The sequence below is a fragment of the Pempheris klunzingeri genome, chromosome 17, assembly GCF_042242105.1.
Source record: "Pempheris klunzingeri isolate RE-2024b chromosome 17, fPemKlu1.hap1, whole genome shotgun sequence".
In the NCBI taxonomy this organism is placed as follows: Eukaryota; Metazoa; Chordata; class Actinopteri; order Acropomatiformes; family Pempheridae; genus Pempheris; species Pempheris klunzingeri.
Window position 1 is genome coordinate 6,331,207 of NC_092028.1, and position 135,159 is coordinate 6,466,365.

At 39.8% G+C, this 135,159-nt stretch overlaps 4 protein-coding genes across 4 annotated transcripts; 3 read left to right on the forward strand and 1 right to left on the reverse strand.

The window, feature by feature from the left end:
* Nucleotides 1-2,730: 2,730 nt before the first annotated feature.
* Nucleotides 2,731-14,751, forward strand: gspt1l (G1 to S phase transition 1, like). The gene is made up of 14 exons (XM_070847930.1): nt 2,731-3,147; nt 4,199-4,243; nt 7,079-7,318; nt 8,417-8,450; nt 8,547-8,624; nt 8,774-8,954; nt 9,469-9,623; nt 10,476-10,616; nt 10,720-10,813; nt 10,956-11,036; nt 12,065-12,238; nt 13,134-13,223; nt 13,403-13,571; nt 14,078-14,751. Exons 1-14 carry the CDS (start codon nt 2,958-2,960, stop codon nt 14,128-14,130), a joined length of 1,725 nt encoding a protein of 574 aa, XP_070704031.1. The 5' UTR covers nt 2,731-2,957; the 3' UTR covers nt 14,131-14,751.
* A 5,649-nt stretch (nt 14,752-20,400) lies between these two features.
* On the forward strand, nt 20,401-21,775 carry LOC139217167 (transmembrane protein 238). Its single transcript, XM_070848463.1, has 2 exons — nt 20,401-21,065; nt 21,641-21,775. Exon 1 carries the CDS (start codon nt 20,552-20,554, stop codon nt 21,050-21,052), a length of 501 nt encoding a protein of 166 aa, XP_070704564.1. The 5' UTR covers nt 20,401-20,551; the 3' UTR covers nt 21,053-21,065; nt 21,641-21,775.
* Nucleotides 21,776-25,357: 3,582 nt separating this feature from the next.
* Nucleotides 25,358-41,285, forward strand: rrn3 (RRN3 homolog, RNA polymerase I transcription factor). Its single transcript, XM_070847640.1, has 17 exons — nt 25,358-25,649; nt 25,830-25,886; nt 25,964-26,053; nt 26,749-26,878; nt 27,044-27,103; nt 27,381-27,444; nt 28,322-28,391; nt 28,791-28,889; nt 29,402-29,497; nt 29,833-29,956; nt 30,190-30,320; nt 31,239-31,369; nt 31,492-31,679; nt 32,198-32,306; nt 34,468-34,620; nt 34,860-34,944; nt 38,527-41,285. Exons 1-17 carry the CDS (start codon nt 25,554-25,556, stop codon nt 38,674-38,676), a joined length of 1,833 nt encoding a protein of 610 aa, XP_070703741.1. The 5' UTR covers nt 25,358-25,553; the 3' UTR covers nt 38,677-41,285.
* Nucleotides 41,231-93,343, reverse strand: LOC139216503 (syntaxin-binding protein 4). The gene is made up of 21 exons (XM_070847641.1): nt 93,257-93,343; nt 90,116-90,189; nt 84,530-84,625; nt 78,105-78,174; nt 77,917-77,991; nt 72,138-72,217; nt 70,371-70,494; nt 69,362-69,503; nt 60,339-60,445; nt 60,041-60,182; nt 58,731-58,803; nt 53,317-53,405; nt 49,950-50,046; nt 48,983-49,110; nt 48,771-48,863; nt 46,811-46,864; nt 46,375-46,572; nt 44,755-44,871; nt 43,749-43,798; nt 43,519-43,649; nt 41,231-41,353 (listed from the first exon to the last, which is right to left on the reverse strand). Exons 1-21 carry the CDS (start codon nt 93,301-93,303, stop codon nt 41,295-41,297), a joined length of 2,046 nt encoding a protein of 681 aa, XP_070703742.1. The 5' UTR covers nt 93,304-93,343; the 3' UTR covers nt 41,231-41,294.
* Between the last annotated feature and the right edge of the window lie 41,816 nt (nt 93,344-135,159).

Genomic DNA, 135,159 nt, shown 5'->3' on the forward strand with positions numbered 1-135,159 from the left:
TGATGGGACTTCTCTGAACATGCAAACATCTGTCACCTGAATTTTAGCATTCTGATGCAACTTGTGTAAAATTATCCACCGTTGAGGAGTAAAAACTCAAAATGAAAACAGAAAATGTCTAAAAATGAAAGCCCAGAGTGCAGATCTGGTTGGAGTTGTCCGTTAGTACTTTGAAAGAGTTCTAAAATGTGGATTAAATACAGTAACACAGTGAGAATGAAGATTACAAAAGAATCTATATCAGATTTATTGCACTTGTTGTGTTGATCATTTCTTTACTACTGTTCTTTATTTAATTTTTTACATTGTGTAAATGAAGCAAAATCTTCTCTATGATTATTTATGTTATGTGATTATAATGCAAAGTCAAATCAATTACTTTACAATATACATGTTTGATGAGAAGTTTTGATTTGATATAATGAAATATCCTAGACTGTCCTGCCTCTCTCACCATCTAAATAAGTGATTGTATGTAATAAGCAGAATCTTTTCTCTTGAATGTTTTCTACTATTAGTTAACAGTGCAGAGACACTTTGACATATTTGTGTAAATTCTGTATCTCAGCAGATTAAATTCAAAGTTTTCTAGTCATAATGTCAGGCTGCAGCTTTGTGTGGTTCAGTTATAATTCTAACAATACCTCTCAATCTGATTTTTAGTCTTCCTCTATTCTATTGGGAGTTGGTCATTCAATGCAACTGTCATGTTTGTGGTTCACTTAGTATGTACACATTTTAAAATACTCTTGTAAATGAGCCCTAGATGTCTGACAAACAGAGCAATAAATGAAAGTCAATAACAAAAACCAAAACAATGTCAAGCATTGATAAGTAAATAAAAGCAAAAATCAGATGAAATGGAAATGCGATGCAACATTGTGACTGTGAAATCTTCTTCTGGCATAGTGAAATTGCCTTAAGAAAGCACATTTGACCATGCCCAAAGAAGATCTCTGTTGGATCAAAATGTTGCATAAGATTCAATTGCTGGGAGCGATCAGTACAGTGATCTGATTTTTGCTTTCAGTTTGTTTTTTGATCCAGAACTCCTCACAAGGTTTTGCATACCATACATTCTGTTTGGCTTTAATAACTAAAAGTACATTTACAGATGAAAGTGAAAATCGCACTATGCAGAAGTGATGTGTATGTACATGTGTTTCAAGACCTTGAAACGGGATTTTACAAGTGAAGGTAAAGGGGTAATACTACAGCATATCTGTAATGTAGCTAGAATTTAAATTGTCCTAAAAGTAAAAGACAGCCAGTTAAAGGCAGCACTTGTACAATGAGACTGATAGGTTTGTATGGACTGGGACTAAATCATTTTTGTCACAGTTTAGACCACAACAATAAATAACATTAATTAAATTACATACATTTTATAACTACACTCAACAAAATCAAACATAATTTCACTTACATCTAATTAACATAACTTAGACTCAGAATTACTTTTTAAACCTCCCCAAGCCTGAAGATCTAGAGATCAATTTAACACTTAGGCTTAGGAATGAACTTGATTTGGGACTTCATAACCAAGACTTACTTGTGACTTGCAAAACTTTGACTTTTCCCACCTTTGTCAGTATCAATTCTGGACTAGCAGTAATAATTATAATTCCATATATGCTGTAGAGAAAAAAAATATGTTGTCAGACACAGTAATCGCAACACAAATATACAATTTAATGCAACAAAGCTCAGAGGTGTTGAGTCAACTCTGTGCTCATTTTGGGTAGTTAGTGGTGTGTGCGGGTGTCTTTCATGTATAGAAAGTAAGATGTGAATTGTATTATATTGTAGGATTGTTGCTTTTATCTAAATTAGATGATCAACTAACCAATATACTCTTAACATACTGCTAATCCAAAAACAGAGTTGGCTTGTTGCATCCTTTTGAATTTCCAAAAGTTCACACCTTCAGGTACTACTTTATGAATTTGTCTGGTAATTTAATGGTTGGGGCAATTTAATGCGTGATGGAATATTCTCAGATGATTGATTTAATCAGGTATGATTATCCCATTGGAGATTTATAGGAAAAGGTGTATATCACAATTGTGTTAGACTGTGGGCATTTAACCAATACACTGTTATACTGTTGATTCATTTGGTTTCCTCGTTCTGGTTTGTATGACTTATTACAAAGCTGTGACACACCTCTTGTGCCCAAAGGTGTTTGAGATGCATTCATGGGTCAAATAAAAATGGAATTTAAAGGGAATGGCCTCACATAACTAACAGTGATTGAGGTTGGTGTGCTGTAAAACCAAACCTATTTTTATTAAATTTATGAACCCAGTAACTTGATGTTGTACTGTCATCGATTTCCTTATTAGTTTAAGTTACAGGGAACATGTTTTAATAACGTCAGTACTGTTCTTAACAAGTAGTAAAAATCTCAACATCATGAAACTTAAAATGTTGTGTCTAAATATAACGATCTATCCAAACAAAAAAATCAATACACATTATATTAGTGAGTGAATCACGGTTTTATTACTAAACATATAAAAGTCATTCACCATTGGCTTCAACAAAACCTGAATCGAATCTGCGGGTCCAGAAAAGGTCGTAAAGTAAACTTATATTACTGGTTGTTGGTTAATGTAGTTTCCTTGCCCTTAGTAATCCTTCACTGTAAAGTATTCCTGTTTAGAATAAGACTTCATATCCCAGAGGTCACCGCGGTGTAGCACGTCGACTGACGGGACGCATTAGCTCACGCGGACTGTCTCTGGGAGTGCTGAGTCGAATATCCTCTCTGGCGTCTCACCGACTGAAACCGGCTGCTTTATTTCACCTGAATCGGAGACAAACAGTACACTTCGAGTTGGGACACCCTCAGTTACTCCAAGGGGTGACTCTAACACCGGGTTTTGGGCGGACAGTTGCGTAGACCAAGAACTGCGTAGCTCAAATCTAACTGTAGTGAAAATCCAAGACCCACGATGGACCCGAGAGACACTGCCCCTGATTCATGGGAACAAGAGGACGATGTGGAGGCCACAATCGACGGACAACTTGAACCAGCATTTACAAACCTAAATGTAAATGCTAAACCGTTTGTGCCCAATGTTAACGCCGCCGAATTCGTTCCGGCGTTAACCATGAAAGCACACTCGGAAAATCTCGATTCTGGTGAGTTCACAGTCACGTTGGGGGGCAACGTTAGCTAGCAGCTACTAACGCTAGCTAGCTGCTAAAGCAGCCTGGGCTGGGTAGTTGCTAGCTTACTAGCCACTGTACAGACACGCGTTCCCTGTAGCGCGACTAACGTGCTAGCTGTTTTGTTGATTGGTGTTGCAGTCATTTAGATGGTTTGTCTGACGTGGTTTTACTTGAACTACAAACTATATATCCTGTTAATGTTACTTAAGCCCACGACCGTAGAGTAATGTTGTTGCTTGTTCAGCACTGTCCTTAAAGTCATCAACCCAGCCGGCATTAGCTTGTTTCAACCAACCGGCGGCTGTTAGCTAACATTTTCGTTAGCTGGTGTGGTTTCACAAGTGAGCGCCTGAGTCGCTCAGTTGTAATGCGTTAGTTAACGCTTTAGCCAAGTGTTTCTTCTAACCAGTAATGGAATCAAGTAAGAGGTGCCGCTGACAGTCATTACTGTCTTATTTGTAACAGTCCAACTTCACCCGGGGATAAAAGCTAAGCTCGTTCGTTGGAAAGAAAGTAGTGGCAACGTGAGTGTTTTATATGACGTGGATGTTCTGACGCACTGCTGGTCAAGTGTGGAGCAAAATGTGTCATTGGAAACCGCGTGAATGCAGAGATCTGGCATGAAGACTGAATGCTGGAATAATAATAATAATCTTCACAGGAAAGCACTTCCATTTAACATTAGCCTGTCTTCTAACCACGAGAACACCTATTAAATTGCTTGATAAGACTCATTCATTATGTCTATGGTTTCAAAAACTTCCATTATTGTCCCCATATACACTGTCCCTTACCAAATGGAAGGTTGTGATCCAACGTAATGGGGATGCTTGACATGATAAACTGTTTTAAAACCCTCTATATGTGACAAGAGCATAGTGTTTATGGAACATAAAGGAAATCTACTTTATTTTAACCGCATTAAGTTTTCAAATTTCTGCAATGTTCTAACTAAATTTGGCCTGTAGCTGGTGGACTTTAGGATCATTTCAAATTAACTTCACCATTGTTTGTTTTTCAGTTGCTGTTGAAAAGATATCCACCATGGAGGCGTCAGAAAGTGCTGGTATGTATGGAGCCTGTGTTTGAGCGGGATGTGTGCCACATACATGCAGTTACTGCTTGCCTCATTGTCTTGACATGTGCAGGCCCACACTGAACGGACAGGATTAGCAAAGCCTATAGCGACTATTACATCATGAGTTACTGAGGCAGAGTAACTGTTCAGTTCAGTTTTTACCTTAAAGCTCCCTTCCCCTTTTCCGTAGTATCAAAGCAGTATTGACTGTATCTACATCTGCCACATGATTCCTTTTTGCAGATTGTATTTGACCACAAACTAACTGAATAATGTGTGCCAATCAGTCTTTTGTATATTTTCCGGCTGCATCTGGATCTTACTTTGTCACATGCACTTGGACTCTGTTTCATTATCACTTCAAACAGACATGGCCTTGTTTCAATGGATGATAATGCCACAAAATGCACAGGGACATTTTAGAGGGGCTTGCAGTAAACTTACCATTCAAAATCTGTGGTGAAATGTGATTCTTAAGAGAGACATTTGTGCTTCTTGCAATGAGATCTCTAGTATGTAATAGTGTGCAGCTACCTTCACATTTCACGATATTAATGGCTGAATATGGTGAAATCTTAAAATTGATAACAAAACAACAAAATATAGCATTAAGCCCAATGATACATTCACCAGCTATGCTTGCATTGTTATTGGGTCATTTAAGTCTGTGGTCATTCAAATAAAAGTATGTGGGTGCTTTAAATGGCTCTATTATTGCTTTAAACGTTAGTGCAAACAATATCACATGGTTGAAAGAAAAGGAAGAACAGAAATGTGGTTGGATGTTAACGGCTGATGACCACAACAGTTGAGGCGTGTGCACAGTCAACCCAGACAAGGTGGCCACACCTCATCAGGCAGTTTTCTGTAGTAGACTAAGACTAAGTTCAATTAATCTTTATTTATATAACGCCAATTCATAACAGCGTTATCTCAAGACGCTTTCCATAGAAAGTTAATAATTCGGAGCAAATAAAAGTCATGTAACTAATTAAAAGTGGCAAAACTAAGGGTTAAAATCTGCACACAGTAGCTAATGCTATATGATGAAGCATTAGCTAATGCTAAACATCTTCTGGCAGATTGTTACTACCCCCTGTAGTGATAATGCTTTAGTCCTTCTCATATGTTTGTCAATCCAGAAAATGTTTAAAGAGGCAAGATCTACAAATGGCAGTGAATGTGGCAGCTTCACTAAAGACTAATGCGGCTTGTAATACGAAAAAAAATATGAGATGCGCAAGAGAGTGGGTTGTCCACTGTTTGCAGGGGATTGGTCACTGTATCTGTTGTAGGGTTGCAGAGGGTTGTTACATTTTCTGGATATTAATTTATGCCTAATAAGTTATGCTTGGGGTTTCTGGGTATTTTGCACAATTTATAAGAATTGTTTTTTTTTTGTTTGTTTTTTTATTGAACATATGTGGAAAAGCACACTCTTCAATCATACGTACAGAGGAATTCCCAGCATTCCATTAAACAAGAGTTCAAAGGGAATTATTTTTTTTGTTGCTCAATGAAAATTTGCTGCAATGTTAAATTAGTCCACTCTTTTAAAGCTCAACTCAATTCAATTGGTTTTACATTTCTTTTAAAAGAGTCTACAATTATGTCTGCTTATGATGTGGTAAAAGGTTTGTTTCTATATGCATATGGCATGGTAACTGCAGCCTGAAAAAAACACCCCCTTTGCATTTATTCCTGGTATTTCCCTTAGTCTTATATATTTAAGTTAATTCCCCGAGTTTTCCAACCACCGACCCATCTGGGTTGTCCTTTATGCCTGATCCTATCAACATGTGTCCTTGGGCAAGGCACAAAAACCCAAATTACTCCCAATGGCTGGCCAGCACTTTGTGGGGGTGGGTATATGGGTATATGGATGAAAGACCACACCAAACTTTTTTTTTGTTTTCTTTTTAATTAGATATAATAGGTTTGGTAGAAAGTCGAACTGGAAATATACACTGAGACGAGATCTGTTATCTGCAGCACTGCTAAGTTTTATGTTAGAGCACTGTCATTTTTTCCTATTTTGCCTCTTTCTTTGGAGTTAAGTGTTCGTTGCTGTTGTAGCCCTGCACATCATTGAGTGAATTTGTCACACTGTTGCTGCACTGTGGTGTTTGTCCTCTAACTCCCCATTGATGTTTGTATCTCTATTACTTTTAAATTAATGGCAGCTATTGGTGCTCGTGCTGTCTGCTAACTATGTAACCGCTATGTGAAGGTTAACTGTATAGCAGGCTGTTGTCCAACATATGTGAAATCTAGTCAAACGCCACTAACCATCAACAATAGAGGACAATTTATTATACAAACCAGCCTACTAGCTTGAACATTGTACAAATGTTCCACGATTCTGCTGCTGCTAATTGACAATAGTGGAAAACTATTGGAGAGACCAAACATTTATAAGACATTTATAAGAAAGTGAGCATTTTTTGAAATTTACAAAAAATTGGTTTTTACATCCCATCTCTAGGTCAAGTCTATTTTCCTCAAGTTTATGTAGTGATTTTCACTGAAAAAATACCCCTATTTTTATTAGTGTCTTTGCTTCTTGTCTCTCCTTTTGCCACAAGAGACTGCTTACAGCAGTTTACAGTAAACAAGGTCTTATGTGACAAAGATGGCTCAAAATATTTCCAGTAAAAGAAAGCAAAGGGAAAAAAAAGGGAAGATACCATGCGAGTTTTCTTGTTGATAGTGGACTTTTTTGGTAAGTTTTCATCTATATTTCATCCAGTGTAGTTGCTTTAAGTAGCTTGTCAATATGGGAAAAAAAGGCCCTGATTGGTGGTGGTTTGTGTGGTTGTGCAGTTCCAGTGGAGAATGGCGATACAGAGATGAGCACAGAGGAGCCCTGGGACCAGAAAGAGGCCGAGCCAAATGAGGAGGAGCCAGGAGGCGGAGACCGGGGGCCAGAGGTGGCAGCAACAACAGAGGAGGCATCAGAGATGATGGAGGAGGAAGAGGAGGTGCCAGCACCCAAGGTTCCACCTACACAGCCAGATGCTCCCAAGAAGGAACATATCAATGTTGTGTTCATCGGACACGTAGGTTAGTGCACACACATGTCAATTGCAGGCCATTTAGAGGATCATACTGTTTGCCACATTTAAGGAAGTAAACATGGCTCTGAGGTCAGGTTTTACTTGAGAGTGTTGCTGTTGAGCAAACTGGCACACAAATGCCAATTTGAGCCTTTTGTGCCTCTGATTTCTCACATGCGCAAGTCCCAGCAAAGAACAGAGGGTGTAAAACAATTTATTGGCATGTCAGTTATGTTCAACTCTTTTTCCAGCTGCCATGTTTATGTTCTGTTGTTGTTTGTTTACTCAGTTGTCCAATGTGCAGACCATGATGCATACCTCACCTCAACACTGTTATCAGTGATCTACCCCCTAACAATTGGAATTATTGTAAATTGTCAGGCACATGCCTGCTGTTTGCAATCAGCATACAGCCACACCCCCATTTCTCTATACAGAGAAAGACGTTTACCTAGAGGCAGGAGTGAAAATGGGATGGAGTGATCAAGAACAGTGTTCTGGCATCTCAATGTTAAATCGCTCTGGGGCGTAGTCCAGTTGTGCTTGTGTTTGCAGAGCTGATCATGCTGTTAATGTTCCAAACTAATAGATGCAGTCAAAATGTTTCATTTCAATGGAACCAGTTGGCAATGTCTCATATACAGTTTGTACTTGCAGTAAAATTAGAAAAGGCCTGTCATCACTCAGCATAGACTGTTAATGTGTTAGCATGGTACCCACTGTTAAGCAGCATAATGACTCTGTCTTGCTGAGTCTTTTGTACATTACAGCACAGCCAATCACTGTTTTCTGTACAACAGCATAGATATGACAGCATAAACAAGGACAAACAGAGTAATGAGGAGATGATGTGTTGAAAAAGCACAGCAAGTCTCTCACTGAATTAGAGAAGTAAAGGGACTAAGAAAGGATACCAGAGCGAGACTGCGATAAAGCTTCAATATGCACTTAGTGTTTGGGGTTAGTATCTATATCTGACTTTTTTGGCTGCCAATGCAAAAGGTTCAGAAACCCCCCACTCATTTGGTTGCACAGAATAAAGCTAAACTTCAGAAAAGTCACAATTTTGTCTAATCTAACCCGTCCTCCTGTGCTTCTTTTCCAGATGCTGGCAAGTCCACCATTGGCGGACAAATCATGTGAGTGGCAGTCTCACTTTTTGGGTTCATTGCCTTTCCTTATAAAGGCCTTTGACATGGTGTGAACTTCTCTGTTGTTCCCTTCCTCTCGCGCAGGTATCTAACAGGCATGGTAGACAAGAGAACCTTAGAGAAATATGAGAGAGAAGCCAAGGAAAAGAACAGGGAAACCTGGTGAGTGATGTGATGGCCTAAAATTATAGTTGTGACATGAAATTATTCTTTTTATTTTTTTTCAATCAATCATAGATCATTAGCACAGATATTAGTAGTGGTATATATGTCACCCTCATACAATAAGATGTCATATTTCTTTCTCCCAGGTATCTCTCCTGGGCATTAGACACCAACCAAGAGGAGAGGGACAAAGGCAAGACAGTGGAGGTCGGCCGAGCATATTTTGAGACAGACAAAAAGCACTTTACCATTCTAGACGCTCCAGGCCACAAAAGCTTTGTACCCAACATGATCGGAGGAGCATCACAGGCAGACTTGGCTGTTCTGGTGAGTCCAGAGAAAATAAGTGTCGTTAAACAGTTGAGTTGAAGTGGAACATCGGGTCAAACCCCTACTAAAAGGCCTTTCTCTATTCAGTGGTCTTTAAAACTAATACGGCTTGGTGATTAAAATCAGCACAAAGTCCCTTAGCACAGCCCTGTTTGCAGCCCTGAAGAACCATGAAGACAAAGACACATCAAGCCATTAAAATGGAATGTTATTTTCAGTCAGTGTTCATGTCAGGAGGTTAGCTACATCAATGCTGTTTAAATAAAATCACAGTTTGAATGAAAGCTGCACATTCTATCTAAAAAGGTTTCTAAAATCAAAAAGGGTGAAAAGCATTTTTTGTTTTATTTTTAACTGTCTCTCTATTACTATTTAAAACCTTTAACATGTAGATATTATCATTTTTTTAAATATCTTGGTTAGCTACAACAAGGAATCCCCTTTTTAAGCCTCTTGTGTTTTTAGCATTTCTAGACAAAACCACTTACTAAATGAATGTTTTCACCCTCAGGTGATCTCTGCCAGGAAAGGCGAGTTTGAAACTGGTTTTGAGAAGGGTGGACAGACACGGGAGCACGCTATGTTGGCCAAAACAGCTGGTGTCAAGCATCTGATTGTTCTGGTCAATAAAATGGATGATCCTACAGTCAACTGGAGCCTGGAGAGGTGGGTAGAATGATAATAATGATCAAACGGTGAAGTTACAGTCTAGCAAACTGTTGCATCAAGTTGTCTTTGGAACCCACTACATTTAGTTGGTGTTCAGAAACAGTAACTGTAACAGATCAACCATGCACTTGAAAATAATTTTTGTTGCCTTTGTATATGTAATTTACTGCTCTAACTTGGTGTGGTGTGCACATTAAACCTTTATTTTACTTTTTATTTTATACCAATTGTATTTATTTTACTCCACTAGAAATGCTGTTTGCAAGTCAGTGATTGAGTGACCAGTGTTTCTGCTCTGATCTATGCCATGCAAAATAAGCCACTCCTTGTTACAGCCTTAAAATTTAAAATGGATAACCTGTGGACATTTTCAACGTCTCATAGTGCTATTTAGCTGTTTTTGTATGAGTGGGTTCCCGTTCTATTTATTGCATGTGTGCCCACTAGTACTCATACATGTTGCACACTCCTGGCAATGCCATTGTACTATTCCACTGAACAGTTGGTGGTAACATACCAAAGTATGCAGCAATGTGCAAGCAAAGGCAGGGGAGAAGAGCACCAGAAGCATGGCTATAAATAATGCTTTGGATGGAAATACTACCAACACATTTGTTAGACCTCAAGGATGCACACAATGCATTTTGATAAGTAAGCTTGAATGTAAACCTCCTTTTTGTTTATTAGAATGTATTGTAATTATTCATATATTAACTGTCCTGTTCTTCACTGTTACTATATTGTTCATTATTTGTCATATTCCTGTTAGTATTAAGTTTCTGTTACTACTTTGTTTGTTGTACGTACGTTCATTCTTATTTGACGCCCCTTCTGATGTTGAATTCTCAGGTATGAAGAGTGTAAGGAGAAACTAGTGCCATTTTTGAAGAAGGTGGGCTTCAACCCGAAGAAAGACATTCACTTCATGCCGTGCTCTGGGCTGACAGGAGCCAACTTGAAGGAGCCCACTGACATGTGCTCCTGGTATACGTAAGTCCTTATCAACTCCCTACTGTCAGTGTGGTTACTGTATAGTAATTGTTCTCATTTATCCATCTTCACTAACCACTGTTCATATTTGATGTCATTTCAGAGGTTTACCTTTCATTCCGCATTTGGACAGTTTGCCTAATTTCAACAGATCAAGTGATGGCCCTGTCAGATTGCCCATCGTAGACAAATATAAGGTAAAAATCAGTTTGGTTTCTGAGTCAATGATGGTCACTTTGTATGTACGCACTCAAAACCTCAGAACTTAAATGATAAGTTACCCTGCTGACTGAGCTCTACAGGAAACAGCAGTAAGTCTCTGTCAATCTGTCTCATCAGGACATGGGCACTGTGATTTTGGGCAAACTGGAGTCTGGGTCCATTAGTAAAGCACAGCAGCTGGTCATGATGCCAAACAGGGTAAGATCTTCCACAAGTCTTTACTTCCCATCAGCTAGAACCAAGAACAATGAGGGACTCAAATTGAGTTTGTCAGTGTAAATGCAGAAATCCAAATGCCTCACACTGCTTAATATTTAATTTAAAACATATTTACTCTTTAGAATATGGAAGTTATGCACTATTTATAGCCCCCTTTCCACTGCAGCAACTTTTCTCATTTACCCGGGATTTTGAAAAACCTCGGCGCGCCACCAAAATTACCCAGGGGGAAAAAACTTTCCCTCAACCCCAAACTTTCCCCGGAAACGTTCCTAGTAGCGAGGAGGAACTTTTCAGATTACCCAGAATTCTTTAGGGGCGGGGTGTGTGCTGAAGAACGCTGATTGGTGGAACACATTTGCAGCGTTCCTCACTTCCGTGTTTAAGCCAGTGTGGCTGCAAACTTTTTTTTACGAGAAGTGGACAGACTACAAGGTCCAGGCCTTTTTGAGTGTATTTGCAGAGGAAGAAATTCAGCGGGACTTTGAGTCGGTGACTCGAAACGGCAGAGTCTATGGAAAAATAGCCGATAAACTGGCAGAACTACATCATCAGCCTGATTTGAATAAATATACAGGAACTTTTAGGTGCGGTGGAAACGCAAACCATTGCCAGGAATTCTTTTACCCAAATAAATAAATTCCTCGTAATAAAGTTCCTGGAAATGTTGGTGGAAAAGGGGCTAATGCCATTAAGTCAATCCACAGACAAGCGTCATGTATCTCATGGCTGAAATACAGATACAATATGTCATACTGAACCAATTCTCGCCAATGAGTCATGAAAAAGGAAAAATATTTAAATGTAATTACTGACAACTGTCATCAACTATACGCTTTAAGTTAACACTTAACATTAAGTAACTTCTCAAATTTAGCTACTGCTGTTTGTGGTGTCTTTTGTTTCCATTTTACGTCAAACAAAGCAATTGTACACATCTTTATCCTTCATTCTGCTTCTCCCTGTCTAATTCCATGTTTCTCCACCCGTTGTCTCTCCTAACACAGCATTTGGTGGAGGTGTTGAGTCTCCTGTCAGATGATGTGGAGACAGATGATGCTGGGCCAGGTGAAAACCTCAAGCTGCGGTTGAAGGGCATTGAGGAAGAGGAGATCCTGCCTGGTTTTATCCTGTGTAATGCTGAGAACCTCTGCCACTCAGGGCGCACCTTTGACGCCCAGGTCAGTATCATGCAGCAGGTCCCCTGTAGTCCTAACCAGCAGCCACTGTATACAGCTTCATCACCAGCGATAAGGGTTGAAATTCACTGCCCACATGTAATTCAGAACACAGAAAAACTTGATGAATAGTGTAGCGTCTGTCTGGATGGCATGGAGGAGTCAACTAGTTAGCTAACATGCCGACTCTCCATTTTCTTTTTTCCCCATAATTTGAACCCTTTCTGCAGTGCTTCGTTCAGCCATTCATCTCCAGTATAGTGTGTCTCGTTCATGTCATTGCGCCTGTCAACTTCCCTTTTCAGGATATAAACACAAGGAACATACAAGGGATAATATTGGCTAAATAATGCGTAGCTGGTAAATAATTGTCCAGCTCCACCAATGTTTGGATAAAAGATGAGCTATAAAAATTGAGACAATCATCATTCCAAACACACAAGGAAGCTGGCTGGATTCATTCTGACAGTCTGTGAAGGCTTCAGTTAAATGAGACAGGATCCCATTTACCTGTTTATTTAGAATTCATTTCTAAACTATAAAATGGAACTACAGTAATAGCACAGGGCTCCAAATGGTTTGTTGGCATCACTTCATTTCGGATTCTGGCTGTAAGACAGTTGTAGTGATTAATATCCTTAAGGTCAAATATATCTTTTTCACACCACCTTAATGGGTGGGATCCCACTGAGGAACCATACCCTGGTTGTGAGATTAGGAGGTCCAGCTGGTGTGTTAGTACCTTCTTCCCCCATTACCACTGTGTGGAAAACTGCAAGTGTGCTGCTCAGCAGCTAACAGAGTAGTCTGAGAAATCAGCAGGTGCATTTGGAGCGCTTGTACTGTAAGTGAATGCTGTTACAGTTTGTGCCATAACCACTCACTCTTTTTCTCACAGATTGTCATCATTGAACACAAATCCATCATCTGTCCAGGTTACAACGCAGTCCTTCACATTCACACCTGCATTGAAGAAGTACAAATTACGGTAAGACCTAAACTAACAGAATAGTTTGTAAGAAGACATTTGAACAAATTAAGTGTGATATTGTTTATTGTAATGCTTTTGATTTAACTGATGTCGCAGTTGGATGTTTTGGATGATTGATTGAATTACACTAGTGTATGTGCTGATATTTTACTATTTCCTCTTCGCTCCATCTGCAGGCCTTAATTTGTCTGGTAGACAAGAAGTCGGGAGAGAAGAGCAAGACACGGCCACGTTTTGTCAAACAGGACCAGGTCTGCATCGCCCGTCTGCGCACAGCAGGAACCATTTGCCTCGAGACCTTTAAAGATTTTCCTCAAATGGGACGGTTTACCTTACGGGACGAAGGTAAGGCTTCTGCAGACTCTAGGAAGACACATGTCTAATAGTTTGTGTGAATTTACTATAGAAACAGTACATGGTAGTACATACATAGTACATACTAGATGTACACTAAAATAAAAAAGAATAAAAGTAGAGAGAATAAAAAAAAAAGGAAGGCGCATAGTACTAATGAAGGTGCTGTGAACATTTAGAGCAGGTCTGTCTGTAATGCTAGATATTCAGTCCACCCCATGGAAATTAAATGGAGGACATATGAAGCACTAGAAAACTATTTTCAGTGTCTTTTCGTTTTCAAAATTGAGCTTTTAAACAAAATTAAATCAACATCCAGCATAATTACTCCAGATTGCTTTCTCATTATGTATTTTTTAACCTCTTTAAGTCAGTCACTATAATAGTCATTTCAGACAAATAAAATCCTGTCTACCTCTGTGCACAGCAGGATATTATGAATCGGTTTGAGTGAAGCTGAGACACAAATGTGACAGAATGTTTTGCTTGTGTCTCAGGTAAGACCATCGCAATTGGTAAGGTGCTGAAGCTGGTTGCTGAGCGGGACTGAAGAGGACGGAGCTGCCTGAGAGTCCTAGTGAGAAGGTACGGGTGGAGCTCGGTCATAACCCGCCCACACTGTCAGCGGCGACGGCACCTCCCTGCCTCGCCCCCCTTCTGCGTGCCGAAGATCAGCTTCAGAAAAAAAACTCATGTGAAAAAGAACCTGTTTTTAAGCAAATGACAAACCAAGATGAAGTCCACACGAGTCAGCTTTCTCATATTGAGAGCTCAGCTATGCCATTTCTGGGTTAGCCCTCCCTCCACCTCTCCCCACCTCCCCACTCTGGTCTACTCATCATTACATGATTTTTTTTTTTCTTCCAGATATTTTTTTTTCTTGCTTTCATAAATGACAATGACAAATGGCAGAAGTTATATCTGTAAACAGATGTGGACCAGGGTTTTGCTTGGAGTATAGAAAATGATTTTCAGAAGTTAAATTGCAAAAGAAGTTGCTTGAAAGAACTTAACCAGTTGAAACCAAAATGTTATTCTTGGGTGTACATGTCTCCCTTTGCTTTTACCCACTATTTGGTTTCTCGTGACGTTCTGGCAGTGTGCTTGAGCGTGGTCAAATGTTATTAAAGCAAACAACTATGACAATAAAATAATAAATTGGGAAAACAAAGAGTGTTAATTTCCAGATCACATTCCTGTTTCATATTATACAGATTTGCCTTTTTCTCACAACCTTAGAAAAGCCAGAGTGGTACAGTAACTTGGTTGGATCTACGTTATGAGGAGCAGCTGTGGCCCAGGTGGAGCGGGTTCGATCCTGGGCTGCTCTAGGCTGGAGCTTTGGAGTGTGAATCACTGAATCAAATGTCAATGTCTTAGTGTTTGGAGCGGTCAAAAAGACTAGAAAGGTGCTATAGAAGTACAGTCCACTTACCAATATTGGTTTATCAGATATCAGTCTTTACATACTGTATGATGGTTAATAGTAAATGGACTGTAGTAGTATTGTCCCTTTCTAGTTTTTTTTTTTTTTTTTTTTCAACCACTGAAAGCACTGTAAAACTACATTTGCCTATTCACTCACTGACGGGCTAGTATGCAAGCTGCCAACAATAAGGGGAATCAAATGACTGGTCCTGTAATTAGTGGATTGCCCGTCGTACTGCTGAGCCACAGCAAGTAACAAATGTCTAAAGATGCTAATGAAATGCTAAAGATTTGGTTAAGATTTAGCAAGTGTCTCCATTAGTTTGTCCATCAGAGAGCACTGTCGAGACTATTTGCACTGTAGAATGTCCTGCTCACTACGTGTCTTGGGCGTAGTTCTTTAATAACCATATTTAAGGTTGCCTTAAAATATGTCAAAGTGTTTTCAGTTTTAAGAGATGTTAAGTGACCGTTAGGTAATTAGAAGTGCAGCAGTCATTCTGGCCTGATTAATTCCACCAGTAAAAGCGCAAACACACCAGCAGGTAGTATCTGCACTGCTCACTGCCACTGAGAGTAATGAAATTGGTTTGCCCTTTCACTATAATCATAATCAAACCTTCCTGATCTATATTACAGTGCGTTGAGTCTCACACCTTTCATTGTGTGTTAATGACAGGTCAAAGATTAAAATAACATGAAAAAGGATTTTAGCGAAGAGTAAGTTTACCAGCAAATGGTAAAATGAACTCCTCTTAGTTGAAATAAAGGTGAATGCAGCTGGATTATATTTGACCAAGAGGCCTTATTTTAGCAGTAATCATGTTCTTGTATTTCAAACATACAGTTGTAACTATGCGTATCATGTCAGTCATGAGTTCCAATTATTTCTACAATTTATCTTTATCTGTGATGGAATGATCGCGTTGTGTCACGGCCACAATCAGGAAGATGTAAACTGTCATCTGCTCCTGAGAGGAAGTCAGGCTGATTATGAGTCAACCAAGAATCACCAGAAAGCAGCTCCACCATGAATTAGAAGCTACTGGACCACAGGTGTCAGTGTCCACAGTCAAACGTGAAGTTCTTGGTCAGATGACACAGAAATTGAGCTATTGGGTGCCAAAGACCAGAAATGTGTTTGGAGGATAGAGGACGGGGCCTTTAGCTCCAAGAACACCACACCTACCTTCTCGCATGGAGAGTGTGACAATCACACTTTGGGGCAGATTTCTAACCTTACAAATTTAATACTATTGACTTGTGGGAGTGCGGGATCCACTCTTTTTTGGAGCTCGACCCCTATCAGGGATTTAATGTCAGCATGTCGGCTGTTGCTACTTGAATAAACTTGTCTACCCTGATAATTAGACTGAATCCCAGTTTTATTTCACCTCACTATGCAGTCTGACATCATGCACATGTCAGGCTAATGGTGGGCTAATCAGTTAATGCCACAGTAAGTCAGGGTTCAACCGTCCCAAAAAACCTGACATGCCATCATAAAATATAATGTAAAATGTTTCAATATTTGGATTTTTAGCTTATTATTTATTCAGCAGACTGTTTTGTTACATTGTGTGGATATTTTATCTCCCAACTTGAAAGAATCTGTCCTGTAAAAACCTTGTGTCTCCTAAATGTTAACTTTTAGTGTGCTAAGGAAATTGTTCAAAAACTGACATGCATAGAAAAGTTTGGTCTTGTTTTGAACAGGAGCACCTGCACATTCATTCCACACCTAATATGTTATGATCCACTGAAGTTACAGACGACCAGACATGATGGAATCTCCATCGCTGTTTTCACCGTCAGTTTGACCGTAGGAGAGCTACTTTGAACAGTCGCTGTGTTGAAGTGTGTTCCCCATCAGATAGTATTTCCCATAGCAGTGCCCTCCGCAGTTGGAGTCAGGTCTAGGTTAAGGTAATGGTTAGGTGTAGGAGTGATAGCCTGGTGGAAACCTAACTCCTTCCCTTACCTTAACCCAACCCAACATTAATCTTAATCAACCTAATCTTAGCAGCAGCACGTCTATCTGTGCACTATACAAATACAACAGAAACAAACACTGTGAGAGACACTTATGCAAACATAAAGTTTGTGTGTGAGACAGAATAATATATAACATAAATCTTTATTGATCTCCAGCAGGGTGTTGCAAGGACAGAAATAAGAAATAAGAGTAGAAAGTAAAAGAAATTAATAATAAAAGATATATACGGTGCAACTAAAATAAGAATAGAATGCACAGGTATTCTACATACGTTACATACAGTAACCTACAGTAACAGTAGCCTGTTCTTCCTGTTATTAACAGACTAATCTCAGGCTGCATTTATACTTGTAAGGCGTTAGTAAGTCAGTGATATGATCAGGGTGACCCTCAAACATGCTATTAAGTTTTCATTAGAATTCTAAAATGTACAGATAACCAGTGTAGAGACACTAAATGGGCGTTATGTGGACTCGTCTTTTGGATTTTGGGAGTTTTCTTGCTGCAGCCTTTTGAAGTAGTTGTAGTTTAGTGAGACTGTATTAAGTGAGAGTTACAGTAGCCTAAGCACCATAACCCTAAGTTGTCTAAGTAATCAAAGAGTGAATGGCGATGTCTACATTCTTAGTGGATTGCATGATTGAGATCTAACTACAATTGTTGGTCAAAGTTAAACTCGCTATCAAAGATAACACTCAGGTTTCTGTAATGGGAACAAGGCAGAGAACCTAAATGAGAGGAAGGGTGCACACTGTAGGGGTCTGTATCTATGAATGGCATCAGGATTATGTGACTTAAACTGAGGACAGCTATGAGAGAGATGGTTTTCAACATCTGTAAGACAGTATTGTATTGCTCTGTTGTGTTGTGCTGTGTTGTTGGAGTGACAAATTGACGTGTGAGTTGTCCACATAAAAATGAAAATTGATGTTTTTAACCCTTTCATGCATGAAATATGATAACCTCAGTCAGGAGTCAGGAGGATAAGTGTTTTTGTTCATCTTTAGGCATGAAAAACAAGATTTGAACTTTTTTGTTTTCAACCCATATTTTCTAAAGATATATTTACATGTCCAGTAGTTGAAATGTAGCTAGTGATGCATGATGTACAATTCAGTGGACATGTGATTAATCATAATTTCCTCCCAATATAAAATCAATACTTGGAAAATGTAGCAATTGCATGACTCCTTAGATGTTACTTGATGTCACCAAATTTTTCTTAGCTGCAAGGGTTTCTTTTTATAGAAGGTTTGAACAGACTTGATGTTTCTGGCTGGCTGTCGACCATCTTGGTTTCACTCTTTCTTTTTTTTTCACTTGCAATGGCATCCCACTGGGTAGCAGTGTATGAGATGGTGCAGTAGCATCCACTGTAGAGGCTGATGTGCAACTATGCCATCAAAACTCATGCATATACAAGTGTGAAGAATATAGTATTAGTGAAGAATATAGTGTTACTATTCCAAGTGCCTTATGATGTGTGGAGATCATATTGTTATGATTCATAGTCCCTTATTTTGTACCTTATTCACTGCTTTGTATTTACAGGGACAGACACATATTGCTTAAATGTTTTGCTATAGAGTTGGCCAACTTCATAATGTTAATAGAGGGAAACAAGCACTGACCCCAGGTTCTGAAGGGTTAGACACATGAGAGTCATAAGGGAGATAATGGCAAGAAAGCACACGTGAAGCTTACATGCACCACACTAACAACTCCATATAAGGGAGCTCCAAGGACAAGAGATGCTCTTTTGGATGCCACTATTGTAGCGGTTAGACAAGATAGACACAATAGGGATAGGTTGCACTGAAGGATGATCATGCATGAAACTAGAGTAGGGAGGGAACCTTTTCCAGGTTCGGCTTTACTGGAGGTCGTGATGCCAAGAGGCTGGGACCAGCCTGTGCACCAACAAGGGAGAGCCAAGTCTAAACCAATCACAATTTTATCCACAATATCTGAATGTTACAAAATGATGCATTACACAGGGCCCTGGGCTCACTGCTCTCTGTTGGCTACAAAGTAACAGCTTGCTGACTGTGGTTTTCAGAGAACAGTCCATGGCCATGCTTATGTTTTATTCTTACAAACATTAAAACACCTTAAATGAGAGAAGTTGCCTGTCTTCATTCGAAATAAACGAACACAACACAAGAAAACAGCTTCTGAATAGCTGTACACTGTAGTGACCTCTATGCATGAAAGGGTTAAGAAAGATTTGACCCAGAGGTAACATATTGATGGAGAACAATAAATGGCACAGGACTAAGTTTCTGTGTGATCCATAGGAAAAATGGTGGAGGATTTTAAGTCACCAGTGGATACACAGAACTTCCTATTGGATAGATGTGAATAAAACCATTCTGAAACTATACCTGAACTGCCAACCCAATGATCAAGCCTTTGTCAGCTGCTTAAAGAATACCATTAAGAACTCAGTGCCATGATCCAACTAAAACCTGACTGAAATGTATCAGAGTATTTGTATACTTACTCATGCACAGCCTGAACTCTAGCAACTCTAGAAGTATATGCACAGAAGCCATTCTGTACAGTTAGTACTGAAGCAAATCACCAGGACTTCAGCTTGAAGGAGATCACTCTTCCTCAGGCTGGTGGTCCTGGACTGGCTTGTGTCTGTGGCAGCTCCTGGAGGAGAGAAGGACAAACAGTCTGGAGACTGTGACACAAGTGGTCAGACTCTTACTGGAGTAGAGCTGACATGTATCTTAACGTGTAGGATGCGCCGACTCGACCAAAGTGGACGTGTTATGCTAGACAGGTCCTCGGAGATGTGGACAACCAGGATATTATATCTGGAGACGTATTCCACCTCTGCTCCGCCGACACAGATGGGGGTTTACCTGCAGCCCCAAGCTCTCCTTAAGAGTCCACAATCAGATCCTTATAATACTGCACTACTCATTTTATTACCTTTATCATGTGGCTATAGTGCTGGATACTGTACAGGCAACTGTGCATACTTACCATATGATACAACTACCCCGCACTGTCTAAACTAGTAGGAATTAGCACCTGGACCAGTTACAATACTGCTCATAGTGCTTCCTGTTTCCTGTTGGAACAGACTGTTGTTACATTACACCAAGCACCTGATTGATGTGACTGTTTCTCTTTTCATTCACAGGATAAGTGATGGCATACATGTAAACAAATTCATCAGCACCTTTAACCACAACCTGAAAAACAAGAGTGGTGTTGAATCATTTTACATCATGAGCTTCATAAATAGTTTGGGTGGCACCAGTGGCTGTGAGGTAATTCAGCATAATCAGACAGGACTGTCTGTTCCAACAAGGTAATGAGGTAGTCCTAAGGTAGTTTTCCAGCCCCTCCTCCAGTGGGCACCACGCCCCTCCTCTGTGCGCCAGGTAGGCGACCTGAGCGGGCTGTGCGCCTCACCTGGCTCACCTTACAGCCGCTCTGAAACTAAATGCCACGGCACAAAGGCACCGGCGGAAAAACAGTTATTGTCAGGGACCTTGGCGTCTCTCTGGGGTCATAACTGCATGTTGACATGGATCCAGTCTACCGGGGTCTGGGCCGCTGTGTGTGCTGCTTCTGGCTCGCAGTAGCCTTTGACATTGTGGGACTGGTCGTGCTTCTCATCGGTGTGTTCGTGAACGTCTTCTTCTATGACCTGCTCATTTACGCGGGCGCCATCGTCATCTTCCTCAGCCTCATCTGGTGGGTGTTCTGGTACTCTGGGAACATCGAGGTGCCCCCCGCGGAGCTGGAGGATGATGTCGGGTTACTGAAGAAGGACAAGGGCGGCATCAGCGGCGCGGTGAGGCGCCTGTCCAGCCGCGTGTCCAGCAGCATCAGGAACTCGCTCCGCAGGAACGGGGGGCCGTCCGGTGACAGCAGGACCCGCGCGCACAGGTCAGCCAGGGAGCCGCCGGGGACCCCCCAGGTGGCCGTTGCTATGACAACGATGAACCCACACCCCACTGTCTCCTCGGTGGCGGGTTGTGACGTAGCGATGCCGCACACTACAACAGAGACTCTACCTACATAGTGTTGGCACACAGGTGAGGACCTCCTAGTGAAGTGGGAACTAAACTGTGGATAGTTTCATTCTGCTGTTTCCCCATCAGTAACACATGATCTCTATGCAGTATTATAGGAATAAAGCTAGAACTGATCCACTAGTTTTTAAACTGATGTTGGATCGGTATGAAACATATAACAAACATGGCTCAAATGTATTATAGACGTAAAAGGAATAATTGTCCTGCTTTAAATCTATTCATTTTAGAGGGTTTAACATTATTTAATACTGTATTCTAGAGTGCTAGAACTGTGGGAAAGATCTATAACTTTCATTGTAAAGTTTGATGTCGTTTGAAAGCGGAACTGGCCAAGGCAGTAAAAATCCTTATCACTGAATGAATCATTAACCAGTATGGTCACCGCTCACCAAAGACAAGCCCGTAGTTTAAACAATAGCAAGCTTACCTGAGACTTCCTCATCATGCACAGGTGAATGTAAACTGATGAAGCACACTGGATCACTGTGTCTGTCTGACCACCACATGTTCATTCAAGAACAAAACTCAGTTCTACTCAGTGCACGTGCTTTAACAGTGATGCTTCTACCCCACAGAAACTTGGCTGGAACCTGCCACAGTGTCTTCAGTCGACTCCAGTTGATGCTCAACGTTTATGCTGCCTGTGTGTTTTATGGGAAATTAATTATTGATATGATATCTCGAAGAGGTGTTAGCAGTTGTCCAGTCCTTTTTAAATGCAAATGTATAATTTCCGAATAGGTTTTTAATTGTTATGGCACCTGGATTTAGTCTGTTTGAGACTAATTGACAATTTTAGACTTGAGGCAATTCCTGATAATGACCGATGCACAAAGGAGCCCATCGCAGGACATTCCTAGTTTATGAAATGAACAGCATTTTTTCTCTGTTTGTAGGAGAGCATATGAACTCAACCAGCACAATTTTTTGACATTAAAATAAAAGAAACCTTTGCCTATAACCAAAGTAACTCAGCCTAAACCTTACCAAAAAGGTGTGATGGCTTCTTTAACGATAACAAACAGACTGTGAAAGAGTGTTTCATAATTACATTCTAACTGCTGGGAACAATATTTGTTTCCAGTATGACTCACCTTACTGCGAAACAAACTGAGTTTAGAGATGTCATTCCTGTTTTAACAAGTCTATATGTGTGCGTATATGATGACTGAACTGTCCTGTTGTGTGTTGCATGTATCTAATTTGTTCTCAGGTTTCTTTTGTAAAAGAGGATTTGATCTCAGTGAGACTTCCTAATTAAAAAAAAAAGCTTAACTAACCAACAATGCATCACTGCATAATGACTTAAAAACATCATATGTCTTTTGGAGAAATCAGTGCCAGATCATTTAATACCATGATATGTGTTTGTAGGTAAACAACTAAATGATCTGAATAGCTATGTTATTTCAGTATCCAACAATATCAGTGGTTTTTCATTTGTCAAGTTGAATGACACTATATGGGTTAAGTGATAGACTAATACTGAAAAAAATACATCTGAGGATATGTATTTATTTTTTGCAATGCATATACACAAGAGTCTTCTGGTGTGCTTCTCTAACGTGATGGGTCGCGCTCCCTTTTGCTGAATCCCACAAATTACTCTTGGTTGGCAATATCTGTGTTTTGTGTTACTTTGCACCCACCTAATGTCACACTTATATGTTACTAAGAAGATTGTTTTCAATCTGTGGAGTTCATATGTTCAACAATCCTCCCTTAGAAATTTAAGAGCTGCTTAATGATTGCAATGTCTGGGTTTTCACTAGGTGGCCATCCTGGATGAATGAAAAAGGCAACACATTTACTACAATACAGTTTAATGTGTATATGTTACTTGGTTGGTTGGAACTTATTGAGCCTTCTGATAACTTCAGTTGTTTTAATAGCCAATATATTAGAGCAGAGAAAACGTAATCAATAAATGTGAGCTGGACTAAATTACTGGTGAACAGAATACTGCAGTGGAAAAAGAAGTAGCTGCGAGCAGGCCTCCTTGTTCCCACCCTTTTTGATAACAAGCCTCAGAGGCTAACCTTTGGAACCAGTGGACTTTATTATATTGCTGTTTCCTGTGACAGTAACTCCACACAGAAAGGCCCCTCCCTCCCTGCTGTTCTGTTATCCTCCCCTCCTTAGTCCTCCACCATCATTACTCCAAGATTTTAGGTGTTTGGTATCACTTCAGACAATGTCACTTTACAACTTACATTTAATATCAATCAGTCTTTATTTATTTAGCACCAATTCATTACAAATGTTCTTTCAAGATGCTTTCCATAAAGAGCATCTAGACCAAACTCTTTATTTAAGAGAGACCCAGCGATTCAAGAATTCAAAATTAAGCATTCAAGAATCCTCACAATGGACTGAAATAATGCACCATACTGAAATTGTTCATTAAAATGTCTGTAAATCATTTTCTTCTCAATGTTATCTATGATGGTCTCTACTGGTTATCTTACAATGGATAATAAACTTAGGTGGCCCCATGGGTAATAGTGTATACTTATTATACTAGACCCTTTGGCTTCAAGAAAATTGGGGCTTGTGTTGACAGGAAAATGTCATTACAAAATGCAGTGGGACTTTTTGAAAATAATAATAATAATATGGTGCATTATGTAATAACCTACCAAAATTAATGTCTTAATTCATGGAAATCATTATAACAACATTATTATGCATTCTAATAACATACTGACTCAAAATTCATTTTAAAAGATATGATTAGTTCAGTACAGCACAGTGACCACTGATGTAGTTTCTGGCCACTAATCTACTGAACTACCCTGTGTGACAGCGTGTTCATTCCTACAATGTTTTAACAATAAATAAATCAATCAGTGATTTAAATATCAATACATTATGTTGCAGGACTTTTACCATTTTACCATCTTGTCATTATATAGGTCTGGTATAAAATATTTTTCGGTGTATTCTAAAGCAAATGTGTGTAGGATTTTACACATTGCACATGACATTTGAATATTGGCAGTAAGATTGATGGTTTGGTTCCCGCCTCCACAAGTATCCTTGGCCAAGATACTGAACACCAACCACTATCCAGCAGCAGTCTGAAGGAGGGCTGCAGGGCTCTGACTCAAAGTGGCTTCCAGCTTACCACTCATGATGAACTATACATTGTACTAAGTAAACCATTTTAAAATAAAAATACTGTAGTGTCAGCTGCTTATGTTGTAACATAAGTAGGCAACATAAAGACAACACACCTTACATTTCAACCACATTAGTGCCACTGTAAATTTTGTTCACTAATTTTGTTCAGATTTGTCAGACTAATTGTCAGGATTGTTGTCAAAAGGGTTCGAGAGTAACAGTATCTGTTTTGCTGACCAACAATGACCACAACATGTTGGTGTTAGTGGAATATAAGAGAAGAGCCCAAGAGAAGAGATATCTAATTACTGAATCGGATATACAGGTTTTAATCAAACACTCTAGGCAAACTGGCAAGCACCTCTCTGTATTTTGTGCAAACTGTAAATAACCTGAAACTGTCAAACTTGTACTGATATAATGCAACAGTATGATGAAGAAAGTAGGGAATTAATCAGTAGACCTTCTATACGATGATAAAACTCCAAATTACATTGGGAGATCTGTTATGAAAGAAAACATGGAATACGACAAAGTCATTTTACTTTGTCATGTTGGTGGATTGAATTTAAATTCCAAAGAAGCAAAATTCACCTGCTGACGCTGAAGCTGAAACAACTTGCAGGTACTGCTCTCACACTAGCAGCAAACCCACTACATCTATAAAATGTGATCATTTGTGATAATATTTGCAGTTTATAGGATGTATTTTGTATATTTCAAATAACACATTTCTTAATTATTTTAATTGAGCACATTGTCACGGCAATATTTTGTGTTTTATTCTAATACATTTGGTGAGCAAGTAACAAGATAAAAAGATAACAAGATACTTTTTGATGCATATATGCTCCCATCTCTGAATGCATTGCAGTCTGCACTATTGGACAGTTCGGGATGCATGTGTACAAGGTTCCATTTAAACCCCCATGTTCCTCCCACGCCCGCTTCCCTCTGCAGTCCCAGTGGCTTCATGTACGCTGTTCGTGATACCACTGGCTGAGGGGACGTGAATGAGGGTCAGTGGAAATAAAACGCAGCACAGGCACGTGCGCCACATGCTAAGCGGAACCCATTATCCTACGTCGAATTCAGGGGAGACTTTGACTGACGGACCGGTTTTATGTTTTCACTTCCCTAAATATGCGGTTCTCTTCCGTTTTGGAAGATGAAGCGTAAACATGTGCTTCCTTATTTACAAAGTCGGGCATTTCTCGTCAGAACATAGTAATAACTTTACAAAAACCATTAACTGTCCTTAAATTTCGACTGTTATCGACCGTGCTGGATGAACATAGATCTATTCGTATAACAACGGTTAACACTGCAGAAACCGGCGTTATTTCCCCCTGAGCGCAGAGAACTATGGATGCGGACGGTCGGGACTTTTTGAACTCTCCCCCTGTGAAGACTGTCAGGTTTGGGGGAAGTGTTGCGGAAACGTTAGCTAAACATAAACAGGTGACTGCAAATATCTTAACCTGTTATCAGATTGCTTCAAACAAGCTGAGACTATTCAAGTGCTATGTGCTAATGATAGTAGCTAAAGCCATTTGTTGCTTATGCGTTATATTAACTAGATGAATACAAAGTGGGAGCTTGTGACTTGTGTTTGTGATTTGGTGTTTCTCTTGTTTGAAGGGAGACTCGGGTGACTATGAGCTGCTGAAGCACCAGCTTGCAGATCCTGACATTAAGGTACAGAAAAGCTTCAGTTTGTTTAAGGTGACCTGGGATCAGCCTTGTCACTCAGCTGTGTACCTCTTCTCTGACAGGATGCTCAGATCATCAATTGGCTGCAGGAATTTCGGTCTTGTGTGACCCAGCTGACCAAGGACCATGAACAGCTCATCTATACTATCTTGGTGGGTGTGAGAGACGACAGGTGAAAAACTTGAAGAGTGCTTGTTGGGACATTTCATATAAAGAACTGCAGGAGCACACAAACCACCATGGGGACCTGTAGAGAGGAGCTAGTCGATCTCTGATAGTTGATAGAAAATAAATGGGCAATTATTTAGGTTATCTTTTTTCGTGGGAAAATGCCATTTTCTGCCTTTTGTTTTTGTCAGCTACTCAACAATTTTACATTTAGCTGTTTTTCTTGGTATTTGTTGTACATCATAGCACATTTTGACTGTTTGACTGTTCCTTGGACAAAACAAGACATTTGAAGATATTATCTTGACGTGTGGGAAATTGCATTTGACAGTTTTCAGAAATCTTACATTTTATTGACAGTACATTACACAGTTTCTTAACGGAGAATTCAATTGTTCGTGTAGCTCATCCATCTAGAAAAATGAAGCCACAAGTGGCAAGATGCTGATGCAAACCATTTTCCACTCAAGAGAAAGGAGCAGCTCATTTGGCCAAACTTAAACTGCATAATTGCTAAATCCTAGGGCCTGTCTCTTTGTTTAGAGTTTTCAACAAATAAATCACTGTCATGATTCATCATCAGACATCCAGTGTCCCCCAAGAATATTGGACAAACTAGTAATCTGTTTGTGTCAGCATCCTGAAACTGTTGTGTGTTCTGTTTTTTCTTTTTTTTAAGAGGCTTCCGTGGGTGGGCCGGAGCCAGGCTGTGGTGGAGGAGTACATGTCCTTTCTCAGTAACCTGGTCTCAGCACAGACTGTCTATCTGTGTGCCTGCCTTAAGATGGTGGTCTCTCACTTCACTCCTAGTAGGTTCCCCTGACATGTGGTAAAGTGATCTAAAATTTCTTGAATAAAATGCGTATGAATTTAATTTCTCACAGTGGCACCAGACAAAGGGTGCACATTGGTCATATCATCTTTTTACTGTATCCCACCGCTCATGGAGAAATAACGTGTGTGTTTGTTTCCAGAAAGAGTGACCATCTGTGAAGGAGGAGTTGATATATCTGATTCAGACGATGAAGATGAGAGTAAGTTTCATCCCTCTTATTTCAAATGAAATTTGCTTACATTTGCTTTGCTTACACATTTTGCAAGTGTTTGTTTCAAACAGCAGAAAGCCACTCAGAGTGTGTTTCATACCTGACCAAGAGGTGTAATTGGTGTTTTCTGCTTACTGAATTTTTAGAGGCAGTAAGAAGCATAAATGTGGAGCAGGGCAGTTTTAGAGAGTAGCTTAGATCCTCATCCTCACCCTCCTTATCTGTGAAGTGAATTAACTCTTAACTACCGCTTTGATCTGTTAAGACCTCCCCAGAAACTTCGATCAGTGTCACCAGGCATTGCAGCTCATCACAAGATACGTTCCATCGTAAGTCACTCATTATTCTGCCAGCTCTACAAATGTTTTTCTTAAACATACCAGATATTACCACTGCATCTGTTCAAATATAGTACATGATATTAGAAGTCTATACCTGCTGTATGCATGCTGGTCTCTCCCAGCTGAAGGTGAAGACGAGGCCGCTTTGAAGACTTCTAACAATAATTCAGGGAATTTGGGGGACATTTACTAAATATTTAAACAGTTACATTTCTTCATTTAACAATAAATCCATTGAGTTTTTTCTCTGGTAAAAATAAAGAAAGCAGCATTGCTGAAAATTGCATTTTTGTGTATTTCGAGGTGTCCCAGTTCGGAAGCATAACATATGTAAGGAATTAATTGAAATATGTGCACCTGATTTATCATTGCTGACTGATCACTGGGACAGAGGAAACTGTGTCTGAAATGTAATATTGGCATTATGAAGCTCTCAGCACATCAGCACAACACAAGACAAAAGAGCAGCAGTCCATCATCCTGTTATTGTTTAACATGACTTCACCTCTGCTTCTCTTTCTTATTTTTCCTAACTTTTGATGTTTCACATCATCTACAGTCCAGTGTGATATGATCCAAGCAGCCAGTAATAGCTCCCTATGAAGTAATCTGTTATATTATACTTATTTGTATGTTTATTTATTATTTTGAAAGGTCATTTAGTCACTGGTCATTTTGATGATTGATGACATCAGATTGACATCAGGCTGTTAAATTAATTTACGATAATTCTTAAACCGTTTTTCCAAGTTCAGCAGCAGAAAGCATGAGTTTTGTGCTTCACGTACAATAGTCATCAGATCTTATATAGTACTTGATATGAATCAAATGAACTGTAGCTGGGCCCATTTATATCTTCTTTCAGCACGAGCCGCTTTCTGGTGCCCATTCTGCAGGAGAACTTCCCCTTTGTACAGAAATCCTCCAGAACACTGGTAAGAGAAAACTGATGCCTCACATAGAACAGTTATGATTGGTGTTCCACATCATACTTTAAGATGAAGTGGATATATTTTGTCAAAGGCCTTAAACAGCAGCTAGTGGTGAAAGTATATTATTGACTTCAGCGCCTACAAAACATGGTTATTCACATCAGGAAACAGACCAAACAATAATTACATTCAGCCATTATTAGACAGTGCAAATGGCATTTGGGTTGTTTGATGTGTATATGTTTTTTTATCCATCCATCATAAATTATTGTTTGTCGTGGATATTACCTTGTGCACTCCTTCTCGTGTCTGAACACATATGAGAGGAAAAAGTACTGAACAGTAAATTCTGATCTACATCATTAATACAGTAGTGATTTTTTGTTTGTTTGCTTTCTACAGGAGTGTTATGTCCACAACCTCTTAAGAGTGACCATGTACATATCGTCAATTCGACGAGACGTACTGGAGTTGATCGTTGGAAAGATGCTCAAACTGGATGTAAGTGATTTAATCCAAGTCATTTCTACATAAAACACAACATAAGTGATCCGAAGTGCTTCATAGGGTAGAAAGAAGGAAAAGGGCACAGTTTTATATTTAACTTTGAAAGTAACAGGGACCCTTTAGAAGGTCAATATGTTGTCTCTGAGGCTGAAAGGCAGGTTGCAGCAAAATATAGTAACGTTTGTCTGCAGTGAGGTCGTCACAGAGCTCTAGGTTCCTTGTATTTCTAACAGAAAGACATGCAAGAAGTATTTTCAGGATTAAGGATATTGTTGTTCATTATCCACACCATTTATCCCTAGAGGGTTGCACTGAGGCTGGAGCCAATCTCAGTTGATGTTGATCGTATTCACTGGCTACATTGATTTTGCATGCTACTTTATCATTAGAAAAGCCTGCAATGACTTCCAGTTACACTGGTATGCGGTACATGATGTCTTCCACTGAAAAATAGTGCAGATTGTGTGTCTCCTCCGGTCTATTACAGTGTGTGTGGTTTATTTCAGGTGACTGCATCCCGCTCAGACATTGAGGAGGCAGAAGAGAACGCAGTGCAGAACCAGCAGGCGGAGGAGCAGACTGAGGAGGGCCTCTTTGACATGGTAGCAAACTGCTTTAAGACTTGAGCCTTTTCACAGCATCAAATGATATTGAGGTTTATCACAAATAAAGTCAACACTTAAACACTCTTAAATCTAATTAGCATTGCACACTGGATGCAGAGAAAACACTTGATAAAGTAGTCTTGATCGTCCTTAGCAATGTGGCTTTAGAGAGTCGTTCATTCACTGGGTGGCCATTGTCACAACTCACAGGATTACATCACAAATATTTACACTTCATAGGGGCTCTACTGTGCTATTTTCTATCCCTCTTTGCTTCTGCCTTGACAGCCTGTGTGTGTGTGTGTGTGTGTATGTGTGCTTATCTCCAACAGGATGAGGACATGTCAGCAGATCACCGCTCCAGGATGGCTGTAATGGCCCATCCAGTGGCCGAGAGATTGGACACTCTCATGGCTGTTCTGATGGCTTACATCAAGGACGTCTGCCATGTCAATGGTAGCTGAGAAGCACAGTTTTTATTCTTTTATTTCCACTTTTATCATAATGGGATTGACCAATAATCGGAAAGCTTTAGGGAGAGGGAATGAATTTCACACAACACATTTTTGAATCTAAGAAAATGTGAAATATACTTTGTGTACTAGCTTTTAGATCCTTCTATAGTGAATGTTTTTGCCTGTGTGTTTCATCTTTTTTCCATTGTCTTTCCTTTGTTTTATCTTTCTCAGGCTCTCTTCATGTGGAAAGGACCAAGGAGCTGTACAGAGATTTGTTGAGTGTGTTTGACAAGCTCATTCTGCCAACACATGCTTCCTGTCATGTCCAATACACACTATTTTACCTCTGCAGCTTTAGACTGGTCAGTACTTGCCACACTGTGTGTGAATGTGTGTGTGTAATGATAGGAAACAGCAGTATGTAGCATTTAGCCATCAGTCTGCTGGTGAGACATATGATCAGATGGACTGAGATCTAGTGACTTAAAGAGCCAGAAAATATTGGAATTGGTGAATATTGAACTAACATTTATCAGGTGGACACAAACACAACTCTAAATGAAAGATGTTACTCTATCTGGAGCAAATCTCAGCTGACCAGGCAATCACAGGGCTGACACATAGAGACAAACAACCATTTACGCTCACACTCATACCTACGGGCCATTTAGAGTCACCAGTTAACCTAATCTGTGTGTCTTTGCACACATGGATTATTGTGCAAAGGACATGGATTTCTCCTGGGGGAGGAAGCTGGAGTACCTGGAGAGAACCCACACAAGCGCAAGGAGGAGATGCAAACAAAGAAAAGGGTTCAAACTGCAAACCAGCCGACTGACAGATTCGAACCGGGAACTTTGCTCTCATTTGAATCAAAAGCCAAAACAGAGAAATGTATATGTAATGATTTTTGGTTTCCTGGCAGTGCATATGCCAGAATGCTGCTAGTGTGCTGTCTAGTTTTACAGTCATATGCTTAAAGCAGTAACAGTCATCATTCTATCAGTCGCTGACATTTGAAGTATACAAATCGATCTAGAGCCTCACTATGCAGAATGTGTCACAGTCCAAATACTCACAGACTGCCTGTAAACCACCTAAACTACAAACCAGGATCAAGTGTAAACTACCGAAATCTAAATGAACTCTGTACACTGAGGATTTTTTTCTTTAAGATAAGGTGTTTTTCATCTAGTTATTTCATCTACTTTGATGAAAATGCTCCTTGTGAGATGAGGCCTGTCTGGAATCCTGTATGATTTACGTTTTCTTTGTCCCAGGCCTTGGCTGAGGCATTCCTGGATCACTTGTGGAAGATCCTGCAGAGTCCCTCACAGCCTGCAGTCCTCCGTCAGGCTGCCGCTGGGTACTTAGGGAGCTTCTTGGCCCGAGCTAAGTTCATCCCTCTGCTGTGAGTTCATTGTGCTGAAAAAAACAATTTAAAGCCCGAGTTAGAAGTTCATTCTTCTGTGACCATGTTTATCCTGCTGTTATTCTAATTCAGTGTCCCCTCTGTCTTCCCCACTCCTGCAGCACTGTGCGGGCCTGTCTGGACCTGCTGCTTTCCTGGATCCATTCCTATATTGACAGCCAGGATAGCAGTGGCAGACAGACCTGCTGTGACATCAGCCTGCATGAGCCATTCTACACCGCCTGCCAGGCTGTCTTCTACACACTCATCTTCAGACACAGAGCCATTCTGGAGGGCAACATGAAGAAAGGTACATACCTCTGAACTGTACCAACATCAGCACTCAAACATGATAAGGGAGCCATTTTACCAACCTGACACGGTCACACATGAATGCCTGTGTTTCATACGGTTTGGTCTTCAAGGTATATTTATTGTCATGTTATTGTAGCTGCTTCATGCTACATACAGTGGACATGTGTACGCAGCTCAGAGGTGATTTGATCGGTGGTTTGTTTCCCAGCTCCTATAGTTTGCACGTCAAAGTGTCCTTGGGCAAGACACTGAACCCTAACTCGCTCCTGAAACATGGCAGGTGTGTGAATGTGTGTGAAAGAATAGTCTCCTCCTACTCAGATTCCTTCTGTATGAACAATGTGTGAATGGGTGAATGTGAATATAGGATAAAAAGCGCTTTGAGGTGCTATAGAAGTACAATACTATTTACATACATAAAAATGTTTACATTTGGAATAGAATACAAATTAAATTAAATGAAATAATGTGTACAGTTTTTTATATATACTTGTGTGTGTGTGTGTTTGCCAGGTCTGGAGTACCTGCAGAGTCTGAACCTGGAGCGGGTGGTGATGTGTCAACTCAACCCCCTCAAAGTTTGTCTTCCTTCAGTCACCAGCATGTTTGCTGCCATTACCAGGTACACACCCAGTGTCTGCTTTGTTACTGGTTCCAGGCATTATTATTCACCCATCCATTGTCTATACCGCTTATCCTTAAGCGGTTCATCTTGTACTGGTCACCAGTCAATCACAGGGCCGACACATAGAGACACACAACCATTCATGCACACGCTCTTAAGGGCAATTTAGAGTCACCAATTAACCCAAGCTGCATGTCTTTTATACATGTCCTTTTGGAAGATTATTACGCATTGTGTTGTTATAAGTTGTAACATGATGACACATTAGATTTTTCAAGAGATCAATGTGTGAGCAGCGTTTTACTGTTTTAGGTGCTCGGGGCTTTCCTTATATTGTGTTTGAAATAATGCCATTTTTGCTCCTGAAGTACAGATCAGTTTCCTCCTGATGGCAGAATGGCAACCTCTCATCAGTGTGTGAATGTAGTGATAACGAGTGGTTGAAAAGACTAGAAAGGCTCTATAAACGTGCTAAAGGCTAAAAGGCATTTAGCCTTTAGAAAGGAAATCTTACAAGCCAAATAGGTTTGGAACTTGTTAAATCTTAAACAATGTGTTATATTTAATAAATGTATCATGTATTTTTTAAGTTAAAGTGTACACAATTTCTCTCTTAATTGTAGTGGAGAAGTATAAAGTAGTGTAACACATACGATGAAATATTATAAATTAAATTAATTGTGTATATTACTTATAAACGTAAATATATATACACACAATTAAATCATCAATTAAAGAACAGGGCTGGTTAAGGTACGGCTATGGAGCTGGAGGAAAACCAATGACACAAACACAAATTCTTTTTTATCAACTGTATTGAAACAAAAAAACACTTGATGTAAATCAAGGAAAACAGCAAAAATAATAAATTGAATGAAAAATGTACAAAATAACACAAAACCTTGCAAGGAATTAAATTACACAATTCAATAAATTCCAACAGTTTAAATATACAGAAAACAAAATTCACACAGGGAAACAAATGCAATGTCCCTTAAAGTCTTTCTTTTAATCTCAATGAGAGGAAAAAAATGAAGAAGGGGGAAAAAGAAGTTTGTCGGCACAGCAGCAGCCTAAATACCACCAGGGTTGAAACCCGCACCCAAGCAGGCTTGAGGCCTGCACCGAACTGGGCTTGAGGCCTGCACCGAACTGGGCTTGAGGCCTGCACCGAACTGGGCTTGAGGCCTGCACCGAACCAGGCTTGAGGCCTGCACCCAACCAGGGAGGTTCTTTCGGTGGTTCCTTTCTAGCTTGCCATCATGTTGATCTGTTCCACCAAAAAAAACCTGACCATCCATCCAGCAGTTTGAAAGGAGAAGCCATCTTATCCTGAGCAGCACAGCACATCACACATCCTGAGCGGCAAGCTGCTCACACTTCGGTTGGAATTTGTATGTGGATCCAAGTTCCCAAGTTCCAGTGTCAAGGTGCAATTGTTTGCTGAGAATTTTTCTTGATAGTGTGTTCTTCCAGGGCTTTCATAACTGAGTGCATGCATGCTTGAATTCAGCTGCTGCACAGGTGTAGGGCGGGTCCAAGGGGCGCCTCCATTGGCCCATGAATTCAGACTGACAGCCCAACTATCCAACCAACACAAACTAGGCCTTCTGATTTATGGCCAACAAAAATCTTCACAAAGTGGCCCATTTTATCTGGGTTACAGTAGCATTAAATGGAAATACTTAAGTAAGGCAACAGGACCTCAACAAAACTCTGCTTGAAAAAAATTTACTTTGCACCAGTGCCACCACTGGGTTACTTAAACCCAATATAGTAACCCAGTATAAAAACATGCATGCCTCAGTTCTTTTAGTTTTTCCAAAATCCAGATGTAATGTTATTTTAGAATGATCAGGCCACATAACACTTGCAAGCCATAACCATTGAAATCCCACACAGACAGGCAGTCATGCAAACAAGGCGGGCATGTCAAACACTCTAAAGTGTTTAACTAATTACAGACATCAGTTCACCCAGTGGCTGATAAAGTGCAGTGTTACATCATATGACAGTATGAAGGAGTTTATTTAATCATTGAGTAAGACATTGTGTGAAATAAGCCACAGCTCTGTACCATCATCATGCCCCCTTAATCAATAAAATCCTGTTTCCCTCCCCGGTCATCCCAAGCAGCTGATGTGTGTTTTTGTTACAGGAAGTATCAGGTGGTGTTCTGCTACAATGTCATAGAGAGGAACAACCGCCACGTGCTGCCAGTGGTCCGCAGCTCTGCAGGGGGAGACTATGTGACCACCAACACCAACCCTCTGGACAGCTTCTTCCCCTTTGACCCCTACCTGCTCAAGAGGTATACTGGTTGATTATTCTCTGCATTTAACATTTTGATTATTTGACATTATTTTGTCAGTAACTTGTGAAATGTCCATAAATGATAGCCTGTACTTTGGGATACATTCTCTGGTGCACAGGAGGTGTTGGACCCAATGTTTGGTGATTGTGTGCAATAAACTGAAGAACACATTAGCTAGAATACCTGAACAAACGACACAAACATAATCTGAAATGTCTGTGTGTCTGTTTGTAAAGGTCTGGTCAGCTGATTGAGCCGTTGTACCAGGTCTGGGAGGAACTAGCAGACACAGAGCTGCTTCCCACCAAAACAGGCCAGCAGGTGAGATGACAGAAGGGTGAACAATGTTCAAGGAATACTCCAGCAATTTACTACTGCTCTACCATGAAGATGGGGGTCAAAAGACTTAGGGCAGCAACTAACCATTAAGTAATATTGTTGATTATTTTCTTTATTAATCACTTTTCACCACAAAATGTCAGAAAATAATCAATCTCATCTCAGTTTCACAGAGCCCAAGGTGACGTATTCAAATGACTTGTTTTGGCTGTCCAGCAGTCCAAACTAAGATATTTACTCGATTAGCAATTAAGCAACAAAGCATAGTCACATTCACTCAGGGGAGAAGCTGTCAATTTTTGGAAAGATTTCTTTAATGATTTATCCATAATCAAAATAGCAATTCATTTTAAATATCAATTATCAGCTAATTGTTGCAGCTCTAAAAAGCATCGTCAATATCAAAGCACGTTTAGTCTGTAGTATATAGCAGGTCAACATCTAAAAATAATGGACCCTTCAATGTCCATAGTACAACTGGATAGTGACTTTTGCTGGATTCACCGTCCCTCTGATTGTCCCATTTCCTGAGTTTGGAAGTCCAAATTTGGTGTGTATACTAGTGCTGTTTGCTGAATATGTTACTTGAAATAACGCTTTACCTGACTTGTTATTTGGGTTAATGCTGATCACTAGATTTTCTAACTGATGTAAGTCTCCCTGTGTGGACAGCAACTAACCGTTACAAACTAACAGCATATTGCAAATTATTGCAAATGTGAGCAAACAATGGATATGAATACTATTCTAGTTTCCAAACTCAAGATGACGTAATCCTTATGTAGTCATCATCAATGTTATTTTTCTACCCCCCCCCAGAGCACATTATACAACTGGTTTCACAGAATGAATAGTACTTTCTGTGACTTTATAAAATTTGGTGTAAAACTGATGGTGAAATGATCTTTTAAGTCCCCTTTCTCTGTTGTCAGATTAATTAACACACATTCACCGCTACTTCATTAGGTACACCTTGCTAGTACTGGGTTGGACCCCCTTTTGCCTTCAGAACTGCCTTAATTCTTTGTTGTCATAGATTCAACAAGGTGCTGGAAATATTCCTCAGAGATTTTGGTCCATATTGACATGATAGCAACACTCAGTTGCTGCAGATTTGTCATTTGCACGTCCATGATGCGAATCTCCCGTTCCACCACATCCCAAAGCTGCTCTATTGGATTGAGATCTGGTGACTGTGGATCTCAAGGCGCAGTCGAGGTGAGGAGAGCATCCGGTTTGGGGACCTCAGAATTGCATCTCTGCTTTTTGCAGAGTATGTGGTTCTGTAGGCTTCCTCAGACTGTGACCTTCAGCATGCACTGGGGCAGTTTGCAGCTGAGTGTTAAGCGGTTGGGATGAGGGTCAGCACCTCTAAGTCTGAGGCCATGGTTCTCTGCCGGAAAAAGGTGGATTGCCCCCTCTTGCTTGGGAGTGAGTTGCTACCCCAAGTGGGGGAGTTTAAGTATATCGGGGTCTTGTTCACGAGAGATGGTAAAAATGGAACAGACAGATTGGTGCGGCGTCAGGAGTAATGCGGGCGCTGTACCGGACCGTTCATAGGTCACCCTATGGTCATGAGCTCTGGGTAATGACCGAAAGAACGAGATTGTGGATACAAGCAGCTGAAATGAGTTTCCTCCGTAGGGTGTCTGGGCTCAGCCTTAGCTCAGAGCTCAGACATCTGGGAGGGGCTCGGAGTAGAGCCGCTGCTCCTTCACCGTGAAAGGAGCCAGTTGAGGTGGTTCAGGCATCTGGTCAGGATTCTTCCTGGGTGCCTCCCCTTAGAGGTTTTTCCGGGCATGTCCCTCCGGGAGGAGACCCCGGGGCAGACCCAGAACCCGCTGGAGGGATTACATCTCTTGGCTGGCCTGGAATGCCTCAGGATCCCCCAGGGGGAGCTGGAAAGCGTTGCTCGGGAGAAGGGCGTCTGGAGTGCCCTGCTTGACCTGTTGCCACTGCGACCCGGCCTCGGATAAGTGGAAGATAATGGATGGATGGAAGAAACCAGTTTAAGATTATTTGAGCTTTGTGACATGGCGCGTTATCCTGCTGGAAGTAGCCATCAGAAGATGGGTGCACTGTGGTCATAAAGGGATGGACATGGTCAGCAATAATACTCAGATAGGCTGTGGCATTTAAACGATGCTCAATTGGTCCTAAGGGGCCAAGAAAATATCCCCCACACCATTGCACCACCATCATCAGCTTGAACCATTGATACAAGGCAGGATGGATCCATGCTTTCATGTTGTTTACGCCAAATTCTGACCCTACCACCCGAATGTCGCAGCAGAAATCAAGACTCATCTATGGTGGCCGGGAGGTGCAAAACTATTTTACAATACAAGAAACACTTTTACAAAGCTGGAGACAAATTTACGTTTTAGAAAACATTTTTACAAATCAGAAAACAAAATTACATTGCCATAACACATTTACAAGTCCTGAGACAAATTTACATTTGAGAAAACAAATTTACAAGACGTGAAACACTTTTACAAACGCAGAGACAAATTTACAAGTGACGAAACACTTTTACAAGCAGCCGAAACAAATTTACAAGTAACCTTTTCAACCGGAAAGGGAATGTACCGCGTTAATCGGCTCATATGTTCGCCACAAAACAGGCAAAAGACCGATTGACTGCCGTCCATCGTGGGTCGCCATGAACTCCTTATCACTTCCGGTTCGACTCGACAGTTGGTACATTCCCTTTCCGGTTGAAAAAGTTACTTGTAAATTTGTTTCGGCCGCTTGTAAAAGTGTTTCACGTTTTGTAAATTTGTTTTCTCAAATGTAAATTTGTCTCAGGCTCACAAATGTGTTATGGCAATGTAATTTTGTTTTCTGATTTGTAAAAATGTTTTCTAAAATGTAAATTTGTCTCCAGCTTTATAAAAGTGTTTCTCGTATTGTAAAATTGTTTTGCACCTCCCGGCCACCGTACTCATCAGACCAGGCAACGTTTTTCCAATCATCTATTGTCCAATTTTGGTGAGCCATTGTGAATTGTAGCATCAGTTTCCTGTTCTTAGCTGACAGGAGTGGCTCACTGGGTATTATTTTTTGGACCATTCTCTGTAAACCCTAGAGTGTCGTGTGGGAAAATCCCAGTAGATCAGCAGTTTCTGAAATACTCAGACCAGCCCGTCTGGCAACAACAACCATGTAAATCACCTTTCTTACCATTCTGATGCTCGGTTTGAACTTCAGCTGGTCGTGTTGACCATGTCTACATCCCGAAATGCATTGATTTGCTGCATTGCGATTGGCTGATTAGATAGCAGTTGAACAGGTGTACCTAATGAAGTGGCCGGTGAATGTATGTGATCATGTAGGAAAAACACAGAACTAAATGACTGATATGTTGAAATATTTATTGTGAAAGTAGAGCACCAAATTAGATATAAAATACATGAAAATATATGAGAATATGAAAATTCATCATCCACTCTCACTGTATTTTGTTGTGTACTCCTGGATTTTTATCTCCAGGGTCATTTTCAGAGTTGACACATTGTCACTAAAACTTGAGGTTGAGGTGCTTCATTCTGTGTCTATCAGGGCTCAAAGGAGGATGAAGATGACTTCCTGTGTGGGGATGCACCCCAAACTGAAGGCATTGTGGGAATGACTCCCAGCTCCTTCGACTCAAACCTCTGCAGCCCGAGCAGCATGGGTTCACCCCCTGTGACCTTCCAGAGACTGCTTTAGTCTCTCTTTATGGTCTGTCCTTCTCTGATGGAACTACCCAGGACTTGGCAGAAACAAGCTTCTGAGGAGCAGACATTCCAGTGGAAACAGTCGTGGTCTGGCCTCTTCTTCCTTCAGAGCAGAGAGAGCTGCTGCACATGGACAGGAATCAGTAATGTGACACCTCCCCTGAAAATTCATTTTGCATTTAATTTACAAGGATTCAACCGAACCGAAACGCATTTGCAAAGGTGTGACTAACTTCTATTATAGGACTACATGCCACTAATACCACTTAAATCCATTTCAGTGCAAGCAAAAACAGTGGAGAAACTCAAATGAAAGCAACAGTATCAGTGGGGGAGTTCTAATGATGAAAGACGAGTAAATATCAAAGTTTTTTTTTAGTTTTAACATTACATGGACTGTTGTTGAGGAGGCGCTGGTTTTGTCTCTTTGTTCTGTATTGAAGAAAGAGGAAGTTGGTATGTTGTGTGGGCAGTAAAATAATCGTGAGACAAATGTATTCGTTTATTTATGAAACTCATCATATGAAAGCCTGATCCAGACTTCACAACTTTTTTGAGATCCGAGACAAAAACCCTTGAGCCCTCATTGAATGTAGTCTTTGCTCATTATGATGAGTCCTCTAATTTAAACAGTTCCTCACTGTCAGCTGTCCCAGATGCTACAACATGTTTGAGTCTCTTGCAGCCAAACACAGAATGCGCTTGGTTGAAGCACTGTGATATTAAAAAGACAAATATATCCGATAAAAAAGCTGTGACACTGTTTCCAAAAAAAGTTTTGGAAACACGTAAAGGTGTGGACTCAGAAGTGACCAATTTGACTCATCAAATTGTTACCTTGCAGCAAGCTAAAGCATTTTGTAACGCTTTTGTTGTGTTTCCACAATTTTTTTTTTTTGCTGAGTTGCTCCCTATTAAATCCCTACCTTGGGAAGAAACACAATTGATGTAAGACATCAATGAGAGTAAGACTGCTGAAGTCTTGGCTGAACCTTTTTCACAGAATAAGGGCTGGATTTTGTATGTAAAAAAGTTTTATTGTTGGCAGTATAAAGCATCAGTTTACGGTTAGGCTATATATTTTAATTATTTATTTATCTATACTTGTGTGGTGTATCTCCTCTTTGTCTAATGTGATTGAGATTACTGTAGATTAAATTGAATTCCTGCTTCTTTTCTACACCACATCCCTTCTAGTGGTTTGAGTAAACACCTGTGCTTCTTCTGTACTTGTTCTTCTGCTCTACAAACACCACCAGTGTCTGTGACCAGAATGAATCACATCTGCACCTGAAACTCTCACACTGGAACTCTGTGCTTTCTTTAAATACTGCAGTCATTCACTAAATGTGTGGTCTGTCTTGCCCGAGGACACTTTGATATGCAGATTGGAGTGGATTAAACCACCTGATCTTGATTCATGGATGACCCACTCCACCTGAGCAGCAGGTCCCCTGTATATCTTGTCTGAGATCAGTCAAGTTACTTGAGATAATTTCCAAATTGTGGAAAATTCCGCTTTAGTAGGAAACTAGAATAAACACGATATCAAATTGAGTCATCAGTAATTCCTTTAATATAAAACAGTAACAGAACGATATGAGGCCACACCAAAGATGCAATCTGGTTAAAGTACAGGACACATCAGTAATTTAAAAGTATTTGCAACTGTCCATATAAATAAAATTCATATTCAATATGCAGTCTATAACGGATGCCTGCCTAGACTGTGACTACCAAACACATGTTAATACAGCAGGAGCTACAGCAACATTACAGCCACTCCTGGATGCAGGAGACACAACTACACGAACCATGCAGTGATATGAAGCCGCAGGTGACAAACACTGCTCATGTCCAACATCTCTGAATACCTAATCCTTTGCCTTTAATTAATGAATAAGGACACGAGGAGAGTAAGATGGAAAAAGGGACACTTGCTTTTTTTCTACTTTTTGCTCAAGAGTTCTTAACCTCTGTCGCAGAGCAAACAAGCGACTGTGTGTGGAGGCAGATGGCAGTGAGTTGTATGACAGGAAGACTCTTTGAACAGCCCAGATTGTCCTTCCCAAGCAAACAAGTCCTCGTTTACGTGCAATCCATGAAGTGAATCTATGAGTGTGTGTCTGTGTGGGGTTACAAAAGAGGTCAGGGAGGAGTATTAACAAGGTTACAGCAGCATGTGTGTGTCCTTTCAACACCACTTGCTGTCTGAGTAACATAAAAGAGAAATCCAGCAGACTATTTATTTGGCAGAGCACTTCTCATAGAGACTTCTGTACATATATTATCGTCAAATGATGAGATTCCCTCGGGTCATTACTCAGAGTCCAATACATCCCACTGCTGAACCCTCCATAAACTTTGTTGAATATTTCAAAGGAAGACACTAATTTGATGTGTGCGAGCAAGCTTTGGCATTAAAACATTGGCTGTGTTGTGTTCTGTCACTGTGGAACTGAGGATTTGAATTCATTGAAGTGATGTAAATTTTTTTGAGACGGTGTGTTGGATGGTGTCCTGTCTGTTCACTATGGTGTAGTCCATCGTGGGTTCAGCTGCTCATTCAGCCTCTCTAGCCTGCCCAGGTCCTCCCTGGCTCTTTGCTGCTCACATGTGCTGAGGGCTGACATCTGGGGCTGATGCTGACTCCAACACACTCACTGACGCTGCAAGTCAAACACAGTTGGACAGAAAAAGAATTTCAGTACATACAGTAACAGAACAGAACGGTTGTCCTCAGTCAATTTCCTCAGATCTTCCTTTTCTGAGGAAGATTCTGTGATACATTCATTAATTTATTAGTGATCTTGACCACTCAAAAACAGAAAAGGGGATGTATACCACAAGTTCAGTTTCTTATTATTCCTGTTATTGATTAAGTTGCAGATTATTTTCTGTTAGTCATTTAGTTGTTTGGTCTATAAAATGTCAGAAAACAATAAACATGCTTTTCATGATTGGCATATTTGCTTGACGGTCTAACAAATGATTAGTGAAAGAAACACAGCAAATATTTGCATTTGGTATGCTGTAACCAGAGAATGTATTAGCTCTTTTGCTTGAAAACAATTATTATTTGCTCCAGTCATTCCCAGAGACTGGGTTGCTATCCACATATTGATTGTGTGAAAATCTGACCTCCTTCAGCCCTTTGGCAGGCTCATGGTCCTACCCACTGAAACCTGAATCCACCTTGCTGCCAGCCATAGCTACAGTTACACTCAAAATGATTCAACCCCATTGCAAATTTGGTCTATTTGCGAAATTTACAAACTTTCAGTTGTGTTCACTGAATAACTTTAAATTTAAATAACAATTTAAATAGCTTTACAACACTGGTGGTTTATCCAAATGCCACTTTTAATATCTACTGCAGTCTCAAAATTATTCAACCCCCTGAATAGAATCCCTCATAACAGCACTCATTTGCAAATCAGGAGTAATGCAACCCCTGCAATCAGGGGCCTCATTAGTTGCATCAGGTGTGCTTGAGATAGAACACATCAAATACCCAGACTGGCTGGGGGGGGGGGGTTGTTCACAGTGAAGGCCCTGAATGTTCCCAGAGATACTTCTGAAAGCATAGTTCACAAGTTCTAAGCTAAAGGAACACTGGCTACACTACCTGGACGTGGCAGAAAGAGGAAGCTATCAACGGCTGCTACCAGATTTCTGAGGAGGCAGGTGACCAAAAACCTTCAAGTTACTGCAAAAGAGCTGCAGCAAGACTTGTTGGCAGCAGGCACTGAGGTTTCAGTTTCTACAGTGAGGATCATACTAAACACTGAAGGCCTCAGTGACGAAACTCCAAGACGTACATGACCACTGACCCAAAAGCACAAGACAAGTCGGCTCCAATATCAGCACCATATATATAAGCCACAGAAGTTTTGGTCAATGGATCAGCAGTATGTCTGGAGGAGGAAGAATAAGGCAGACGCTGAAAAGAACACCCTGCCTACAGTGAAGCATGGCGGTGGCTCTGTGATGCTCTTTGGTCCTTCTGGCACTGGAAACCTGCAGCTTTTGGAGAGCAAGATGGATTCAATCAAGTATCATGAAATCCTGGGAGAAAACATAATGCTGGAGCTTGGGCTTCATTGGATCTTCCAACAGGACAGTGATATCAAGCACACCTCAAAGTCCACCAAGGCTCGGCCTCAGAAAAAAAGTCTTTGAAGATACTAGAGCGGCCGTCACAGTCACCTGACTTGAATCCCATAGAAAATCTCTGGTGGGATTTGAAGAGGGCAGTTGCAGCACACAAAGCCAAGAGAGCTGGAGGCTAATGCCCACGAGGAATGCTGTGAATCACCTGCTGTGAGCTTCTCAATAGCATAGGGCAATATTGAGGTTAGTGCAACAGCCCCACTTCATGATTTCTGCAAATGCGTGCCTGTTAACTGTGCCTAAGAGTATTTATTTTGTCTAATTTATAAAATATCTAAAATGTGCATACCGTTACTGATCAGAGTGAAACCACCTTACTGTTAACTGTGCCTAAATGCACCTACTTTGACTCATTTATAGTCTTTAAAATGTGTACTATTATACTGATGATGGACTGACAATGTAATTGCCTAACTCGCCTACCTATTAATAAGGTGATTTAGAAATGGCAGTAAAGATTTACAAATAAATATGAACAACAGCTTTTCTAATGATTTATAGTTAAGGCTTATTGTATTGTAGTTTTCCATTTTTAAAAGTGGATCCCTAAAAACAGTTTTGGAAACAACTAGTTGTTTCAACTGAAGTATGGTGTGTTCTACATGATCCTAGCCTAGTCTTTTACACCCTGCTCTAGTGTGCTCCAGTCTGTACTTTGTACCTTTTTCATCGGCAGCGAGGGTGCTGACTCCTGCCACCAGCTCTTTGGCCTCCACAGCCAGTTGGAAGGCCGGATTAGGAAGTGGTGACGGGGTGTCGGGGCTGTCGGTGGCTGGTGACGACCTGTTGCTCCTGATATACCGAACAAATACACACAGGAAGAGTCGTTAATGCAGGGCTGTGGGTAACTAATCATTTTATGTAAAGCAGTAGATGTTCAGAGTCTCTTACCCGTCGTCCCCTCCAAATAGGCTGGGTGATGTCAGTACTTTGTGGACGTTCTAAGGACAGATACAATGTAAAGGTTCTGTGAGGTTCTGTGACAATATTGGTTTCTAAACAACACTGAACCAGGACAGGAGTCAGGTTAATAACAGTTTTTTTTTTAAACACTCTTAAGAGGAAACTCTTAGTTATGAACTCTAGGATGCCTCCAAGTGGAAAGATAAGATCCTTTGTGAATACCAATTGACCAGGTCATCAGTGGTCTTTCTGGTTCATGTACAATCTCACATTACTGATGTCACACAAAAGCCTGATTGCCTGTAGAGTCATAGTATCTGTATTGAACGTTAACCTTTCAGAAGCAAGAGAAGGTAAAACTATCCATATGTACCAATATACACATGGACCAATCAGGACATGAAATCCTTCTTCAAAAGATTTTCAGAGACAGGGTCAGGGAGGAAAAGACAGGTCCAGATATGTGGCTGGTTTATCAAATATTGCAGCGAGTTGCAGTGCAGTGCAGCTACAGTGGAGGGCAGACTGGCTCCATAACAGTGAAGAGCACTGGTAGCACATAAGGGGTTTGTAGCTGTCATAGTATTTTTAATTTGCTGTCTGTGGAATCCAGTGTATAAGAATGCATGTAGTGTCCCAGTCTGGACTTTAAGATGTTACATCACGTGCTGTTTGTTTTGGAGTCACTTCCCATGTATTGGCAATCTTACAGGCCTATTAAATAATTCATTACTTTCATCAAACTGTGCAGGCAACCACTAGGAACCACAGTGAATTCATTTAAATTTGGTTCTCTGGTAAGCTTTTGGTGTAGCAGAACGGTAAATATGGGATTAATATGCCACCCAGTGCAGCAGTGCAGCTCATTGATGTGTTTTTAGTAGTTTTTGTACAACAATGGAGCTCTGTGGTGCAGAATATGGATACATATCAGAAAAGAAAAGGCAGAACATTTTTTTTTTTTTTTTGTTAATGTGTCCTGATAAAGTTGTACCTGTGCAAATCCCAGCAGTTTCTTGTTGGAGATCTCCAGGTGTTTTCTGCTCAGTTCTGACTTCCTCAGCTGGCAGTCAACAGTTGTCAGCTTCCTGTTAAGCTCCTGCACCTCCTCCTGACAAACACACATCACACACATCACAGCACTGTAATAGTCTTATTATGGTCTACACCAAACTTGTGCAACTGTGCATTATCTCATGTATTAACTGGATTTTAAAGAAGAAGAATATCCGCAGCCCACAAAGGAAGACATTCTGTTTCAGACCATGTATTTAAAATCATCTAACCCTGTGACCATGTACTCAGCAGCTGTCACTTTTTTTTGGCCCTCAGAGGAAAATAGTTAAAAAGCTTTCAAACACTTGCTGTCCTCATTTTCTGTTTCTTTCTTTGTTCACTCATCAACTCTGTCACTGGATATTGCCTTGTTTCACGGCTGATAACTGTGCTTGTGTACGGCCACAGGATTTACCATCTGAGATGAAAAGCCACAGGTAGTGAGGTAGCAAGCCTAAAAGCCAGAGGAAATAAATATAAAGCCTTCTTTCATCAAAGCAGGCTGCTGGTGAAAACAGAGGCAGAGTTCTGTGGCTCAGTTATAGCAGCTGTTGAAAAAGAGCTTGATGTGTTTCACACACACACACACACACACACACACACACGTGGCTACAAAGCAGGTGGCACACTGATAGTGCTGCAGGGCCTCCAGCTCGTTGATCGAGGATGGAGGGAAGACAGAGGAAAGAGACAGCTTGGCTCAATGTTTTTTAAACTCAACATGATATTATGTGCAAGGTCAGTTGTGAGCTCAGGACTTAGCCAGAGAGAGATTGTTCTTATACACAGCTACTTTTGCAGACATCTTGTCTGCAGATGATACAGGCACTTACAGTAATGCCATCCAAGACTAAGACAAGCCTCTGACAGATTTTTAACAAGTCTGTGTTATGAATTATGCAGTGACATAGGAGGTAAAGGGGGATTAATAGTCATATGTAAGAGGTTATGACTCGGAGGCGACACAAATAGCTGCTGTAGCGTTTCACAATGTGTAAATGCACATGCACGCTGCTAAGGTGGTTACAGTGATACCACACAGGGACAGCAAGGACAGTGATTGGTCAGCTTGTATTTTCTCTTGCATGTTTCAAACGCTGATAAAAGAGAGCTCGAACAGAACCAGGCTGTAATTATATACATCGTTATTGGATTATATTTATTGACGCAGTTACATGTAATCAGTATTTTTGAAAGGTACAGCTGGGCAATGCAAAACTTTTTTAAACTGCTTTATATATTAATGAGTATATACTTTATTTGTTTAACATTTTTGTATGTGGGGGCAGCATGGTGGTGGGTTAGCACCTTTGCCTCCCAGCAAGAAGGGTTCCAAACCGCTGGCCACCCCACTTCTTGCCCAAAGTCGGCCGGGAGTGGCTCCAGCCCCCCAACCCTTCAGGATAAGCGATATAAACAATGGATGGATTTTTGTCTGTGAAATCCAAATCTATGATGTAACTAGTAACTCAAATAAATGTTGTGGAGGTGTTTCCCTCTGAAATGAAGTAGAAAAAACATAAAATAGAAAATACTTAAATACCTGCTTGAGACTAACCTTGGTGGCATCCACTCCTCGTCCTTGTCTCTTGCTGGCCAGCTGGTTCTTCAGGTCTCTGATCTCAGCCTCCAGCAGTTGGATGACCTCCTCATAGTCCTGCTCTGCACTGCTGGCTTGCCGGTTCCCTGCTTCGGCCTCTGCTGCCTGCAGACGACTCTTCAGACGGGTGTTCTCCTCCACAGTCAAACATGCTTTCTGGGAACGACGACAGAATGTTCCATGGTAAATATATCCCATGCTACGTGTTGGACGCATTCAGACACTCATAGCTAACTCTTTAATTTTACATTTGCAAATTAATCTAGCTGGCATTTAAATAGTTTTAACAACTAAACTGATATAATTGTAAAATACCACAGCCTACTCTGTGTGCTATTTTGTACACTCTGTGCATGCTGTATGTCTCCACACAATGTCTTGGCTCATCTCTCACCTCTGAGGTCTTCTGCAGCTCCTCCTCCAGGGTTTTCTTGCTGTGCTCCATGTCCTTCAACATCACCTGCCAAGAGAGGCAGCAGATGAAGCCCAGGAGGTTTTCACAGCTGTAATCATCAGGTCAGTGACTACATAACAGAAAACCCTTCCCTCTGCTCTCATTCATTTTGTCACATGCTTTCAAATTGAGCTTTGGCTGTTGACTTAGAGCCACTTTATGCTTTTCTCAGTGGCTTCTTAGAATCTGACGAACAGTTTAATGCTTTATATTTTCATTTTATAAAACTCCAGCTTTGATACTATCCGTGGCCAACATTGTATTTGCATTTTGTAATTACTTCACTAGTAGTTTTCTACTTGGGAAGCTTTGCTACTTGGGATTCAGATGTATCCATATACAAGGAAAATATATACTGAAGTGTTATTGTTTCTGGTGTGACCTATTTGATGGATGCTCTTCATTGATCGGTCCCCTCCAGCTGTGTCAGAGCTGTATTTGCAATGTAAAGCACTGCTGACCTGCTGAACCACGGGGTTGACTTCTAGCCACAGGAAATGCTAAGTATTTCTCACTGAGAATGGTGATGACTGCGTTCACTGACAAATTGGTCCATGACGTTTTCAGTGAAAGATTTTTTGAATTTTGCAGTGAGCAATCAAATTAACTAGGACTGAAATCTGAAGAATAACAATGGAAATGTTTAACCATATAGCTCATGGCTGGTTGGACACAAGACGTCACTCTGACAACATTCTTCTCTCCAAGTCCTTACTAGAGATACACCAATCCACTTCTTTTCAGTTATTCTTCTTTTTTCTTAATGATGATGATGGTTGTTGTTATTATTATTATTGTTGCTGTTGTTGGTATTATGTGTCAGGTTACATGAGGCTGTAGAAAACCACAAGCCATTCTTTTTAAAGAACAAAAAATATAGCCTACAAAGATGCACTAAATGTAAATGTATTAAACTGCAGGTTAAGTAGGGTCCCCATACAAAGAGGTGTAGAAATGCAAATAGGTATATTGGTAATCCTTCTCTATTTTGAAAACAAATCAAGCGTACAGCAATGCAAATGTACTAAATTTCTATTCATGGGTTCAAAAGTAATAAGAGACGAGTTTATGCCAGAGAACTGAGTAACGAGTCGGTGGTATCCTTCCTCATTCTGGTGACCTATATTACTGACAGAGAGATCCTGGAGTAGCTTTCCCATTAAGCGTGGGAGCTTGCTGTGAACCAGGATTGCTGATGGGACTCATTTCATTAAAGTGAAGTCAGATGAGCAGGTACAATCACTGCTGTACTCTGCGAGATTTAATACTACTGAGTACTTTCATGTGCGCTCTCTCAGTTGCCGTTCTTCCACATTACTCCACTCCTCCCCAACCTGCAAAAGTAGCTGCTCCACATCCAAGTCACTGGTATTTGCCAACTGTGCTACGAATGGCTCAGGCTCATCCTACATCCAGGACTTGGTCAAACCATACATCCCAGCCCATCCACTATGCTAAGCTACTGCCAAACGGTTTGATACTCCCTCACTATGAGGAGAGCCCAGCAACCACTCACAAAACCACGACTGTTTGCTCTTCTGGCTCCACAATGGTGGAACAAGCTCCCCACTGATATCAGACGGCATAAACTCTACATATCTCCTGCTGCAGCCTGAAAACTCATCGTTCAGACTGCACCCTGTCCCATGAAGTAAAACAAACTAACAAATAAAGACATTCTCTATCTCTTGCAGAACTTGAAGCAGTTCAGCTTGATGTAGTTGAGCTGCTTGCATGCTTCTTGCAATGGTCAGGTTGTTTTCACGTGGTTGAATGCACTTATTATTTCGTCACTTTCGATAAAAACGACAACTAAGTAAGTGTCAGTTGTCAAGATGTGTGGCTGTTTGCAGATCAAATAAGCTTTATCCATCAACTCTGTGTGAGTGTGCATGTTCACCTTGAGTTGCTTCATCTGGGTTTGCAGCTGCTTCACCTCCGTCTGAAACTGCTCCATCTCCTCACTGCTGTAGCTGCACTCTGATTCATATGTCTGCACACACACACACACATCTTCAAATGTTTTACAAGTAACCTTTATGATAACATATGAAGCTACATCATCTCCTCTATTCATTCTGTGTGAGAGTGCTACACGAGAGAACTGCTTACAGGGGAGTGGAACGCCGACGTGTCCATCAAACTGGCAGCTTCATGATAGGAAAACATGAAGGGACCCGTTCCTAATCCCAGCTCCTCCAGGTTCTCCTGGAATGTGTTCCGTGTTGCTTCCACAAAGTCTGAGATTTGACAAACAAGCACAGATAGAAAATGATACATCTAGAGGAATGGGTAACTATTCCACACAATGGTATAAATGTTCATTTATGCTGTTATCAATTGATGTCACTTTCAGAGTAGAGCAAGTGGCAGAAGTCAGGAATCCACAACAGAAATGTAATGGATGATACACAGACCTAACTTCAATAACTTAATTTGACAAACCGTACGTTCAGCAGCAGTATCCTCTGCATGTGTTTCCTTATGAGCTGTCAGAGTCACTGTATAAATGACGTGTATATTTATAGCACACTAGGTATGGAATGAATTGGAGCTGGAAACGTTTGTTCTCTTCTAGGGGTGCTTACAGCCCTGCATCAGGCAGACTGTCTCCACTGAAAACCTCCTGAATTCGCTTGAATATAATATCCGCAGAATATGGGACCTATAAATCGTATTTCTGGTACCTGAGTGGCTGTTTATGATAATGGTTAATATTCTATTCATTTGTATTTTAATTTTATGACCACTTAATTAGTAAATAGATAATAGAATAGTATAGAATTTGGTAAAAGTAATTAAAAAATATCATTATTAATATAACATTTATTAACTAGGTAGAGTTACAGGTATGTGACACTGAATACAGAGTCATAGAAATGCTGCACTGACTGTCTTTCTGGCTGCAGACAGAGAGCTGTTTCATGGTTATGCAATGTGACACCATACACAAGTGACACAACCAGTAACTGACATGCAGCCGTCACAGAGTGTGATTTAACAGGATTTCAACATCACCTTGCTGTTGACACAACTGGCAGTGTGTGTATGTTTGCGTGTGTTTCTCTGTGTGCTTCACCTCCATAGGCCACAGTGCCTTGTGGGTCTGTGGTCAGACTCTGTCTCAACTTCTTCCTCTTCTCTTCCGTGACATCCAACCCAAGAAAAGATAAAGCCTGGGAGATGGAAACAGAGTGATAAACAGGGACAGACAAAATGACCCATGGAAATATTTTCAGCATGGTGCCATTGCTACTTCACTCAAGAACAACTCTGTACTGTCATCAAATGAATCTTCACAAGGTGTTTCACATTATAGTATTTACACATTTAAAGTTAGGATATGTTGATATACATTATCAATCAAAAGTTTGGTACTGCTTGCCACAGTGGACTACGGTATATTTTTGTATGGTATTTCATGCTTTTGTGCAGTAGAAAGTCCTCTTTACAAATAGATGTTATTTGGTATGAAGGCTTTGCAAAAAAAAGTAATTATTGTACAACAAAAACTGTACAATGATTACTGAATAGGTAGAAAGAGGCATAGACCTCTGTGCAACAGTTAAGTAGGAAAATAAGAAACCATTAGTCAAAGAAATGAAAAGCTTGACATCAAAATATGTGTCAATGAAAATAGGAAGAGGTTTTACAATAATGTGTAACAAGCTGGAATCAACTAACATGTTGGCTGACAAATCCCAGTTTAAACCTATTTAATCTAACCACTGAGTAGGCTGCAACAAAAACCATGTTCCCAAAATATTTAGCGGCCAGCTGTACCTATGTGCTTCAGTAATGATTGCCGGTGATTGTGTTTTTATGGATTGGAACACAAATTAAAAATGGAAGGGTATTTGAGGAAAAAATAGCTCCAAGTGTTCTCCTTTGTCATGCAACACTGAAGGAACATCAACAAAATTGAAGTTTTAATCATTTAATTATGCTTCTTTTAGCACCAAAACCATTTCAAATGTACAATATGGCTGCAAGCTGCAACGATCCCAGTGTCCACGCAGCTTGCGAATACTTGGATGCTTGTTCCTTATTTAATTGTCAACAAGGAAAAGTCTTGATTTTCTTTCAAATAATGCAGTATGTTCATCACTATATGCTGATGTTCTGTTGAGGTATGAAAATCTACTTTCTGAATCTTGTGATGTAGCTTACGACCGTCAGTGAATACTGTTTCACATGACTACATTTGTGATTATATTAATAAAAACTGTTTGCCTTTTATAAATGAAAGATCTAACTTAAGTAAGATCAGTGCAATCTGTGGATGATCCTGACTTTTGGGATGATTGGCCCAGCAGTTTCTGGCGAGATGTCAAAAGATACGATGAACAAAACAAAACAAAAAAACGACAAGATATTATTAAGATCGCGCTGTAGGGAGCGATGGACCATCTCTTGTGCGTGATCTCATGCGATCTTATATAGAAGCAAATCCCCATCAGTTTTAATACATCGATGCTAAATTTAGAGGTGGAGCCAGTCATTGTTATGTTTTTTAGGGCCGCCCTCGAGCTAAATTACCACACTCAAAACTAAGACCCGTTCAGAAATTACATTTCGCCACCTCTGATGCATGTGCAAAGTTTTGTGAGCTTTTAACCACCCCCAGCACCTCAAAAATGCTAAATATAAATAGGGAACACTATGCAGCTGACGAACCACAACCAAGCCCAATGATGACATCAAACTAAATACTTAAACATTAAACAAATTATATACTGTATACAGAATACTCACAAACTACAACAATCCTGTAATTTGATGAGGAAGTATTATACTCTACAGTCTCTTCTTTCTTTGGCTTTTTGTCCTTTGTTACATTTCCTCACCTATTACAGTAGCTCTCAAGGGTAAAAATATACATAATCTATCTCACCCTGTCTCATTTACTAAGGAGCCAAGAGATCAAGAGAGAATTGAGCATGTATTCAACATTTAAACTCTCTCTGCCTCTCTAATCCTATTAATGAATTGGTAGATTAAGGTCAACCTATGGCTGAATGGGATACGGACAAATGTAAAATCAAAACTGAATGACATTAACAAAACTGTACAGTGGGCAGAGAGATAAAGCCAAAGAACAAGGCAGAGGAAAATAGAGAACATCAACAGAGAGATGTGAAGCTGGAGGGCATGATAGGGGAACAGGAAGAGGATGTGCTGAAAGGGTAAAAATAATGTACAAATGAAGTGCGCAATACTGATAGAGAAAGCAGAGAGAGATCAATAATTAGATGAAAAGAGAACCAGAGGGTGAAAAAGTGCAAAGTGAGTTCATCAGAATGAGAAAAATCCTCGTATAAAATTGCTTCATGGAGTTTCTTTAAAAATCAATAAACGAGTGTAGAAACATGGTGAATTAGTGAATGCAGAATGATGTGTGGCCTGTGCAGTCACCAGATCTCACCCCAACTGAACACCTTTGTTAGACAGCTCTCCTCGCCACCATCAACATGATAACACCAATGGGAATATCTTTTGGAAAGTGCTCTTTATCCCTCCAGTACAGCTCTACACACTTGGACAATCTGATACATTGAAGTTATTCTAGGGCCTGAAAGCAGTTTAACAAACTCTGAACCCTGAACTCTGAGTTTTATTATAATTAATATAGTTATTATTATTATTATTATGGATATTGCTTGCTGTGCATTTCCCCCGCTTTTCTTTCTTTCTCATTTTCCCCGACAGAAAACCGCCCACCTCTGACACGTGTTCTGTCTGAGGTTTCTTCCTGTTAAAGGGGGGGTTTCCTTGTTGCTTGCTCATGTGGGAATTCTTTAATCCTTAATTGAATTATTCAATCGTTGGGTCTCTCTTAAGTAAAGAGTTCGGTCTAGACATGCTCTTTTACAAAATGTGTGCTGAGATAATGTTTAAGAATTGGTGTTATAAAAATATTGATTGGTTGATTGATTGATTAATTGATTGATTGATTGACTACAGTCAACCCAACCTCGATAACCAGTGTTACCAAGGCTTGTGTTGAATGCCCTGTTGTTGTAGATAGGTCTCTCTTGGAGAACCATGTGGAGTTAAAGCAGCTTCTCTCTTCTGTGTTAGCACTGTAACAGATATCATGGACTCTACAGATAGCTTTGCACTGCCCAGGCCTGCTGGGCCTGTTCTCTGACAGAGAAAAACTTGCTGCAGCTGCCAATGACTCTACAATTGCGCTGGTGGTAGCAGGTGATGCTAACAAACCTGCGGCTAAAACTATCACACATTATGGAGTCCCCTATCACAAGTGTGCATTGTTTAACCCTGTTTGCATAGGCGTGGGAGAACCACCGGCCCACGGGACTCTTAACGAGCTTAGGGTTGAAAACCGTTAACAACACATAACAGGGATCTCTCCCTGCAGAAACATAGTGAATGCATTATTACATTTAGCAGCATGGCTTTTCTTATCGGCAGACCGGACTCACCAAGTCTAACTTGTCTGATTTGAGGCGTATGTAGGGGTCCAGTGTTATCTTTGGCTTTGCCCCTGTTGGAGACCTCTGGCTGGTTGAACCTACAAAAAGAAAAGGAAGGAGGAGGGTGGAGAAAAAATTAAGAAGAGGAAGAAAGCCGAATAATACGGTTAAGGTGTGTGTGAATAAAACATTCTCAGGTACAAAAGATATACATAGAAAATACAGTATTTGTATATAGTGTATGTGATACTGAAGCAGAAACTACTGGCCTTTAAACAGTGAGTGAGTAGAGTATGTGAAGCAAAACTACACTAGTAAACACAAGGGGAGAAATATTGCATAAGCTGTAATATTAGAATGGATGGACAGATATTCTCTGTGGATTTGGTGGAGGAGGGTGGTTGTGGTGATAAGGGAAGTGTGTGCGTGTGCATGTGCATGTGTGTGTATGTGTGTGACTGTTTTAGTGGGAGGATGAAAAGCAGATGATTAAAAAGAGACAAGTGGAGGAAAGGTGGATGATTATATAGATGAGAGTGAGGGAGAGAGGGGAGGGCAGACAGCCAATGCCTAATATTAATTTGATGAGGTTGTCTGTCCCAGATTTGTGTTTCTGCTTGCTATAGCAATGGGAAACTTTCCACTGAATGTGTGTTGTGTGCCTGCACTCTCCCTGTTACTAGGGGGATGCACTGATTTCACGCACTACCCTCTACCTCCTCCTCATGCAATCCAATGGAGTAGCAACCCCCACCCCCACCCCCACCCCAACTGGTGGGGATGACCGGCAGCTGTGACAACAACCATGCTTTAAATCCTAGTTACACCCAGATACCACTCCACCATACATACTGTACATATGAATACATCACTATGGCATATTTCCATTTTTTCACTTGAGGCAAGAGGACAAAATAAGAAGTGTCAAATCCATCACCTTAAAAGCACAGTATTTCTTCAGGTTTTACCCATCACTGTGATGTTATTTAGTGTAAATTATGTATCAAAGCCTTTGATTGTATAACAGCCTTTGTAATTGTAATTTCCAGATTTTCTTCAGATTCTGAGCATTTGAAGGACTCTCATAAATGTTGGCTTAAATACGGATGAAACATGGATGATATCATATACTTGAACAGCTCCAAAACAGCACACATGAGATTGTTTTGTCAACTGCTGTTTCAAAGGTCAAGAATGAACTTTAAAACTCATCTGAGGTGAGACTGTTTTGTCCATAACTGACTGAGTTTGGTCTAGAACTGTGCTTTTATGGAAAGTGTCTTCAGATAACATTTGAAGATTTATTTATTTATGCTGACAAAGGTGTGTGTCTTTATCTCGTTTTTTTCTAAAATGAATCATCATGATCAACTCCTTGATTTTGCTGGCGATGAGCACGAGGTTGTTCTCTTGGCACCATGCTGCAAGATTGTTGATTTCCTTTTGTAATGAATTTTCCTCATTGTTTGTAGTTCGGCTGATGATGGCAGTGTCGTCCATAAACGCCACAACAGAGTTCTCTCCATGTTGGGCATTGCAATCATGGGTGTGAAGCAGGGACAGGAGGGGGCTATGGGGTTCCAAGTGTTCAACACTAGAGTGAATGAGTTGTGACCGCTGAAGTCACCATGTATTAAGTCTATGTTCTTAGTACACAGTCCCTCACATAAGGGTTTTTCTCACACTGACCTCACCTCTTGATTTATCCACGTTTTCTGGTTGGTTCTTTGTTTATGTTGTTGAGTAAGAATAAAGATTATATATAGTGGCAACATCTCTGCTCTTGTAGAGCATCTGTAATTTTATCTGTCCCCACTTTAACTGGTATTTTTGTTTTGACCCCTCAGCTGGGAGAAAGCAGGCAATAGAAGAAGGGAAATGTGGTCTGACTGACCAAAATATGGGCAGGCTTTGTAGCTACAAGGAATATACCTGTAAACATGGTCCAGGGTATTGTTCTTCCTGGTGGGGGAGTGAACATGCTGATGAAATAAGGTAAAACAGTTCTGAGGTCTGAGTGATCACTAGCAAAAAAAAAGACCCGCCTGGTTGTTTTGTCATATGACTACTGATGACCTCATATAGTTCCTGTTGTGCATTTTTGCAATTTTTATCAGGGGAATTGTATACAGCTTGCTTGTAAAGATGTCAGCACAACAGTCTCTGATTTCCTGTTGCTGAGTTAGCCTGAGACAAGTGTGCGTATGTGTGTATGACCCAGTGTCATCAGTGAAGTGAGGAGGCTTAAGCTGAAGCACAGGTGCCACCCAGCGCTGGGAAAGGAAATTTAATGCAACTTTACTTAATTTTCTTAAACTGAGATTAAATTAGCAACCCTTAATCCTTGCTTTCCATAATCCTGAAATCATACAGAAAGTATTGATTGTCATGAATCAATATCACTCTTTTGAAAAAAAAAAAAAAAGACAGACAAAAACAAAGATACAAAGCCAGTATCTGTATCTGCTCACCTCACTAAAACTGCTGACATCTGTCATGGCTAGCAACTGGCTTAACCAATAAGAGCCTGGAGGGGAGTTAAGTGGTCATAGCACCTAGGAAATAACCTTGAAACCTTGACTGGGGTAATCCAATCCAGGCCAATAGGATTGGGACAGGCTGTTGGGTGGCTCTGAGCTGGGACCTGTGACCAACCCTTAACATCAGAGCTGCTGGGCTGTTAAAAATCTTTTTTTTTTCTTTTTAATCTTCCTGTACCTTTTCTTTTACTAAAACAACTGATGTTTCTTATACTGTTTTTAGTTGTTAGGATCGTCAGCAGAAATATGTTGTTTTCAAGTGTGCTGGTTGTAACACTTGTTTTACCTGTTAAAATTCATGTTATTAAATCTAATAATACAAACGTGGTTGTCCACTGGAAATCCCTGAACTGACTCTACCACACCACTTTAATCAGAGACCTTTTGTTATGTTGATTGATTGACTGTAAGCATCTTACACCACAAGGTTCCCAGCCTAGCCAAAGCCTACAAAACACCAGACACAAGATGATTACAGAGCAAATCAGATTCAAAGACAGCAATTGTCATAACTGAAATGTCCTGTGATACAGGAGACAGAATACTCTGTCTTATGCGTTTTCTATCTTTGCAAACCAATAATTTTCTCATTTACTCAACATGTAACCTTGAGACAGCCAAAACAAATCAGGACTCTGATTTCTTTGATAATGTAGAATCCTCATAATTGCAATTAACTTTGGGGCTTTAATATGAATTTGATGATCGTTTATTGCAGATATTTGACTGTTTATATTGCTTTGTGCTCTGAAAATAAAATTCAAGCCAGAAAGAAAAAAAAGTTGTAGCAAAATCCCCATAAGACTAGGAATAAGACTATTTCCCAGATAAAGATTTTTTTGGTCAGCCTTTTCTCATTTGGACAATACATTTTCATATCTTCAGGATTTCACATTTCTGCTTGAAATAACCCATGTTAACACCAGCCCATTTTTAACCGCTGTAATTATTATCTCTGGTTTCATTCAAGCAGCATCGACCGCCTTCCACTTATTATTGTCAAATTAGGATGGGACAGGAAAAGCTTTGGACACAGGCAAAAGTGAGAAGAAATGTATGTCTCTTATCACCTGTCAGTCATTTTCAGTCATGCTGTTACTGTATCATGGGCTCGTGCTTTTATGCTTAACATATAAACAACCTGTTACACAGACATGTAGATATAAGATCACTAGATAAGCTCCATAAACCTCCTTAGAAGTTTTAAAGGATCAATGATCTCAGTAACTACACAACACTTTTATAACACTAAATCAGGGTTAATTACTGTAATGAATCATCATCCATGAGCTGTGTTGACTGGAGGCAGAGAGAGTTTCATTTGTGTTTGAAACAGCAGCCGCTTTGCAGCTACACTAAGGATGACATGAAGGATTAAATCATCTGATCCACACATTGCTTATTCATTTCCTCTCCAAAACAGAGAAGCTAGTGCCTAATACTAAAGAAAAATAATGAATTACACCAACTGTTATTAAAATTGGATCTCTTTTTTTTCACGATCCCTGACATTCCTGTGAACTCCGAGGTCCCTACCGTGCTGTGGTTTCAATTAAATCCCATCCTCTCCTCTCCGTCTAATCCCCAATCTCTGTAAAGGAGCACATGTTCTCGTTTTTCATTGTGGGCTCAGCTGGGTTTATCTAACATGTGTCTGATTTCAGGGACTTCTATGACAAATCACAGAAAATCTCTACGCTTGATTTGGGAGGTGTTTAATAACCCTTTAAAAGTTATTAGCTCATTTGTTTAATTATTTTATGCAAGTAAACGGGGCAATAGAAAGAAGGATGGACAATAATAGCTGAGGGAATGAGACGAGTGTTAGGGTTATAACCAATAGAGGTGATCATCAGAGGACAAACCAACTGCAACGACAAATCAATGAAACATACAGATCCCACAAAAGATCACTGGTTCCTAGTGAATATATCAATCTTCAAACTTTTTAAAAGAAAAAGCTCACAAAAATACAGTTTCAATTCTAAAAAAGATCTTAAAGAGTGTTGTATTTCTGCAGTTTTTAACCAAATGTCGCTCAAACAGGAGGACATAGTGTATTTGTTGGGGACTATTTTCAGCACTGGATTAAAAACATTTGGTGATCTAGTGAGTATTTTCAGCAGCAGGATGATGTATGTGAGATTGAGTTAAAAATAAACTACAGTGTGTGTACATGGTAATAAAAGGACATGTCAACCAGTGCAACAGTGTGGTGCATTGGTGTGTTTTTGGACACACAACGGAGCTCTGTGGGACAGGGAAAGAAGAGTATCTGGTGTTGGATACACACACAACACTTTTAGGAGGATCAGCTCATTGCTGGTTTTGGTCTTCTAACGGGATTCACTGACACTAAGAGAACTAGGACTGCGAGACCTAAGACCACTAGGAAACATTGCCAGATTTATCCTTTAAAATTTCATTAAGCTATTGTTTGCTATAAATCAAATGATACATAGTGCTACCAATCCCACTGTGATACAGTCAACTGGACTCATGTACAATATCTTATCCTCATTCAAGTCTTTGCAGTACTTTTTTTCTGACTGGTGCAATAATTCTCTCTTTGTTATATTTGTATATACTGCATAGCTTTTTTATTCTATTTATATTATATTCTACTTCTATAGGCACCTGTTGTTTAACTTATCTTTGCAGTGTTGTTCTTGTTCTTTGCTGCTGCAAATTTGCAAATTTCCCCAATGTGGGATGAATAAAGGTTTATCTTATCTTATCTTGTCTTACAACAGCCCACTCTGCATCCCTAAACAGGTCACAGCAGCAGAGGCAGAGGAAACAATTTTGAAAGAGTATATAGATATATCATATAGAAGACAAAATGCATGAGAAGAGGGAGAACATGTATAGTGAGGGGTGTACCTGAAATATGAATGTCTGGTGGGCAGATGTCAGGAGAGGGGGAGGACACTGGGGCTGGTTCCTCTGTACAAATCTGCTGAGAGAAAAACAACAAAACAAAAAAACAATGGATGCAAAATTGATGACGCACATATTCTATCAACATAACCCAGTCATTTTTCACAGCCAGGTTTTCCAATGATAAGGTGTTGAAACTGTTTTGGTAGCACAAGTCAGATTAGCAGGATTTCCCAGAGAACTGCTGGAACTTAACAGGTCATTCATTAACTAGTCCACATTACAGAATGGAGACCACTGTGGAGGATGGAATGTGCCTCTGGAATAATTTTATACAACATTACAGAAAAAATCCCTACAGAGATCATTTTTGTTTAGCCAGAAACAGCCATTGTATGGTTGACAAAAACTAAGATCAGCTATGTGTGTGATTAGAAAAGAGCTGAGGAGCAGAATGTTGGCTGGCATGGAGAAATGCACCTTTGGTGTGAATGGCCTGGCTGCTGCTTGCCTGAGAATTGGCATATCACAGCGCTTTGTAGCACTACTGTAAGACCGAAACATGAACATGAATACTCCACATAGCTAGAAATAACATGTTTTCATTGCTGGTGGTTCTTTTCTCAGCAAAGCTCCTCCTGAAGCCATGCGGTGAAAATATTTAGCTTGACTGAGTGACAGCATGCATGGAGTAGGGAGGTTCTGCAGCATGTGATTAATACTGTGTTAGAGACTCAAGAAGGAGCAAAAGGAACCTGATTTTTTCACAGATTACCTGTCTCATGCACTACTGTCAAAATAAAGAGACAGTTTCAGCAAATATGATACAAAGACATTAAATAAAAAGAGCAATATAAGAAAACTAATGTTTTTCACACATGGAGTTTATTCTTGAATTTAAACGCAAAATGCATTAATCAGTAATCATCATTTTTAAGTCAATTGAATTGATCATCCTAAACTTAAAAAGTCTTCAATTATTGGAGTTGCACACTCCAGGTTCCACAAATAACAAGAACACAGACGATCAAATTCAAGTCCAGCCTTCAGTACACTAGCTGAGAGAGAGACCTCCAAACTTTCAGCTCTCATCAACCTTTATTGTGTTTCATCCTACTGCTAGTAAGCTGTGTTGAGCCTCAGATGTGTTGTATAAACCCAAGCCTAACTACAGTATTTTTGGTTCACTGTGAAAAACTGCTCCTGTTGTTTCTATTGCTAAAGTAATCAAATCTGGGAATCCACTGTGACAATGTCCAAAACCTTGACTTATTGTGGTGTGTTTTTAATCCCCGAAACAAAGCTGAGGTTACCTCAGGTGATCTGATGTGGACCTTTAAGCGTCCCGAGTTGTAGTTGTTGCCTGCAGCTCGCTGGACCCCATTGTGGAGAGATGTGCTGCTTGGAAAAAGTCCTTTCCCTGGGATGAAGGCTATCTCCACTGCACTGTCTTGGCTGGAGACAATATGAACAAATACAAAGACATACACAGAGACATACATATAAGCAGAGGAAAGACTGTGGTAGTGTGTATGGCTGAAAAATCAGCACTGTGATTGCAGACTTCCCTGAGATTCCCAGACTTTTCTCAGTTTGAGTTGCACCACCTACCTCATTTTGACTTTGTTCAAAATGATTTTGGCCTCCTCGTGGGTCACGCCTATCAAGGACTCCTTATTAATGGCAATGAGCTGATCTCCAGGCCTCAGACGTCCATCCTGCACAACAAGGAGACAGAGCCTTTAGTCATGTTCAGCTGAAGAGCCACACAGGAGCCCTATTTTCCTTTAATGGCTTCTTCTATTAAACAGGATTTCTACATCTTCATGATTTATGCCCACTGGACTGGGTGTGTATGAGAGTATGGCCAAGGATGTGTGTTGATGTGTGGCCATTCTCTGTCTTTTTTAGAATATATATTCTATAGACAGTCAGCATCAAACACATTTCCATAAAATACTGTATGCATACATTATCAACATATGCTTGTCTGAAATGCCCCATTCAAGAGATTTTTGTGAAAATCAAAGAGAAAGATGAAAAAAAAAAGAAAAAAAGAAAACTACTGTATGTACAATTAGGGAATGATCTTTTATTTTCCAGTTTGCAAAAATGAATCACACATCACTGAGCTCCAAATTAAAGACTGATCTCCTTTTTAATTTGTTCCAATTCCACGTGTTTATCTTACCTCTCCCAAATGTTATGAAATAGTCTATTCTTGTGTATAAAGAGTGGAAGGCAGAATAATGAGTGTAATCCCTTCTTTTAGGGAAAATATCTCTCCTTATATCAATTAGATCAACCTCTTCAGAAAGAGCTTTAACTTTCTTACGTTGAGACTTTGTAGCATGGGTTTTTCCAGGAAATGAGTCTCTTCCAATCAGATTGGAAATGTAAATTTAAATGTCCCCTTCATTTTATTATCATGACATTAATTGTCTGCAAGAAACTTATAGCACTTCCTGAGTGTGCATACACAGTACATACAGCAAAGTGACTGGATTAGCATTTATATTCCCTCTTATAAGAATAAATGTGCCCTCCTTATCTCCCATTTCAAATACTTTTTCAAAATTTAGCTGGCTTAAGATGTGAGTAGCAGTTCCTCTGCTGCATGCTAATATATATGAGGAGAAAAAGTGATTAATAAAACCCATTCTTTTAGGTTTTCATTGCTCTATATCATTTAGATGGGTTTCCTCTAAGAATACTACATGGATTTGTTCTTTCTTCATTTCAGTCAGAATTATGCTGTGTTTGATTGGGTTCAATAGCCTAGTCATATCAAAAGAGATGAATTTTACTTTGTCACTAGGCATTTGTATTTAACTGTGAGTGTATCATTGAAACAGTAAAAAATGTAAAACGTCTCCCTGATGCCTTTCCCCTGTAGTCTAGATCCTCCCACCATCTCCCAGGCAGAGCGGGACAGTTGCTCAGACAGACTCTCTTTCCGTGTGATAATTCTTACGGCCCTCAATTCTTCATGCCAGTTGTTACCTCCTCCACCATTTAATCAAGATTGAAATATACTACTGTGTTGAATCTGCGTCGTGGGTATGCCATAGTATTAATGAGGAAGCAGTATGAATCAGGCTTAAGGCAACGTCTCGTCATCATAAAATACTCGTATCTTAGTGGGAACAGAGTCCTGACGTGGAGCTTGATCTGCTTTAACACCCTCTTGCCACAGAATATTATTTTTGCTTCTGCAGGACTACTAGGGGGTACCAAGACTACCTCTTGGTCAAAGTATATAAATCTCCTGTTAAAAAACACCTGTTTCTTTCCCCAGGCCTTGCACAGAAGCTCTTCTTTCATTTTGTAGCAGGGGAATCTCATTATTGTTAATTGCAACTTGTCTCCCAGGTCCCTGGGGAATGTCAGGGCAAGTCATTTTATATGTATCCTTATATTCTGTTGTCTAGATCTCTGTATGCCATCTTTCACCCTTTCACTTGTGTTGTGTCTCCCCCTCTGCTATTTTTTAATAATGTTGCTTTGTTTTGTTTCTTTGCACTCTTTCTGTATCTCCTCCACTTTTGCTAGTCATTTTTCACATTCTTTCCCCATCAATTATTCCTGAGAAATGTTACATTTGATGTGACATTTGGGTGTTGTCTTTGAAGAGCTGTTATTTTAGGCTGCCATCCAAGGTGATGATGTTACCAGAACCCAGTGTAGCCATTTTTACCGTTCCACCTGAAATTTGGACATAATTCTAGTTCAGGTGTATTTCAAAATGCTGCTGCTTATGTCTGTTCAAGCAGATGTGTCACACCAAACCCCAAATCAAATAGTTGGTGTCAAGCAGAAATGGTTATACAACTAGGTAGGCACCAAAAACCTGCACAGCCTCAGAAGCTTTAATGTCTGCAGACTGAGATCTGAGGAGTCTGAGGAGGCCAACACTATCTTATGATGTCATGTGCTGAGGGCTAACAAGCTTGACTAGCTACTTACTGTAGAGAGGCTGGCTCCATAATTGGAGAAGAAGTTGAGCTGGACTATCTGGAGGTGGTGATGGCCAAGAGGACACAACATCCTACCACCTACCACCTTGACATGCTGTTTGAGAAGAGGCACTGGCCATCTCCATTAAATGGACTGATGAATGTTAACAGTTGTTATCTTTACAATTACAATTAGAATGTTTCAGACTGGGCCATCTGCACCTATCTATCAGACCTTCATCGTCATGGTAACAATGATAAACACATTGTTAACATTGTGAAACAGTTACAGTTTGGTCAGTTTAAGGCAACAAAAGTACTTGTTTTGGTATAGAAAAAAATGTTTCAGGATTAATATCTACTATGCTTCAGGAAGTTAAGTTATTTTATATATGTTCTATCTATCTATCCATCTATCCATCTATCTATCTATCTATCTATCTATCCATAGCTGCATAATTCCCCAGCTGAATCATCCTATACAGTAAATCACAAACGCTAGCTTGCTTCCTACATGGCACAGGGGATTAAAGGTTGGGATTTGGGGGAAATGGACAACTTGCTTCCATAAGCAGAAGACTGAGAAGCTGAGAGAGTCAGTATCAGTAGTGTACAGTGTCAAGTGATAAAAAGACACTCAATGACAGAGTGTGGGCATCTCTACCACATTTGCATGTAGTCTTGCTATCCTGTAGCATTCACCATCTGTTATTGGGGATTTTGACTCCGTAAGTCAGTGAAAAACAAATGGGTGAAAAGAAATCTTATGCACACATGCCTGCTGCACTGCAGTCTCATCCCTGACAAAATCTGTCAGTACTCATGCTGGATTAATACAGTGTGTCTGAAGTGATGACTATGCAGTTTTAGATGATTTCTTTTTTTTCCATCAGAATCTTGTGTTCAAGAGTCCCTGTGTACATAGTTAGTTGCATTAACTGTTTGGCCATGTGGGGGTAGTTGTAAAAGCAGAAAACACACATGGTTATTATGATTATATTATTAAAATGCTAAAATAACTGTAATGATCAAATTAACATTAAGTCCAAACAATATTCCACATCCAACTGTGTCAGCACATATACAAATTGATAAAACAACGGAGCCATTATTCAACATTTTTACATAAGTATGCAACCTAAGTAATACTGGGATCTTTTGAGATGGTTACTGTGTCAGGTTAAGCAATCACTGTTATAAATTCTTACTTGACCAATTGAATGGCAGACCACATGTTTGATACAATCTTTTGTGACATACAGGGATAATCAAAATGAAGGTGTTAGCGACCCTGTTCACTGTTCCACCTGACAGCACCAACATCATTCCTGCCTCTCTTCTCTGAGTGAACTGTGTTCCTATGAGTCAGTCTTAAAGATCATGCTGTAGAGATGTCTCTCAAACTAGGTGAGGGAAAGTAAAATAATAAATAAACAAAAGCCTGGATGAATGAAGAGGTGAGGGCCCTATCCAGAGCCAAAGAAGCTGCCTTGCAATCAGATGACAAGAGTACAATACCGCCTAACCAACACTGAAGGCTGACATCAAGGAGGCAACACAAAATGACATGGAGAGAGACCACGACATTAAAGATATGTGGCAGGCGATGCAAAACATCCCAGACTACAAAAGCAGACGTGCTCCCATCGTGTGTGAAGCCATGTTGCCAGATGAGCCTTAACACATTCTATGCTCACTTTGATCTCCTCAACAATTCAGCTGTCAGGTCTGCCCCACCTTCAAAATACTGTATACTGTCAGTATCCATAGCAGATGTAAGAAAACCCAGAGAGAGAGAAATATGAATATGAGAGTAATATGAGTAAAGCTGCTGAGCCTGATGGCATCCCTGTATGTTTATTGTGTCAATCAGCGAGAAGATTCACTTACAGTGTTTCCACTTAGAAGACAGCCACCATTGTCCCTGTTAATCTTTAGTTTCTAGTCTTAAGAACTGCCACTCCCCCCATTCTAATGAAGTGCTTTAGAAGAAACTGGTTCCTATGAACATCAAAGACAGTACCCCAGCCTGCCTGGACCCACAGTCAGTTTGCATTCAGAATCAACAGATCCACAGAGGTTGCCCTCCACTCAATCTTCACACACTTGTACAAATAACATTCACATCACTTCACATGAAAATTTCCAAATCTCTTTTGATGGGGGCGTGATTCTGTGTCAAGAAGGTCAGTATTTGGCTGTGTTGGTCAATCTTTGGTTGTCTTGATGACGGTGCTTTAAATCAGAATCTAACATGACATCAGATTTGATTAGACAGGTTATCAAATGTCTGTGATAGTATATCACGCTAAGTGTTGATAGCAGATAAACAGGTTGTAACTGAAATCAAACCCTGAGGGTCTTTATGCCAAACTGAAATGTACAATTAAGTATCATCAGCATAGGTGTCCAACCAATCTGCGTAAATAAGCCAAGGTATAACTGATGCCTCATCTGGTGGAGATGGCCTGCTTTTTCTTATTAAGGCATGCTGTCAGACGTCCTGACAGCATTTAATAAAGTCACAACAATCATATTTTAGAATTCTGTACATCTTGTACACAGCAAACTACTGCTCAAACAGAGCTCTTTCCACAGAGATCATAGGATACATTTTCTCTCTGTGATTCACTGGCACTAACTTGCATTTTGAATCCAAATCATGTAAAACCTTGCAGGACATATGCAACAAGAAAAATCCGCTTAGAAACTGCTTTCTTAAGTATATAAACACAAGTGAAGATTCCTGTGTTTTCTGTCTTTGCCCTTCATTCTCCTCTTTTCTCTTCCTTGTCATTTTGCCCACAGTTGACAGTGAGTGGGCGGACAGAGAGGCGAGGAGGATAGGATCAGGGAGAGAGAGAGAAGCAGAGGAGGCTGGAGAAAAGGAGAAAGGAAGCAATATATGCCAAGAAGAGGAGTGTGCAGGATTGCTTCAGTACACCTGCTTGTTGGACCATCATTCCACTTCCCCTTCAATTGATGAGAGTATAGAGTGCATCTGAGTGAGTTCCTGCTTGTTTGACTCTGTTTTGAAAGAGATAATACTGCTATTTTTCACTAATGTTTTGTCGGATTGACCGGCGGTAGCTTTAAATTCCACTCAGAGGCACGAGACAGAGGTAAAATGCAACACACCAATGTGGCCTTTTATTGTTTTCCATCCAGACACCATAAGACACAGTGAGACACACCAACACCAACTGAAAGCATCTAGCTGCCTTGTATACCCTCCTGGCTGCAGGTAACTAGGCAGGCAAAACCACTTAGGTGGGACTACAAACCACATGCCACATTTAATACACATCCCCACCATAAACCAATAACACATACACTCAAATAATCAAATATACGCAAGTGTTTTTGCTTCTACACCACCCCCACCCCCACCCCCACCCCTCATTGTAATGGTTTGCTCCTGGAGCTCTTAGGCAGGTGCTTGGACACACCTCAGCCTTTTGTCTCCGCCCCCTGCTAAACAGACAACCAGGAAGAGGTGAGTACTCATTATTTGACTGCCAGTTTGAGCTTGCTTGCTATCAAACATCACCAAACTGCCATGAACCACATAATGTAATGGCACCACTGGTCTCCATTACGTTTCTTGTCTGATATTACCTATGTATATCTTTGGCACACGGTGACATTGCTGCAACACAGCCCAACAAGGGAAGTGACTAAGCACCAGCAACGGTACTCTGCTAGATGGTTTTTGTATAGTGGCCAAAGTCAGAATAGTTATAGTGACTGGCTCAAAAATGGTTGTAAAATAATACATTTTAAAGAATCTAATTTTTTTTCATTCCATTCACGCATACAGGGAATAAGCAGGAGGTCAGTAGCTCAGGCAGAGAGGAACTATAACGCTAAAGCTCTATGGGCTAAAATACAGAGGCTTGAGGAAGGCTGAAACTTTTTTGCCACTGGTTAGCAACTTTCATTGAAATAAGTTGAGCACCATTCTGGAAATATCTAGCTACAATATGTGCTTAAAAGAAGGTTAAGAAATACAAGGAGTCAGACAATCAGACAGGTTGAAAACAATTCCATGTGCAACTACACATAATGGAGAAAGTCAAAGTTAAAGCAGGAAGTGGGACTGTAAATGTAATGTTTGTCTTTCTTTACCAGCTAAGATGTGGTGACGTTGCCGTCTTTGAGAATCTCAACAATTAACTTTGTAAGTAAACCTTTGATTTGAACATTAATTTTTGTGAATTCTGCAGAATCCTGGTTCAAAAACAACTTTTTCTTTATGTCTAATCAGAGTTTTTCAAATTGTAGCTTTGTCTGAGCAAATGTCACTGTAACTGCAGGTTTGCAATGGGCCATGAGTTTCAGCCTCCTGCATCTATCACACATCCACTCCTTACTTTCCACTCCATAAAAGGCATTCAACTTTCTACATTGTATTTGCGTATGTATGTAAAGTATTTGCGCTGAAAACAAATTGTGAAGTGCTGATGCATCCAATATGGGCCTAAATCCCAGACTGCTGGGCTGAGTGAGCGTAATATCATTGAGTAGTTGTTCAGTTTGATTGAGAAGCCCCTGAGGCAAATTGTGATTTGTGAATTCAGGCTATATAACTAAAATCTGACTTGACTTGATACTTCAGTGAGCTCTGAAAGCATGGATCTCCCTCAACGAACATGGACATGAACATCTTACATTATCAATACCAAAAACTTGGCATATGATGGACGGAGTTGTGCATTGGCATGAGCATGTCAGTAGGATAATCAGTAAGAAGCGCAAGGTTTAAAGGCACCTGTATGAATGCGATTGGACTCCAACTCCAACACCAACAGCTGATAAAGGTAGATAAAGGTATTTAGCATACAGCTGATAAAGGTAACAGCTGATAAAAGAATTTAGCATATGTTGTCGCTTGTTAGCAGCTGGTACTGCCATAAGGTTTAGTGGTAATTAAATATAAATGAGACAGTGATGGTGAAGCATGAATGAAACAGCATGCCTATTAGCAACGATTCCAGTACTCTGGCAGACCACTATGCTCCATGATTGACAGGCAAAACAACAACAAAAACAAAGTCCAAGTTGCAATATCATTTAACAAAAGCACAGTGAACCGTGTCTCAATCTAGTACAATCTGATAGTACTAATTTCATTGTACCGCAATGACAATAAAGGCTATTCTAGATGCATGGCACTGTCAGCATGACTTGGTTTCATGTCAATCTGACAAACTGTGTACAGTGTACTGTACTGATGAAGCCTTTGTGTTAACCAAATAGCTTTCATTTGCTGCTCTCTCCTCCAGCAAAATGGTCTCAAAGGCCTCCTGTGAGGTTGCAGTATCCAGCACTGGTTGCCTTGTTTCTGTCAAGCACAAATGATTGTGTCCCCTATATTCCCTGAGAAACTCAAGCCAGGGTGCAGAGCTCATCCATCATGTTTACCAGCAACTTCCCATCAGGACAAATGGAACATCTACCTTTTTTTTCTCTCTCACCTCAACGCTTACATGTACACTCCTTCGCAATATTGTTCAGCCGCAGGCCAGTAGCCATTTGGTCAAAATCAAATAGTGCTTCTCAGGATGTGTAAAGATCCAGAGATTGAAGAATAAGTCTGGCGATGTTCTATTTAATGTCTTTTTGTCACCAAAATCAGCAATAAAAGGATCCTGCTGACAAGTATTGTGCGTACATCAGAAGTCTGATATATCTAATTGATCTGTGCCGTGGAGCGCCATTGTAGTCCATATATACAACAATAAACCACAGTGTTGCACTGGGTGACATGGCTCTTCATTACCATCAACACACAATCGCAAGTTTATTTTGACTCAGTTCCACCTACACCATCCTGTTAATGGAAACTCACTAGAGCACTAAATGTGCTTGAATTAATCCCCCAAAAATTTACCATTCATCCCGTTTAAGTTATATTTTATAAAAAAAAAACTACAGTGACCAGCTTATTAAATTACTGAGCATTTTTAGGTCCACTGAAGACTTAAATCTTAAAATAGGTGTAGGGGGACGGCAGGTGCTGCTGCTGCTCCTGTGGCATGTGGTATCTACCAATATGCAAATACTGGTAGATACAAATTCCGCTGCATTGTAATTGTGTGTGTGTGTGTGTGTGTGTGTGTGTGTGTGTGTGTGTGTGTGTGTGTGTGTGTGTGTGTGTGTGTGTGTTTGTGTACATGTATGTAAAGGGGGAGCAGCAGCAGGGTGATGCCCTAAGCAGAGTCCTAGTTTGATGGCTGACCTTCACATTTGGTGTAGTGTCTGTTCTGGGACTCTGGGACTCCTCTGGTAGAGCAGCCTGACACCAAAACAACACAAATGCCAAGAAATATTCAAGCAGTGTTTAATATTCTTAAATCCAGCATGAATTTCTAAATATTCAACAGGCTTTAACTGACAGGATTGTATTTGTCACCTTATGGTCATTTCTTTTGGGGTGTCAAGGTGACACTAGAGAGATTACAAATTGCATCACAGTTTCAGAAAAGCTGCTGAAAATTTAGCCATTTTGGGCTATAACTATTTTTGACTGTTATATGGTAACATATGTAGCATTTTCGTTTTCAAAAATGTCACCATATGGCTTTGAACAAATTACTCCCTTAGCTACTTGCTTCATATTTTTCTCGCCTTCAATGGTAGTTTTGGGATTTAATTTCATTTTGCCAGATTTCTTACCCGGTGACAGTCTCCTCCAGACAGCACCTCCTGGATGAAGACTGCAGGGCCATCGGGCCTGTTGGAGCCCCCTCCGATGGTGATCCCCAAACTGCTTGACCGTGCCACTGAAATTAGTTGAATAACTCCTTCACCTGGATGACTGAGAGAACATGGAGACGAACACATTAATCTTTTAAGTTACAAAAAAAGATTTTTGAGTCTTTGACTGTTTTAAGTTGGGTCTGTGTATCATCTATTTATGTTTATGTTCTGGATTTCTGACTTCTGCTACTGCTCTACTGCTGCATGTAGTTGTGTCTATGGAGATTATTTAAGGCATGAAGTCTCCTGAGAATAAACAATTATTGCTAGTTGGTAAATACACTAAATGACACAACTTTACAAACAGTCAACATAAATACAAGTAAAAAATCTCTGTGATGTGCAGCTTTTTTAACATTGAAGTTCACGTTCAACTTTCTGCACATGCGCAGAGTAGAGCAGTAGCAGGGGTCACAAATCCGTAACATAAAGATAAAAGGATGATACAGAGACCCAAACTGTGGCAACAAGTGTGTCCATACGAGCACTAGTGTCCTCTGGAAACAATGATGTGCAGAGGACATCCTCATCTAACTGACAATCCAGTGCGTCACGTGCTGTTTTCTAAATTTGCAGTGCGTTTCTGTATTTGAAGCGTGTTTTCTAAATGCTGTGCATGTGCTGTCAAATTGATGAAGATGTTGCCCTCATTTTATTGTTGCAAATGCTTGTTAAAGTACTTTGTAATCTGTGAGCACAGGTTTAGCTGAATAGAGCACACAGGTGTGGATTATTTAAAATTTTATGTCAACTGCCCAGCTGCCAAGAATAGTAATGACACACGTGGATGCAAATCAGCGAAATAGTTGGTTTGTAAATCTGGGTTTTGTGCAAATGTTTAGCACTACTTGCCAAATCAGTCTCTTAACAACGGGAGGGCAGTGTCATGGTTGATGTGACACCTGTTTTAAAAAAAAAGAATTACCTGAGGGAGCGCAGCATGGACCCAGTGTTGTTATACATGTTCTGAGAGCCTGCTGGGCTTAACAGCAAAGGACTCTGGGAGCGAGATGAGGAACCAGAAGATGTACTATCCAGGTAGCGACCTCCTTTGGAATGGCACGAAAAGAAGAAAAACACAAAACAGAGTAATTTAACCTGTGCTTTGCTAGAGGGTGTAAAATGAACAATTGTCAAAATGGCCTTGGACAACCCCAGATTAGTAATTATTTGTATGAGGGGTAGTAAGCAAACATGCTGGTGTCCTGATATGTGTTCTATAAAGAGAGCAGTGCAGGGAGGACCATTTTTGCACATTTCAGATGCACCGTACAGAAATAGAAGCCTTCAGCAATTTACTGCTGCTACAGATGGCTCTGGTTGCACTGAGGCTCTTCAGTGAAAAACCTCTATCGACCTGTTAAACATGTCTTAAGCCTTAGTGACTCTAAGCACTGAATAATACCCAATATGCTGACCAAACCAACTACAGAGCTGCCAAAATAGTCACCAGATTTGTTTTTTTTCTATCTACTTCCTGGGGTAATCATCTGCTTCTTTTCTGTCCTCAGTTTCAAAGGTAAATCTCATAGTGGGAAGGTTATTCAAACTGAAATTCAGCAGTAAAGGATGTCTTGCATTGTTTGATAAAATTGGCTGAAAAGACTTTATTTTGTGGGTTATTATGTATAGAGCTCTTGTTTCTAACTAAATGTGGAGAAGCACAGCTGAACATGGAAGAAAATACTCAGTCACTATATGTTCGCAATATATGTGTTAACATGAATTGGATCTGGTTGTTTGTCATCCTGTGCATCATAAACAAAGTGTTTTATACTCAAACATTTGCTCTGTGATTCCAAAAGGCTTAAAATTGTAGAATCAGATGGAGAAAATAGTACCTTCTCCATGTTGTCCTATGGCAGCTGAAACAAGGACACAGGCCATTTCTGTTCATAACAAGCTATGCTCATACACACAACTGTATAGTTTGTTATTGTCAAGAATAGAATACAGCCTGTGATGTGATTTCCCAGTGACATAAGAGTATATTTTCAGAGACGGTACTGAATCTATTTTGTCTAAGTCTCAAGTAAGTCTCACATCTTGGCTATGGAGTCATAAATCAAGACTAGCAAATCCTAAATCAAGATGAACAAGTCCTAAATCTAACCTCAAGTTAAGATCAACAAGTCCCTAGCCATGACCAACAGGTTCCAGGTCTATTGCAAAGACCTGCAGAGACCTGTAACCCATCACCTTGTCATCTTTGAATATGTGGTATGCCAGCTCCCAGTGTTAGTGATTTTTGTTTTATATCAACAAGATGGCCTTAAATCCTGCACTGCATTGTATCCTCATTCTGGAGCTGACGCACCAGCACCATCTGAAGTACAGAGCATACATGACTGCTCATGTGCTGAAACTGTGTTTTAACACATCTGTGCCGGCTGGCTGCCTCCTTCCTGTCTGAAACAGATGTTGGCAATTGTGTAATGGACAAGTGCACTTGTCATGAGCCATTTTTACAGGCAGACTTTCTCCTAAAGCTATAGGCCTAAAGGCTTAGTACTACTGTCAAATATAGAAGGGTACAGAGATACACAGACATGGTGTACAGGACCTCGATCACGGAATTTCACACACATTTACATGTGCGACACGTGTAAATCCTCCCATTAAATTAAAGTTACTGTTTGTGGAGAAGACTGAATGTGTAATGAATCATACAACTTCGTAGTGGTATGCCTACCTTGCTGGATGGGAGAATTGCGTGTGGATCCTGTGCTACCATTAGATCCATACTTCTCCAGCAACTCAGCAAATTCTTTCCTGTAAAACCGGAAACCAAAAGAGAAACATTGTACATGTGCAGTTATAAAATTTCTTGACGACAGTTTTTTTTGGAGGGTTCTGAGAGTTTTCAAAAATAGACACGGAAGAAAATTTTTGATTACAGAAAATGGAAAGAGTAGAACATTTAATAAAAAAATGCAAAACTTTTTTTCGTTTAATATCAGCTTTTGGTCTTTAGTAGCCTAATGATAAAGGTGGGTTCATTAGGCCAAAATGTTACTCAGCAGCATCTAATATCACTAAGAAAAAACTATTAATAGTCATACTGATATTTTAACAACAAGCTGAAAAACTTTGAGTCCAACAAAATTAGTAATAACTTTGGTCATCTCAGCAACACAGTTTCATGGGAAAACAATATATACTGACTGGAAATTATGTATCTGCTTCCTGTTTTTGCTACCAACAATATTATATCCCCTGTGGATGATGATTTCAATGTGGCGTTTCTAAGCAGATTATGATAAGCAGTCACATTGGCTCCATGGTAAATAAGGACACAAATTGTACAAAAAGATGACCTCAGGCTGCACCGTAACCAGCGGCGATAGATGATTGGTGCCACCATTTCTCTTCAACATGTGTGTATCTTTTATAACCCAGAGAAATAAGAATACTTATTCGAACTTCCTTTTCTCTCTTTATTTCAATTGTTCTCATATCTCTTGGCATTAGTCAAATATATGTGATAAACAGTATTTTAGAATAGACAGTAAGTCTAAATATCTCTTTTGTCCTCTTGAAAAACGCTTTGATAAGTCACCTTCTGCTCATGGATCATGTATACATGATTCTATTTCATCAAATGTAATTTGGGCAGTTGGCTAACCCCTCCCATCAAAGAAAACAGCTCTTGACCTTACCTTACCTAGTGTTCCATTCCAGCTAATGCAATATAACATTTTAGAGTTGGATGCTAGGATATCAGTTGGTAAAATATATGTTTACATTTCCAAAGATTGAGGTGTAACTTATTACTTTCTCTCATCCTCCAGGTCCTGATAACAGCGCGGGTGAGGGGTGTGTGGGTGTAGGCTATATAACGGGGGACTTGTATATGCTAATATTATGCTATTATTGTTTGGTAAGTATTGTATTACCAAACAATTTGATTAAATCACTCCCTGAGTAATTATACCCTGACCACATATTACATTTCACTCAGAAATATGTCACATTATAGAGGATAAAGATGCTCCAACTACCATTTTATTGATGTTTTTTGGGAGATAAACATCTAACAAATGCATTTTCTACCTTATCTCATTAAACAGGTGAGGCCAACCATGTGCCTCTGAAGAGCAGCGAATAGCCAACAGTTGTCTACTCAAATGTTAGCTCCAGTAGAAAATAGGAGGGTTTTGTGAATGATTTGACCATGAAGACTTGCATTGCCACCCTCTGCAGTACCCACAAACGTGCATCACATGCACATGGCATGTATTTGCATATTTACATGCCAATAGCGGATAGAACTTGTAATAACAATGTGAACCCATTTATTAAAACAGTGCTCTGCAGACTTACTAGTGTTCAAAAATGTAACACCTGGAATTTTCTGATCATAGGAAGAAATACCCTCTGTGTTTCCAGTCAAACAATTCTGCAAAGTTTTCACTATTTCACTGCAAACTATTTTGTATTAAAATCCACAATGCAGGGCAGTGTAATGTAGTGAGTTTTCAATAAGTGTGAATCTGTGACGAAGGACGGTGTTGTGGTTCACAAAACATGGGTTTACCAAGCTGGCTTCAATGAACTCTCTAACCGTTTTTATTATATAGGAAACAATTTACACTATGGATCCTAATATGAAGGCATAAAGATTGCAGGTAATGCATATCTGTACTATAAACCACGCCAAATGAAACTTAAACCACACGATGTGTATGTTGTGTATGCAACTTTATTTATTTATATTGTCTTCAAATTGATCATTGATCAATTTTAATTTGAACAAACATAAATCTTAGTATTCAATAATGCTTTTGCCTTCTCTTAAAGTCCCTTATTTGTGTGTTCTCAAACCCTTGAACATTTAAACACAGTATTTCTGTTGCTCTGTCAGCATCAACAAGCTGTATGACGAGCTGTCACCATAAATGTGATGGTAGTAATGTGATGTGTGATGGTATATCAAGGGTCCATATTCTGTAAGACTCCATACCAGCTCCATACCAAAGCCTGCTTTCTAATTTGGCTCGCTACTGGAAAATTCCTTTCATCTTGTTGTTTCAGGTCATGTTGTGCTTTAAGTGGGTTTACCCTTCTGTTAAAGAATAGACTTTACTGAGGTTGTTATGGATCTGTTGTTGGGGGGGGGGGCACAAACACACAGAAAAAGACAGACAGACAGGAAGGCAGGCAGACAGGCAGGCATAATCCCCCCCTCCTCCCTGCTGTCCACTCTCCTCCCCTTCAGCTCCTCAACTCTAGGTTGCTGGGTAGTGAAAGCACAGAGCACAGATTAACACACAAGGCTCATCTCGTCAGGAGCATTGCCCTAGGTTAAGCTCTCTCCCCTCCCTTAGTCTGCTGTCACTCAGATCCACACAAAGACAAGGGGGGTGGGGGGGGGGTCCATCACTATTGCCACACTCGCCTCAAAATTACACAACAGACGACATTCATGTTTTAACCTTCATAAGTCTAAACATGTCACTTGCCAGTATTTTGCATCACATTCATGCAGTTCTACATATTCATACTAGAATCTGACCATTAAAGCCACAGTCTGATACTTGGTGGATGTGTCATAGTGGTGTTACCACTATTAACTTCTAATTTCTGACACATATCCTCTCTAACAGCCGAGGTGTAAATCCTGCTTGTGTCAGAGTCTCTTCACTGAGGATTACACTTACAGGCAGAAAATACCAAATTTTTTAGGAAAAATCTGAGCTGACGCCTTCGTGTGGAACTGCCTTGATTTAAGCTTTGGTTTAAATATGCAAATCCACTACCACCTTTGTCAACTTACAATTAAGGATTATGTTGTCTAAAGTGGATTTGAGGAGAAAGTGAGCCTTATGATGCTGACTGCTGGCACTGACCTTGTTTTCACCCGAACTGATTGTGATTAGAAAGATGGTCGAACACTAATATTACTGGCCTCTGCCATCATTATGCCAGTTTTGCCATGTCAATACTACTCTTCATTTGTTTAGCTGTTTCATTTGCCTTATTTACTCATATTATTCAATATAATATAACATGATATAATAGCTAGATTCATTATAGCTTGTGTGGTAGCAGGTAACATGACCAAAGAAAAAATTTGCCTTTTAGTGGTCTGGTTTGTTTCATGTCACATGAAGTCATATGGACTGACAGGTAACTCAATAATTAGACAGTTTTTGGTATTGTCATCCTGCATAATCAGCACATGCATGCATTTAGTCAAGACAGCAACTGGATCTCATATGTCATGACTTATAAAAGACAGGCAGAAACAGGACAGTCTCTTTTAACATAATATTGCAAGGGAATTGTTACTAACAGCATTTCAATCCACCTGTTTTTATGCACGTTATCAGTTTACACATTAAAAAACTTGAGCAGAAAGCACCCAAGCTTCCAGTGAGGAGGCATAAACATTAGTCAGTTTGAAGCAATGAGGAGACTAACCTTCCTGACATGAAACTTCAGACAGAAATTTCAGATTTCCATCATGTTTACCACATAGTTTTAACAAAGTCATCCACGTCTTGTAGTCCACTTCTTATGCAACGGTTTAATGGCACAACTTCAGAATTAGCATTACCAACTGCTTATCATGTGCCCGTAACACACAATACACAAAACAGCTTATGTTTGAACTGCTTTTCACTTTCTTGTGCAAATGCATGCTACCATGGTTACCATATCACCCTCAATAATTACATGGATTGCTTCCCACAGTTCCCACGATCAGCTGATGGATTTAACAGTTTTCAAATTCATGCTAAAATCACAGATCTACTAACAAGAAATCCTCTAACTGGCCTGCTTTTACGTTGCGTAAGTTTTTTACGAAAACAATTCAATTTGAAAAATTACAAAGGAAATGTCTGGGCTTTGCCTGGGCAAGAATAATCATTCTGAATGTTTAACTATAAAAGTATAAAATGTGGTGCAGTAGCTTAGAAGGTTAAGAATCTAATTATGGATTGATAGTTCACTACACAAGAGCCTGCAAACTCCGCATTATAGCTTGGAGAAAAATAATCACCCCTGGTAAGCACTAGCACTGTGAGAACCAGAATGCCACTGCATGAATATACAGTTAGGCCCAGAAATATTTGGACAGTGACCCAATCTTCATGATTTGGGCTCTGCATGCCACCACATTGGATTTGAAATGAAACAACTACAATGGAATTGAAGTGCAGACTTTAAGGTTTAATTCAAGGGGTTGAACAAAAATATATGATTAAACATGTAGGAATTGTAGCTCTTGCAATGCTCCTCATTCCAGGGGCTCAAAAGTAATTGGACAAATTAACATAACCCTAAGTAAAATGTTACTTTTTAATATTTTGTTGAGAATCCTTTGCAGGCAATGACTGCCTGAAGTCTGGAACCCATGGACATCACCAAACGCTGGGTTTCCTCCTTTGTGATGCTTTGCCAGGCCTTTACTGCAGCTGTCTTCAGTTGTTGCTTGTTTGTGGGTCTTTCTGCCTTACGTTTTGTCTTGAGCAAGTGAAATGCATGCTTGATTGGGTTGAGATCTGGTGATTGACTCGGCCATTGCAGAATATTCCACTTCTTTGCTTTAAAAAACTCCTGGGCTGCTTTTGCAGTATGTTTTGGATCATTGTCCATCTGTAGTGTGAAGCGCCATCCAATCAACTTTGCTGCATTTGGCTGAATCTGAGCAGAAAGTATATCCCTATACACTTCAGAATTCATCCGGCTGCTTCTGTCTTTTGTCACATCATCAATAAACACAAGTGACCCAGTGCCATTGGAAGCCATGCATGGCCATGCCATCACACTGCCTCCACCATGTTTTACAGAAGATGTGGTGTGCTTTGGATCATGAGCTGTTCCAATTCTTCTCCAAACTTTCTTCTTCCCATCATTCTGGTACAGGTTGATCTTAGTCTCATCTGTCCAAAGAATGCTGTTCCAGAACTGGGCTGGCTTCTTCAGGTGTTTTTTGGCAAAGTCAATTCTGGCCTTTCTATTTTTGAGGCTGATTAATGGTTTGCACCTTGTGGTGAACCCTTTGTATTTACTCTCATGAAGTCTTCTCTTTATGGTAGACTTAGATACTGATACACCTACTTCCTGGAGAGTGTTCTTCACTTGAGTGGATGTTGTGAAGGGGTTTTTCTTCACCATGGAAAGGATTCTGCAATCATCCACCACTGTTGTCTTCCGTGGACGTCCAGGCCTTTTTGAGTTCCCAAGCTCACCAGTGCACTCTTTTTTTCTCAGAATCTACCAAACTGTTGATTTGGCCACTCCTGACATTTCTGCTATCTCTCTGATGGATTTCTTCTTTTTTTCCAATTTGGATGTGAATACTATATATTACAGCGGAGAGTCTGCACTTTAAACCCATATTGATTATATAATTGTATCCTGAATATGTTTTCGTAAACAGCTAAAATAACAAAACTTGTGTCACTGTCCAAATATTTCTGGGCCTAACTGTATTGTATTGCATTGCATAGACATTTGCTTACTTTGCTTCCTCATCTCTGGCTATGAGGAGACGCATGTGATTGGTTGCAGAAGCTGCTCTCAAGACATCCACAGCTCTGTAAAACAAACAGAGGGACATAATCACATTTCCTTATTATTGTTACAGCAGCACCTCAGTCAGACATGTGATTACAGCAATGAAAAGAGCAGTAAGATTTAACTGGCCTACCTTTCACTTGTGACTCCTACTAGACTGTCCCCATTCACCTCCAAGATCTGGTCCCCTGGCATCAGATTTCCTGTCAGAGGCCAGAGAGAGGTCAGGAGATCTTTGTTACAATCTTTGTTTGTTACCATTCCTGCTTAAAGATTCCATGTGGTACTTCAAACCAACAAAATTAAGCTGCTGTACCAAATCCCAGCATGAGAGCAACCCTGCTCTCAGTCCACTTACTTTGATGAGCCTAATAAAGTTTCGGTATACACTTTGCAAACAGATGTAACGTATGTAAGGCCTAAAACACTGGAGAATGGAGAAAAGATGCCAATTATTGTTAATAAAACTTGGAAATAACATCCAAGAGTCACCCACCATAGATTAAGATCCAAAAGTGGCCCAGCAGTTCAATCAGGAGAAATTCAGAAAGGTTCAACTTAATGCAAATATCCTCTGATATGGTTGAGCTGTTCCTAATGAAACACAAACATGTTGTTCTCTTCCAACCAACTCCACAGAAAAACTTCGAACAATGTGGGGTAATAGCTGATTACTGCGCTGAACTTTTTGCTAACTTGTGATATCTTCTTTAGGCTCCCAGGACTTTTTAGACATGATGCAGGGAAACTCTTTGCTCAGGAAAGTGTGCCACTTGAACACGATATGCTGACATGGCAGTAGTTGGGTAAGAAAGTGTAGAGGTTATACCTGCTCAGAGGTATCACATGTTCTTGATAATGATTCCATTTTCTTTCTATGGACTTTGTACACCAGGCATCAGATAGGGAAGCTGCTTTCAATAAATTGCCTGCCTAGTGTACTGATGTGATAAAATCTGACAATCCATGCCAGGAAATCCACCCACCTCTCTCTTCAGACTATTATAAATGCATCTAGTCTTTTGTCGTTTAAGGATGACCCTCATAATACCTTAATACCACAATATTCCGACTGCCAAAGTTCTCACACTGCTTCTGACTACTTTTGAACCAAACACATTATCTGATACCAGTGATCCTCCACTCTGATGTTCATATCTTAGATCAGCTAGAAGGCCAAAACCTCAAGTCTAACATGAAATACCAGTGTGCTACTACCAGGCCCACAGCTCTAAGTTCCCTCCAACAGCCTAGTTATCGCTCTACCCAGACACAACATTTTCCTCCAGGCCTGCTGTTGATTGAAACATCATGTCCTTGAGAAACCTCCATGCAGCTTTGCACAATACATTTCCATTTACTTTATTAACTCTTCAGAGTCACCGACCGCCCGTCGGCGTCAAGACACAAACACAAAGAAAGGCAAGCTAAACAGTTTTAATGGGAAACGCAAAGGTAAAATGAAAAGTAGTTAAAAAACGGCCATTTTACCCCAAGACTCTGGAGGGTTAAACAATTTGGATAGCTAATAAAATAAGATCCACTGCAGGTAGAATGTGATCAGTGGCTACATATCATTGGTCTACTATTTGCATGCTGCATGGCAATGCTTAAATGACTGAAGGTGCCTTTTCACATAATAACAAAGCAGATTTTTTAAGTGATTTAAACAGGTCTGATGTAGTGCTAACTGGCACAAAACAAACAAACAAGCTACTTGACACATTGTACGTGGGATTATCTCACACTGGAAGTGTTAGCGATCTAAATGCACCACCAAGGCATGCATCTGTTCAAGCCACACTGACTCTGACCTCTGTTTCTGTGTCTCTGTCCTCAAGACCAGCTGCCTTGTCAACAGCAGACCTCCCAAGGAGCTGAGAGATCAGCATTTGCAAAATGCTATTGTCATTAGACTAAAGGACATCAGAAATTTATAGGACAAAAAGTCAGAAATTTATTTAACCTGCCCACTGTAGCTGAAATTGTTTTAGGGGGGATTACTAATCGTAAATACCGGCTGCAGCTGTATTGTGGCTTTGTATTCTCTGTTCAATCACTCCCAACTCTGTGTAGTCAGCATAGTTTTCTTCCTTCACCATAGCTCTGCATGTATGTTGTGAAACCAGAAATCTCACAGTGAATCGATTTAGCAGAGAAGGACTTCAAAAGAACGTAAAAATGTGGGGAGTTGTGTCTAATACAGTGACAGTATACAAAGGTTAGTGGATGACATGAGGTCAAACTAAAAAACTAAGGGCTTCATTTTTATACAGTGGGAGGAAAAGATGATTCATCGTCCGTCTTTATATAGTCAGTGGTCTGGTATGTGACGTGTCCAGTGGAATTAGAGTGGTTATATCTGTTAATATGCTTCTATTCTGGTGCTGATACAGATGAGTGATGCCTTTAGGAATGTAAATGCCATACTCCTATGTCAGATGCAAAAAAATTGAAGAAATTACAACAGAAATTGCAACAAGCATAGAAGACATCGACACACCTTCAGTATATAGGTTGTTATCAGTGAGCTTACAGAAATAGTATGCAACATATATCATATGTCCTCAATTGGCATGACAAACATTAAGCTAACTTTTTGTGCAAATGCTAAAAATGTTAACTATTGCTAGCAACCACTGGCATAATTCTGTCTTGACTAAAATTGGCACTGATAGGATGGGCACATCAGTCATTGCTTAGAATAAAATAATGCCCCATTCCAAACAGAACACAGCTAACATGAACGCAAAAAGTCTGAATGGTGAAGTGATAGGGGAATGACAATTCAGTGAGATTATCAGGCAAGCCATAAAACATAGTGAGAACTCCAGTTAAGTCTGAGTGAGGTGTGTTAAGATTAAAATGCTCCTTAGTGATGCCACTTTATTCAGGTTATGAGAAAATCAGTGAGCAGTGGTGATGTCAGTTACTTTGTGAGAGATGTCTACAGGTCACTGTGGAGTCAGGAACAGGTTAGCACAGGAAAGACAGGGCGGAACCTTTTGATCTTGATACAAGCTGTAGTCAGAAATAACTATAAGGTAAGAATCTCAGGAACTGTTTACAGTGTTCTGGACAGGTTAAAGGAAATTTAATAAAAACTGGTTAGGCTGGCTGGGTTTGTCCATTGTTCTGTACACTGAATGGACAACCCTAACGTTATTTATCAAATTTATCGAAAGAAAAAAAAAGCCATGATGATTTTTGAGTACAACAGTTCTCAGTACTCACCCAAAATCTGTTAATCTGTATCTTGTATTCATCATTTATGGCATAGAGAAAGTAGGCCATGACAATGTTGTGGTGTTTTATTCATTCATACTCACATGAGAGATGTTCCATTAATACTTGTGTCATTTCAGAGGTCTTCAGTCTGTCAGAATGTCCACTATGTCTAACACTCCTTTCATCTCTATTCCTGATTATTTCACTCAAGTAATTCTCAAGCAGTTCTACTTAAAAAAAAAGATATGATATATATATATAAAATCTAAGGCTATAAATTTACCCGATTTTTTTTTTTGTTCTAAACAGTCAAACTGCATTTGTTCTTGAGTACTGGAAAACAGGTTTTATGCAGAACCTGCATTTTTAGTTTCATGCAATATGTATTTTAAGGCATTCCTGTAAAATATGGGTGGAAGGAAACTCAAATATGTAAACTGACAGCAAGTAAACTACAGAAAATTCAGGACAGATTTTATATTTACACACATTTATTACTACGACAAACAGACAGTGAGAGCAAAAAGGACAGAACAAAAACTGCACATTGAATGCCAGGGAAGAAAAGAATGAATAGGAACAACAACATCGCAACTCAGGACTAAAATGGACACTGCTAACCCAACGGTGAACATCCAAAGAATTCCAGTGGGACTCCAAAACATCTCACTTCTACTACAAAGTTTACTTGCTGGGGTTTTGGGAAATGCTATTTTGTTTTTGTGTTGCACATAAAAATGACAAAGAAATTTGTTTGGTATTACATGTATCACACGTAGTGTGAAGATGTTCTTTTTGTATTTATACGTAGACCAATGAACAGTAATAAACTAGAAAATTTGCAATTCCTGAAGAAATTGCAGTGTGAATGCTGCCTGCTGAATAGCTGACGCCACATTGCATTGCTGTCTGTTGTAATTCATGGTTTAAGGTTCCATGATTTAAGTGATAGGATTTCCTACTGCCTGTGAATGCACCATGCACGTGTTTCTGTGTGTCAAACATCACTACTCACTACTCATCACTCAGGTTGCCAAAGTGATGGTGCCTGCTGAGTCACTCTTGGCCTCACACAGCTCTTTTCATTGAGATTTCAGCTGTGACACATCTGTGAAATCCAGGTTTTAGCTAAAAACAGTAACTGTCACAGCTTTAATGTGTAGACATGTGGAGAGAAGACACTCTGCTGAACACATACATGTAGTTTGATGTCTCTAACTTCTAAATTGAGAGAGCTGGAGCAGGTTAGAAAAGTGTTTGTATCTGCCTCCCTCCTGAAGTTTGTGCTCTCAGTTAACATGGCACTCAATGAGGCAGTTGGTTGGCACTCCTGTCGCTTTGAGGCTCATGGAGGCAGTGTTGTATCTTCTCTGATGCCAATGATGTGCAGTTCCATCAGATACTACAGCAGCTGTGTATGATTTTTGTTTCCGTGGCCACATTACTGTGACGGGCACGACTTTTCCTATGTTTTGATGCATAAATGGTGAGTGTGAGTGACACACTGTGGGTGTGAGAGCGAACTAAAGACAAAATGTTCAGACAATTTTTCTGCTCCTCTGCACTCTAGCAATGACGTCACCCACTCTAGGCAGCGCAATACACACCCATTAAAAAATCTGAAAAGGAGGGAAAACGGCATAAAACTGCGATATTGTCAAAAGATATCAAAAAGCTGAATTATATTGTGACAGCTGTAGGTCTTGTGACCTGTTTAAAAGTTGAACAAAGTCTCTAGCTGAAAGTATGAGGAAGCTATAACTTTTCAAAGTGGAGGAAGTTGAAGAGGATTTGAACATTCAGCCCATAGACTTTAATGTTAAAAAAAAGCTGAATATTTTAAAAGGTTTAAAAGGTAGATGTGTGAAAATATAGTTTGAGTGTCCTCAACGAGCTGAACATTTTGATGTTTGAATGGTTTCTGTAGCTGAAAGTATGAAGGAGTTAAGTGCCGAAAAACATACGGAAGAAAAAAAATGGCCGAACAGGATAACAACAATCCATTGTCACCTTACATATCTGGATTCTATGGTTCCAGTAATTGACAATAAACTCAAATCTAGGCTTAAAAACCTCCCTGCTGAAACCAACCGGCTGACACACACTATGGCTGTTTTCAACCGTCTACAGTCTCCTATTGTCTGCAGTCTTACTCTTGACTCTTAACAGTAGTGATAAAATCATCATCTGCTTTCCCTGCAACATGACAGATGTATGGAATATTAGCTCAGTTTGGAGAAAAGTATAGTATTATTCAGACTTATATGAACATGCCTCAACTATTTCTCCTGTGATATTCAGTTGTGTTCAAAATAATAGCAGTGTGTTTAAAAAAGTGAGTAAAGCTCAAAATCCTTATAATAGCTTTTATTTCCATATACGCAAATGCATTGGGAGCACTGCACATTCTATTCCAAATCAAAACATGAAGAAAAATGCATCAAATTTGTTTGTTACTTCCCAAAAATTCCCAAAATCAATAAAGGATGGTGATAAAAGAGAAGTCATGCTTGCATTCCAGTGTTTCAATCTTGAGAAAATTTCCTAAATAACCGTACCTTCTTACTGTTGTGTTGAAAGCTTGTGGCATTTAGTTACTAACGATGACAACACTTCCAATAAAGTTGACTAGTCTAAACCTTTTTTTAGTACCTACTCGGCCGGGGTTCCAAGTGAGCTGAGTCGAGACGAAAATGTGACATCAACAGACTGCAGGCCACTGATTGGTCAGAGAGTGACATCACTGGATGAGTCATGAGAGCAACTCGTTCACAAGAATCAAACCCACCGTTTTTAAAACCCTGGAAACAGCAACCGGGCATTTTTATTATTTCTGTGAATGAGGTAAACGGCTACACACAAATCAAACACTCAATGTCCTTAGTTGTGTTTGTGTTTGTGCCGCATACAAATTACGCCACTGGAGTTTCGGGCCGCCTTGCTATGACGACCCCACTCACATTGAGGTGGTACGCAATTGTAATGGAAAACAACCCAAACCGAGTAGAGGCGAGTCGAGTAGAGCTATGGAAAAGCGCCATTAGTGTAACCGCTGGACTTGTGTATTCTGGGTGTTTTTGTTCAAAGAGGATGGGTAGTCAAGGAGAAGCTGGCCATAAGGGAGGAAGATAATATAGTACACAGCATCTGGAGCTGATGATCTACAGCTTATTTTCCTGTATCGTTGGATTGTCTGACTGTGTATTTTTACTGCCTCCTTGTATTTTTTGCACCACTGAAATCTTTGTATAATAGTTACATTTGAATTGAAGCAATAGAGTTTGGGAAATAATTTTAAGAAAACATACTCTGGGAGGATAGAGTACTCACCATCACTTGAAGCAAGGCCACCTGGTAAAATTCGTTTGACGAAGACTCCAAATTCCTCTCCAGTTAGCTCCTTCACTCCACCAATGACTTTGATTCCTGGATGGAGGAGAAGAAAAAAATGTTTTTCCTAAAGTTCTTTCATTTTCTTTTTTAATTTCTTAGTAAGTTTACAATCAATTACATTGATCAATGACAGTGACATTTACTATATCATGTAAACCACCAAGTACACAATAAAGTCGTCTGGACAAGTAAGTGCTCACAGATTGGTAGATTTAGCTTGTAACATTAACTAAGAGCTTGGTTAGATTAATTCAACCTGCAAATCACCACTACTTTACCACATGTCCTTATCTCTATTTCAGGCTACATAGTGAAGTGTGCTGTGAAACTCTAAACTGAACACAATCTAACTACAGTACATACATGAATTATAATAACTGGGTACAGATGGTATTTTAAATATTGTGATCCCAAGGGAGTGAAGGGGAAGGCCAGCCACCACTTTATTGGTATATTGTAGACAGAAGAGGAATGGGATGATCATATAGATCAGCTCCCCCAGTCATTCTTTGATTTCAAGGGGAGCCCCTGTTCATTCACTGCACAGTTATATAAATTCTATTAAATAATGCAGCTATTTACATACTTTGGCAACTTCTTTGATTGACAGTTCTTTTGTTTGGAAGGGATGTGTGTGAAAAAAGCAAAAAGGGAACTAAAAAATTCAGTGATGGCAAATATTTGAATTGCTCTGAACAAAACAATTAGATTGAGGAAAGTAAAATACATGTAAATTCCATTTCCAGTGAAGTGGCTCATTTTTGCTCTATATAACAGAGGAAATGTAGAAGTTTAATTTTTTAATATATAATTAAAACACAAGTGAGGAGCTTTTTGATGCTCGACTATAAATAAGAATCATGGGACTTCTGTTAACCCTTTAGTATAAACCCAGCTTTTGTTTACAACATGTCTACCTTACAGTTGGTAAAGCATTTAGATATTTTTATAATCCACTAATACAGCACCTCCTGCAAAAACATGTTTAAAACAAGCTTTAACCAGACAGCCTCTGTTATTCTGACAGTCCTTCAGATTCCCCCTCACACACGTGCTCCATCACTGTACTTGAAATGAATACACTGAAGTGACTGAAGCCTGGCTGGTAAGAGTCTCCTTTATCTAACCATTAGATTAGGGCTTTTTCAGCTTAAGGCTGCTGTTGGCTGCTACCACAGAGACAAAATCATACCACTAATTGGGTCTGGAGCAAAGTGGTGCATGTTAATTATCGCCTGTTGGAAGAATGGGGTTATAAAGTTCCCTGTCTCAGTCCTTACTCCCTTCTTACTCTTCTCTGAGGAAAACAGTCTCTTGTTCTTTTGTTCAGCCTCAAAGCACTCTCCTCCCCCCGCCTATCATCAGATAAGAAAAACATTATTCTAATGCATAAGCAGCTGGAGGAAATACAAAAGACATGCCTCTCTTCCTCCCTCTCAGCTGAACATTTGGTTTTTCAGATCATTATTTCTTGCTCATGATGCATCAAAGGCATGTTTGCTTCCCAAGGTTTAAATGTTCTAACACTTTAAGACCTTGTAAAGATCATAAAATTCAATGTGATGAAAAAGGAACAGTTGTTTCTAAAAATGGTTTATAATACCCCTGATGACACAAGCGCATAAAAAAATAACATGTTTCTACACAGTGCCATTTCTGGACGTCAGTGGACTGACACGCTGCTTCTTTAATGCCCACTCAGCAGACAAAACTGACTGACAGAGATGATGAACACTGTCTCTCATCAACACACTGCGATGGTACAGCTTTCAGCTGCATTACCACAGAGATTAGCGTGTGTGTCCTGTGTCCTTAGTGTAGGACAGCAGGAGTGTTTGCTACAGTGTGCACAACATACACTCCCCCTGCTGCCGTGCAGACTTCAGGTTTACTGTAGGGGGGTCTCTCGGCTTTATGTATCGGGACAGTGTGTACACCTGCACATGCTCAAGTTGGATGACTATAAGCTGCTTTGCGTCTCACCTGTGTGCTGCTTTTAGTACTGTGGATCCACAAAACAGTCCTTCAGCCACATGTTCAGCCTTTCCTTCATCTCTCTTGTCCACGATGTGCTACAGGTTGTTTTTTTTAGTATACTATATTCCATACTTTATTTTCATACATCAGAAGTTCAAGTGGTTGAGCAGATGTAATTCCCCACTGCCTCCCATTTATCCTTTATATAGTCTGCAAAAGTATGCTGCACAATTCTAGAGTATGTTGTGTCTTTTGCATCTGCATCTTTGATGTACAAACATTGTTTTGAAATACATTTTTGATGTGCATTTCCTCCTTTAATGCTTATTTTAATGAGACAACTATGATATGTCGAATTGTGTGGAATTCTTTGTTGATAGGTTCTACATCTTTTCTTACTGATAACTGTCATACCTGATAACTTTTAAAAACAATCCTATCCATGGCATTTATATCTCAGCTATTTTATGCAATACAAATACCACTGATATTTCCAAAATTAAATGAGTTTTGCACACTGATCAACTGTACATGCGATAACATGCTTGTGAGTTAATTTGAGTTTTAGGATGCAATTAAGTATGATATGAAGTCCCACTGTCCCAACTCACCATCTCTATACATTACAATATTTTTAAACACTGTAAAATTGAGTTTCCATATGATTATAAAATTTAAAATCATGAAAATCAGCAAACTGTGCATGGCAATAATTTTTTTCCACATGCCTGTGAAAACTGCATCTTCTATGCCTCTAGATGGAGCTTTTTAATGCAACCTTCACATCTTATGGATGGTAAAAATATGATTTCAATGTTTATAACTTGTAACTGTTCATGTCACTGACCAGGTCAAGGTGGATGTATGATTGCAGAATCATGTGAGAATTCAAAAACACTGTAGACTGCCATCAGTGGGTGGGTTCTGCTGATGTGAGGCGGACATAGTTTCAGGCTCTTAAGTATTACTACATGACAGGCCAGATTTACAATGTGCCTCATATTCAAACCATGAAGCCAGTGACCTACCATTCAAGGCATTGGTCTACCCATGATGTAAAAAATGCTATCATGGACAATACAAATCTTAACGAAAACTTTTACTTAATGCAGAGCTGTTCAGCCATCACATACTCAAAATGCTTCTCTTGGTAAAATAACTGTAGAAGTGAAACGTGCAACTATATTACGCAGGAATTAATAAAAACATACAATATAAGAATAAAAACTAAAATCATGATGAGCAGCAAAAAATAAATGGGATATCTCTGAACCACCTTGACTCATCTACATCAGCTGTTTTGAGCATAATTCTGAATACATAAATGATGAGATACAATTTAGTTTTAAGTAGTTTTTTATGCATATAAATGTACTTCCGTTTGTGTAAAGCACCTCTACTGGAGCCAGACATTTTACAGATTGACTGTATTTGTATTCATGCATATGGGCTGTTTTTCCTTGCGTGGGCATAAGCTCCACTAGCACGGTGGTGTGGAAGTGAAGTAAGGATAAAAACAACAGCAGCTCCCTGCATTCTTAACCCAGCTGAGTTAAGTGGGTTAGGGCTTTGCTACATGACCTACTTCCCCTCCCAGGCAAACACACAAGGATACCTACTCTGCAGAGAAAAGCCCTTTTAAAAGTAGGATTTTATTTCAGCTTTTCAAAATCATTCTCTATTGCCAGATAATGGGTGGTGATTGCGTGGGGCTATATACATTATGCTGTGAGCATAGGGCTTGAACTTCATATAAATTCATTGTTTTGCTAGTGGTGATTGACTTGGAATACTAGACTTTTATCTATAAAGAACATGCCAGGGGTGTGGTATCATGAGATGGTTTTCATGAGACACCTTGTCCCCAAAAAGTGCTATAACTCAAACGTATAACCTAAAAAGATTGGCTGCTATGGAAATATATCCTGAAAAAAAAAATGCCACCAGAATTATTCATTTGTCATCTACATACTAGAGAGGACGCTAGTTAAGTGTCACTGACCCTATCAAAGCAGAACATTTTACATGGGTAAGATGTAGGACAGGATGAGTTCTACACAGACCAGTACAGTAATTAAATTTTAGCCCCTTTCAGCTCATTATTTCTGTTTTACAGAGCATTATTTTGTCGTTCTGTTTCAGTCTGAGCTCATCAACCTGTTTTGCAGCAGCAAACAACTGCTTCCAGAGATAAAGTTCGGATTGATCCACTATACACTACCTGCTCAGCACCAAACAGCATACAGGTACAGTTAGAGTCTAGCATGAAGCATTTACCAGTAAACAAGCCAGATATTTTTCACAAGAAAGGGAAGAATTCATAATTCATCAACACTAATACAGATACAAATGCAAATTTTGCTCTGTCTGCTGAAGGTGTAAACAGAAAATTCTTTGCTAACATGCTCGCATAGCAACTTTGTAAACTAAATCTAATAGATTTAGTAAATCTATTAATACTGCTTTAAAGCTTCTAATAAAGTCCAGTAATTAACCCTTTAACAAAAAGTACGTCGTCAACTCTTTCTGATATTCTGATGTAGAAAGGCAGCTTATTGAAACATTAGTTGTTGTAGTGCTTATGACCTGATTCCTCCAGATCTTGTCACAATGCCTCGTGCAGCCCTGCTTTTCTCTTTATTTTCTACATTTATTGATGGACGGATACACCACAGGGCCAAAAGTCAGCAGACACTTTTGCTAATTATTAGGTTCAGATATTTCATCCACACCCATTGCTAACAGGTTCCACAAAATCCAGTGTATAGCCATGAAATTTCCATAAACATTTAAATGTAGAATGGGTCGTAAAGAGCTCAGTGAATAGGAATAAGCAACCAAGATGCAAGCTGGGAGACACAGCAAACCTTCTTGCAACGACACATATGGATGTGCCATCCATAGGATGCTAAGCTACCTGTGCTACCTGAATGGGCTGCAGGTACCAGTAGTGACAAGGACACTATTACAATGCTAAACAATGCTAAAGGAAGGATGAGGAGGGAGCGACTGTCTGTGGCCACCACCTGCAAAACCTTTCCCTTTCTGAGGGTTGTGTTGTTGTTGCCTCTCCAGTGCACCTGTTGTCACTTTCATTTGCACCAAAACAGATGAAGTTGATTCACAATCGCTTAGCTTCCTCACTGGACAGATTGATATCCCTGAGGTTTAACTGACTTGGTGTTATACTGTGAAGAGTAAGTGTTCCTTTTGTTTTTAGCAGTTTTTTGAGCAGTGTAGATGGGTTGATTAGATGTCTTTTGACTTTTGGCCATATAGCTCATGTCTAACTAGCTACTCCTACTGTCTGAAAATACAACAGATTATTGTTAGTGTGAGGATGATGTACAGGCCACCGGGAGTATTCTGTAGATCCAGTAATACTGGAATAGACCCCAGAGCTACCGACAACCATGGACTGTATAAGCAATAGATGGTGAAAGAGATGGAGAGGATATGTTCTACATATTTGCTTTGAGAAGTCTTTGCCAGAGCAGTATTAGTATTACGAGTATTACCTTCTAGAAAGAGAAAAAAACGACTTACCCAGGCCATTCTCACAGTCTGTAAACTCCATAGAATGAACAGCTCGGTCTACTCCGTATGGACCCATTAGTGTCCTGTTAGAAATGGAGGGATGAGAAGCATAGAGAAAATAAGGAAATAGACAGAACAGAGGAGAAAATAAGCACATCACAAACTTAACTTTGAGAGCTGAATCTACTTTATCAAACACATTGTATGTTGAAAACCAGTACACTATAAAGATTAGTGTATAGTATACTGCAGTTGTGTTGAATGACAAGCGTTGGTGTGTATCTGCTGCTGCCACGTAAGATACCAATCCATCCTGGAATTAAGCATCTATTTTTCATTCATTTTCCTTCCATTTAGCAGATCTGAATACACTCATCTTCAAATCTGTCACTGATAGAACAGAATCCTGAGATACAGTATCTTGGCTACTACTACAACTACTAGTTCATGAAAAGAAAAGCAATAAACAACACATTTCATTACCAGCATGGTTGAATGGACAAAGCATTTAGTTTAAGTTCCCTACACTAAAACTGTGCCTTAAAAGAGTGCTTATATTATTGTTGGATCCATGATGGATCCAGTAGTAGTTTAAAAAGAAGGATGAAAATCTATGCATCAGATCCAGAGACATCATCTTTTTTTATTCTACTTCTTCTTTGTCAAACCCTTTCGCTCACATTAGACACAAAGCAGCTCATTACCTGAGTGTGGGGACAGAACTGCTTGTAGCAGCTAATGTAGCCTTGAGCCTCTAGCCTGCAGTGGAGATGAGCAGAGGTCTACAGAGGTCTGGTCAGCTCATTTCTACATCTCTCTCATTACTTTTAAGACTTTAGCCCTAACTGACACTGACTCGTGTCATATCACTTGAGGACATTTATCAAACTTCACACAGCTCCCTCTTGAGACAATGAAGGCTTTGTACAACTTTTGTCACATATGCATTAGTACTCCCCAACACCTGGAGAATCTTTCTTTAACCCAAAGCAACTAGATGATCAACTGACTAGCATATGGTAATATTCATAAGCATACATCCATAGAAATGTACAAATTAGTCCAAAGCCATGACTTTCTCTCATCTACTAGATCTGCAAGGTTGTTGTCTTCCTTTCCTCCTACTCTCCTCCTCTTATTTACATCAAAGACTGTCAAAGAGTTAGAACAGATGTATAATAAAATAAGACTTTCCTGGGAGTGTGTCCTTACGAGAAAAATTACATTTTTCATTGGACATTTGATCAAACACTGAAAATGGCCTTTGTTTGTGCTTTTCTGGTATGTGGCCTCTTCTGCTCATATTGATGTAATGACGTAATTTAGTTGTCACTGAAAAGAAAAGGTGGAAGTAGCAGTGTGTGAAGTAGTGATGCTGTTGTAGGACCTTTAAAATATGTTAGGTAAGACGAGGAGAACATAAAATGTCATGACATTAAAACTGAAGACAGTGATTCACATCCCGCCAATCAACAGTCAATGTTGGTTCTTTCCCAACCATAACCAAGTACTTTTAGGTGACCACTTAGGGGGCAGCATGACAAGTTGTAAACACAACATTATCACCTTTTAAAGTTGGTATGGTGAATGTATTATCAGCCAATTCACCACGTATAGAACAACATTATTATCCATTTTAAGTCATGTTTGTGTCTCTTTAGCTGCTCCATTATGCTCATCTTATCTGTCTCAGCTTGTCTCTAACTGTTTCTGTCTGCTGTTTGGTGTTGAGCATGTAGTCTGCAGTGGGTTTATCAGAGCCCTTTCACTCAAAACAGCTGATGGATGGTGATGATGTTGATACAGGATAGAAAACCACAACAATAAGGCTCAAATACTCTGTAGAGCTGAGGAGAATTACAGAAGTGGTGATCATTCTCTGTGACTTTATCACAATGAGTGACACCTTTAGTTATTTGATCTACTGTTAATTTAGAATATTAATCAGTGCAGCTATAGAACTAACTATAACTTCTTATTGTCTTATTTTTAAGGGGTCATTTGTGGGGGTCATTGATTTTCAAATTTCATAAAATTCAAACTATTTGGATTTGAAGCTAAAATCAACATATATAGTCTGACATGATGACTTTGAATTTGTATTTTTTTAGTTTTTTGCATACAGGTGTATAAGCCTCAGGGAATGATTAGTTAAGTGAGCTGGAATAAAACCACAGTTAGTTCACTAAAAAGCTTCTTGGCCAGTGCTCACACATACTGTACAGTGGGTAATCTCTAGTAGATGAAATTGGCAAAAATTCTTATTATCTTACATAACAGTGCTGCACAAGAACTGCACACTCTGGTTTTGCCCAATTTAAGAACATTTGTTTGGATCTATCTATCTAAAACCGCCAAAACTTTATAGGTTAACCATCAAAGTTCAACCATGAGACCTTGGCATTACACGAAGAGAGAAATTATGGAGAAGTGCCAATGTTTCATCAGTATATAGCTAGGTTTGATCAGTTGGAGATCACTAATCACCACAATAGGATATCAGTAATCACTCATCATTAGGACGCTTGCCATTACCCTCATTTTTATTATATATTCATATGGAGTTCATTGTTTTTTTCAACAGTACAACCCTTAATCTGTAAAAGTAGATTGTTAGAATAACTTATTTTGAAAAGAAATACTGTGAATCAAATGCAGCCTACATTTTAAACTACAGAGTGGCCATTATTGCAAAAGCACATCTCGTTGCGCGCAGCGACCAAGGCGCACAGGCGACAGATGGAGAAAAGGTCTCTTCATTCTGTGGAATGATTACCAAAATAACACCAAAAAAAAAAACAGATACATAACTAAAGGGAAAACACGCGCATGGCATTTAACCAGGTTGTTCTACCAACGTGATGATAGTAAATCCGTTCCTGTGAGTACCCAAAGGAAACACATTCTAACTCTAAGCGCCTCCATTTTCAATAAATACAGTAATATCTGTTTCCTGATGCACCGACAGACGGAGTCAGCTGCGCCTACGAACACTGTACTGTTGTACACATACAGCAGTTCCTACATCTCATTTGTTCTTGGAGCAAAAGAATCCGCCAACATCACTCCAGCACCGTCACTGCAACATGCACTCAACACTTCACAAAAGTAGGCACACAGCAGTGTTTCCACCACCCGACATTGCATTACCTGCTAATGATGACAGCTCCTTTATACATGACTGAAAAGGTTGGCATTTTGTCATGGAGCCCGCTTCACCGGTAGGACGGACGTGTGGTCGGAGCGTCGGTCTTCAGCCGTCTGCCTGCAGCCACATGCTGCTCTGTGAGGCAGCCTCTAATTCCAGTTAACCAGAGTGTCCGTTCCTAACATCTCCACCTTCATCCACAGATTTAATCTCTTACATAACTAAAGTCGCCAAAATTAAAAAGGGCACAGAATCCACTGAGGCTCGAAATGATGTGACTTATTTCTCACACACTCTCAGAATACTACCTGTTATCATTCTCTGCCTGTTGGACTACAGCAAGTATTTATTTGTGTGCATTAGGTTCCATGAAAAGGGAACGGTACCCTTAGCCTGTCCATTTTAGGAGATTATTGCTACTGGTTATTGTTTATCAGACTATATTTACCTCAGTTACAACATGTTGGATATTTTACAGGCTTGTTAAAATACACCCCAGTGGGTTTATTTCACTTTGTAGCCAGTAATATCCATCTTATTTAAAAAAAAAAAAAAAAAAGGAAAATATTTCCTCTGCCACCCCACTGCACTAACAACTGTAGCCAAAGAGAATTCAGACAGAGCAGGAGGGGCTTAGATGCCTTTAAACACATTAATGCATAAGTGCCCGCTCTCCATTTAGAAACAGCAACTTAATCCTCAGTTGACATCCATTACTTAGCATTGTCATTTGTCATTCTGGCCTATGAAAATTTGTGTTTTATTCCTGCCTGTCCAGACTACAACTAACTATCATGTTTCATTGTCAATCAATCAGTGGTTTGTTTTTGATAAATGAATTAAGTTATTGTATAATGGAGTCTTGCCTCCATTGATTTATGGTGGTTCCTTCCAAGTGGTTAGAGTTATTATAATTTTGTAAAATAATCACACGCAACTACTTAGACTAGTTGTTCCCAAAGCTGAGCAAGGGACTCACAGGGCAAATCTAAGGGGTTGCGAGATCTGGAAAGTAGTCAAACCACTGATTTTCTGATTGGTGGGCACCCTGCTCTGCCTGCTTGTCATTGCTGTGATTATTGACTTTAGTTATTTTATTGTCATTGATTTTGGTTCTTGTAGTTTGCTTGTTTTTGTTATGTTATTTTTCATTTTTGTTCCCTTTATCCTTGGATTTTAAATTACAATGCAATGTTTACTTGTGTAGACCCTTATAGTGCTATTGTTTATTTTTCTATCCAGTTTATTTCTTCTCTTCAGCGCATAACCAGGACATGAGTACTTAATTTCATGCAATATCATGTGTGAAATGTGTGTCGGTGTGATATTAAAGATACTTGAATCCTTGAATCCTAGGAAGAATAGATGCTTCCTTGAAAGTGGCTAGTGGGGGGTTTAATTAATTAATTAATTAATTAATTAAAACAATTGAGTGAGCCAACATCCTACATGGCAGCTCTGTCATTATTGGTGCATGAGTGTGTATGCAAATGAGAAGCAAATTATGAATTGTTTTGTCTGTTAAGGTAGAAAAGTGCTATAAAAATGCCAGAGAGAGAGAGAGAATACCATCACTATAAACTTGGTAAAGCAAGCATGGAAACATCCATCACAGGGACCCATACACACAGGGCCTTACAAAATAGTTAAATCCACTTTTATCTCAACAACATGTAACATGTAAATGTACCCCGATGGGGAATCAATGAAGTCCATCTTATCTCAATATATGGTGTGTATCGTTGCAACTGAATGTTTAGGTGGTGTTGCTGTCTCACCATATGGCCTACCTCAAAACGTTAAGAATGAAGAAAAGAGTTTTCAGAGTTTAGTGTTAAATTATGCTACTTCAGAAGCTCTTGCAATAAAACAAACACATTCTTATTAATAAATATAATACAATGCAGTGATAAATGCAATAAAGGCTGCGCAAAGTTTTGGTAAAAGTGAGAAACAAATATGCAAAATGTGCAAAAACAATATCAACATGACCCTACATACAACATGGCTGTATTAATGTGTAGGTTCACGCAGACTAAACATTAATTTGGTACAAACACAGTTTTACTCTGAAGCAAAATAAAACGTGAACATTTCCTAGAATACCGCATAAACTCAGCTAATCCCTGGCATGCACGCACCAGAAATATCTGCCAGCAAATTCGGCTAAACTGTGAAACATTTGAAAACATACCTGGCAAAACCTAGAGGCACTTTCAATCTTTGGAACATGTCTCTGTTTTTGTGGAAAAGCCTGGATATCTGATTCTTGTTGTTAACATGGGCTCTGTGGATTCCCTGACATGATGCACTGCGCCTGCCGAGCAGATACTGTACGAAGAGTGCCAATTGATGACGAGATGATAAGCTTATGGCAAAAGGATAATACACACAAATCCATATGGCACAACAATGTGCTAAATATAGACCTGCATAAGAGTGCTACTCAGTGACTCAAATCAGCATAGATTATATTATATTTCTCCAAACCATAAAACACATTACATCCTACTATTTCATATTTTATACTATATTTTTGCTTGCACTGTGTTAGGAAATTATATTTAATCAACTGATAAATGTTTATGGCCATTTAAACTTGAAATCATCGAATAAAGTTGTTATATTTAAAGTGATAACAAACACTTGCCTATTAAGACATCCAGCAGACATGGAGCCACATTAGCATTCATCACATTCCTGACAATAACACAGAAATAAATTGAACAATAAATGTGTTGCCTGGAAACCAAAACAATGTGTTAAATTGGGTTAAAATGCCCAATGAAGCTGAGGAGGGCTGCAGACATGCTAGAGCATCAAAAGTGATGATCTCCATTGTATTGGAATAGGTGGCAGAAATCCCAGCGACAGATGTAACAAAATCTAAATCATAAATGTGTGTTTTCTTTTTTTAACTGATCCTTTTAAGTTAATACATCATTAAGGTTTATAGTAGGGGTATATTCTTCAAATTAATGAAACATTGTTTATGCAGCTATACAGCATGTTCTAAATTTAAAGAAAAGGAAACATTTTTAAAAAAAATTAATGATTCCTCTACAGCCAGGCTAAGGTTTCTTATGTTTACCCAGTAGTTGAGATTAGGGGAAGTTGGAAGCTGTCCAGCCTCTTACCTAACCCAGCAGTCTTGTACTGACTCCAGATACAGGCTTTGGAAGCACAGATGTAAGCTAGGCTAACACTTGACTGCTGTGGTAGCCAAATGGTATGTGGCCTGTTGCCACATCCTGTAGTACATCTATCTACTGTATCTGTATAGACTGTATCTGCATCTATCGCTGTACTCAAGTTCATTCGTCATTCTCAGTAAGAAAGTTAGTGATTTGTTCAGTGCCTCAGATTTTGTTTTGTATGGCAGCAAATACGGGTCATTGATATTTTATGGCTGTAGATATGTAATTAAAATTTTGATAAAAATAAAAAACTCAGCAGTTTTTACACTTGAGCAATCAACAGAACGTGTTCCCATGGTTGACTGCTCAGTGCTTATCATAGGTAGAGCTTGTATACAGGAAGCACACACTGCAAACCGATGACAGTGACAAAAGTGGTGAGCCTGAGTGCTTGAGTTCAATAGTCTAAGGGCCGGTGGGATGAAGTTGTTCTTGAGTCTGGTGCTGTGGAGCTGGATGCTGCTGTCATCAGATGTTAGCAGACAGGTGGTGGCTTATGTGTAGTAAATGGCATATCACATATGCATGGTTTTGTGCATATGTGTTGTTCAAATATTTGGCCCCAGACAAGGTGAAGGTTGGATGTCACACTCCCAGTGTGCACTGGTTTAAAGCTGCAGTTGGTAGCACTGAGTACTAGTTCCTGGTCCCTCCATCTCTACCCTGCTTCAGTTCTGCCTGTAAAGCCCCTCCACACAGAAAAGGCTGTTATGTACACACTGGCTAACCATGGCAACAGGAGAGGCCAATAGCATACACAATGGTACTCAACAGTAACACTGCAGATGCCAAGCCTGCTGCGGAGCTCTGGGCAGTGGGCAAGAGCCATGGAGCTGCCTGCTGGGCGAACCAGAGAATGGACATATCAGGGTGCTTTGAAGGTTCCTCCTCTGTGTCCCCAGAGTCCGAACAAAACGAAACATGAACTATGTTCCATAGTGACTGGCACTGTGTTAGAAACTCCTCCGACTGTGTTAGAAGCTCTGATTGGCTGTTTTTTTTTTTTCAGGCTTGGTGGATTCTTGCAAATGCAATTAGGAGCACTGGGAAATGACAAAGGCACCTGATTTTTGTGTACTACTCTTAGGATATAGTGACAGTGATAGTGGCAAAAATGACAAAAAAGTTGCTTTGACTTTGAAGCTAGTCACTGTGACGGTCTCCACTATAACACTTAGCAGGTCACTCTAACTCTGGCAGGCGGGTGACCCATTCTGTGCTAGGGAAAACATTACATTGCATTACTGCCTGTTAAATTCAGAAATATTTTACAGAACTGTTAGTGATAAAATTCTTAAATGGTTCAAGAAACAAAGAAAATGCTGTAAATCATTTAGAGGTCAGCTGTGGTGAGGAGAACACTTGTATTACATCATAGATAAATATATATCACATATGGTCTTCGCACATGTGGTTTTCTTGAGAGAAAGTCAAGAATGATTTTCTGTTGCTGAAGGGGCAGTTTGTTGTTCCTTTGATCATCTTGACAGCCTTTCAGTGGGACATAGCTCTCTCGCTCAGGAGATCTTAAGCTTTGCATTCATCAGCAGCTTCTTTTCTATGCCATCCATATTTCATATATTTTGTGGGTTTTTTTCTTGTTTTTTTGTGTGTTATTCAAATGGAAATCCAATGTTTGGGGTAAGCCACCGAAATTCTTTCAATAAGCATTTGATATGGTTGACTTGTGTTTACTTTGATCACAGACTGGATTACATAACATATGAAATCCTGCATTTTTAAAATCTAATACCTAGAGAAGCTTACCAGTCTTTCAAGGCATCTTTGTGAAATGCTTTGAAGAACTCAGGGGTGCTTTAGATCTGAACCAAAACAGCTGAAGGCTCCAGGATGTTGCCATACATCCATACACTGCCAAGGTCAAGCATTTTGGTTTTTTGGATGTATGCTTTATGGAGTAATATCTAAAATAATTAAAATATTCTTATTTTTATTTATTTTATTTTGAGGCAGATGTACACAAATAAGTGATTGTTCTTAATCAGGTTGATTAAGTAGCCTTGTTGATTAAGGATCACCTTTGTTTTGTGTCAAAATTACAGCAAGATGAAAATACAACATTCTGTCACCTTATAATGTTGTTAAGGTGGAGTTATGGGTTACCAACTCTAGAGAAAAATATCTGTCTCAGTTTGTCTCTAACTGTCTCTGTCTGCAGTTCGGCTCTGGGCATGTGGTGTGCAATGGGTTTATCAGGGCTTTTTCACTGAAAACAGGTGCCTGCTGCTGACATCATTGTTAGAGTGAGAGAGGATCTGTAAAATATTCTAATAAAATTCTCTAAAACTTGCTCTTCCTCTTACTAATTTCATTTTTCATAGCCAACATTATTATTACATCAAAGCGTATGAATATTGGCCACAGACATGGAAGCAAACTATGGAAGCAAACAGACTTACACATTTGGCGCTGTGATCCTCCAAGTGACAAGAATGTCAAGTAAATGGCCCATAGACTGAGTGGCTCATACAGCTGAGACTAGAAACTTCTGAAGAAAAGCAAACAGTGTCAGTTTTCTAGTCTAGTTCAGTTGGGTTTCCTATCTTACCCATCAAAATTTAGGTTACTGTGCTTGTTGTCTCTGAGTTATGAAACAGGACTTTGAGAGATTTCATTTCAATTAAATGAACTGTCTAATGTGGTTGCATCCAAAGCAGACAGTTAGTCTAATTATTACTATGGTTGTTCTTTTTTTTTATTACCACCTTTGCCCCTTTGCATTGCAAGGGCTGAAATTATTTTTAGAGACTTGTATGTCATTAAAGAAAATTCTTCTGAACAATGTAAAATCCTGCAAAAGAGTGTGGCTCTTAGTGAAATTTCCCTGAATAAAGGCTAAAAAGACTCCAAACCCAGAGTGCTCCAGCCTGGGATTGAATCCAGTCTGTGGTCCTTTACACCCGCTATCTTACACCTGTATTTCCTGTCACTCTTAAACTGTCCTAATAGGGCATTAAAATGCAAAAAAATCTTTCCAAACCCACTGAGAATTAACTGCTACCTGCCGCTGTGCTCAAGTTAACAACAATAAATATGCAATGTCCGTCTGACTATCACAATAAAGTTCGCTGAGAAACCATGTCAGCTAAGACTTTCATGGTAAAGCTAATTGAGAAACATTTCACATGCTGAATGCAATTTCATTGGGTTTACATCAAAAGTAACGTTACTTGGTTAGGTTGGTTTAGTTCACACTACTGGCTAAATAACTGCTTGTGTTGAGGGTTGCAGTGTTGCTGATTAGTCATGTAGTGTGACACAATATGCCATTTTTAATGAATACTGCAGTCTCAAAATTATTCAACCCCCTCTTGACAAGCATTTTTAGTACTTTTAGCACCCTTTTGCTGTTATGACCTGCTGCAAACATGATACCAGACACCAGGTTCTGACAGTGTTCCTGAAAAATCTTAGCCCATTCCTCATGGGCATCAGCCTCCAGCTCTCTAATAGTTATGGGTTTGCATGCTGCAACCACCTTCTTCAAATCCCACTGGAGATTTTCTATGAGATTCAAGTCAGGTGACTGTGACGGCCACTTCCAGGACTTTTTCTGAAGCCAAGCCCTGGTGGACTTTGAGATATGCTTGGGATCACTGTCCTGTTCAAAGGTCCAATGACGCCCAAGCTTCAGCTTCCTCACAAACGGTATGACATTTTCTTCTAGGATTTCCTGATACTTGACTGAATCCATCTTGCCCTCCTGACGCTGAAGGTTTCCAGTGCCAGAAGAAGCAAAACAGCCCCAAAGCATCCCAGAGCCACCGCCATGCTTCACTGTAGGCAGGGTGTTTTATTAAGCATATGCCTCATTCTTCCTCCTACAGACCGCTGATCCATAGATCCATAGAAAAGTTTTGTTTCATCTCTGCAGACAACAGAATCCCCAAAGTTCTGTGGCTTATTAATATGGTTTCGCACATTGTCTTGTGCTTTTGGGCCAATAGTGATGTATGTCCTGGAGTTCAGGTATGGAGACCTTCAGCGTTTAGAATGATCCTTACTGTAGAAACTGAAACCTCAGTGCCTGCTGCCAACAAGTCTTGCTGCAGGTCTTTTGCAGTCACTTTAGGGTTTTAGGCCTCCTGCCTCCTCAGAAATCTGGTGACAGCTATTGATTCCTCTTTCTGCCACAACCAGATACTGTAGCCAGTGTTGCTTTAGCATTGAACTTGCAAACTATGCTTCCAACAGTATCTCTAAGAACATTCAGTGCCTTTGCCCTGTTTTTGTATCTTTTTCCTTGTTTGTGCAAAGCAATGAGCTCTTCTCTTGACTTACCCATATTTCTAACATGTAACCAAACATCACTGTGAACAAACCCCTCCTGATTAATCGCATCAGGTATGCTTGAGACAACACGTGATTTGCAAATGAATGCTCTTATGAGGGACTCTATTTAGGGGGTTGAATAATTTTGAAACTGCAGTAGTCATTAAAAGCATTCTGTCTTGAATTTGAAGAAATGACTAGTAATATTAGTTGTGTTGAGCTATTTCAATTGTTCTTGTTTGAGTTGTTCATTGAACACTACGGTGGCCGGGAGGTGCAAAACAATTTTACAATACGAGAAACACTTTTACAAAGCTGGAGACAAATTTACATTTTAGAAAACATTTTTACAAATCAGAAAACAAAATTACATTGCCATAACACATTTACAAGTCCTGAGACAAATTTACATTTGAGAAAACAAATTTACAAGACGTGAAACACTTTTACAAACGCCGAGACAAATTTACAAGTGACGAAACACTTTTACAAGCAGCCGAAACAAATTTACAAGTAACTTTTTCAACCGGAAAGGGAATGTACCAACTGTCGAGTAGAACCAGAAGTGATAAGGAGTTCATGGCGACCCACGATGGACGGCAGTCAAGCGGTCTTTTGCCCGTTTTGTGGCAAACATATGAGCCGATTAACGCGGTACATTCCCTTTCCGGTTGAAAAAGTTACTTTGTTAAGTTAATTTGTTTCGGCCGCTTGTAAAAGTGTTTCGTCACTTGTAAATTTGTCTCAGGACTTGTAAATGTGTTATGGCAATGTAATTTTGTTTTCTGATTTGTAAAAATGTTTTCTAAAATGTAAATTTGTCTCCAGCTTTGTAAAAGTGTTTCTCGTATTGTAAAATTGTTTTGCACCTCCCGGCCACCGTAGAACACAGCTGAAAGTTTGTACATTTTGCCAATACACCTCATTTGCAATGGGGGTTGAATAATTTTAGGTGTTACAGCAGTCAGAATAACTCAACCTTGACTGTTGGTTTCACATGGGACACAAACCGAGTCTTCCGTGTGAAAGTTCTGTTTGATTCTGCTCTATTTTATGTCTTAGAGTAAAAATGTTTGTTTCTACTTGCATGATTTTCTTTTGTACATACTATAAATTACATTGTTGGTGGGAGACTGAAAGGAAGGAAATCACTGTATGATCCTTTAAATAATTGCTAGGTACATTTTCACCCCTCCCTTAAAGGAATTTACCCATGACATTTTTACCACTGACATGTTTGTACTGTATATATGGTTCCATATGGACACTACAGCACTACTTCGTGCATTAACAGCGTCTCCACCCCCAACAATGGCACACACAGAAACATGCACATTCTTGTCACACAGATTTATTCTCTTCTTCTTTTATTTGGCAGCCATGGCAACGACCATTTGCCTCAGAACTTTAATCACTAAATCTGCACAGTGGGTCGTTATCAGATTATGGGATTATCCAATCCACACTGAGAAATCAAACAAGCCCCAACCCAATCACAGAGAGGCACATGCTCTTTCACACACATGCACAGACACACACACACACAATCATGCCCACACAAGAGTTGTGTGTGTCTGTGAGTGTGTGTATGTGTGTGTGTGTGTGTGTGTGTGTGTGCGAGCGCACGTGTGTGTGTGTGCGTGTATATATTAGAGAGCAATACAAAGATTGAAGATAACACAAAAATTAAAGCGATCACTGTCCAGTGTTTGAAGTTACAAGGATGCCCTCTATAGATGGAAAGAAAACCTGCAGGTTCAGTGAACAGCAGGCATTCAGGTCCAGAAAGATCCAGGAATCTGAGCTCCTCAGCAAACCCCAAAACATATCAAATTACCCTGGAGTCATCTACTAAACAAGTGCAGTTCCGCTAACAGTGTCAAATGCATGCACTTTTCTATATGTACTTCACAATAAATGCTTTCCATTGGTTTGCCCATGATGAAACGTTGAATGTGAAGCAGCAAAAGCAAAAAATGCTAGGTGTGCATCAGTAAATACTTAATGTAAGAGCTCTGATATGAATGAAAGCAATAAGAAATAAGTAAAAAGAAGAGGCTACAGGTCAGACAGACCATGCACAGGAGTGCAGCTACAGAAAAAGTACATATGCAGAACTTGTGGAAAAGGACCACGGCTTGTGGGAAATTGTGTTTTCTTTATAGGCAGCTGAAAACGGAAATATTAAGTTAACAAGAAAATAGTCTGTATTTGTATAGCGCCTTTCTAGTTATTTCAACTACTCAAAGCGCTTTACATGACATCCTCATTCACACATCATTCATACAGGAGGAATGTAATTTGAAGGAGACTATTCTTTCATACTCATTCACACACTGAAGCCATGCTTCAGGAGCAAGTTGGGGTTCAGTGTCTTGCCCAAGGACACTTCAACATGTTGACCTATAGGAGCTGGGGATCGAACCCCCGACCTTCTGATTGAGGGACGGTCCACTCTACCACTGAGCCACAGCCACCCAGTCTTTACCAAATATTGGTCTTTACCAAATTTACCAAGTCTATGATAGGCTGGTTCCAGGTTCCAGGCTGAATGTCACGTAAATTTTTCATTTCTGAAATAGAACCTGCAACTTGCAACAAACTCATTTCACTTTAGTGCTTTATATGAAGTGTCCTGCAGTAATACACATAGTCATGTCTGAAGTCAAGCATGTTTTAATAATGCTGTGATAATTATCAATTAATGCAGTCATTGTGCTCTCTTAATGACGCTCTTATCTTATTTTACGTTTTCATGAGTCTGGTGAAGCACTGAGTGAAGCCCTTTGCTTATCGATGTTAAGAAGAGATCCTGATACCTATTTTTTTAAATTTCCAAACTGTCTTTTTAGATCGTTTAAGAACATCTAAATAAATATATTGCTTTATGTTCTGTCCAAGGCCATTATATTATATAGCCTGTATAGTAATATCATAGTGCCTCTGTAGGTCATTTTGTAAAATAACAATTACACACACACACTATGAGTTCCTTTAGGAATATTATATCATAGGATACTACAAGACTTATTTTACAAGCTGCACCTGCAGTTGGCTATAATAGAGATGTCGACATCATAAAATAATTATTCTGTGATCTTGACAATAACGATAATTAAACCTGTGGACTCTTCGGCCTTACTACGGGAAAGAAGTATGGAAAAATAAGATACATATCAAAGCCCTCTTCCTCCACTGAAATATTAATAAAGAATATTAACAAGTCTCAAGGATAGAAATGCACCACTGCTTTGTGGCTGTACAGCTCATTATGAAAGGTTCTCCTGGGATTATTTAATCAATGTTTTCCCTGGCTTTTGTAAGTAGATTTATTTTGTTTTTGTGAACATGCTGGCTTTTGAAACCTCTGAAGAAAAGTCTGGAAGGATGAGAATATTGAATAAAGATCAACAATTTTACATTTCATGTACTTTTGACCTTTCTATCTGGTTGGTCTAAAAAGACAAACCAATTTCTACACAAAATTCCTACAAAAAGGATTACTGAATATGTTATCTTGGTTTTCCACTAAACAGCAGAATCAGGATGTTTTAACTGGGTAAAGAGACAACAATCAGCCACATCAAGATCTGTTTATAGTTTTTGGTTTGTGTTTAATTTCAGAAGGGATTGAGACATATTTAAAAACTTGATTTGATACTTGATTGTGAATTAATAGAATTAGTTTTCCTCCAAAATGTGTTCAGAACAAAAGAGTTTAATGATGAAAATGTATTGTAATGTAATGAAAGCTAGACGGACACAGGTTGACAAGAGATAATATGCATTAGAGATTGTGATTGCTCCATTTAATTTTCTGTGAGTAACTGCACATTTTTTTAAACTGCCACATAAGCGGATCAGAGAGAGGGTAAAGTAGGAACAATGTGATGAACAGGGAAACTATACCCTGAAGAGTTGTGTTGAGATTTATTGATTGACAAGTTTTACAGGTCAACATATAGACAAACTTTGCATGTCTCTATTTTTGCACAAGGTAAACACAAACCACAATGCAAACGAAATCAACTAAAAGTCGTCCCAAAGGTCTTTATACACTGTTAGATATTGTCTACCTTGATCCACTCTCAACACTAACAGCTTCTTTTGTGAATGCAGAAGGCAACTTTCTAAAAATGCTCTAATGTATCCTCTGTACACTACCGACTTAGCAGCAGATAGACAGTTAGAGACTTGCTGGTGAACGTAGTGGAGCATTTAGCACTTAAAGGAACAGATATTTTTCTCAGGAGCTGGCTGAGACCAAAACAGAGCTAAAACAGAGTGACTGTTGGACAGGCTTGCAGGGTGTAATACAAAGTATTAGATTAGCGTAGTATGTCAGCCTAAAGCCAGAGTTTTCAGTGTTGTGACGATGGTTCTCTTTTAATGTGGCTACATCATCACGGTGGTAATTTATGCTTCAAACATAACCTGGTCCAGACCAGGTTCAGAGTTTTGGCTTAGATCACCTGTAAAAAGCACCACCTTGTTTTCCCTTACAATATTCTGTCTGATCAATATTCTCGTTTTAGGGAAGATGTTATACTTTTTATGCCAATAACTTTTGTTAGTAATGTCATCAAACAAAGCATTGCAGTTACAGAAGAGTAATTGTATGTATTGTGTTGTCATGGGAACACACATACATTCTGTTGGTGATGCAGAAAATCTGTAATATTACACACACTTACAAATGTTACACAGCATCATTCACAATCACTATCCATTCACTAGAAGAATGACAAAGCTGAGCAGGCCGATAAGACTGTGGATTGTGCTTTTATGTTTGAGCTTGAATAGCTGTTAAATCCATTTACACTGCTGCCATTGCAGCTACACTCATTAGAAAACGGATTAGTCTATTGGTGGTTATCACAGATAATATTCAATCAATAAAATTAATTTGACTTGATTTGCCAAAAAACCTTAGAAACCTCTAAGAAAGTGATTTCTTCGAAGCTTAGAAGCTTCCTCAGGTCAAAGTGGGACAGTGTCAGACCACTTGATTATGTTTAAATGTGCTGATTAAATAAGAGCTCTACAGTGTGCAGCTGCTACGTGAGAAAGGACTGAGAATCACTGAGTGGTAAAATAATTCAAGTTAACTTATTCTGACAGCATTCCTCATGCTTTATGTGCAACATTATACAACACTGTCCATGAAAACAACCTGTTCCTCCTAACTGAAAAGAAGCAACACAGTCTTTATTGAGAAAACATTCAATGATCTGTATATTATACTGTATATTTTGTGTGGAAGAAGAGTTCAAATGGTGCATCAAATTGACATTTTATGTGAACAAACCGTCATGAGTTTAGGGACAAGCTAGCTCATGCAAAGAAAGCCTGGCTATGTTGCACTTACTTCGTAGTCGTTGCTAGATGTGTAAATAAGCTGGTTGCTAACAGGTCCTCCACATCGACTTCAAAGGTGATATGTCAATGTTGCAGTAGTGCAATGGTTATTATTATTGACTCACAGCAAGAAAGTTTCAGGTTAAAATCTGCTGGCTGGTAGGTTTGCTGTTTGAATGCATGGCTTTTCTCTGTGGAGTTTGCATGTTCTCCTTGTGCTTGCATGGGTTTTGTCTGGGTAGTATCCAATCTATGTACAGTAGATAGATGACTGCTTTGTATAGCCAATCAAATGGCAAATCACATTATTTCGTTCTGTTCAAAGAGTCAGTCAGTGTCTGTGGCAGGGTATTTTGCACACTGCTTGTATGACGATGCTGATTCAAAATTGCAGGTTTAATCATGATGGGCTGACAATAAAATGAACATATGATTATGTTTATGTTTGTGATATGTAAGAGCTTTGGGAAATATGTTTACATGACATTGTCTCATCTGATTTTCAAAAGGAACATCACTTAACCATAAAAACTGGTCATGAAATACAATGAAATACAGCAGCAGCTGTTTTTAACATGTTGCAAGGGGTAAAATTCTCAACATCATATGTTTTTACAAAACATTTTCACCTGAAGGCACTGTATCATTACAAAACAAATACTCAAGAAGTAAGGTTTAGCTAAAACATCCTTGAGGAAAAAAAGGACATTGAAATGCACGAGCGAGGACTTCATTAATTACTTAATTAGCCCTCAGTTGAATGAAAGGCATTGAGCTTGTCTCAGCTAATTAGAAATGTTAGGGTATACACCAGTAGCCCTCTTACATCATCTCAATTGAAATGAAGAAAGAGAGCAGGACAAGTGTCTGACACCTTTGACACTCTTAAATAGACACAACAGACCACTCAGCTAAGTAAGGAAATATCAATAGATTGAGGGGGAGAGAAAAAAAAATCAGCAACAAGTAAACTTTCCCTGGAGGCAAATCCAGTCAGCATTCTGCTTCAGGATCACCATCTTCTGTAGAGAGAAAATCGAACCCAAAGAAGTCATTCCCAGCAAAATAGATCATCACCAAGGGGGATGCAAACAAGAGTAGTCAATAAGGGGTGAATTGGAATCCCATTACTGCACATTGATTTTACCTGACAAGGAAGAATGGAGCTGTTTGTGACAGTGTCTGTTACAAGTGGGAAAATGTAAGATTCATTTACAGTAGCATGATCATTTAAAAGTTAAGAAAGATACAGGGCAGTCCTAAAGAACACCATGTACCATTTCTACAGTCCTGGGCATAAATGGGAGCCATGCTTGATTTGGTTGGTCAGAGAATTTGTGGCCCCAAAAATGCATGTTGTTCTTATAGGATTCCTTATCTGATTAAAACTAGTAGCAAGGAAAATGGTTAGGACCGAAGGAACAATCACTGAAGCCAAATTACAGAGACTTCGTTGAAGAAAAAGAACTTGGATGCACATTACTTAAAACTGGGACAAATAGCTTTCAGCACAATGGTCCAAAGCACCCAGCCAAGCTACTTTAGAATGGTCTCCTGACTGTCCCAGGGAGTTGCTGGCCAAAGCCCAGACTTGAACCCTACTGAACATCTGGAGAGACCTGAAGATAGTTCACCAGTGATCCTAATCCAGTCTGACAGGATGTTTTGATACTTCTCTTTGGAGTGGAGTGGAGCACCTTGGTACCTGAATGGTTATAGCACATGGCTGCACATTAGGTTGTGACAGGAATTATACACAGCAGTATGTAGTATGTGAGTGAGTATGTAAGTATGTAAAAAAAAATAAAGTAAATAACATACTTTACTGGACTGAATGTATTCTACATTTACATTCATTTATTTCTTTAAATTACCTTGAATTCACAGGAAACAAAGAAAACACTGTATGTACATCATAACAATGTGTCCTAGATTAAATGGTGAAAGACACTAAAGCCAGGTGACTTAATGAGAGCATGTTGCTGTCCTCTGTCACAGCAGAACTGAAGTGATGTTTGTTGCCACCAGGGGCCTAAATTCCAAAGGACAAGAGTTGAGTAAATAGCCTGTCAAAATGCATCCAATCACACCTGCCACCACGTCACAGCCTGTGGTCAGTTTCACAATAAAAATCAAGTCAAGGACAGCAAGCCAAATAAGCAATGTGCTGTCTGTGAGGATTTAAGGTTTTCTAGTGTTTTAGAAAAATGCTGTCAATATTCCAAATCTAGGATATTAAGTGGAATATTTTCATTTCTAAACCAAAATTCATACCAACAAAGAATTACAAACCTTCTCTAATGAAACTATGCTAATAAAATGTTTTAGGCTCATGTAGAGGAAACTGATAACAATTATTGGTTGATGCCCTTTTATTTAATGACTACATTGTCATGGAAACATGAATGGAAAATACTGTCTGCAAAAATTGTGGCAAAATCTCTGTTTATTATGCCCTGACAAGTAAAGACTTAAAAGTTAAGACAAGATTTAATTCTCTGTTTGGGTGGACAACAGCATGGAACAAATGTGCACCAAGCACCTTTTCTCTGAGCGCTCTGATTGTTCCCGTGCAGCTGCTACAACAGCTTCTACTTGTAAATCTCTGAACTTTCCAGGAACTGCTGGTCAGTTTAAAGTTCTTGTCAAAATTCCGAACCCTTCCTTGCATTTCTGTAGATTGAGTTGTTTGATGGCATATTTTTCTTACCCCCATGATATCAACCAGTGTCAGTTACTCTAAAAGCTGTTACTTTTTAAAGGACTATGCCTCTGGTTTTGCCTGCTTTAGCATGTTTTACTTCAATTTTTGCCCAGTATATTACATTACTGCTGAAATTTTTGATTTGTAAATGTTTCAATACCTGCATGTAGCCATTAACTTCCATTGTTTGAGCAAAGTGTGAAAATCAGGTTGTAGTGACATGAAGTGAGACTATATAACTTTTACTCTTATCAGCTTTTATCTTCGGTGGACAGTGACCAGGGTTGAGTAGTAACAATGGATGTTATTACATGTAATCAGAATACAAAAGCATAAGCAACAATAATCAGCCCATCAGATTTCATTTGAAAATATTCGCAACTAGGTTAGTTACAGTTACAGCCAGATTACTTGATTACATTTTGGATTATGTCTTTGAAATATGGCAATTTAAAAATTCTGAAACTTTTTTTCATTACAAAAAATTGCTTCTATGAAGCTTAGAAGCTTCCTCTGGTCACTTCCATTAGACCACTAATTCAGGCCAACTATGAAGCCTAAAGTTGGGGAAGCCTTGTTTCTGTCCTTGGAACACAGTTTAGCTGTCTGATTGTTTGGGTGGCTAGCACCCACCACATACAGAGAGATGCTCTGTTGATGTTCATGGCGGTTGATGAGTTGTGTTCCAAACATTGCAAGATGGACTGTCCTCTGTTGGAGAAACATGGTGGAAAGATGGTGACCTGGAGATCGATGCACTGTGACCTGGGGTAACATTGATGGTCACAGTTCCTTGATTAGATTTCCGAACTATTAGCACATATTCTAGAATGACCATACTAACTTTATGACTGTTACACTACTTTTTAACATTTATCTTGTAAATGTCACTTGTACCAAGCTCCACGTCTGAGGCTATGGTCCTCTACCAGAAAACAGGGATTATTCCCTGTGGGTTGGGAGTGAGTTAATAGTTCGTAATGGAGCATGAGAAGAACAGGCGGATAGGTGCAGCATCAGCAGTATGTGGACAGTTGTGGTCAAGAGGAAGCTGAGACAGAAAGCAAAGCTGATTTACGATTACAATCAACGTTCAAACCCTCTCCTATGGTAATGAGCTTTGGGTAGTGACCTAAACAATGAGATTGCAGATACAACATTTTTTTTCCTACTTAGGGTGGCTTGGGTCACCTTTGAGACATCTGGAAGGAACTCAAAGTAAACCCGTTCCTCCTCCCAACTCGAAAAGGAGCCAGTTGCAGTGGTTCACGCATCATACAAGGATGCCTCTTGGTTGTTTGTAATGCAGAATGATGCAAAATATTTACACACCAGGCCCGTTGTCATGGCAACATTAGCGCATGCATAAGCAGCAGACGTAGCTACCTCAAACTTTGTTACATTGTTGTACTCATCTATTTTACCCTTTTCTCAGCTTTAGCTTTAATGCACGTGTTACCTTTGACTGAAATACACTCATAGAGATTGGATTAAGTCCTTGAGAGGATCACTGCCCACAGCCACCCAGCCAGACCAGCCAGACCAGCCAGACCAAAAGCTGCTATGGGGGTGTGTGTCTGCAACATGAGGAGCATAGACTATGAGGAGGCGAGGGAAGAAACCCGGGATAGGGGCTAGGCTAATGCAGCTTGGACCTAAGACTGCTCCTGGCTAATGTCTGGCAGAAAAGTAAAATGGACAAAACGGGACTCAGGCTGGCCAAACAATGAGAAATCAGACTAGGCTATCAGATCAGACCATTGTGCGCACATCCTTACAGAGATGTGGCTTCATCTCATCGCCCTGGCTCAAGCTATTGCACTCGAAGTTTGGACAATGTTCCAAGCCGACAGAACTCAAGACTCCAGTAAGATAAGAGGAGGTGGACTCTGTCTTTACATAACTGTTGTTTAGTTCTCAAATGCAGTAAAAGTTGATGGCCAATTTTTCCCATAACTTTTAATGTGGAGATCTTGATACCTTGATTTAAATGTTTCATCACAAAACAATATCTGTGATATTACACTTTTTAGGCCCTCTGCTCCATGTAGCTCCTGAATGTGTCAACACCCTGCAGCCCTACATTGACCCACATACTCTCCATGTGGTATTTCTAGTCAGTTCATCAAGTGAGTCATAATTGTCAGTTTTCCAGCAGGGTTTGTCTGAATTTTCTGCTCAAATAACCAACCTGTAACTTGATTTTAGCCTTTGTCTACAGATTCCTGCAAAGAGTTCTTCTTATCTTCTTATCCACCACCTCCTCCTTTCCCACAGACATAGCTCCAGCCAAAGATCATTTGCTTCCCATCAGTCCTCTCCTGCAGTCTACCTGTGCCTCTAATGAGTATTCAGTCCATCTTTCTTTTAACACTCGCTATTCTACCATTCTCCATCATTCCCTCTATCCAATAAAGTTAGCTTAAAATCTTGCCCAGCCTGTTTCTGAATCTGCTACAAAAAACATTTGATACAGGGTGAGCTAAATTTCAGTAAAATCCTCCCAAAACACACATAACTTTAAATACAAGTAAAATAATACACACACAATGTGGTCACGGCAGGACCCTCCTGTCATCATATCAGAGGTGAGCGAGATAGACAGCCTGATATTTGAAAGTGAACAAAAGGCCAATATTAACCAGATGATTCTGTTTAGCCTGAAGGCATCTGGAGCCAAAAGCGAAACAAAACATGAAACTGAAGTGGAAGAGACATAGATAGAAAAAGAAAAGAACAATGTCTGCACCCAGCAGTGCATAATCTGTCTCACTGTCTTAACAGATCCAGATTGATCTTTGATGGCAGTGGCAGTGTGTGATTCATGTTCCACATGTCTATGTTCAAATGTAAAATTTAAGAACTACAAATGGAGACAACTGGAATTGAATTAAAGCATCCACATTATCTGGACTGATGTGTACAGTCTGCTTAATGTCCATACACACCATTCTCTGTATACTATGTCATTATACTATTGGTATGATCAGACTCTGATATACTTTATAATATTTAAGATTAACCACCGATATAAATGGTTTTCTTCTTATACTGTGACACCATATTTTCATATACAGTACCCACTATGATACTCCGAGTGATTTTCAAAGTTCAAGCAATCTTGGTGCATTTTGTTTCAAGTCAACTTTGGTACAGTTTACTTGCGATATGAAAGCAAAGCAATCCAACAATAGGACTATGTAAAATTATATATACCATTAAATTCATCTGCTGACCATCAACTCTCACAGATGCAATCTCCTGTCTGATCTATAAATCAGTGGTCTATATAATCATGCAAGATCATTTGTCAGCCGTGGTAGCACATATGGATGCTAACAGGACCTGTTCCAGTCTCAACTAATATTGCTTATAATAATCATTTCTTCATGAACACAACAGCCCATAATAGCCAAACAGTCTAGCTAACACCCCTTCATCAGACCCCATACCTACCAGACTGGTCACTGATACAAAGGATCTGTGGCTTTAGTACAAGCCACACAGAGACTTTACAAAGTCTCTAAATTGTGGGTTTATTTGTTGTATAACCACTGCTGCAGCCAAACAACCTTACAAGAACTATTCAATTATAGCTTCCACTTTGCGAGATAGCTGTGTAACTACAGGGCAGGCATTGTATTTTTTATGGATTGTATCAATACAAATACAAAAAAGCTGAGATGACTATGAATACTGTAATTTTAAAAGACTACAATTTTAGAGAGATACAATTTCACAATTATTTGTATTTTGATCTACAAGTCACAAGTTTGCATTCTTCACATGACTCTTTCTCCTATCCTCTCAAAGACGCTGAACCTTATTGGTGAGATACACTTTCACGTATAAGTGCAGGTTTAAGTTTCGTTCAATACACCACAACAGCCACTTTTCAAGCAACGCAGACAAACCGACATCTCCTTGCAGCATTTGAAAGCAACACTTCCTGCTTACTCCTGACTCTCCCTTTGTCACACATACCTGGTCTTAATGGTAGGGTTCATCCTGAGAGGAAACAGTCCTAGGTCTACGTCTCGGCTGTCAGGATTAAACTCTAAGGCTCCTGACACGTAAATCAAAAAGTAATCCCAGAGCTCGGGTAACTTCTGAGAGGAAAGAATCATGAGGGAAATTTAGGGGGTGAGTCTAGTTGTGGGAGAGAAAACAGCGAGTGTCATCCAAGAAGGGAGCACCCAGAGGCATTATTTCACATCCCTCCAGCTTGCCTTTAAACACTCCCTGCTGAGCCAGCCCCAACAGTCCACTCAGCACCTATATTCAGCATACTGACTCCTCCCCCCTGGACAGAACACAAAAACAAAATCACTAAACTGCCCCACTTTCCCATGGGATCAATCAAATTCCACCTTTATCTATTTTTATTTGTAGAACTCCTGTATTGTTTTCCTGGAAGTGAAGTGACTCGTCTGGCTGTTTCTTGATTTGACTCTGAACGTTGTGTCGTGTAATCCCATGGCAAAATAATAATAATAATAATAATCATCATCAGTCATTGTCATTGCATTTTGTTGCTCAATTCCTTCAACGAAATTTGATGCCCCTGAAATTAAAACATTAGTCTAACTGCACACATGATCTATTGTTATTTTTAATTCTGAATTTGCTGCATTTGCATCTTTTACCATGGGTAGTTATTGGAACAGGAAAAAGAAGCTACAATCAGTAGCAATAAAGGTATTAAAAAATTACCATTTCCCCTTTGAAACTCTTCATCTTGTGTTATTTTACAATGAAAATGAAATAAACACCACATCATTAATATGTGTGCGCGTGTCAAAACTCCATAGAAGTCTAAATCATCTGAAGCCTTTGTCTCTAACACCAACAGCTTACACACACACACACACACACACACACACACACAGTTTACACGTGCATATAAAGGGCAGGTTGATAGGTAACACTGAGCAGGATGCTCTATATTAGGAATCATGAAGGTCAAATGGTCCATACAGCATATACCCTGTCCAAAAGCGACATTTAATCTTAAACGATACCAACTTTCTGTTAACCCAACCACATCTTCTCTTCACCGCTCTGTGCGTACATTCGGTGTGGAATTGAACAATTGTGCCAGAATTAAAGATTTGCGTCTTATTGATGATCCGTGCCGAATCTATCGGGGTTAACCATATTAATACGGAAGGTCTTCAGACAAGTTTAAGAAAAAAAAAAAGATTTGTGACGAAGTTCAGTATTCTACTCTTTCCCTGAAGCGAGCGCCAGTCGCCGGGACATAACCCAAACTTGTTCCCTTCTTTCACGTACCAGTAAATGAGTGACAGTCCGTCAAAACGCTCGAGCTCCCTCCCCCGCTGTTTCAGCAGAGACATATTATCCAACTGTGGTCCAGGTGTTCAGCCCCCACACTGCTGCTGACAGTTTCAGAGTAGAAACAAAGTGCCCCCCGTCCCAGAGACGCATCACTCCGCTCGCTGTGAGGCTGAGCTGCGTGCCTTCGCTGACTGCGTGGATGTGTCAGCATTCATTGCCCTTCAAATCAATGAGACGGACACTGCATGCCGGTAACGGGACGCTCTGTCGGCCCGATTCTAATCTGGCCGACACGTGGGCTTTTTCCTGCTGACAGACCTTTGCCCATCTGTTTGACAAAATTTCAATGCCTCCTCAGCCGAAACACAGATCTGACAGTTCCCAGCGTCCGTGCAGCAACAGAACCCACGGAGACACACGGTGTAGGGATTTTGACTCCTGTGCACCAAGCGCTGCTGCATTCATGGTCCAATTAAGAAAATCAGCCTGTAAGCTGCCCACGGGCAAACTAGGCTAGTCTACCTGCTTAGAAGAATTCATGACAGTCACCTTAATTAACCGTGTGAAGCCACTGACTGACACTGTAAGTAAGTTGTCTAGTTCACAATGTCAGCTGGTTTGTGAAAATCACGTAGCTTGGATGCTATTTTAATAGAATGTAGACCACTAAGCCCACAATGTCCAGTAAAACAAAATCATCTGCAGGCCATCTCTTACCTACCCTCCAGACATGTTTTTATTTCTGTTTGTTTTTTCCCACAGAACAGTTCAACTACCTAGTTTAAATATGTTGAAAATAAATCTTCATCTTCACTGAAAAAAGTATCTATGAATATGCAAAAATAGTTAACTGAAAATTTAAACTGTGTCACATTGTTCCCCCCATACCTAATAGAGCTGTTAAGATTGGCTTCAACAATGGCTACTGATACACATAAAGTTAGCAGCTAAGGCTCTGCAAATGGAAAGGGGAAGTCCTGCATTGAAAAACGCTGCATTCTTAAGGAGCTTGCCGTATTACAATGTCAGTACTGGTATCAGCTGGATAGGTCTACAAGGAAAATGTGCCAGATTTAGCCGTAATTTTCATTTTCTTTTGGCTGTACAGTTTAATTTTCATCTGTTGTAAAGAGCAGATAAGCTCAAACAAAACAGTAAAACAACATCATGACCACTACCCCAGATTATGACGGAATGTCTGATTCTCTAGTAGCCACAGTTTTATAAATTTGGAGACAGAGTAGAGAGATGTAATATTCCAAGGCTCTGTTGGTAAATTGTTCCAGGTATGTGCTGGATAGGAATAGGAAAAGGATAACAGCCCAAAAGTGTTTTTTCTATATGGTATTTTACAATCCCCTCTGGTAGTAGCTCTGGTAGATGAGATTTGATCATGTTTTCTCTCTATCATATCTACCTAACATTAAAGAGTAAATGAATTTTACTTTTTATCCAGTGTTTCTAGAGCGTGATTCAGAGTGTTTTTACTGATTGTAATGTGGTTCTGCCTGCTTGTGACCAGCTCGTCAAGGCATCTGTAGTTAAATTGTTCCTAATGTGGCTAAAATGTGCCAAATTGAATTTGATTCTGTTTTGCGTTTTGAGGTTTCTGTTTGTGTTTTGAAGGTGAGTTGTGAGTAAATGGTAAACAGTCTGTATTTATATAGCTTTTACATTATATCCTCATTCACACAAAATGTATACAGGAGGAACCTAAGTTGGAGGAGACTATTCATTCACACCCTGAAGCTATGCTTTGGGAGCAAGTTGTAGTCCAGTGTCTTGCCCAAGGACACTTCGACATGCTGACTTAGAGGTGGGGATCAAACTGCCAATCTTCTGATTGATGGACGACCCACTCACCCAGTAGTCCATATTTATGCATAATTATTTAAACTCATGCACGACCGATAAATTTGTCATCTGGGAACTGATCTCTATTTGCATACTTTGAAAAAACATACATGCAGTAATACTGACATCGAGGTGTTAACATGAATGACCAGTTAACCAGTTAGAAACATTGACCTTTGAAGCTGACAGTTCCTCTGCAGCTTGCTTCTTATTTTTAGCATGTAGATAAATTACCGTATCATCAGCAATATAATGGACTTGGATTTAATTGATTTGGTAATTTTTCCTTAATCTTCGGGCTTCTAACATGGGCATGTCTTAATTTGAATTTTTTAATTATGTTTCTTGTAGACTATAGACAGTAGGCTAAAGTGAAGTCATTGATGTAGATGTAGTGATGGGACATATGATTGGGAGTCCTCATGGGGTGTTTTTATTTTGAAAATTGACTAGATTCTCTATGCCATTTCTGTGTATAACATCCTCCCTGACTAATTTGCTTTGTGCTGAATAATACTGCCAGTCCATACGACCATGAAAAATAAAGGTTGTGCAACAAACTGGCAGCCACTTGATGTGCCATATGCACTGAGCAACAGCGTTGTTGTGACATCAATGCAATGGAAGGGGGAAAAAGGGATTCTACATCTAATTCTAAATCTAATGAACGTAATCAATAGCATCATTTGTAACTTAGATATTGGAGCACAAGATATCACAAACCCTACTTTCACCCTTCAGCAGATAAATATGAAAATAGTGTAAAATATCTATACACATACATAGAGCACATACACAGAGTAGCAGGACGTGGGGTTATGACTGTGTCCCTGGACAAGTTAATCCAGTCAGGTTTAAGGCATTTATGAACTGTGATTTTGACTCTATACTGTGGTGTGTTCAGCCAGATGGCAGGGGGTCAAACAGTATATATAAGAAGTGGGTAAAGCTGGATTAACAACTAGGCAACCATCCCTGTGCAACAGACTTCCAAGTAGAGATAGACTGATGGTGGATTTTCAAAGGTCGATATGATTATGATTTGGTGCAGGAAAAAAGTCAAAAGTCAATTGATCAACCGACAACCTCTGCCTCGTCCACATCAACACAGAGGCACATCCTGCCATACACACACTGCCACACACAGACAGGGTTCGAAAATTAACATGTTAATACACTGTTGCCCATAAAGTTGGAATAATTGTTCAATACCCCCAATTTTGTTAAAGCCTGAATACACAGTTTGCAAAGGTTAATTGTGGTTTAAGTTTCACTGTGATATGTTTGGAAGAGTTTGATCGATAAAGTTGAGAAGATATACACTTTATTTATCAAGAATAAATCACATTGTCACAATCATTTCATGAGAAGAGGTAAAAAACATTTTATTCCAACTTTATATATGTATATATATGTGTATATACAAGAAAGTACATAAAAAGTGTAATGTCTTTATAGAAGTAACCCAAAAATACTCAGTTTGAGACTTACTTGACTTACATAACTTCTTAATACAAAATCAAGTGATGTCTTTTGTAACAAACTTAGACAAACAAGCTTATCGTAGCTCTGGGAGCACGGCCAACAAACACGGAAGTGATGCCTCCTGCAGCTAACAAACAAGCTTAGTGAAGCTTCAGGAACACCAGAGTTGCCTTCATAATCCAGCCAGTGTGCCACAGTTGGCTCCTGAGAATGGACGCCTGGGAGACAGGCAGTTTGCTGGTGGAAAGTGGAAGATGAACTTGATGGATGGTAAAGCTAAAAACTACAAACTACAAAAAGACTTTTTGGCACATTGCCACAGGTTGGCAAGTTAACAATGACGACTCTTAGGTTGTACTACGCCTCTTCCTCTCTACATGCAACAGTGACATGCATCTTCCTGTGACTGGTAGAGACCATGCAGCCATCAGCCACAATCATCGCCAAGTTCCGCTGATAATGATATATTAATGCCAATAGGTCAATCTAATCTAATTTGCTGATTTGGTAATCTGAAAAGACAATCTCATGATATTAGCTACAAAGTCTGTAATAGAGGTGGTCACTGTTCCTCAATTCAAAGCTGCATACATTATCTAAAAATCATTGCAGCGATTAGCGAGGTCAACTTCACTTATCAGGCACAGATCATCATAATCACACTCACAACATATTAAAAATAATGTATGTCACAGTAGATAAGCTTGCAAATTGCTGCACTAATTCTGAGATAATTTATGCCGTTTTGAAATGAGGTGGTTGCCTAGCAGTAAAAAAAGAAGCTGGTCTTTTTTTAAATTAAGTTGAACTTAACATGACAGGCAGTTCAGTGTGACTCCAGTTTCACAACCTGCAAAAAGCAATCTGTCTGATTGGGACCTTAAAGGATATTAGAATATGTAACAATAATTCACAAGACTCACATGAGACATTAGAGATGTAACCAAAATTGATGATATACACGTACCAAAATATGACACTGCAATGAGTCTTAAATGAGGCACCAATAATGTGGTGAACATTTTGCTAACTAAATATGCATGGTAAACACATTAATTGGTACAGAAGATTATGTACAATGGTGACACTTCAGGCTATCAGAAAGAATCAGTATTTACACTAATTAACAGAATTTAATCCGCATGATATAAACCATTGAAAAAAATAAACCGAAAAGAGAAAACCAATTTTCTCAATCTAGTCTTTAGTCTCAATCTGGAGGTTGATAATGAGTTCTTGGCTTTGTTGGGACTCTACTACTACAAAATTCGGGAATCACATGCCTCTTTATTTTGAGAACAGAATGGCTCCTTTTATTAACTACCAGACTCCTTTGATGTTCACACCAGGGAGCAAGACATGATAAGATTCTTATTCACGTTGGCGGGAATGACACCCGATCATGCCAATAGGAGGTCACTAAGATTAATGTGTAGTTGGTGTGTAGTTTTGCAAAAACAATGTCGGACTCCATAGTTTTCTCTGGTCCCCTGCCTTATCTGACCAGTAATGACATGTATAGCTGGATGTCATCATTCAACCGCCAGCTGTTGAGGTGGTGCCCAGCTAACGGTATGGGCTTCATAGATAATTGGCAGTCTTCCTGGGGAAGACCTGTTCTGATTAGAAGAAATGGAATCCATCCCACTTTGGATGGAGAAGCGCTCTTATCACGAAATTTGTCCCAAATCCACAATTGAGACCAGGAGGCAGAGCTGCAGTCCTACAAGCTTCTCTGCACCTTTATTAGAACAATTACCCACCCAAACCATTTAAATCATATAAAATGCAGAGCTAAAAGATAAGGTGTTATACATAAAAATGTAATCAAAATTAATACCATCACTGCCAAAGTCAACAGGATAGGAGAGGTAAATGTGGACTTTTAGATATTAGATCTCTGCCATCCAAAGTTGTATTAGTAAATTATAGTAACTTATGTTAGCCTTAATGAAGTATTAATGAAGCATTCATCTCATTATTGCACTCAGTTGGCTTCTCTCAGGGTGTAAATTAACCCACTCACTGTTTTAACCACACCCTCGACCTTGTTCTGGCATATGGCATTGAAATTGAACAGTTGACAGTCTGTCCTATTTCATCAGACCATTACCGAATAACCTTTGAGGATTTAGAGCACACAATAGCACAGATTCTGCACTGGTAAAGGTTACAAATGACCTACTTATGGCATCAGACAGAGGACTTTTTCTCTATACTTCTCTTGTTAGATCTGAGTGGTGCTTTTGATACCCTTGACCATCACATCCTATTACAGAGACTGGAACACTTCATTGGCATAAAAGGAACCGCATTACGCTGGTTTAAGTCCTATTTATCAGGTTGATTTCAGTTTGTACAGTTTGTACATGTACAATGAGTCCGCTGTCCACACTAAAGTTCGACATTGAGTTCCACAAGGTTCAGTGCTTGGACCAATTTTATTCACCTTATATGGGTTTCCTTCAGGTGATATCAGGAAACGCACCATTAATTTCCATTGTTATGTAGATGATACTCAGTTATATTTATCAATAAAGCCAGATGAATCCACTTAGTTGACTAAACCCCAAGCCTGTCTTAAGGGCATGAAGTCCTGCATGACAAGCGATTTTCTGCTGCTAAACTCAGGCAAAGCTGAAGTTATTGTGCTCGACCCTAAACACCTTAGACATATTGTCTAATAATATAGCTACTCTGGATGGCATTACTCTGGCCTTCAGCACCACTGTGAGGAATCTAACTTCCACATGAAACATATTTCCAGGATTGCCTTTTTTAAACTATGCAACATTGCTAAAATCAGGTCCATCCTGTCTATGAATGGTGCAGAAAAACTAGTCCACGCATTTGTCACTTCCCGGTATTGCAATTCTTCAGGTTGCCTCAATAAGTCTGTAAAGCCTCTCCAGCTTGTCCAAAATGCTGCTGCTCGTGTACTGGCAAAAACTAGAAAAAGAGATCATACTTCTCCCATGCTAACTTCTCTTCACTGGCTCAGAATAAACCAGAATAAAATGTAAAATCCCCCTCCTCACCTACAAGGCTCTTAATAGTCAGGCTCCATCGTGTCTTAAAGAGCTCATAGCACCATACTACCCCACTAGGGCACTCACTGCTGTGGTACGCAGAGTGGGTCGTGCATCAGTCAGAGGTTCTATCCCTGGCTTCTCTAAGTCAGCATGTTGAAGGTCAACACTGAACCCCAACTTGCTCCTGAAGCATAGCATCGTGTGAATGTGTGTGAAAGACATCCTCCAACTTAGATTCCTCCTGTATGAATGATGTGTGAATGGGTGAATGGGATGTTCGTGCTTTGAGTAGTTGAAATGATTAGACAGGCACTATATACAGTGGGGCAAAAAAGTATTTAGTCAGCCACCAATTGTGCAGGTTCTCCCACTTTAAAAAAAAAGAGAGACCTGTAATTTTCATCATAGGTATACCTCAACTATGAGAGTCAAAATGAGAAAAAAAAATCCAGAAAATCACATTGTCTGATTTTTAAAGAATTTATTTGCAAATGATGGTGGAAAATAAGTATTTGGTCAACAACAAAAGTTCATCTCAATACTTTGTTATATACCCTTTGTTGGCAATGACAGAGGTCAAACGTTTTCTGTAAGTCTTCACAAGGTTTTCACACACTGTTGCTGGTATTTTGGCCCATTCCTCCATGCAGATCTCCTCTAGAGCAGTGATGTTTTGGGGCTGTCGCTGGGCAGCACGGACTTTCAACTCCCTCCAAAGATTTTCTATGGGGTTGAGATCTGGAGACCGGCTAGGCCACTCCAGGACCTTGAAATGCTTCTTACGAAGCCACTCCTTCGTTGCCCGGGCGGTGTGTATGGGATCATTGTCATGCTGAAAGACCCAGCCACGTTTCATCTTCAATGCCCTTGCTGATGGAAGGAGGTTTTCACTGAAAATCTCACGATACATGGCCCCATTCATTCTTTCCTTTACACGGATCAGTTGTCCTGGTCCCTTTGCAGAAAAACAGCCCCAAAGCATGATGTTTCCACCCCCATGCTTCACAGTAGGTATGGTGTTCTTTGGATGCAACTCAGCATTCTTTCTCCTCCAAACACGACAAGTTGAGTTTTTACCAAAAAGTTCTATTTTGGTTTCATCTGACCATATGACATTCACCCAATCCTCTTCTGGATCATCCAAATGCTCTCTCGCAAATTTCAGACGGGCCTGGACATGTACTGGCTTAAGCAGGGGGACACGTCTGGCACTGCAGGATTTGAGTCCCTGGCGGCGTAGTGTGTTACTGATGGTAGCCTTTGTTACTTTGGTCCCAGCTCTCTGCGGGTCATTCACTAAGTCCCCCCGTGTGGTTCTGGGATTTTTGCTCACCGTTCTTGTGATCATTTTGACCCCACGGGGTGAGATCTTGCGTGGAGCCCCAGATCGAGGGAGATTATCAGTGGTCTTGTATGTCTTCCATTTTCTAATAATTGCTCCCACAGTTGATTTCTTCACACCAAGCTGCTTACCTATTGCAGATTCAGTCTTCCCAGCCTGGTGCAGGTCTACAATTTTGTTTCTGGTGTCCTTTGACAGCTCTTTGGTCTTGGCCATAGTGGAGTTTGGAGTGTGACTGTTTGAGGTTGTGGACAGGTGTCTTTTATACTGATAACGAGTTCAAACAAGTGCCATTAATACAGGTAGCGAGTGGAGGACAGAGGAGCCTCTTAAAGAAGAAGTTACAGGTCTGTGAGAACCAGAAATCTTGCTTGTTTGTAGGTGACCAAATACTTATTTTACAGAGGAATTTACCAATTAATTCATTAAAAATCCTACAATGTGATTTCCTGGATTCTTTCCCCCCATTCTGTCTCTCATAGTTGAAGTGTACCTATGATGAAAATTACAGGCCTCTCTCATCTTTTTAAGTGGGAGAACTTGCACAATTGGTGGCTGACTAAATACTTTTTTGCCCCACTGTAAATAATAATGTAATGGGACACCAGGAAGCAAATGAATTGCAAAGTCATAGGGACGATGAGGTGGTAACAACAATGGACAATCCTTTCTGTATACTTCTGATGTTGATAGACAGAGGGAACATGGGAAAGGTCTGGGGTCTCAGGATTAGGTGGTAAAATGGGACCTCTGTGGGTTGAATGGCAGTAGTGATGGTTATGATTACCAGGGGTGACCAAGAACAAGAGGTGTCTGAGGAGATAATATTGAAACTCAGTGACTCAGGGATGGTTACTGGATAAAACTAAGGACACTAGAACAGTTTGATGGGTGACTTGAGCCAGGAAGCTACCACTAAGTCTTGGTGGTAAGGGGTGAATTTAAGAGTTGAAGAGGATCTTTAATTATTGGGCTAATTTGCTGTTTATGAAGGTCCAGAATAAATGAGAGCAAGGAACGGTAAGTGTCTTATTGGCACTGAGGGTGGTTGGGAGTTAAAATCTCTTTGTAGATGGGGCTGTGGAAGGTGGCTGGCTGACCAGTATTCCCAAAACTACTAGTGAGCCGGATCCTATGACTGAAACAGGCAGGAAGCAGTGAAATGTCCGTACTGACTACAGAAGAAGTACTCACAGACTGCATCCTGTGGAGCGCTCAGCCAAGGAGAGGCGTGTCCTACCCAGCTGCATGGGCTCCTCTGCCTGAGCTGGCAAAGCAAGAGTGGTGGTGTGAAGTTAAGAATCTGATTTCGAGGGAACTGGGGGGTAACACAGAAATGGAGGGTGACCAGGGGCATCAAGGCCTCCCTGCACCATCCAGGCAGGTGATAGTCAATGTGAATGGCTAGGCAGACCAGGGAATTTAAATTAACAGGGTCAACATGGAAAACAAAGTTACTCTTTTAGTTGCTCATTTAACCCATTCATGAAGGCACACTGCAGCGCTTGGTCGTTCCGGAACTCCAGGGAGTATTCCACAACACTACAGGCACCTTGACGGGCATTGAATAGACATTTATTTGCGCTCCCACAGTGGTCTGGATGATCAAAAACTGTCTTATTAGCAAAAGTCTTGAAATTTAGGATAGATACCAACTATCTGGATAAGGCTGGCTCAGCCCAGGCCAGAGCCTTGCCCCTTAATAAGCCCAGCACACAATACACCTTAGATTGTTCAGAGTGGAAAGTCAAGGGGCATTGATGAAACACTAAGGAACACTGGAAAAGAACACCTCTGCACTCATCTTAATTCTCCAGAAAAAAAAAAGGCTCAGTATCCAGAGTCTATGTGTATGAATGTATGATTCTCTGGTAGGCTGAGGAGCTGGAGGAGACATTGAGGGACTGGGAAGTGGTGAAATTAGTTGTGCAATGTTAATTCTGATTTTGAGTCTGTTGAGTCCATCTTGGCCAGTTCGTACCGTTCAGTTCTAAGGTTGGACTCAAACAGACTCTGGAAGCCTGAAAGCAGGATTTTATTGAGAGAGAGTGGGTATGGCTGACGAGGAGATACCCAGCTGTGGGAGACAGGGCAGGCAGTGGGAGGCAGGTTGAGGCTGGAGATCTGGGAGTCCTGACAGTGAGTGGAGGGAACAGGAGACAAAGACCTGGAGATGGGTGTGCATGGCTGGTGGACACAGGAGGCCTGGATCACAGGAGAGTAGAGGTAAGTTTCACAGGAACATGAGAAAACTAGAGACTTGGTCGTAGTGTCTATTCCATTAGAGGAGGTGTGGTGCTGGACCAGGGTTAGATATTGTAAGTAAGTTGATTGGATGGGTGTCAGGTGTGCAGCTGAATGATTTGCAGGAGAGCGATCTTCTGGCATTTTCACCCACACACACACAGAGGAGCAGTTCAGCTTTGCTTGGGTTTTGGAGGTTTTAGCTTCTGTTGGTCTCAGGGCTTCATCTCTCTGTCTCTGTCTCTCTCTCTCTGTCTCTGTTTCTCTCTCTCTCTCTCTCTCTCTCTCTCTCACTAAACAAATAGAAAAGATTACATTTAAGAGATTTAAGCTTTTAAATCTTAACTGCATATATTGCGCACATGAAATACAACTTGAAACAAAATTAATATCTTTTACACATATTTACAAAACAACCCTTTGTTCTTTGGTACACAAAGTGCATTTTCAGTCAGTAGCCATGACAGATGGATTTGACCAGTGGATTTTATCTGTTTCTGGCAGTGGCTGCTTGTGGAGGACAGATATCCATCACTGTAGTGCTGCATGTTCCCAGCATCATATGTGTGATGTGGCTCTCACATCTTTGGCATTGGCTACAACTGAACAAGACAAGAACCTCCTGTCAATGGAGTCAGGCCTTCAGGTTGTGCTCTCTCCCCCATCTGTGCACATACCTGCATGTTGTGTATTACTTTTACATATATGGTGACTCGCGGTGCCATGACTAAAATGTCCTTTGAAGTTGGAAAACCTTTCTCCCATATGCTTCTCATCAGGATGTCTGCACTCCAAATCCTACTTTTACCTTAATCCCACAGTGGAGCTCCAAGGTTAATGAGCCTTGCAAAGCATTGGCACTCTAACTCTCTGATTTACGATGGCTACAGATAGGATTGGGGGCAGGGAGCTGTGATCTCACATCTGCTATTGTAGGAACTCAAGACCAGCTAATCCAGTCATGCCCAAGATGTCACTACGTCAAACCCCAATTTATTTAGCAACTGACTCCTATTAACCGTAAAACTACAGCTGTCATACATACACTCACCAAAAGTATATATATATGGTAAGGTTGTCTTTGGTCACTCACCACCAACCCAAACTGCATCTTATCCCAGTTGGGCTTTATTGAGCTCTAAAACAAAGTGTGGCTTATTTTTATGGAAACACATTTCCACCAGGGAAAGAAAAAACTGATGAATGTTGAATAAAATTATCAGATACTCAAGTCAGAATTATGACTTTTTTAACTTAGACAGTGAAGTGTTAGAGGCTATAATTCATTTATTTATTGATTTATGATTTATTAAGTGGCCTGGTGCAGGTTGAATACTTTTGTCTTAGAGTTATTTATTCCTAGCATCTGTAGCTCTCCTGTGCTTCTGTATTATTCAATCAATCTTTAGCAATCTTTTATTTAACGCCAATTCATAAGTGTTATCTCATGACACTTTCCAACAGGTCTAGACCAAACTCTTTAATTAAGAGAGAGATCCAACAATTCAAAATGAAGGATTCAAGAATCCCCACATGAGTAATCATCAGGTATTAGGCAACAGTGCCAGGAAAAACTCTCCTGTTATTATGATTTAAGTTTAGATAAATCACTATTCTTGAGTCATTTTATGTCAAATTGTTGATATGAAAACACTGATTTTGTGGGTCTAACATAGCGTTAGAATTTTTACAAATACTGTATGCATAGCATGAATTTCCTGTGAGGTCAAACTACACACAGGTAATTACAAATGCTTTTCATTTGTCACATGTCAAATGTCAACCTGTAAACAGGGTCAAATGATTACCCAGTATGTATTGATCAAAATGAGGTAATGAAAAGGTTTTTCAATATCTTTTATTTCTTGTGTGTAAGATGTTTCCATGACAGAAAGATTAAAAATTCTGACTAAATACATAGCGCTAGTATATATATATATTTTTCCTTATACGAATTTCCACTGTAGCATGTAAAGTGCTTTATCTACAATTGATGAAATATTATATATTTAAAATAATGGATGCCAGAATAAATACAAGTTTGTGTACAGTCATCAGTCTTTACAGTGCCACCTATAGTGGCACTATTTGACAGCAGCTGCACAATATATGAGTCAATGGAGAGTGTCGTTCAGAAACTTGAGGAACTCCAGTGCTCATTAATATTCAGCAGGATTACATACAGTCATCTTGAGTATCAGATGTCACTGTTATTCTGAGTTGGTCACCCAGAGAAAAGGAACATTTAAAAGTACATCTCATTTTTGTCCAGCCTATATACTGCACAATATCAGTAATCTTGCAGGTTGTAAGATGTGTCAAATAAACTGGACATGTTGGCAACTGATATCCCCCTCTAAACATGTTAGGTCAATCAATCAATCAATCAATCAATCAATCTTTATTTATATAGCGGCAATTCATAATAGCATTATCTCAAGATGCTTTACATAAAGAGCAGGTCTAGACCAAACTCTTTAATTAGAGAGAGACCCAATGATTCAGGAATTCAAAATGAAGGATTCAAGAATCCCCACATGAGCAAGCATTAAGTATTTGTTAGATGTCTCTAAGCTTCTCAGATAATCCATCCCCTGTCCACCATGATACCAATACAACAGCACATTTTTTCACAGTAATGCTGTAGTCGTCTCACTTAAAAGCAGTATCATGAAAGGCCTGGTACACATCCTACCACATATCCAATGAACTTTGTATGGATCTGTTTCATTGTGGTTGTGGTTACAGCAGATCACTTGTAGTGTTGCACTGTGAGAGGTTAATCAGATCACGTTACCATGGTGAATGTAGATTTATGGTGCAAATTGACGAGGTATTAGGCATAAATACTGTAATATATTATGACACATAGTATTGTCAATAGCACTACAGGTTTACATTGAGGCATTGTGAGCTTCATAATATTTTAGAGCTATGAGTTCATCAAGTCAATCTATGGTCTCCTGCAGGTACGACATTGTAGGTCAGCTGCAAAACTCTCTAAGACGGCTTACAATTCAACTGACACGGTCTTACTGTGATCATCACAGGCAAAGTGGGCATGGACATGTAGCACCCTCTTCTGGACAATTTCATAACTCTTGTAGAAACACCTCTGCAACACCTGCTACTGCTACACCTCTGTCAATCTTTCCCAGCAGGCACCTGCTGTTACAACAAGCAGCAGATCAAATGGACCTCCTAACAGCACATTATCAACACTGTATGATATGCACATCTATAAATCTATATCTATATATCATCTATATGTATTATAAAATCTAAAATGTTTGAGCCAAATGAAAATGAAGTAGCATGCAAGGTTAAAACATACAAGTCAAACTGAGTGTTATCCACTGATACCTGACAAAGCTGCCGTCAGTCAAACCCTGCATGTTTTCCTACATACTCTTAGCTTTTTAAAATTCAACACTTCAGTCACAGATCCTTGTCAAAGACCTTTGACTGAAAAGTTGCATTTTCAGTCTACTTGAACTGCTGACAGTGTGCAGAAATTCTACTCTTTAAAACATGAACATTTAGTCAAAGAACCAAAATCAGTGACTGTCCATGGTGGTAGCACTGGAACCTGCATCTATTTGGGGGTTTAAAGTGTATGGACAGTTTTTTAGGCCTGTTGTAACAAAGATGTAAATAAGTGTTGGGATCATATTTGCACAATTGAAAGTAAAATTCATATAGTGTGCAAAATGAATTACCACACACAGTTTCATGTTCAATGAAGACCAGCACTCGACTTACAGTGTTGATCAGGCTGCAGTGTTTCTCTCCTGTGGTTTGGGGCTACAATGGGAGGAGAGAAGCTGACATAGAAAGTGTCCTCTCTGTGCTTAACACTGAGTGACTGTCAGACACAGGACGTCAACTTGAAAACAGTCTAGATCTGGCTAAGCAGGTACACACACACTAGGAAAAGTATGCACACACACAATGCTCACATGACATACCAGTCAGAGGTGTGGTTCTCTCAGCTCAGACAATGTCAGGTTTCAGGTGTACAGAGACAGGGCTGGGAGGTGTAGGAATGTAATGTTGCTTCCCTCACTTTAGACAGTGCACACTGATCTGACCTTGAGTGGAAGATGGCTGGTTTGTTTCCCAAGATCATGAGGAGAAACATGGAGACGTGAATAAGTGCAATGAACTAAGCTTTCAAGTAATCCATAGTGACCAAGAATGTACCAGCTGGTTCTGACAAATGGAGCAGTCAAATTTATAACAACTCTTACTTTTGTCATCATGTCTGAGATATAAGATAACGCTGTACTCACCAAAGTCATTGCTAAGCTCATTACAATGAGGTAACAAACACAAGCAGTCAGACAATCAAACAGGTTGTAGATGAAACAACAGTTTTTCCATTTTTTTCAGCAAACCTGGGGGTTTGTTTAAAGCTGCATTAATTGACTGTTTGCCAACTTGAGAACAGCAAGACAAGAACAACATATAATGCACGCAATATAGGTTAACCCTATAGAGTAATGTGTTAGCTGCTTATACACGCATTGTAGACACAGAGCAACATCAGCATTCATGTGGTGTAGTGTTTGTGTTCACCTGATGAATGTAAGTCCAATATTCACTCTGCTTTTAGCTTTTGTTTGTTCTCCACCAACTCCTAAGGGAAATATCCGGCCCTTAAGCAGTTTAACATGCTACTTTGTGTGTTGGCCCTGTGGTTGGCTGGCGACCAGTCCAGGGTGTACCCCGCCTCTCGCCCCAAAGTCATTAGTTAGGGATTAGTTCCAGCTCCACCACAACCCTGACGGATAAGTGGTATAGATAAAGGATGGATGGATATTATATTAATCACACCAACAGTACAACACTACATTAATAGTGTGGTATCACATATTTTGTTAAACTTGATGTACTTACAGGCACTTTGCATTATGTCACTGCAGCTGCACCTGCTTTCACCTTGCCAGTAGCAAAATAGCTGATGATATTCACTGCTGCCATGAATGGATTATGAGATGATGGGTACCTTACAGGGCCCCTCACCACCATATGTGGTGGAAATACAACTGCATGATATCAGCAGAACTGGGGGACCCAATAAACTGACCATAAACCATAAATGGATTGGATTACATGAATATGATAGATATTAAAGATGGTGTATTTCTGACAAAATCAAAGTAAATCAACCTTTCAGGGGTACTTTTTGTTAAAAATCTTTGTAACAGTCACTTCAAATAGAGGGTGTGACTCAGGGCTCCTGACATGATTTTAATGACCCTATGACCTTTCCTCTGGAACAAAGAAATTGCATCGTACTATGGTCCTTTTATTGTGAATAACATGTCAATATTACGTCTAATTAAAGAGCTAAGCTAAGAGGCTGATCAAAAGAGTTAAGCCCCTCCCAAACATTTACTGTAATGGTATATCACATTTAAAAGAATATTTCAATATATTAGAAAATGCGTGTGTTTGGTTACTTGCTGCAAGTTAGATGAGAAGATCAATCCCACTTTCAAAGCTGTGCAATAAGCTGAAGCCAGTAAGACATAACAGATAACCCCCATAAATCAGCTGCCATCTATCGATACAACTTGTTAATTAGTAAGCTTTAGACAGGCTGGGAGGTGGATTTTATTACCTTTGGACAGAGCCACCAGGCAAATGTTTCTCCCTTTTCTAATCTTTATTCTGAGCTAAGTTAACCAGCCAGTTGCTGGCTGTACATTCATATTTAGTGTACAGACATGGGAAAAAGTAATGCACAAAATGTGTAAGTATTCTTTTATTTTAAGGGGTTAGGGTTAGGTTTATGGTTAGGTTAGGGCTGAATATAAGACAATATGATGTCGAAGTATAGTAACACCAGCATGTGTGTGTGGTGTTGGTTTGGCAACTGGAACCAAAGATGACTCTGTAAGGCTTATAGTCCGGATAGACAGAACAGCAGTTTCCTCTCACAGGAGCTTTGCTTGGGTTTTGGGGGCTTTAACTTCTGCTCATCTCTCTCTCTCTCTCTCTCTCTCTCTCTCTCTCTCTCTCTCTCTCTCTCTCTCTCTCTCTCTCTCTCTCTCTCTCTCTCTCTCTCTCTCTCTCACACACACACACACACACATTTTTTTTAAAGATTATCAGTCTTTTTTCTTTTGTTAGAATTGTATTCAAAAATTGATATGATGCAGTGTGTCAGAAGCATGTGTTATTCTCTGTATGGTAATTTATTGTCCTCATAGTGTGTCTCTCTATTCAAGTATATATGTGCACACACCAACTTTGCTTAAACTGCAAAGAAAGAAAGTTATTCAGGTAACTTGTGCAGAACTGTTAAGTGCACTCCAATGTGCAAAAATAATACAAGTAAAGATTAAAACAGACTTAAAATGTTGTTTGTGTACTTTAAAATATGCTTTGGTGTTTTTGATAAGCATATCCTCACCTCACTACAGATAATTAGGCTAATCAAGCAATTCCTTTGGAATAGGCAGGGGTATTATTGAGTGGATTAGATATTTCAGGGCAGGGTAGAGTCACCTGTTCACCAGCAGACTTATTTGATACTGCTATTGTAAGCACAAAGGGGTTTGATGTGTGTGTCACGTATGAATGCCAGCATAGATGGTGTGTAAATAGACAGTGTGTATTCCATGTTAGAAACATGTTTGTTCTAAACCTGAAAAGTGAGACACTCCTGTCAGTGAGAGGCAGCTGTAGCACACACCCTTCACCTGCTACAACTGCTCGCAGGGGGGTGCAGCCAACCCCAGATGACATTGTGCAAGAGGCAGGGTCAACACATAGACAGACAACCACTCAAGCTCACACTCAATTTAGAGTCATCAATTAACCTAACCTGCATGTCTTTGATCTATGGGAGGAAGCCGGAGTACCCAGCGAAAACCCATGCAAGCACAGGGAGAACATGCAAACCCCACACAGAAAGAACAGGTGTGTCCAGGTTCATAGGCCTCTCATTTGTGCTGCTCAAAGCATTCAAATGCTGCATAACCCACAAACATCACTGTCAATTGCACTGTTTCTTTGCATAACATATTTCCAAATTTCACTTCTCTACAGACCACGATAACCCTGTCCCCTACAAATTGCACTTATATACCACAAAACGTTCTTTTGTGGCCTGTCTAAGCAGAAATGGAATTGCTGTGTAGATTATGTTAAATTGTAATATTTTCCCCCAGTCCAGAAAATGCACAGCATGAAATTTTGGCTACAAAATCACCTTGGTTAAGGTAAAGGAAAGATTGCGGCTTGCTTGAATATTGAAAAAGCACCTGTTCTGCCTTATCTTGTGTCATTGTTGACTTTTTCGTATTAATAAAAATTACAACCTTCCCCATTACTAAACTTGCCATAAGTAAAAAAAAAAAAACAAGTACATTGTATATGAATGTTTTGCAGATACATTTAGAATGAACATTTTGCGACTTTACAGATACGTTCAAAATGTAATGTAATGGTGAATGGTGCCCTTGTAATAGTGAGTGGCATTACATTCATTTGTTGGTGCCAATTAGTAGTATACATATTTGTTTCAGACAGGGTAGACCATTAATATCCACTGCAAATTTCATTGTTTCATTGAAAGATAAGTGATAATTTAAAAAAAATTACCAAATAAAAAAGTGGATTATATTTGTTAAAACACCAGCAGCTATGGGAGTATTAATAAAAAATAACAAATAGTAAATAAATAACAAATTTATAGTAATAGTAAAGTAAATAACAAAAATGTACTTCTCTATAGTCTGATTATCTGATTACTGATTACCAAATTACCACAACTGCAATGACTGCATAGATATGCTTTTCCTGTGCTGCTTTCTCAGTTTAGTCTGTGATACAGAGTGAATTGTGAGCATTGCCTCAACTTAGCATTGTGAGTGTGGAATGACATCCACACCCTCTGCAATTCACTGTGTGCTTCCTCATACATGTGGTATTGACCAGCACACCTGCTGGTTTGACATCGTACACCCTGACATAGAAGTCTCACGAGGATTAGTCTCTTCAACCCTGCCAGATCACCACTGGGTCCATCATTACAAATCTAATAAGTTGTGCAGAATGTTCAAACCAGGGTTTTTTTTTATGTAGTCATCATCTCACAGTTTCCAATGACAACAAACATGTCAAGCTGATGAACATTAGTACATGAACAATTTTATTATGTAGCCTGTATGGGTTTCAAGTATTTTTCTCTATCTTTAAGGCTATTCAAGGCAAATAAAGTGAAGCAAAGCAATATAACTAGAGCACACACTGCAGGATTTCCGGGAGTAGCCTTACTGAAGATCCACTGAAATAACATTAGTCACCCCAAAGACTCCACCCGTATGGCACCACCCCAAACAACAATGTATTTAAAGCTGCATGTGCCATACTTGTCATACCTGCAGTGAACCCACCTCCTCCAGGTAACTCTGGTGACAGCCAGACACACCTCAAATTGTCACGCCTCCCTGGGGAATGTGGACTTGGCCTGACAATGGCATGAATACGCCTCGGTTTTCAGCCTGTCACACCTTTACCCACATATTATTACTGCAGCAGAACCACCACACTGAACACACATTCAAGTACAACTACAAAAACAGGATAGGAGAAAGGATATGCCAGGGAGCTGGCTAGAAGGCTCAGATTCAGGGGAACAATGTGGTTTTTGTCCAGTATGTGGAAGTGATCCAACTCCTAACCCTGTCAGAGATAACTGAAGGGCAGGAGAGTCTGCACATTTTAGTCCCTTTAACGCATCCACTACACAAGCCTGAATGCTATCTAGACATTTCCCGAAAGAGCTATTTGTAAGATCGCAAATGTCAAAAACAGTTGGTCCAGACATTAAACAGACTTTACCCTGCCAGCTCCCTGTAATGTCCGACTGAGCCCATGTGTGAATAGAGCGAGTCATTGTTTGGAGAATTCACAGCAAGCGAGTGGGTGCGTTGACTGGATCAGTACAAAGGCTGTCATCATTATGGGTGAGTCAATAATCTCACCTGCTATCTTCAATGTGATGTAAACAAAAACAGCGATTTCCACAATGTACTTTTGACCTGCATCCTGCACACTCCACTCAGGTGTGAGCAACTCCAGATAATGTCTGGACCTGATTCTCTGGACATTTTCTGGAGTTCATATAATAAAAAAGCTTTTGCCCACATAAGATCCACCACTACAGACCGTTCAAGCATTACATCCCCACCCTAAGATCACTGTGGAGGCACTACAGTGTTTCTACCTCTAATGCGACTGCTATTGCTTCTTCTCCAGCTATTGCCACAGTACTTTTGTTGCTTTTTTTCTACCACTACTTCCTGGGGGTAGCACAGAGAAAGACCCACACTACATCTGTCAACCTGCCTGGGAGGAGGAACTGTACAGATTCCATCTGTCAGCTGGTAGGGGAAAATTAGAGTGGTAGACAATATCTGGACTCCTCTACTATTACTGACCAGATAAGCACATGAGGATGAATATGTGTGAAGGACTTTTTGTTGCCTGAAAGCTGAAAACCTGCTGACATGGAAGTGTTGTCCGTAGTGTATCACTCAGACCCCACTACTCTCTCCAGCCCTGTAGCAGCAAATTAAACATATACTTCATGAGCCAAGGCGATGTATCCTGATGGCTGATTCATCTCTATGGTCAAGATCAGAATGCTGCTACACCAGTTCAGCAGTCAAGCCAAACATTCCAGTCATAGTACAGTACCTGCATCCACCTCCCAGACCACACCCTGTTCAAATACTTTACTTTTCATCACAAAGACAGACCATCTCTACATTTACATTACCTGGAGAACTACGGCACAGCTTTAAATACAAAGATAAACCCCATATACAAACTCAGTTTAAAACACTCACACTTGCACATAAACACTTGTATACATAAAAATCTGTTTACTTGTGATGAGGAACACTACTCCTTGCCTAGGTCTAATGCTGGATGCGATTTGATTGAAAACTCAGACTGAAAGATAAAAATGCATGAAGGGGCTACAATTTTCATTCCATTGTGCAACTCTGCAAAATGTCAAATAAATGACCATGATCCTTTGATATTTTATGTGGAAAAACTGATTTGATGGTACTTCATAGAGTAATGTTAAAGGTGTTATGTCCTTACATTCTTAGAGTTAAATCCCTTTATCATAAATGTAAGGGCAGACTAAGTGAGAACTATGAGCAACATTTACATGTTATTTAGTTATTGTGGATCAAATTCAGAGTACAAGGTACATTTCACTTAGATCTTAATATTAGTAGATGATAGTCAGAGAGGATGATGGATTATGTTCTCTTGTTAAAACATGTTGATGAACTGTGTCTGCCTGAGATCTGATTTATTGGTTTAATACAATTCTAAAACATCTTAAGAGGTCCAAATAAAGTGGGCACATTAATAGATCAATCAGCCAGTCAGAGCTTTGTATCCTTTTTCATCAACTGACAAATGTAGTTTCAGGTTGCCATCGGTAATTTTGAAACACAGGTATGTTTGCAGGGGAGGGTTTGGTATGATGTTAATGTTTAAGCAGAGAACAGACTGTACCTTGTATTGATTGATCAAATCCATTGGCTCTCACCTTCATATCAGTAAAGGAATGCAGTGGGGAGGGGGTTAACTACATAGCATGCATACAGCTTGGTAAGATATAGGTTTTAACACAACAAACCCTCTGTTTGACTCAAAACAGAGGTACTGTGTATCCTGCTTGTTGCTTGTTGATTTCTACTATTTCTTGCTGTTTGTATCACATTTGATATATTCACTCTTTGAACTACCTCAGAATGTGATCTATGTCAAAGCTACTGCACCACACCTTCATTACCAAATTACAACCATCTATGAATGAGGCAAGGCATCATTACCTGCATATATAATTTACTCAGCAGCAGCAGTTCCTTCAACTGGATAAGAGCAAAACAACGTGGATCATCACAGAGAAATATATTCCACAAGTTGTCCTTCCTCTGCCTACTTTTCCTATCATGTCATTCTGTTCTTATGCACGTTCTTGCTAACATCCATTGGACCTTTTTTGGGCCCTTCAAATGCACTTTATTTAGAATTTCACCTACTGTATACGTCATGT

Coding starts and splice junctions, on each gene's coding strand:
- rrn3 (XM_070847640.1), top strand. CDS start 25,554: ATGGATGCGGACGGTCGGGACTTTTTGAACTCTCCCCCTGTGAAGACT. Junction 27,445..28,321: donor ATCACAAGATACGTTCCATC/GTAAGTCACTCA, acceptor ATCTTCTTTCAG/CACGAGCCGCTTTCTGGTGC. Junction 31,680..32,197: donor GGAGGGCAACATGAAGAAAG/GTACATACCTCT, acceptor TGTGTTTGCCAG/GTCTGGAGTACCTGCAGAGT.
- LOC139216503 (XM_070847641.1), bottom strand. CDS start 93,303: ATGCCAACCTTTTCAGTCATGTATAAAGGAGCTGTCATCATTAGCAG. Junction 72,218..77,916: donor GCCAGAGATGAGGAAGCAAA/GTAAGCAAATGT, acceptor CCGGTTTTACAG/GAAAGAATTTGCTGAGTTGC. Junction 50,047..53,316: donor AATCAGACAAGTTAGACTTG/GTGAGTCCGGTC, acceptor TCCATCTCCCAG/GCTTTATCTTTTCTTGGGTT.
- gspt1l (XM_070847930.1), top strand. CDS start 2,958: ATGGACCCGAGAGACACTGCCCCTGATTCATGGGAACAAGAGGACGAT. Junction 4,244..7,078: donor GGAGGCGTCAGAAAGTGCTG/GTATGTATGGAG, acceptor GTGGTTGTGCAG/TTCCAGTGGAGAATGGCGAT. Junction 9,624..10,475: donor GTCAACTGGAGCCTGGAGAG/GTGGGTAGAATG, acceptor TTGAATTCTCAG/GTATGAAGAGTGTAAGGAGA.
- LOC139217167 (XM_070848463.1), top strand. CDS start 20,552: ATGGATCCAGTCTACCGGGGTCTGGGCCGCTGTGTGTGCTGCTTCTGG.